The sequence below is a fragment of the Fringilla coelebs genome, assembly GCF_963513975.1.
Source record: "Fringilla coelebs genome assembly, chromosome: 12".
NCBI lineage: Eukaryota > Metazoa > Chordata > Aves > Passeriformes > Fringillidae > Fringilla > Fringilla coelebs.
In genome coordinates, this window is record NC_140038.1 from 14,453,390 (window position 1) to 14,593,192 (window position 139,803).

The following is a 139,803-nucleotide window of genomic DNA, read 5'->3' on the forward strand; positions in this document are numbered from 1 at the left end:
GTGAATCACAGATTCAGTTTCCTAATCCACTCTGGTGGATCCACCCCATTCCTCACAAACAGCCTTCATTCACCTGCCCTCACAAAGAGCAGCACTGATGGCAAAACAAACAAATAAATAAAAGTATGGGGTAAAAAATTATATCTACCCTCAAAAACAAAATTTTTTTTAAATTTTCTTCTTTACTGAATTCCCTTTTCCCCAAGTCCTAAAGAGGAGCAAAGATCAATTGATTAAAAGATGTTCTATTCTGCAGCCACAATATTTGAAGTCCTTAGACCTCAGCCAGAAACAGCCCATTTAGATTTTAATTACTTCTAACTCACATAGTAGGAAGTTTGTGGTTACAAATTAGGACCCAAAATGGCGCCAAGATCAGACTTGGCCTTGCAAAAGAAAAATAAAAACCTTCCTTTTCTGTAAGAAAAGCTTTAATTTCTACTTTCAGTAAGAATCCAAGAAAAAAAGCCCAGTATATCTCCCAAGCTGGAGAGTGCTCTGTTTTATTTTCAGCTTTACAAAATAATCCTACTGAGAACATTTCTCTGCATACATTCAGGAACTCTATTCCAACAAAAAAAAAAAAAAAAAAAAAAAAAAGGAAGCCCTACCCAATACTGTAGACAGCTTTAACAAATATTGGAAGGACTGCTCCACAAACACCAGAGCAGCACTGGAAGGGGGATGCATCACCCCAGACAGGAGGAACTCTCCTTCCACAGCACCCTTGCTGTGCTCCAGCAGTCCATCTGTGGGTATCAGCTTAGTCAATAGCAAAATAAAGAACATTTATTGCAAGGCATCCGCCGAAGGAACTGCTGAGGAGCACACACATTCCCACTGCTGCTCCTTTAGGGAGTGAGAGCATCCAGTGGAGTCTCATTTGTGAATTGCAGCCAGAGCTATGCCTCATCCATCTCACAGGGACTGGCTCCTTGGAAATTGGGAGCCAAGTCTGTCCTCACAGCCTTGGGGAGCACCAGGCCCTCTGCACAGCCCCCACTGCATTTTTGCATTCCAAGAGGAAAAACAAAAGGACTAAGATGACCTGCATTAAAGTAATTTCCAGATTCAAAAATCACCAGGCCTGGCTGAACCAATTTGTATTTCTTCCTCCTGATGCCAAGGTCTCCTTTCTGAGAGCACCAAAAGCTCTAAAAGCTGTACCACTCACAAGGGCAATAACAACTCCTTTAATATTTTAATTTTAAACCACCCACCACACTCAGCCATTCAAGTCTTTGATGCTCATCTGCTGCTTTACTGAGGCCCCTTGTTGAGGCACAATGGGACAGACCTGGAGCTCTCTAGGGTGAGCCAATTTTCACAGAATGTGGCTTTAACAAATTCTATGTAGCCAACTGGAAAATTAAAAACTGTCTTTCTTTCTCTGGAATTTATTAAGGTTGAAGTAGTCTTTAGAAGTGTCTTCTCAACATGTCAGTGCTATCTAATCAATTGAAGATAAATTAAGGGTTTGATCAGACTTCCTTTCACAGGAATTGACCTGATGGGTAGAGACAACACTGTGTGTTACTTCATCCAGTGCAGGAAGAAGAAAAATCAACTGTGCCTTGCTGCAAGTGGCCAATTTTGGGTACTTGAGGCCACCTGACCTTAAGCATCACCCAGTCCCCACTGCTGTCTAAGGATGACTGCTCAACAGGCTTGCTCTGCAGTTGACCCTGCAGGAGAATTGCCATAGTTATTATTTAAATAGCCTTGAACTGGGACAGCTGGAAGTGCAGCAGGGCAGCCTGGACCATGAAAACCCAAGCAGTGCCACCCAAACAGCCCCTGAGGTCACAGCAATGCCTCCTCTACAGCCTTCTCCAGAGGAGAGACACTTGATTTCCTTACTCCAAAAGACAACACCACAGCCTCTGGGGAGTCAGAGATCAGAGATAAAAGCACTTTAAAATCACAGAATCCACAGAGGTTGGAAAAGACCTTGCAGAGGTTTGACTCCAGCACCAGCGTGTTCACCACTAAATCTCATTCCTCAAGTGCCACATTCACTTGATTTTGAACTCTTCCAGGAACAGTGATTCCACCATTTCCCTGGGCTGCCTGTTCCACTGCCTGACCACCCCTTCAGTGCAGAAATTTTTCCTGTCATCTATTCTGTAAACCTCCCCAGCACAGCCTGAGGCCATTTCCTCTCATCCTGTCACCTTCACACATCCAAATTCCCCCTCCCACCATTTCCTAAAGCAGGCAGGGAAAAGGCTGGGAAGCCCACACCAGCCTTCTCTCCAGCCACATGCAGGGGCTGCAGAAATACCCACAAAGGGAGGGGAGAAAGCTCCTCCACAGAGGCATCCTTCCAGCATCCCAGAGCAGTGCTTCCATCCCTTCCCAGGCAGAGCCCTGCCCTTCACAGCTGCTCTGCTACCCAGGATTGCTGGGCAGACAAATCTGGCCCCAAATCCTTCACCCAGAGCTGCTTCTCAGGCACACAAAGCTGAGGGCTGCCAACCTCCCACATCCTCATAAAGTCCTGAAACAACCAGGTATTTATTTCAGGGAAAATGTTGAAACAAGAACAGGAAAAAATAACCCTGAGGAAAAAATAGTTTCTGTTTGAGTGTAATAGATGGCCTGGGAAGATGACAACCTTTGTGTATGTGTTGATAGAACAAGCTGATGATGTGACTGGGCCACAAGAGAGGCTAATGAGTTTCTGCAGTTATTACAGAAGGTCTGCTCAGGAGAAGCTGAAGATCAGTGTTATTGCTCAGGCCCAGCAATCCCAATTTAGGAAAGATCTCATTCAGACTGAAACAGGTACAAAGAGCCATACATGTTTAGTTAATCTCACAAAAGAAGATTAAAAATAACTCATTTCAGGTTGCAAATGAAAGTCTAGTGGCACAATTGCAGTTTTGAATAGATCAGGGAGATTACCAGCATCAGACCATGCCTATTTTTACACTGAGAGCTGGAGTGACCCTTGGCTCCACCAACAATGGGCAAGACCAAAAGCAGTAGGGGCACAAGAGGAATTTCTACACTTTATTTCCAGCACAAATACACTGGATAGTTAAATGTCCAAGTGCTGGATGAGGGCTTAGCTGGAAAAGCTTTCCCATAGGACAGGAAGAAATAATCACCCCTTACTGAAAGGATCCCACCTGCTTGCCAGTTCTCTGATCCCTTCCTCGAGCCCAGACACTGAGTTAAACTTTCAGCCACTTCCCTCCCTGCCTGACCCCACAAAGCAATTTGGGTGGATACCAACAGCCCCAGAAGCATCTCCAAAGCTGTTCATGTTTTTCAGTCTCCTCACCACTGAATATTTCCATGAAGCAGGTTTTTCAGAAGAGGGATGGGGGGAAGCAAGTTTAATATACTGAAAAATTAAAAATTTAGGGGCAGGATAAAACTAATTGAATCTTGTGTTAAATTCTACCACTGCAGGGATGCCAGTGCAATTTTATCATTCATATTTAGTCTAATAAAAACTCTCAGGCCTTTAATTTATCTCCCCTCCAGCACCACCCTGCATCATGGAAGGGTTTTGCCACAGAGCAGAGGTCAGGCTGAGGAGCACCACAAGCTGTAAATACAGCATCTGCCTTCAGCTGCTCCCCCCTGGGAGTGACACCAGGATGCTCTTTGCCAAGGATAAACCAGAGATGAGCACAGCACCTGAGAGCTCACGTGCTTTCATGTTCTGTACAACTGCTTCACTCTCAAAAGTGGGCAGAAAACTCTGCAAAACCAGGGTGGGGGAGTCTCAGCTGGGCTTGGCCTCCAGCACAGCATCCCCCACAAGGATAATCCAGACAACTGTGGTTGTGGCTGGTCAAGAGGACAGGAGAACAGCTTTCCTTTCTCCAAAGCCATGGCCCAGCCTCAGGATTTAGGCAGTTCCTCAGACCAGTCCCAGTTTATTTGTAAAAAGGCAGGGCTGTGTACCCAGCAGCTGCCACAGCTGACCCCAGCAGACAGAGCAGAGAGTGCTGCTGCTTGCACAGCCTGCAAAACACGCTGTACTTTCTGTCCTCAGGCCTGTAGGGATCTGGGACAGAGATTTTGTGCATCTTCTGGGCTAGAGATGTATTGCACATTTGCCTGAGCTGAATGTGCCAGCTGCTCCACATTAGCCCCTTGCCCCCACACTCATTTGAAGCTCTGAGTTGACTGTCCCAAGATGGGAGCTCAGCAAGTTCTGGAAGATCTGTGTGGCACCACCTGCCTGAGATCTGGGTGTATTTTGATCACACCCAAAGTTGCTCAGTGAAACCTTCCTACTCCTTATGTTTTATGGGACCTTGCACTTGAAGGAGCAGTGATCCCTGCCAGCCACCCACCCCACTCAACACTCAAGCTCAGTCTGTGCACCAGACCCCCCCAAAAAAAGGCAGGGTAAAATTTCCACAGTGCCTTTTAAGACAGCTTCAACTTTAAAAAGCCAACAAGAAAATGAACAGCTGACAAAACTGTTGCATGATTTTGAGGAATTATTAATTTCCCTTATTGGTACAAGCTGTGCATTCATAAGCAGCTCAGAGCCTCACCAGACTCCTGCCAGACTGAATCATTTTAGCTGGAAGATGAGAAACTGCAAAAGTTCAAGGTTGCCACAACAGCAATCAGGCTTTAGTTCAGGCACTGCTATAAACAAGTAAGCAAAAAAGCTCCTCAAGATGCTGGAGATCCAATTCCACCTGCCAGAGCTGAGGTGCACTGGAGCTGGGGATGGGATCTGGGGGAGCTCTGCAGTGACCTCATCCCAAAATGACACAGAGCTTTAGTGCCCCTGGGGATGAAGGCCCAAAGGGCACCCTGGAGACATCAGCAATTTCTGTGCTGCAGGGATGTCCTCCAGGCAGTTCTTACAGCTCCTGACCTACCCCAGCATGAAAAAGACCATTGGAGCATCTTCCCCAGGCTGAGAAAAAGCAACTCAACTCCTCTGTCCTCTGCAGGGATATCTCAGCCAGCAACCTGTAGAGCTGCACTGAGTGGTACATATGGTCAGGGACCACCTTCAAAACACAGCAGCTTTAATTATTCTTGCTCCTGTGCCAGACATATGGCATTTTACCTTCAGTTTAAATGCCATCAGCTTCTAGTCCCATATTTTTCCTTTCCAAAACTTGTCCTTTCTCCCCACTTTAATATTTTAAGCTGCAATGGAACTAGATTTTTTCAAAGGAAAAGTTTTTAGCCAAGCAAATACATCCATGTCATAAGATGAATGACTATGCAGCTAAAGCAGTGATGTCTTCAGGATTAATCTTGCCTAAATATTTCATTTCTTCATTTTGAATTATGAACATCTTTTTCATAAGTACTGATAGAGTTTATAGATCATTCCCAAAAGGAAAGTTTGATTAAAAAACTAGAAAACCACTTGAGGAAGAGGACTTCAGTCTTATCTGAAGGACAGTTTTTGCCACCTACTGAAGAGCCTATAAGATGATAGGTTGCTTTTTTTTGATAGAGTTTTTATTTTGGCAAAAAAAAAAAAAGAAAACACAGACTATCAGAAGTCTTGTGCTACTTAGCCATTGTTGGATTAATATAATGAAACCTTTGCTTGAGTCTAAAACCAGGAGGCATTGTCAGAGAGTATCTGGGACTCAGCACTCTGCAAGGCTTTGGCACCACGTGCACCTCCTTGTGCTGTGGCATTCATTGAGAGCTGTCAATACACATTTCCTTCAGGAAATCAGGAAGCCTAAGAAACCCCGTGGCAGATAAGATGCAAGACTGATGAGCTGCAATCAGTATAAATTGGCACCTGCAAGGGACAAACCCAATGCACAAGGAAAGAAAAATATCTATTATGACTATCAGAAAAATTCCAGGTGCAACATGAACTTGAGGAAGTCACAAGGTTGTTGTCTACAGCTAGACCTCTCCAGCAACTGGAGTTTTGCAAAGAAAATAAAACAAAACCAAAGCTGCTAAGATCTTGGACATCCTGGAGATGGGTGTACACCCACCAGGGCACCATCCCTCCCAGCTCATGTTAGTTAACGTGCCAGAACTCCTGGAAATGCTCAGCCCCAGCTGGGAGGTGGTGGAGGGCTGGCTGGACGGGGAGAAGTGTTGGATCTGCCAGAGGAACAGTTCTGCAGGAGGTCACTCACATGTTCTGTAGGTACAAGAGAGTCCATTTCCCCCAGGCATTGCTGTGTACCCAGGACAGAGACCTGGAACGGGCAGGAAAAGTTTTAATAGACCAAGCAGATGAGAGAAGGAAATTGGTGTCAAGGACAAGCACAGCCCAGTGTCACCAGGCACCCCAGCAGGTCACATAAACCATCCAAGTTATGAATTTAATTTAGAGCTCCTTGTTCTTACTGCACCTGCAAAATCCAGATACTGGTCTATCCAACAGGGTCTCTTAACGAGGAGATAAGCACCATTAATTACCTGCAGGCCCGAGGATCTCTCCTTTCACTGCCAGCCCACTCTCAAGTACTTTGATAAATACCGACTTTCCTCTTGCAGGGGAGGGATCCTATCTGCAAAGTGTTAATGGTCTAAAGCCACTTTCAAAGTAGCGTCTACGAGCCGATAAGTTTATCCTGTATCTCAGCACTTCACAAACAGCAGCTCCAAACACTTTTCCCTGACCAATTTATCAAGATTTATATCAGATTTGGGTTCTCTGCTCCAGCTTGACTTGCCCAATATTTCAGCATTCTGTAATCAAACCCCAAGAGCCCCATGACTCCTGGGCATGACATCTTCTGCTTTTCAAGATGCTCCTGTGCTACGAAATAAAGAGGTAACTGTGCCAGGCAATAAGCAGGAAGAGAATATTTCAAGAATACAAGAGAAATAATTAAAACTCAGCAATTTATTTGGGAACACATATGTGCTTTTGTTAGTAGGAGAACATCATCCATGGCTTTTTTAATCTGGGGATGCACTGATGTATTGTGACACTTTGTGCTTTTCAGTGCCCTGCATTTCCATCCATTTCCTTCCCTCAAGTGGGGCAGGCTTTCCAGTGGATTGTCACCATTTAGTAATTACAAATATAAATGTCACTGCTGTCAAATAATATAACACACCTCACGCATCAGGACACAAGCTGTTTAAAACTGAGCCATTATAGCCGAGCCACTGCTGGGTGAACACGCCTTGATTAAATTCATAGACATTCATCATTTTAAATAAAAACCGAGTTTTGTCAAGGCAGCAATGAACTTTCCAGAAGATATAGGAGTGAAGTGATGTTTCCAGAAGGCAGTGTTCCTCCAGGCATTTCTTTAACACTGGAGCACAGTTGGAGTACATAATGCATAGCTGCAAAAAGCAGTTTTTCAGCGCGACTTCCACGGAGCAGTTCAGGACCACAAAACCCCTGAAAGCTGCAGTCCTCAGCATATGGCAACTGCTCACCTGAGCACCAGCAGAGCCATCACAATCAGGAGTGCTGTCTGCACAGGCACAGCCCCAGTGAGCCCAGCCCAGGGCAATTGGCTTTGCCACGCTGTCAATCCCACCCCCAGGAAGAGGTTTCCCTGCCAGCCTGCTCAGTGCCAAGACAGTTTCTCTTTTCCAGACTGTCAGTCTCAAATCCTATCAGATTTCAAGCTGCAGAAGATAGATTATCTGGGCAGCATTATGACAGATGCACTGCTGAAGATGTCCACTTACTCAGAGAGAAAAGGGAAAATTTTTCCCCCTGCTCCTTCTCTGTCTGTGTCAGACCTGTCTGCCATCCACTGCTGGGTTCATCTTTGTCACTCCTGGGAACAACAACTCCACCAAAGGGTCTGCACAGGCATTAATTAGGATGAAGCATAGTTTGATGGAAAGATTTAGTTTCTTTATCTTCCCAGAGAAGGGATATCCTGGGAAAACAATCTGTGATTATTCCCCTATACATTAGAGGGGTTCTTCTGCATAGGGATCAAATTGCAGTTGCAGAGTGGAACAGCCACTTGGCACTATGACAGATTGCTGTATCAGTCATACCTGCAAACCTTATTTACAGAAGCACCACAAAAATATTTGAGCTGGCAGCTCTTCCATTGTGAGACCAAATATAGCTAAAAAGGTTTTCTATTTTGCAGAATTTCCAACCCTTAAAAAAAACCCAAAAATGCATGTGCAAAACACATCTCTCCTCACTGTCATCCAGCTCCTGCCCACCCCTTTTGATGAAAGGTCTCCTAAGTACAGAGCATTTGCTAAAATGCAGACAATAATGTTGCTGTCACTATTTAGTCTACTTATGAGTCCAGCTCTGAGATCAAGAGCAGATGAAAGAGGAGAGAGATCTCATTTGGAGTCAGATGATGCTCAGCCCCAGCTTGCTGCATGTCCAGCCAAGTTTTTCACTCCATCACACAGTCACCTTGCACTTACTGGTTTCCCAGGTGTGATTGAGCAGACACTGGTGCCAGCTACAGGGACAGCAGAAGACCCCCAGGGCCATGTCAGAACTGCAGCAGCAAAGCAGCATCATTACCCTTCCATTTCAAATGCAAGGAGAGCTCAGTGCCCCCACATGGATTGAGCACAGCCAACACACAGCCCTGCTGATCCCTCCCCTGCCCTCAGCCCTGTGCTGCTCCCTCCATCACCCAGCTACAGCTGTACATGCAGCTGGCACAGCAAAAGCAGACTGAGGAGCTGATCTGGGCTAAAAAAAGAGGCAACTCCTTGCAAATGAACTCTTAAATTTAGCTTCAGAATTTGCAGCACAGCTCTCCTTGATTGAGGCTGGTGTGCTGGGAGTGAGATGCCTCCTGGCATGGATGCCCCACCCTGGCACACTCAGCTCTTCCCTGGGATGTGCTGGGATTTCTCTGTGCTGCCCTGGGACACCCCAGCATCGTGCACAGCCTGTGGTGCCCAGCTCCTCCCTGGGCAGCCCCCACCTGGCACAGCCTCACAGACAGACAAGAAACACTGCAGGGCCACTCACCTAGCTTGAGGTACCAGGCAGCATTATCACAAATCTTTAGGCAACAGGAAAGCCCCTAGATTTTGAGGTTTGCTATTTTTTAAAAGCTGAAACATGCGTGCACATGTTCCATCTCTCTGTTGCCAAATAAAACCAGACAGGTAAAACAGAAAAAGGTAAAGTTTGTTATAAATGCAAAACCCAGAGCCCACAGCCCCTTCCCTCCTATCCCTCAGCCTGAGTCAAACACATCAACCAGCTCTGCCACTCAGCCTCCTTTTCCTGATATAAATGTATAACAGAAAGGAAATTGTGCCAGGATCCAGAATATATTTGCCACCTACCAGAGCCAGGACTGCACTTTACACCAGAAAAAAATTCTCCTGGGCACTCACTTCCAACTCAGGTCAACATTTGGCTCTGCCAGCATCAAGCAAAGCAGCTCTACTGAAAGCTGCTTGAACTATCCCCTCCACCTAAACTTGCTCCCTGAGGGACCAGAGAAGCTCACCATATTCAAGGAGGTTTGCTTTGCCTGAATACAAGCCCTCTGCTGCTCCTCAGCACCCTCAATAAGCAATTGAGCCTCAAACACAAGCAGCTTTTCCAAGCCCAAGAAAAACCCGAGCAGACACCACCACTGCAGACGTGATTCTCTGCAAAAACATGTTTTATCTTTGCACATGCAGAAGATGAGCTCGCTCAGAGCCTCGAAAGCCCGGCGTGTGGCAGCTCGGGGCAGCGGGCTGGGATGGGATGGGATGGGATGGGATGGGATGGGATGGGATGGGATGGGATGGGATGGGATGGGATGGGATGGGATGTGCGCTCAGAGTGGATGTGCACCTGGATTCTCCTTCCCATGGCAACCCAGGGAGCACAGCATCCTCCTCAGCTCCATGACTGCTTGTCCAAGAGCAGGAGGAGGGAGCAGTGTGGGGCTGGGAGGGCTCCAGAGGTACCACAGCAGTTTTGCTGAAGTCAGGGCTACAAACAGCACATTAGTGAAGGCACAGCCACAGACCTGAGCTCTGACCTCCACAAACACCAGCCCCTGATCAGAGTCTGAGACCCTCTGAAAAGCCCCTTCATACACCTCAATTATTTTAACCGCTTAACCATCACGTTCCAGTATTGATTTGAACACAGACGAATTATTTAAGTCAATTGCCTATTAAAATTCATTTTCGGTGAAAGGTCAGAGCTGCAAATTGAAACCAGATGCAGTACATTATGTCTATCAGTACTGTGATCTGCACACAAGTTCATTATAATGTTTCTGCAGAAGTAATTTCTCTTGTCAAATTTTGCTCTGTATGCCACTGTGGCTATTACAAGCTCTATTAATTAAGAGGCCTCTTTATTCTTATTAACAGAAAGTTTTAAATTCTGCAGTCTCAAACAAAGATACATAGAAAAGCGTTAGGGCTTACCCACCTTATAGCATGCTGCTCCTGAAATTCAGAGAGAAAGGAAAATGAATTAGTTTTGTAGCTGGAAGTGTATTTTATTCAGCTACAGGAGATCTGAGGAGCTTTTGGACTCCCTGCAGTGACTAACAGTGACAAGTAGCACCCTCCCACGAAGCCACCAGCAACATCCCTGCATCCAGGACTGTGTTGCTTGTAAAGTGCTGTGACTTCTGGGCAGCTTTTAATCCACTTGAAGTCCATCAAGAGAAAAAGGCCACAAGAATGGCCTCTCCGTGTCACCTTGAAGCCTCTATCGACTCCTGATGAAAGGCAGCAGAAGCACAGCAAGCCTCTAAGCAGCCGCTAAGTGTTTCCACTGCTCCCTTCCTCAGCAGCCTGAGCTGGGAAATCCCACCCTGACTTGATTTGGGTTGCATCTGGTTTTAAGTTCCTAAAAAATAAAGGCCAGTTACTCATGGCACTGGAACACAGAGGGGAACGTGGCATTTTCTCCCAGTTGCAGAAGTGTTTTGTTTTTGAGACTGACCCTGTAGCTATTGTCCCAAGAGAAAAATTAGTTTTCTTCCAAAGTAAAAATCATTTGAAGGAAAGGCTGCTGTTCCAGTGGGAAAATGATGGCGTTCCTCTTGGGAAAACTGCAAACAAGCCAAAATGGAAATTTTCATTTCATTTTGAAACACCAGCTTGAAATAGGACATTTGCACTTCTGCCCTGCAATAGCAGGCATGTTGTTCCTATTAAGATGTTTATAAAAAGATTGTGTTTTGGTAGAAGGAGGGGGTATTTGATACTTCTGATAGGGAAAGCTGATCTCTGACCATCTCTGAACATCCGAAAGTGTTTTGAGCTCTTTGCAGCCTACATTGACATTTCAGAGTGTTGGAAGTTGCACAGATCAAGTCAACAAATTTCAGCATCTTATGAGTAATTCAGTTCATAGAATCTCTCCCAGCCCAGGGAGTCACTTCAGTTGCACGTTGCACCAACACAGACCCAGGCTGTACTTTAGTTACAGCATCTTCCACAGTTCTTCCAAGAGTTCTTAAAGACAATTGCCAGGGAAAAGTGAAACAGAAGAGCCAAGAGAAGAGGAGCTGCTCTCAGTGCCAAGCATATTCAGCAGTTCAGCAGGCACACACAGACACGTTTTTTCTTTGCCAAAAGTTAAACCTTTTCTTCTTAAAGTTTTCTTGTAAAAATATTTCTTTTCATTGGAGCTCTGTAAAATCTGTCCAATTCCCTTACACTGGATTTGCTGAAACAAGGAACCTGCAAGTCCCCCGTGGGTCACCCCAGAAGTTGATGCCTTAGGATTTTAGCTTTTATATTTTTCAAATCCTGTACTGCTTTAGGGTATAGCTCTAAACCCCACATAGGGTGTTGGTTAACCATCTTCACACTTTGGTCAGGCAAAACAATCCCCCTAGGCCTGATCCTGATCAAAGTGAGTGGGAGCTTGTGGGTGTCCCAGGGAGGGGGCAGGGGTGAGTGCAGGGGCTGCACCCAGAGCAGATGTCTCTCTGCAACACAATTCGTGGGAAATGAGAAGGTGTCTCCTCCCCTGAAATGGGATCATTGTGTGAGCCACCACAGAAAAGGGGCCAAGGATGGGAAAAGCATCAAAAGCAAGAGTCCTGTTTGAAAAGATGCAGTGGTGATCCTGCTTCTGGTTGGGTTGGGCTTAACTCCTCTCTGTCTAAAGTCATTTGAAAATGACTCTGTGGACACAGCCTGTGGAAGGGCCAGTGGAAGGGACCAAGCTGCTGTCTCAGAGCCCTCATGTTCTCAGCTCAGCTGCAGAGGTGGCTGCTCTGCAGGCAGGGCAGGGCCTCTCTTGCAGAGGGATTTGTGACACGGGCACAATCCTGCTGGGAAGGGAGTGGCATGGCCAGGCCAGCAGCCCTGGCAGATGGTGAGCATCTTCCATCTCAGCAGAAGCTGCAGGGCTCTCTCAGGAGGAGGGGAGGCTGGACACCTGCTCTTCCAGTCACACATGGCTCTGTGCAAGCCAAGGGATGATCCATGGGCAGGACAGGCACTGCCCAGGGTGCTTCCTGCAGCTGTGGCTGCTGAGGCCATGGCAAGAGCTCTGCAGGGCTGTGGCTTCAGGAGGTCACCACTGGGACTTGAAACTGCTCCATTCAGTCAGAAGAAATCATGGCAAGGGCTAGTGCTGTGGGGCCATGTAATCCAGGGGTTAAACAACAAATTCCAGCATAATCTCTCCACCTCTCTGCCTCGCTTTATTGGAAATAAAGATGAGATAAGGACCCAGCTCTGGGCAGGGTTTCAAAGTCTGTGGCAGGCATGTATGGGCTCTCTGATTCACAGAGGGGAGGCATCTCAGAGCAGCTTCCAAGTGACCAGCATGGAGGGGTTCTCACCATTTGGCTGGGCTCATCCCTGTGCCAGCGTGAGCCAGTCCCAGGGTAGGGTGCACAGCTGATGCAGAACTGATGCTACACTTGATCTCAGCTGAAAGGCCATTACAGAGAAATCAGAAGAGACTGGCTAAAAGCAATTTATGGGGTTACAAAATGATGTATTACATGCACCATGGCTCCAGGTTTGCAGTAATTTAGGCTGGTATTGATTGAGGAGAGACTGGGGCATATTCCACCACCTTTTTAATTTCAGTCTGATTTGGCCACTACTTGCAGGTCAGCAGGCAATTCGATGAGACAAAAACAAACGAAGCATTAGAGCAGCCTAAATCACATGCTTTTAGAAGTACCTTGTAAATAACTTTTAAGGCTGAACAAGGAGAACAAAATGAAAGAATTGGCTATTAAGGAAATCGAGACTGAAGTTTCAGGCTCAGAAAAAATGGTTTCATGGCACAGCTAAGAAAGAATATCCCTCACACCTACCATCATTGCCTGCCTGCATTTTCCCAAACAAATATGCTCTTTTTCCTCATATTACAGTGCTAATTCTGATTCAATGCGTACTGATTAGATACCAAAATAAAGCCAAAGTTCATGCAATTTCTTACAAAGGCCTTTAATTATATTTTTTCAGCAATGGGATGGATGACTTGGTAGGATTCCAGATTATTCAAAACATGTAATGGTGGAGTATGGTCTCTGCACTCCAAGGAAAGGGACAGGCTGTAAACCTGAGTGTAAAACTCCTGTAAGGGTAAATGTGAGATGATTTTCATCCTGGAGGTAGTGATTACAGTATTAGTACATGGAAGGGCACCCATCAGTACTTGAGGTGGGAAATTGCCCAGTGGCTTCCATCAGGGAAGAAAGCTTGTCACATACCATGGGATATAGAGGAGAAAAAGCACAGGCAGAGGAAGTGGGAGGGAAAGGTTATTCAATTCTTCATTATTTCTTTCGATTCTAAGGTTGAAGAGGTCCCCTCCTCACAAAATTACATTAAAGTGCACAAAATCCCAGATCCTTTTCCCTTTTCCTCCTAGGAATGTGCCCTGTAAGTTATCAGGCACAGCCACAGTCCCACAGGGTGAGAGGGTGGAGGAGGCACAAGGTAAAGGGGGAATTGTTCCAAATCAAAGAATGCATCCAACTGCAAACTGCCCGAATTCAGCCCCGAGCTCACCTCTGCTGCATTTGCATATTGATGTTGTGCAGGACATGGGCAAAGGTCTCAGCAAAGCAGATCGATTCTGTCACTTACATCAGCCATCAGCTGTGGATATAAATGGATTTTCTAAGTTTGCTGCGACTATCAAATCTTGAACTCTGATGTGCACAGGTAAAGAGAGACACAGGAATCTCTGATTGGAGTAATTAGCACTTTCCTGCAGAAGGCTCCTCTGATCTCTAATTGCATGTTCATTTCAGTCTTTTAATAGCACACTTGTGAGGTGCTTTTCTGCTTGCTGCAGGTAAAGGGAGACATGACCTCATATTCCATCACACCTGCTGATGGAGCAGATGGGATGTCCAGACCTGCTGATGCTTGGGAGGGAGCTGGAAAAATCTCTGAATTTACTTCAAATCAAGCAACTTCTGAGGACCCAGTTCTTCATTTCTGGCTAGCAGGGAGTTTGTTCAAGTGGCATCCCAGGCAACATGAAGTCCCACTTGACGGTTTGTCTCATAATAAAATCAAGTTGAGTGGTGTGAGGGAGGATAACATCTCCTTCCATGGGCCTGTAGGAAATGGTGACCTGCTCCCAAATACACACACGTGTTGGGAAGGCCACTCGGGCTCTATGGACTCTCACAGGCATCACACAAAGTGCAGGGCTCAGCTGCCAGTGAACCTGATTCCACCCTTCTAATAATTCATTCACAACCAAATGAAACCACCTGAGCATCTTCCTTTGTCTCAACTCCAGAAGTGTCAAACACCTCAAAAGTTATTGGCAGTTTTAATTAAAACTAGCTTTGAGACACAGAGCAACCTATAATGGTTATGGCTCATTCTAGATAATACTGTAATAACCCTCTCTCATATTAAATATAGCAGCAATATTGTTCACCAGAGATGAGGACATTAGCACAAATAATCAGCCTCACTGTTGTGGGGAGGGCACCGAAGCCAAGAGGGGGTCTAAAATGATTGCATAAAACACATTTGCTCCTGAAAAAGAGACACCCTGCAGCTCCCTGCCCTCATCAGCATCCTTCCCAGAAGGCCCCTGAATTTCCAGCAGATTTAGTTCAACCCCCCCATACCATCTCAGCAACCTGCTGCTGGTGGGAGGCTCCTGCCCCTGCCTGGGCACTGCCTGCACTCTCTGCCAGTCTCATTCACAGCAGCCACTTGTCACCAGCCCAGAGCAGCAGCAGGGAGGGCTGTGGGCTCAATGACTGCAGAGGTGTCCACAATTTCAGCCCCATTCAGCTTCTCTGATCCAGGCCCTGGGCTCTGCCCAAGGGGCTGTAGCAAACGCAGGGCTCAGCACAGAGAACTCTGTGATGTCTGAGCTAGCTGACAAACAGAATCACTGCTGTGCTGCATTTCAGAGCTGGGGTGGCTGTGGCACTGCAGAAAGGGGATTTGGGAGGAAGGACAGGAGGCTCTCCATGGCTGGGGGTGCAGAGAGCATGGCAGCTCATCACAGCCCTGCTCAGAGAAGCCAAATGGCTCTGCAGACACAGCCCTGATGCAATGCCGGAGGGATGTGTGGAGGCACCTGCCTTCTGCTCACCTACAAACCCTCAGCATGGCTGCAATTAACTCAAGGTCCCTCCTGTTGATCTGCATAGAAAATAATTTTTTTTCCCATGGTGTAAAGGCACTGGAGTCAGCACATTCAAGGAAGCCACACAAGGAGTGAATCTGACCCAGGGCAGTTCGTGTCACAGGCTCAGGTGTCCATTGAAACTGCCCAATGGCCCCTGCAGCTTCAGCCCAGCGCTATTTTAAGGGCCAGTGGAAAATTTAATTGTTTCTTCACATGAATGACAGCCAAACCTTCAGTGCATTTTCTAGAAAGATATCTTACGTTCATCTGAAAATCTCAAGACATTCTGATTTGATTTGAAGGAGGCCTTTGTGGGACAGTGAAAACAGTCCATTTGAGGAAACTCTAGTTGAGTACGTGAGGTAAAGGAATCCAAAATCATTAATTTCTTTTGCAAACCTCATCTCTTCTTTCCTACAGTACTGAGGGTGTGCATGAAAACACTGAAACAAGTTTTGCTCAAAAGACCATTTCAGTGAAAAGCATTGTCATTTTTTAAACTAATGAAACAAAATGCAGCAGTGTTTCTCCTTTGAGAAAAATAATTTAAAAAAAACCTTCTTCCTTACAGATCTTATTCCTTTTTCACCCTGTGTGTATAATTAGATGATAAAGACAAGTAAAAAAACACAAAAACACAGGAGTTGGATTCGAAATTTGAAACCCACAGGGTTCTTCACAAACTTCTTGGGGAAATGTTTAGCTTTCTGATAGATGATACAAACCTTACTTATAGATCCATAAGCTCATGTTAACTTAAAATCCCTTACATATGAAATGCACTTCAGTGGCCATTCTGCTCAGGAACAGTTCATCCTTGGGAAAACATTATTGCTGGAATGCTACGTGAGTCCACAGCTTAGAGCTGGAAGATGCATTTAAATTCTCTAAAGAGGCTTTTGGAATTCATAACAGCGCTTGGATCTACCTTTGGGGGAGGGAATGTGGGGGTTTTTGTGCTGCAACAGCTGAAAGCATTAATTGGCTGATCTTTTCACCAACAATTCATTGTATTTCATTACGTGCCTTTTATGTTTCTGTTGGGTTGCCCCAGTGCCTTGCTAAATATTTCCTAGCTGCAGCATGGCATCTTTGAAAGAGGGAGAGGGGCTCCAGCCATCACTCTGTTCCCAGAGAATGAAAGCAAAGCCAAAATTAAATGGGAAAACAACTGTCACCACAATGATAATCAAACTGCAAGCTGCATTAGTATTTTTCCTCCAGAAGCTCTGGTATGAGCCAACAAGATGCATGTCTTTCCACAAAATAATTATGCTGTAATGAGACTGTCTTAATGTGTTCAGAAAGGGAAACTGCTGTTAAGGCTGACTAAATGGAAGTACAAAAGCAGAACAGGTAGCCTAAATGGCAGCTAGGCTTTATAGTTTCTTCCCCAGTCTGGAAGATTAGGATTAGCGTGATCATAACAAGTGTAAAATGATGTGATAGATGCAAGTGTGAAATCCAGATCTGGATTTCAGGTTTTGCCTCAAGAGGTGGAGGATATAGAGAGGAAGGCTTCTGATTCAGATTCATTTTGTAAAGGAAATGTGTAAGTCTCTATCTGTTCATTCTGGTTCCAACAAGTAAATAACTTCAGCCTCTCTGATCCCTGAGGAATGATGATTTACAACTGGTAATGTGCACAGAAGAAAAATACAACTTGTTTCTGAAAACCACTGATGAAAGTGATCATAGCAAAGCCAAATAACTCTCGGCTTCCTCCTTTTATCACTCATACCTGCCTTACCCCTTATTACTCCACTCAGCAGCACTGACTCTGATTTAATCTGCTGGAAGGGGGCTTGTCTGCAATGCTGATCAACACAATTCAGCCTTTGCAAACATTCGCCAGTGCCAAGGGACCTTCTGGCAATGCTTTTAGCAGAAATAATTTTAAGAAAATGAATTGCTAAAATATGAACTTCCACAGAGACAGGACCAGGAGAAAAAATGACAAAACCATAATAGGCACTGCCTGCTCACTGGGAAGCATGAAGGATACAAGTTATTGAACCAGGAGGGAAGCACAGCCTGGCAGATCTGTTTAGTCCTGTCTCATCTACCATCGCTGCCCCAGTCTCTGCCAGGACTCTGTCACGGGGGAGATCCATAAAGAGCAAGAGCTACTAGTGATGGAACTGAACATTCCATTCCCATTTGGACAATTGCAAATATTTTTTCCTGGTTTGTAGCCTGCTCCTGGTGCCTCTCTGCACTGTCCCAGGAATTGTGTGAAATGCTTTTCTCATTTCCTTCTGTATGTTATAACCTTCAAAGAGAGAAAGGACCCGAATGCAGAATGTGTGGGAAACACTTCAGGAACACAGAAATTTCTAGAAACTGAGAATCACTGGGAATCTGGGCAAGAAAGAATTCAAGAGTACCCTCTGTCCTACTGAATCTCCCTGGCCAGGAGAATCCTTCCACTGATGGATGCTGCATGACTCCCCAGAGATCTGCACATCTGCTGCCTCCACAGCCAGTGCAAATTTCCCCTCACCTCCAACCTGAGCCCACTGCTAAGGCCCTCCATGGACACTGGAGCTGTTGAGTCCCCCTCCATCTGCTTTACACACACACAGAGCTTCTGAGTCCCACACCTTTTCCTGGTGGGCTCTCCCATCTCCCAGAGACCCAGCAAGCTGGAGGCTGGAGTGTGACTATTCAGATCAGAAGCAGGGTGCAAATTTAAACAGCACAGGTAGTTTAACAGCTGTGACAACTGACCACAGGCTGTGCTGGCGTCAGCCATGGGCAGTTCAAAACTAGGATGCCGGATGTTTTTAAATGATGGCTGTGTTTCAAAAAGGAATTAATTCAGAAGCATCCTTCATTTAGTGTTTACCCTGTATTACTGTGTTATATTATCCCATAATTGGTTGTTAGGTCAGGATTGCAACCTAGCAGGTTCCTTTTCCTTGCCTAATTAGCGTATATTCCTCATTGCTCAGAGCAGGACTTGTTGTTTTCCCCCCACACATCTGCTTTTCCTCTGAACACCCTCTCAACAACACAAATTTATCCCCCCTCCCTCTGACAATCCAGCCCTTCACGTGCAGAAGAGTTTGCCCAAGAAGGACCTGAAGCTTCTAACAAAACGAGCTGTTTAGTCTGACCAGCTTGAGGCAGTGGAAGTGTTTCAAACTTGGCAGCACAGCCAATTCACTACTCAGACACTGTACATTTCCCTCCTGTCTGATCTGCAGCCCTGCAATGACATGAGTCATTCTCCTTCCCCTTCTCTTAAACCATGGACTTTCCTGGGGCTGAGCCAGCACGTGGCCCTGCACAGAGGTGTGACACGTGAACACCCGGCTCCTGCCAGGACAAGTCCCCCCCTACAGCACAACCAGTCTGCTCTGCACACCCCAGGCCCAGCACTTGGCTTGTGGAGGGTGTGAGTTCCTCAGAGCACAAGCACGGTCTGCCTTGAGCTGCATGGAGTGCCTGTAAATCCACAGGCCAAGAGCCAAAACACAGCATCACCCTCGTCACCGTGCAAATCTCTTATCTCTCCAGCACCCTCAGCTAAGCTCAGCCAACCTCATCCCGTATCCTCAAAAACCTGGCTCGTTTCTCATCCCAGCCAATTGTCCTGCTCTTGCAAAATCTGGTATCAAGGCCAGCAGAACCTGGCTCCCCATGTGAGGCCACACGTGAATATGCACAAGGTCCTAGACAGATCAGCACAAGAGGCACTGTACACCACCAGGCTGGAATAGAAACAGGGACAAACTGGAAGGGTTTGCAGGAGCCCAGAATTAAACCAGACTGAGATGCCTGGCACAATGCATTAGGGAAGATTGAAAGAGTGGATCTGCATGGCTTGGCTGAACAGCACAATCCAACAGCAATAGCCTGGGCTCAGAGCATGATGAAAAACTGCACCCTGCTACAGGGAACTGGCATTAGAGGTAATGAGGCAACACTAGTTTGGACAATGAGAGCTATTTCAGAAATTAGGAATGGGATGCAGTACATAGCCTACCTATATCTAGACACAAATTAATAGAGCAGGGGGGGCAGCTTGACCTTCTCTTGCTACTTCCACAGCAAACCAAGCAAGCACTTGCTGGGACTGTCCAGCCCCAGGCACCACTGCATGGCCCATAGTGTCTTGCAGGGACTTCATTCCCCCCAGGTAGGACACAGAGGTCTTTGCTTCCTCCTCAGAATGGCTTCAGGTTTATGTGCTGAGACACTACAGGGTATGCAGTTTGTTGCATTAAAATTGGCAACACAGGCAGCAAGGAGTGCAGATCCCAGAGCACACAGCACTTCAGCTCTTCCGAGGACCACGCTCCTTCCAGCAGACACAGACGTGGCTTACCCAAACAGCCCAAACTTTTGCTGGCCCCAGGAGCAGGGGAATCAGATCAGCCTCTGATTTCCCCTGCCTTCACAGCACAAGCAAATATGCAAAGAAGTGAGATGACATTTGGCTTCTTGCAGAGAGCAGCAGATAATTCAGCGAGATTAAACACAGCCCCGTCTCCCTTCTCTCGCAGAGAAACCATCTCCGCCCGGCTGGGCAGGAGCCTGTCTCTGCTGGAATGATGCTGCTCGAGCGCCTCTCTGTGGATCTGGGCTCCTCCTCCTCCCTTACAGCCTTCTCTAGTCATCAACTGATCTTATAACTGTCTTCTACTTTTTTAAAATGCAGAGCCAAATTGCTCCTATTATACCATGAGCACCTCTGAGTTCACTGAACTTGGCACTGAGCTAGGAGCTGGCCGAGCCAGAACTCACAATTCCATCTTTTGATGGTGAGATACACATAGATGATACTACTCAAGGCTTTCTATAAAGTTTCCAGCAGCAGAACAGCTGAAATTGGAGCAGACCAACAGCTGCCTAGGGCTCACAAATAACCAGGAGTGAAAGCATGGCTGCCAAGGGCATTGTGTTTGAAGGAGCAATCAGGTGCCTGTGCTTGCCTCCAGAACATGCTGTGGAGCTCAGCACAGAGCTCCATCACTAACACACATCAACACACTGAGCATGCCAATTTTTCTGTATCCCTCGAAGAAGCAGGAAACAAATGGTCCCCTGCTGAAATCATGAGTTAAAACAAAGGCTCTTCATCAGCCTCCTGCAGCTGCTTGTTGTTTCCTTTCTCTGTGGAGCCTGCCAGCTCCTAGTTATCTTGGCCAAGCACATGATTAGAATCTTAGAGCAAATTCTAACTGCAAACAAACGTCTTGAGAGGAATACAAACTGGTGGATGCACAGTACATCTAACTGTCCAGCAGATCCTGTCCTGCCTCTTCTGATGCCAGGCAAGCCCTGCTCCTCTTCTGGATGAAAAGCAGATGGGGTAGGATTAATGGAACAGATCTCCAGGCCCTTTCTATTTGCACAAATAGCAAGAACTGCACCCAGTGCTGCTCAAGGGGCCACGTATTTGTTGTGCTGGCTTTCTGCAGCATGGGAAGCAATGCAGCAAAAGGAATTCCTGCCCTGAGTAATCCCCAATGCCTGGCTATGGCAGAAGGTCTATTGTTTATCAAAGTACCACAGAAACAAAATAATTAAGCTCTGTGGCCACCACAGCAAGAAGAGAAGGAAGGATCAAGGAGGGCTCCTTGTTCACTTCAGTGCTGACCCAGGGGGCTGGGTTTAAACAGGCACTGAGGGTGGTGTGGGCTCACCCACCCAGCCTTGCACTGAGGCAGATGTCAAGGGCTCACACAGCCCAGTCCCAATACCCGTAACAATCAGATGAGCTGTGAAGCTGTAATCTGTGGCAGATGGAAAATGACAGCACAAAAGCTTTTACTACAGGCCTCAGAGCCTTCACAAAGGTAGCAAATAGGAAGGTTTAATTCAAATAGCTTGTCCTTCTCCAGAGCAAAGGCAGGCATCTGAGACTGTGAAACAAATGGAATGCCTCTCCCTTTTCCTGTCTCCCCAACAGATTGGCTGACTTCGTTTCCAGAGGATGAGCTGAAACCTCTCATCAAAACTCAGCCCAAAACAAGACAGCTTGCTATGAAAAACTGAAATGGGACCTTGGCATGGGAGTGTCTACACAGCACAGTCTGTGCTGAATCCCTGGCACCTTGCATTGGTGCTCTCCTGAACCTTTGTGGGAGGCACTGGAGGGAGACCTAGGGGGGGAAAAAATGTCCCCTGTGCACACAGACTGGAGCTGTTCCTGGGAGATTTGTCAGATTCTTTGTGGGTTGGGCAGTCATCCCAGAATCATGATCAGTTGTAAAAAGACTGAAGCTTTTTCATGGGCCTTCCAGGCTGCAATTCCTAAGCAGTCTTATCCCAAAACTGCCTGCTTTGAAGTCAAAAGAAACAACTGCAGGACATCCTATGTCAGCCCTGTCACACCCTGCAGTGTCACTGCTGCTTAGCACTGCTGAAGACACCTCCACAGCCAGTTTGCTGCCTCCTTTGAAAGGACAAGGTTTATGGCTAAGCACAAGGATGCTGATGGCTGCCCATCTGGGTAGAACAGAAAATGGGACCCACTGGTGAGCTCCAGCAACACAAGGACAGAAAATCAGTCTGACAAAATGCCAATCCTATGAAGAGCAAGAGACTTTCAGTGGAGGAAAGGCTTTATTAAGACGCACCCTATTATTGTAACATACCAGACTGCTCTGACGCTCCTCATCTCTGGGAGAGAGAGGATTGCAATAGAGTGTCCATCAAAATGTCAGTGCTGGATCATGAGCCTGGCCCTCAGGATGCAAAGCTGGCTACTGCTTCTTCTCTCCCTTCACTTTCTCTCTCTCATTGTCCATGGCAGCTGCCTGTGCCTGCAGACAATCCCAGTATTCCTGCTTCTCCATTTCCAGCAGTACCTCCTGCCTAGAATGGTGGGGAAAGGGTAGTTAAAACAAAAGCAGTCCCTGACATTCCCCCAGTGCTCAGACAACACCCCCAAGGGCCCCTGGGGCTCACTACCAATTAAGCAGTTCTACTTCCTGTGTCCAAAAATCTCAGTGCTTCCCTCATGCCAATCAATACTCAACTTCACTGTTCCTGACAGCAAAGACCTCTGAATTTCTGCTGTCTCCAGATCTCTGCAGACACAGGTCCCACTGCAGTTGTATTTGCACTGCTCTGGCTTCAGCTCTCAGTTCCCAGGGAGCAAGAGATCCCTGGAGGTGGTGACCCCCCAGTTTTGTGGTATAAGGCAGACAAGAGTCTCCTCTCCAGCATTTTGAGAAGAAGGGACAGAACTGCTGGCTGGTAGCACAGGATGTAACTTTTCTGCACTTAACTAGCCAGACAACTCCACAGGACTCACCCTGGAGACAAGGAATGAGGGAAGGCTACCAGGTAATAAACATGTGCTATAAGGTCACACCAGCACCCACCTGTTTCATTTCAAACCGGAAAATTAAAGCATAGTGAAAAGGAGCTACAAAATACTGTCACGAATCTAGCTCTACGTTCCCAACAGAATTCAAGGCAAAGGAGCCCAAAAAGAGATGTCACAGTGCCATCTAATGACGGCAGGGATGCTCCGGCCCCGAGGCTGCCGGGGACCTGCTCCAGCCGAGGAACCCCCAACACAAACCGCTTAAACATCACATGGAGCCGGGAATGCGGGGCTCGAGAGAGGCACAAAGGGATCCCAGCTCTGCCTGGCTGTGGGGGCTAAAGGAGGATGCAGACACGTGAGGATCATACTCCCTGGCAAGCTTGCACAAACCGTGTTGCACAAAATCACATCAGAACTTGCATCCTGACTTACAGCGGAAGCTGTTGTAGCAAGGACAGAAGGGAGAGGAGGAAGGGTTCTGGGTGGCTGTCAGGAACCCAGGTGCCTGAACACCAACTTTTCTCAGACACAAATCACTCACAGCACACAGAACAACCCAGAAGCTCCAGGGTGAGACCTTGCACAAACTCAGCAGCACCACAGCTGACAATAACGCAGGTAAGGTGCACTTACCTCTCCGGCAGAAAGCAAAACTTATCACGTAAAAAAATGTTACATCTGTCAATCCACTGCAGTTCCTGCATGGGTTTGAGATGCAAATCTGGTTTCTTTGGGAAAGCCTCCTTCAGTGGGTAGGAGTTGAAGTCAAAAAGGAAGATGGTGCTGTGAGTGGCTTCGCTCTGGAAAAATTCATCTACATGCTGGTGCTCATCTCCTAGACAGAGACAAGAACAGTGAGCTACTGCATCAGGAGTCATCCAACAAGAACAATCAAGGACCAGTGCACAGCTGAATGCACCCAGTGATGGTGTACCCATGAGCACCCCGAGGTGTCACCCACCTCGGAGCAGCAAGCAGCAGTTGACACTATCCACTGTGAACACTGGCTGCCAGGCAGGGGCTACAGCATGAGAAGGTGGGGTGCAGAAGCAGTAAACAGTCTGTGATGTGTCAGTGTTCATCAGGGACACTGTCCCATCCCAGCAGAAGATCAGGACCTGAAGCAGCAACATTGACGAGGAGGTGTAAAACAAGTGAAAACCATTTTCAGTAAAGGACTTGAGATGACATCCAGGACTTCACATCCCCAAAAATGACAGAGACAAAGAACAGCCCTTGCAGGGAACTTGGACTGAAACTTCTGGAGGTTTGGATTGGAAAAGGACAACAGGGCACATGAGAAATGAGGTAGATTTCTGAGCCAGCCTTCTGCATGGCTGCTATGGTGAGAGACTATTAGTCCTTTCCTCCCCATGCCTGCCAGCTTTCTGAGGCCATTTGTAAGGTCTGGCTGGATTTGTGTTTGTACCTTCCACCCCAGGATGCCCTTTCATATTTGACCCTGATGCCTGAGGCTTCATGGCTGAACCCTTCCACCTTCCAGACTGACCTGTGCATGTGCACCTCAGTGGCCAGTTAGAGGGCACAAGAGCAAGGGGATACTGAGTAAGATCATGGGAGAGAAATCCCTTGAGCTACACACAGCCCTGTAACTGGTGCAGGAAGTCTTCACACCAAAAATATGTGGAGGCTGGAAAGGGTGTGAGGATGTGAGAATCTGATTGCCCTGCTCATTGTCTTCTGAGCACCCACTCACTGTCCTTGCTGGAAACAAGATCCCAGCACAGCTGGACACGAGTTCCCACCCAGAGTTAAGAGAGCTGGCAGTAATACTCACTGCACTGGGGAAGGCCAGGACAGGCACCACTGCACTGACAGTAAGATTTGGATTTTCAGGCCTGTGAAAGAGACAGAGGTTTATGCTGCTGTTGCATGTACCTGGCATATACTGAGAGGATGTGATAATGACAGTGGCTTTTGGCACCCTGGCTGGCAAATAGTCCCAGCCAGGCCCCTTCCTTATAGAGACAAAGCCTGTCTCCTCCTGGGCAGGAACCCCTGAAGCCCATCCCTGTACAAACCTGCCCAGGAACTACATTGGAGATGCAAATCCCTGCCTGCCATGGAGGCATGAACCCAGACTCTTCAGAGCAGGGGGATAGTGAACACAAAAATGATAGAAAGATGGCAATAAATGTTTACTCTGATTCCTAGGGGGACGGCATTCTGTTAAGGGCTGAGGAAGGAAGAAAAAAATTCCCTGGGTATCCAGCAGAGACACAAATAGTTCAGTACCAGCCCCGGAGCTGTGCTAGAAGTATTTGTGTTCTGGTACACAGAAGAACTCAAAAACACCCCTAATTCTAGCAAACCATCGAATTCTAGCACTGGCAAAATCACACTTGCTGCTGACAGCAGCATGGCAGAGCCACCTGGGTAAAAACAGCAGGAAGTTTTCTACTCCACAGAAATTTGGGGCTCCCTGTTAGACTGAATCACTATAACCAGGGCTTCATTGGCTGGAGTCTACCTCACCTGTCTGCCAGGAGTGTGATGCTGGACTTCCCAGCCTTCGGTGCTCTCACCAAATAGAAAGAGCTGTCTGTACAGAGCACTAGAAGCTGTATGATGGGACAGTCAGGATCTGCACCACAATAGACAGGATCTGTACCACATGTCTCATCACTGGCAGCTGCAGAACCGTACAGAAAGTGGATGCTACGGATGAAACGCTCCTCTAGAATGGCAGTCACAGACAGTGGGTATCCTGAGGAGGGAAGGAAGAAAAAAGGAACTGATCATTTACCCAAGCAAAGCTTAGTTTGGAGCATAGCCCACTCAGAGGGAAATCAAGCAGATGGCAGAAGAGGATTCTTGTGCCAGGAGAGTTCCTGCATCATGGCAGGATGACACCAGCACTGATGGCAGCCTGAGCTGTGGTGCCACAACAGTCTCAAAAGTGACCTTAGAGTGCAGTGGCAAAGCAGTCACTGTCTCAAGCCTTAGGGCAGGACTGATCAGTCCTTGCTGCAGCAGTTCCAGCCCCTGCATTGCCCTGCATGGGGATGGTTCTGCAGGGGCCAGGGCAGTCATGCTGGCCAAGCATCCAGTAGATGAATCCAAACTATTTTCAGATTTCCTTGTAAACTCACCACCAGCCCTTTATTCACACTAAGTCTGAGCTTCAAACTCCTAGGCAAAGGTGCAATTTATCCACAGTGATCCCAATACACAGTCCAAAGGGCAAGCTCACCTAGCTGCTTATCCCAAATAGTTATTGTTGCATCTTCACCTGCCAGCGCCAGGTACCTGGAGCAGGAACTGACAGCTGAGCATGCAATTGGAGCTGCACATGGCCACACAACATCAGGTTTCAGATCAGAACCTAAACAGAATGGCATGAAGAGACACAACGGTAAGAAGGTGCAGGACATTCTCTCACTTAGTATTAGCATCCATTTTCCCCACCAAACATGCACCATTCTGCTGCCCTCTGCCAGAGTGGCTTCACTAAAAACACTGCCAGTCTGTGCAACACAGAGCCCCACAGTCCAAATGCCAGTCTAACCCACAAGATAGGATAGCTTTCCTGCCAATTCCTCATTTCCCTGAATCATGAAGACCTGGCAGAACGAGAGCCCCTGGCCACAGAACACTCCCACTCCCCACAGAGAGCTCTGCTAGAGAAAGCAAAACTTTCTTACCTGCTTTGTCCTTGTGTGAAGGATTGAGTAAGTACAAGCAGAAATTGTGGTTTCCATCCCAGTGCACACCGATGCCAACTGGAATATCTGGTATAGAGAAGGGGATGGCAAAAAGAGAAGAAGACTGGAGACAAAGAAAGGAATAATCTGGGACACCAAAACACCATTAGAAAGCTTTCATTAGAGCTTTCATATTACTCCTGACAGAAATTCTGCCCACACAGAAACTAAACCAGAACCTCTCCCTTTGTTGGTTTTTGGTTTGTTTGTTTTTTGGGTTTTTTTAATCTTGACTATATGCATCTTTTTTCATTTCTTGGGGAATTGTTTTGATTTCGGTTTTTTTTCAGGGGGAAGGTTGTGGAATTTGTTTAAAATATGAAGATAAGTTTTTTTTTACTCCATGCCAGTAGCTGACTTATAAGTCTTAGGGCTGACAGTTTTACCCAGATTTACACCCTTGGAGATGGAACTTAGAGTGGATGCAAGCCAGACCCACTGAGCTGTCCCTGGAGCTCAATGTCATGCAATGACTGTGCTCCACAGATTAACAGCTTTTTGTCCATTTGGATTACCTGGCTCTACTTCCATTTCTGGTCCCATCAGGATCCGGCTAGGAAAGAGGAAATGAAAGGTAGCATGTCTGAAAAAAGGAAGAAATATATGTAAAAGAAAGGCTTTGATAAGTAGACAGCACTATGACAAGACCTGGAATGGCTCCACCCCCCTGCCCTGAAGCCTTGGGATGAAGGAAGCAAAGCTAAAACAGAGGCTTCCATCTGCACAGCCCAGTGCCCTGTGTGGATGACTCGTGGACTGAATCCTGCCTGGTGCTGCCACTCACCTGGGGAGTTCCTCCTTGCTCACACCCTCAGCCTCCAGATACTCCTGGTAAGTGCTACAGAAGATTGCTTCCTGCAGCTCCCACTGGGAATCCTTGATTAGGTGGTTGTACCCCAAGCCAAGCATGCTGCCATCATCCACTTCCTTCAAGGCATCCAAAGGGCCTTTAAAACTAGTGCCTGGGTTGGGAACACAAAGGGAAAAGGCACAGCCCTGGAGAAGCAGAAACCATGAAGCAAACACCATGGAGGCATTTGGGGATGGCATGGTCTTGAGGCAGAAAACACTTTATCTTGTGTGGGACTTTCCATATCACAAATTCATTTTCCAGTATTTAAATGCAGGGATTAGGGCAAGACTTCTGAGGACCCCACTCACCGTGCCTCTCTGTGGCATTTTCCAACATAAAGCCTGCCCCCTCCTCATCCTTGGCATTTCTCTCTAATTCCAGGACCCAGAGTGATGAGCTAGGAGTGCTGCTAGATCTAGGAAGCAGCCTCCTCCCTCTCCAGTGACACCCGCTCTGAGACACTCCAAAGCACTTTGTGCTGGCAAGGGTGACATGTGAGACGGTCTGGGAGGAGGCAGCTCCCACTGCAGGATTACACGTAACTAGACAGGTCAGGAGAGGACCAGGGATCATGTTCCTGAGACTTTCTGACCTGTGTTTATAGGGGCCATGCTACCTGAACCAGGCTGCACATACAGACAGTCCTGACCTGTGATGGGTTTGGGGGGCCTCACTGTCAGCAGCAGCTCTGGGGGATCCAGCTGTACATCAACAGGCACAGGAAGCTCCTGCAACAGAAAAGTGCCCACCTGAGAACTGTGGTGTGTGCTACACTGATGAGTTTTCACCTGTTCATGGGAATCAAGTGCTTCCTAAAGAATTTAGGAAAAACTCTTTTGTGTATGCAAAGGATGGCTGGCATTGCCTGGGAGATACTGGGTTCATTCTTCAGGCCAAAACACAGAAGCTTGAGGGCATCACTACATTCTCAACTACATTACAAGGATGTCCTGCCCAGACTCCTGTCTTTGTGCCATCTCTCAATTATCCCTGTTGCAGCACAGGCCTGTGTGAGTCACAGCAATCCTCAGAAAATAAATGGGGAAAAAAAATTAAAAAAAATAAAATAAAAGCATGACTAAAGGTTGAAGGGTGTCTCCTGAAAGTGAGAACCAGATTTTACTTCACAGAGCCCAAGACTGGAGGAGGGCTGGGGCTCCTCCTCACATATATATACAGGCTGGGAACAGAAAATTGTAACAAGGGGCCAACATCAGTGTGTGCCCACCACTATCACCACACACACATTGACATTGGGCTAAACAGAAAAGGTCTGGCTTAATAATCAGCCAGTCTGAGCAGGAAGGGGCAGGAACTTGGATAGTTTGCACACAATCAGCAAAGAGAGAATGCTTGAGTGTCTGTTTTTGGCTTCACTAAGTTAAGCAGGGTGTTTGCCCTGAGGACAAGGCTCAGAGCAGTTTCCTCTGAAATGTCCAGGAAAGCCTGCTTCCTGAAGGAAGAGGAAAGAGTTGGGAGGCTGCTATGACAGAGGGTTAGCTCAAGGTGCTGGGAAGGAGGTGTCTGTGTGCTGAGAGGTGAAATCCTGCAGGGTGAAAGTGATAAAGGGGAGGGCTAAGCACTGACTCAGCAGGTAAAATTCCCCACGGCAGCTCAGGACAGTTCCTGAGGCCAGTGACCATCTCTGCAGAGCCGTCTCCACGCAGCTCCTCAGTTTTCTGCCAAGGAACAGAGCTGACTGTGGTTAGTGCACACAGGCTGAGACTCTGCCCTGCCCAGGCAGGTGAGGCTGTGACCCCACCAGGTTCTTCTTGGATGGAATCTAAAACACAAACCCTGCTTCGGGGCCAGACTCCCAAACATCCTGCCTGATTCCCTCTTCTCCTTCCCCCAGTAACACAAGGAGAAGCCCTGTGGGAATGCCCTTACACGGGGCCCTCTCAGATGGAGCAATACTGCTGAGAAATGAGCTGCCAGTTTCAGGGAGGGGCAGCAGGAACACGAACCCTGGGACCAGGGAATCTCTTTGGAAAGCCTGTCTTGGGAGAGTAAACATGTCCCAGTAGAACAAAGGCCTTATGAAATGTGGGATGGGCAGCTGCAGCAGCTGCAGACACACACACAACACCCCCTTGGGCCAGCACCAGGGTTCAGGCTGTCTTGCTGTCACTGTCTCCAGCAGCAAGGCCTGGGGGAAGACCTGTGGGCAAAAAGGTCTAAGAAAAAACAGCACAGAGGGAGATGGAACTGTTTTGTACCACAGATGAGGAGCTCGACCTCCTCTCACTGCAATCCAGCTCTTCTGCATCTCCAGCGTTCTCTTGGATCTCTGTCAGCCAGGAATCCTTAGGCAATTGGTAGATCTCCAGCCAAGCTTTTGTGCTGTCTGCATTGGGAAACCATGTTAAGCAATTGGAAATGAGGAGGAAAGGTCTTTCAGGCAAGCAGCCTCTGTTACCTTTTATCCTTTTTATAAAGATCGGTGCATTTTTTGAAATATAAAATCTCTGTGAACTGTATGCAGCCCACCTCTCAAGGCTTGACATGCTTGATTGAGGCTGACATCTCAGCCTCCAGCTCAATCCTCAAGGTCCCACACCCATCAAAGAAATTCCATTAAGCTGCTCAGTCAAGAACCTGACTTGTAGCCTCTGAGTAATAGAGTAGAAAGTAGAAAGTGAGGCATGGTGTCACATTAGTTCACTGCTACATGTCCATTCTCAGCATGTGTCCAGGCAGATCCCACCAAACACAGGTCCAGAAAACCTGCCTGCCATGGATTCAGCTGCCATGAAACAGAAGAACATGGTAACAAAGAGTTTCTTGTAGTGTTTTTAGAGGTTCTCTGTGCTCGCTGGCCTATATCTGTAGAGAAAATTCTTCAGGTCTACATCTTTCCAGTGTAAAAGTGAGCCATAGCAAAGCAGAGGAAGAACTGAGTTTGGTACTTCTGGAGAAAGGGAAACCTGCTTTCACTGAGCCATCTGGGAGCTGGGGACTGCGCTGACCAGCTCCAGACAGCTCACTTTTGGGATCAGCCCTGGTGCACACCGTGCCTTTTGGAAGGGACAGGGAGTGGCAAGGGCTGCTCTTTAAGCTGGAGGAGGAACTGAGAGGATTAAAACAGGATCCCTGGGTACCCAGACCACTTGCAGCATTCTAAAAACATTACTGCTGCCCCTCTGTTGGAACACCAGTCTCCAAACACAGCATGCTCCTGCACTTGCCTTGCAGCAGGATTCCTGCATAATCACCTCCTCGGGACAGCACCACCTCCACACACGGGCTGCGCTGGCTGATGTCCTCCTGCCAAGGAAAAACAGGCTGATCAAAGCCACATCACTGACTCAGAGAGCTCCATGCCCTCACACAGTTCTCAACAGGCTGAAGGCCAGCTAGACTGCTGGAAGAACAAAAGTAAATATTGAGGAGCAGTCTGGGGGCACTACTGCCTATGAATAAATTTCTGAGGGCACCTGGTACTCCTCATGATTGATTGCCTCCCAGCCTGTCCATGGAATTAGCTCAGCACTTACCACTTCATTCAGGGTTTTAATGAGCAGGAATCTTTCCTTGTGAAAGCAGAAGAGCCAGGCAAGCCCTGAAACAGAAATACAGAAGCAGCAGGAGGAGGGAGAGAAAAGTGAATGAACGTTAGCCATGCTCTCTGGAGATGGCTGTTACAAAATGTGCAGGAGAGTGAGCAGGATTACATTACAAGGAACAGCATCCCACTGTTTCCAGCACTAAACTTCTGCTGGCTTCCTTATGCAAGCCCCAGCAAACCTTTGGTTGTGCACAGAGATGGATGAGGCAGTCTGAAAAGTGTCTCCACCAGAAGTGACAACTTTCAGATTCACCAACAAACTCGTACAGGTTGCAGGGGCAGCTCACAGGCAGTGGGTCATACAGAGCAAGAGTTCTTCCTGCCCAGCCCAAGATGCTCCTAAGCTTTACTGTGCTTCAGCCTCAGCTCTGCACCTGCCTCTGCTGTGCCCCAAAGGCCACCCAACCCACAGCCTCTGCTCACACAAGGCCCTAGGGCCACTCTGCCACCCTGCAATCTGTTAGCTGTCCAACGCCCTCTCTGCAGGGCTTTCTAGGAAACTTCCCAGCCACCCTGATGCTGCTCCTGATCTGTGGCACTGCCAGCTCGGCTCCAGAGCACAGCTCATCCCCAGCTAGGGCAGGAAACCCGCGGCACACCGACCCATTTCATCCACAGCAAGCAGGACGTGGCACTTGTTCCCCAGATCCGAGGCATGGACGGCACAGATCTCTGTCTTGGCCGCATCCCAAGCACAGACATCCTTGAAGTCAAGCCTGTTGAAGGCAGCCAGACCCACGGACAGACCCACAAAGATGTATTTTCCAGACACTGCAAGGCAACTGGCTCTTTCAGTTACCTACCAAAAAAGGGAAAAGATGAGTGTACCCAACCGCATTCTCATCAGCCATGCTAATGATATATTCCGGCCTTTTCACCAGAAAATGCCGATTTATTCTACAAGGGAAACCTTTTGACACATTCTTTCCCCACAAGAGCAAGGGAGGGTCTCTCATCTCTGTCACAGAGATTGGTCTGTGTTAGGAATGAGAACCTTTTCTCCCATCTTTCCCCTTCCCACAAACAGAAGGGGCTTTAAAGGCCAAGAGCTCAGGAGTTCAGCCCTTCCACTGCAGTGCAGAGACGTGATGGGATGCTGAACTCCCCCAGGCAATCACACAACACCAGAGTGTCCTCCTGGCCACCCCCACATCCTCAGGGGAAGGCAGCACTGCCATTCTGCTCCCCTTGGAGGATCCAGCAGAGCTCACAGAGCTGAGCTTGCCCGCTCGTGTGCCACTGACTAATCACCTTCTCCCCAGCCAGCAAGGGTGGAGCCAGCCTGGGAAGCAGAAGGTGAATTTAGTGTTTAATACCCAGAGAGGTGTGATGATTGGGTGGGAAGCAGAACCTGTCAGACAAGCTGAGAAGCTGCAGGCTTTAAAACTGAGCTAGTGAGATGGTGGTGCATTCTGGGGAAGGTCATGAGCTGAAGAATAACAAAACCTGCTGTGGTGGTTAATGCTGGCTCCGTACCTGGAACTCAGCTGTAGGAAAGCATTTTATGGGCTGGACCTTTCGTTTCTGTGCTTCTCGGAGCATCTCCCTTTTTTCAATGATTTCCACAGCATTCTCAAAAACCTGCATCACCAGTTTGTGGATCATCCTGAAGGGCTGTGGCAGCACATCACGCTTCCGATCGGGATCCAGCAGGAAGAAATTTTCCTCCTCTTCCTTTGGCCAGTCCTTTTCAGATGGTGGGGGAATCTCCAGGCGATGCATCCGGCTATTCACTGCCATGGTTCTCCCTTTGCAGAGGCAAAACGCACCACGGATGCAGGAAACACCCTGGATGCAGAAGAACAAAGTGTCCTTCAATACTTTCTTTTATGAGGTAATGGGGGAAAATTTGATTAATGATGTCTAAGGGGGTTTCCTTTCAGTATTGATAGCCAGAGCAACCCTGCTCTGCACAGCTCAATTCTCCTTGTATCACCTCTGTTTCCTGAGGGTTTTCTCCTGCTCTGGGGTTCTCAGCCACACAGGGACTTGCAGGCTGCCCACAGGTAAAGAGAGCCCAAAAGATTTTTCTCAAGCCTATGTAAGAATTATGGCAAAGCATTCAAAAATATCCACAAATATTAACTTGTTCTTCGTTAATTACCCAGGACTTATTCGGCCTGGGTAAAATCCCAGCGATTAACTTTGAGAGCAGGTGCTCTCACTGGGAGTTTTATATACTTCATTTCCAAGACACCGGGTGCTTTCGAGCTTCACCTCCGCGGCGGGGCCATGCGCACACGGGCGCACCCCACCGCCGTCACCCCTCACAGCGGCCTGACCTCGGAGCGGGGCCGGGGACCGTGGGGCCGTTCTGGGGGCCGAGGGGCCGTGGGGCAGTGCCGAGCTCCTTCTGTTTCCCGGGAGGATCCGCCGCGGGTCAGCCGGCGGCTCCGGGGCGGGGGAAGCCTTTAGGGGTGACACCGCCGCTGCTCCGTTGTTGACGGTTGCCGTGGTAACGGCCCCGTGGTGCCGCAGCCCGGCCGGGAACGCGGCGCGCAGCGGAGCGTTCCGCGGCGGGGCGGGGCCCGGGCGCGGCGGGGCGGAGCGGCCGCGGCCCCCGCGCGGCTCCCGCCGTGCCGCCGAGCCATGGAGGGCTTCGTGAACTTCACCAACCGCTCCCAGGGCCGCGACCAGCTCTTCCGGTGAGTGTGGGGGCAGGCGTCCTCCCCGGCACCCCCGGCACGGAGCCAGGGCCCGTCAGCGGCCCCGCGGCCGTGCCCGTCCCGCCGTGCCCGTCCCGCAGCCCGCCCGGCCCCGCCGCGGGCCCCGGGCACCTCCCGCCCTGCCCCGAGGATGGTGCCGGGCCCTCCTCCGCCGTGCCCAGCGACAGGACGAGGAGCAGTGGCCGTAAAGTAAAGCACAAGTTTTTATTTTCCTCCTCCTCAGCGTGAGGAGGAACTCCTGTCGGTTGCGGGCGGCGGGGCGCTGAGCGGCTGCCCAGGGAGGTGCTGGAGTCTCCCTGTCTGGGAACTCCCGAACCCACCTGGACACGTTCCGTGTCACCCGCTCCAGGGAACCCTGCCTTGACACTGGGGTTGTACTGCGAGGTCTCCTTCCCTGACAGTTCTGAGTCTGTGGAATAAACCTGTCCTGCTGCTGCCATCCTGTGACTGTCCGTGTCTCACCTGTGTCCCCCTCTCCTCGTTTTTTTCCTTCCAGAGCCACTCAATTCACATGCATGTTGCTTAGCTATTTAATAGAGAATAAAGCCGATAAAAAGAAGCTGGTAATGAAACTCAAGCAGTTGGAATCTAGCATGAGCTCTGGCCGGAAAAGTAAGTACCTGGTGTCTAGAGGGATAAGAACTTCTTCGCTTGCTCCTTCCAGTACAACAGCCACTGCCATGTGTTTCTGTAGTTAACCTACCTTGAGCCACAAAACCTCTTTTAGTACATTTACAAAACTGTCAATAGACCTTATCCCTGCCGTGGCTTGCCAGGCTAGGTAGGGCTAAATAGACTTTTTTTATTTCCTCAGCCTCCTCTTCAGTTAGACAATTGGAATTACTGCTGGAAGGATGAGAGGAATAAGTTAACAGTCAGCTATTGCTGTAGAGGCCAAATTGTCACCTCTGTTCAAGGACAGAGCAGGGTTATGAGGCAAGGCTGGCTCACTGTGTCTTTCCAGCTGGTGGGTTGAAACAGCCCAGCGCTGAAAGATCATCATCCCACAAAATCACTTCTGAAGGACCATCCTTCAATATGGCTTTTGTATCCTACTTAACACATTAATCTCTTTAGCAGTTCTACCCTACTAAAGGACATACCCTTCCATGCTTACAGCCTGACCATTTGCATCACTCCCTTCTGTGTCACGGTGGCAAGCACGATGATTACACTGTTACTATGTGTGTATCACTTGTTTTCAGCTTGATCTTGCACCCACTTGTCAATTGCTCAATCCTGGAACAACTGCAACACATCAGACAAATATTCTAGTCTATCATATTGCCATGGATTTGTTTATTATTCCATTAGCTTCAGAGTTATGGTCATTTCCAGTGGGGAGGCCAGTTGGTTTATCAGCATAACCATAATTCTCATGCTTCTGCTAAATAAATCACTAAAAGACACCAGGCCTGAATTCAGGGCTCTTGACAGCACCCACCAGGCTTGGGTGCTGTCAGCATCTGTCACTGTGACAAGGCAGCAGGGTGTAAAAAGTATTTTCAGTAATATTGTATTAACATTCAGGGGCCAAAACCCAAACGGTGCAGCAGGTGGAATCACGTTTGCCATATGTTGGGGTTTGAAATGGAAAACAGTGTTCCACACAATTTGCAGGGAGCTACATGTGCCTGTGGCAGATTCAGGGCTGAGGAGGGACTTTGGTCCCTGTGCTCAGCACGTGAATCACCAGCTTTCACAGGCACAGAGGCAACCTGTATCTCATGGCTGCAATAGGATCAATGCAGTAACATCTTCTGTCCACAAAGTGAGGTGAAATGTACAGCTGAAAGTAGAGGCTCTGTTTGTGTTCTTTATTTGCTGGCACTGACTCCTGCAGAGCTGAGGGTGATATTGGTCCAGAGGGCCCCCAGGTGCAAGAACAGAGTGGCAAGAGAGGCTGTTGACCAAATGTATGTGTATGTCCTGGGGCTGGTGATGTTTACATGAAACTGAAATGTTGACACCCCTTTCCTCACTAAATTCTAGCAAATGCTCGAGCATACAAATGCCCAAAGCCCTCCAAAAGTACACGCAGACCGTGGCAGGCCGAGCTAACCTGTGTGGGCTTTCTTGCAGTGTTCAGGCTGGGCAATATGGTGCACGCCTTGGTGGCAGCCAGGAGAGCTGCAGAGCTGCCCGAGGTGGTTCCTCGCCTGTGCCTCACGGCCTCCCACCTGAGCCGGGCCCTGTACTTCGTGTGCGACGCCGTGCTGTGGCTCCGCAGCGTCGGGCTCCAGCCGCACGTCGACAAACCCAAGTGGCACACCTGGGCTACCAAGTGCTACTACTGCTCCCTGCTGATGAACCTGGCCAGGGACTGCTATGAGATCTCCTGGAGGCTGGAACAAGCTGCGCTGGAGGAAAAGACAAAGGAGAATTCCGTCTGGCAGAAACACGGCGAGGAGCTAAACGGTGAGAAGAGCGATGGTTTGCACAGTTTTCTCTGCCAGCTCTTTCAGATACTGAAAAGGAATCCTCCTTTGCTGCTGGACTTGGTGAAGAACCTCTGTGATCTCTCGGGCCCTTTGGATACGCTGGGAATCTACAAGACCAACCCAGGAGTGATTGGTTTCTGTGGCATCCTTTCCTCCCTGGTGGGGATCCTCACATTAGCAAGCCCACATCTGAAGCTGAAACAGTGACATAAAAGGAGCTTCATAGTGTAAGGCAGTAGCTTTGATCCTCTGACAGATTTTTATCTTCATATAGCACTTTCGAATGAACATGTCTTAAAATAATCTCAAGATTAATTTTGTCCTCTGAAGAAGTGAATTCTGCCACTTTTCCTTCCCTGTGCCTTTGCAGATGAGTTTAGTGCCATGACACACTCGCTGATGGGGTGGAGAGAAGAAAAGGCCGAGTAATATCTCACAAACTGAAAGAGGACTTGGAACTTGGCTGCTAGATCAGAAAATATTCCTTTATTTTAATACAGGGTTGTGTAATAACTGCATAGGCAACTGTAATAGGTACATGATTCATGACTACACTAATCATGTTTACACTGGAACGTTTCAATTCACTAATCCAAGGTCCCTGCAGTCAGATTGTCTAGAGTGGGCTGAGGCGGGTTAGGAGCTACAGCCTGCAGTCAGGGATATGTGTTCTGATGGGTTTGGGTTGATGGATGCTGTGTCCTGCAGGCACTGAGCACACTGTGGTGGTGCCTGGAAATGGTCTCTGTGGTGTGTGCACTGGTGCTGCTGGAGCTGCAGTCTAGTGTGTGCCAACTTTTCTCCCAAGAATCTGCACTTTCTTTGTTTCCCTTGATACTGTGAGCCAGGGACTGTTGGCCAGTGACTCTGACTGCTCCAGCAGGCCACAGCTGAGGGCTTTGGTGCAGGACAGCATGTTAACTCCCAAACCCCTGTAATTGCAAGCACAATTATTTTTTATTAATGATATTGTGATAAGGAGCTTGTTTTTCTCTTTAAATTTACATGAAAATTTCCAGTGTAATGAGGAGTTTGGAACATGCAGTTAAGGAGAGAAGCCTGGCTCAGAGCTCGTTGAGTCACAAAAACTGCAAGGACATGTTTCTAGTTGTGTAAGCTCCAGGAGGGAAGAGAATGGAGTTTGTCATGATAACATCAGAATCCCATGTGTAAGAAAGCTTTTTACAGGATTTAGGCATTCATGGTTTAGACTTTCCTCTGGTGCTCCCTCTCCTCCCTGCTCATGACCACATGATTGCTTGTGTGTTCCCTCGCTGGCTGAATGGGTTCAACCATTTGGAAATGCCTCATTTTGTTGCCCTGCAACTGTGTTATTGTTCATCACTGACCTTACTGGCAGTGATAGCTGGCAGTGTAACTGGGTTAAAAGAGAAATGCTGTGTCCAGCTCTCTAGCATGGCATGCAGTTTTTGCTGCTCCTGACTTTGCAGAGTACCAGTCTGACACCCTCTTAGACAAATTGCACATTATACAGGAGATAAATGTAACATTTTTCTTCATCAGAGTTAGGCCTGTGTGTTCTGCTGCTTCCTGGTGTAAGAAGTCCTTGTTTAATCTATCAAGGATATGTGAACAGACTAACCTGGACCAAAGTTCTCTCTTATTATTTCTGATGCTATCTAAAACCAGAAAATTAAAAGGTGTGGGTCTCCTTCATTAAAAGGCAAAGGATATGGAATTAAGTAAGCAGGTAAGGCAGTGCTCTAGTTTACCTGAAGTTGTGGTTGGGCTTGGAATTACTTCCAGTTTGAATATGAAGTGATAGTCTGCCAGTGAAGTGTTTGAAAAGAAGAAGGTTGCTGGACAGGATAATTGTGTTTGAAGACCAGATGTGGCCTTCAGGAGCTCTTCTTTTCAATATGAAAATGAGTAGCACTAGAAGTAGAAGCATACTGGCAGTTCAGGCCAAAATGGAGCAAGGTGTGTGGGATATATATTATAGGCTATATTCTAGGCTTCCTCTCCTTTATAACAATGGAATTTTTTTGTTTCTTTCTCCATTTGTCTTTCATCTCCTGGCAATGTGGAAGCCATCCCTACCTTAGTCAGAGTTGATCATTACCCCTGGAAGAAAGGAAGAGGAGTCTTGATCATCTGACAGTAGAGGTTTGACCGGGCTTTTGTCTACAGAATTCCATCTTATTGCTAAAAATGTGTTTTCAGTCCCACTCAGGGAGCTCTCAGATGCAAAATACTTCACAAAATACTTTCACTGGTTTGCCAGCTGCTTTCTCTTGCTCTCTTACACTTTTCAGGGAAAGCCATTGATCCAGCCCAATCTCCCTCCCTGTGCCTTGCAGGCAAACACTGTGCAAAGCCCTGAGCCAGGCTTTGATGTTTCTCCCATAGGGCCAGGTGTGGATTAGCTTGTACAGCCTTATTGAGGGAATTGGGGGTGGGTTTTCAGCCTGTCTCAGCCCTGCCTGTCCCATTCCCCATGATGTAGGCTGGAACACACAAGAGTGCCTCTGTTTACTGGATGTTTAGCACTAATATTTGCCTTCTGCTCCCCAGCTGGAGGCTGGTGATTTAAGGTACCTTAACATAATGTGACTGAAGCTATAGGATTGTGATCATATGGAGAAAATCCTTTTAGTGCCTTTTTTTGTATCTGTTTCTAATACAGCAGTTGGAGTAATAACAAGATGTTTGAACAGAAGCAATAAACTGTGATGAGTGTGACACTGTGTCTGTGTATCACTTGGAAGGTGGTGTAAAGAGATGCTGAAGGAGGGTGAATTCCTCCCATCTCTGAATTTTATGAAGGGTGACACTCTTAAAGAGACATTGCCTGTGAGTGGGTTCTAGAGCTTTCCTTTTGCACTACCCAATTGGCAGCTAGATTCATCCAGCTAATTCAGAATCAGAATTTCAGCTGCAAAAACATTGGGAAATGTGTGAGTATCAGGTGAAACTGCATCCTTAGAGTGCCCTGAAACAAGGAGGTGTTTTGGGAATTGCCTGGTGGCCAGTGTAGGCACAGCTGGGTGAAAGGGACAGGGGCACCTGCATTTCAGTATCTTATAAACAGCTTTTCATTTGGATGGGCATGGTTTAAATGCCAGTTCAGGGGCGGAACAAAAGGTGACATCTCAAGCAGAGGTGGCAAGGGATGGAGCCAGGATAAACATTAAACTGAGCTCACTGTTAGCTCCTACCCCCTGCAGTGAGAGTCTTGCAAACTTGGAAGCTCCCAAATGTCAGCTCCTGGGCAATGTATAAAGCATGGCATTCGGGAGTGCTTTAGCAAGAGTTTTCTTCTGGATTAGTGGCGTCATATACACTCTGTAAGGGAAACAGTAGGAGAGTGGTCATCTTCTCTTCTGCTTACAGACAAGGCCTTTCTAACACTAGCAGTGTGCTTGGCATGACAATTCAAGGAATATGTGAGCCATTGGGGATTCCCAGGTGAGCATCAAGAGCAGGCAAAGGTTAAAAACCATCATCTCCAGGGAGATACCAAATAAACCAGTTCTGTAGAGGAAGTGTCGCTAGGGGAGAATATGAGTAGTCTTCCAAATGTCTAAAAGGTTTTTTGCCAAGAGCAAGGCAATAAATCGGTCTCTAAATCCAGGAGATAATACTTTTATATTGCCACAAAGAATTAAACCACACCTTTTTTTGAACTGAAAATAAAGTAAAAATCTAAATAGCTTGCCTAGGAGGGCATCCTTAAAAAGAAACTGGGCAGACATCTGTCAGCAGTGGTTATGGGATTGCTGAACCTGCATGGAAATGAAGCAGATATTTCTCCAGCTCCTTCCCAGACCAAAATATAAAGGTGCCTTGCAGGGCTTTGGGCATCTGGCTCATCCCCTCACCGTGGTACATTACTGAGTACAGAACTGACTGCAAAGACAGGGGTGTGAATCTGCTTCCCTGCACCCTGTGGATCTGGAGCTCTAAACATTGCCTGCAGGAGCACAGGGAGTGTTCCTGGTGCTGGAGTGGTGGGCAGGGAGGCCGTGGTACCTTTGCCCTGCAGAGCTGGGGCTGGCACAGCCTTTGCCCCAGAGGAAGGGGATGAGCACAGGCATTAGTAGGGCAAAGGCTGCGTTGGCTCCTCACTCCAGCCAAGGCAGGGAGGAGGTTGCTGTGCCCTCTGCACTTTCAGCCGTGCCAGCAGGGCTGGAAAAATTCTCAGTGCCAAGAGAGCAAACTTTCAAGCAGGCTGGTGCCCTTTGTCCCTCTGTCTCAAGGGCAGTGGCTGACCCCAGCACAGTTGGAAGGAGCCCAGCACATTCATGTGCCTCTGTACCCAGCCAGCAGGGCAGGCACAGCCCCGGGCTGGGAGCAAACTCTGGGTTCTTTGGGAAGCAAAGGGGGCATTTTCTCTCTGTCTGTGGCTTTCCCATGGCCCAGGGAAGCCTCGCACCCCCACACAGGAGCAGGGCAGCCACACGCAGGGAGCCATGGAGCCGTGTCGGGTGCTCACCTCCATGTGCTGAGTGCCGTGCTGGGCAGCTGTGGGCATTGTGAGCCACATGCCAAGGGACACACAGCAGCCCTGGACCTCTCATCTGCACTCATCTCCCTGATTATTGCCTTGTCCTCGGGTATTTGTCTCTTTCCACCACGCTGTCCTCGTCTCATCGGTGTGGCTCATCTGCCATCAGTAACCAAAACTCGGCATAGTCCCATACAGGTGGTGGGGTCTTCTTTTCAGTCAGTGCCACAAATGGACTTGTTGGCCATGGTGTGAGTCCCCAGTGTGCCTCCTGTGCACTGAGGCCATGGAAGAGCAGCATTTTAGTGCTGGCTGGTCAAGGAGGGCAGTTGTTCCTCTACAAAGCATTTCTGAATCCATATTTGGGGAACCATGTCTTGTTTTAGCTCCAACATCACAGGAGACATCCTGAATAGTCTGTCAGAAGATGACTGAGGGGGCATTCAGGGGCATGGAACACAGGCTGCACCAGCACCAAATGGGGCACAAACTCTGCTCAGAGGTGCACAAAGCAAAGATAGGGGATTTCAGGTACAACAAAGAAAATTCCAGCTGGAAATTAGGAAAAAATAGTTTAACCAATGATATGGAACCATTAATAGCACAGAAACTGGGCCCCAGAGAGAGGGGAATCCTCTCACTGGAAGTTTTTAAGACTGGGCAAGACCAAGAGCAGCCTGATCTGGCTTTAGGGGTAGGCCTGCTTTGAGCAAGAGTTGAATGAAGTGATCTTCAGAGATCACTTCCAAACTGATCTTTTTCTCCACTTACCCCAAATGCCTAAAGCTTTCCTAATGTAGTGTCTGCCCTGACCCTCAGCTAAAGCCTCCTCACCAAAAGCCTCATGAATCATCTCAGAAATTGCAGACCTGCCCAAACCATATTGCTTCAAGCAGAATACGTCCCCTACATCTGCCTTCTGCTCCCTGTGCTCAGTAAACTCTCCTGAGGAGAAAACATGGTCTATGTTAGGTTTCCCAGCAGGATCGTGCCCTGGTCCATCGTGAGGCACAGCAGGGCTTACAGAAATACAGGAAGGTTTTAATCTCTTAGGAAACCCTGACTCTTCACCTTCTCCCTGCCTGCTCATGATCTGCTGCTTTCGAGGTGCTGAGGTCCCAGGGCAGCTGCTTCTCATCTCCTGTGGAAGGAGCGGTGTTAAACCCTGGAACGTTTCAGACGTGCTGCGGCTTCTGGACTCTGCAGGGAAGGCGACAAAGGGGATTTTCTGCCGTCATCTGTTCCCAATTACGGTGGTTTCAGGGAGCTCCTTGGCCCGTTTCCACCACAATCCCTCAGCTCCCGAGCCCACGCAAGCGGGAGGTGGGGCCTCGTGGTGGTGGTAGTGGCCAGAGCACGGTGCATCACCCTCACAGGACCCGGGTGAAGGGACAGTGCACACACCACTCTCTGCTCCTGCTCTGCTGGGGACAGGCTGGCCCTCGGTGAGTAGTCTGTGCCCACTGGGTGCTCCAGAACAGCTTCAGTGGGACCAGGGAGTGAGAGCAGGGATCACCCATTCTCTCTAGATTTTTAGAATTTCATCTGCTGCTAAGAAAAAGGGGTCTGTGCTGGGGTTGGAGCTGTGTTTTCACAAGGATGAGTGTTGGCATTATGAGCAGCAGATATGTGAGAGGGGGATGCTGACCTCAGCTGAACATCTCACCATATCCCTACCCACCGCTCTCCTATCTGATCTTGTCCTCCCTTCCTGTCCCTACTCTCATGCACATCTGTTAGCATCCTGGTTGCTCTGAGTTTGCTTTGCCAGCATACTTTATCCTGCCCTTACCATAACTTCTCTGAACTACATGCCTCTCAACTAATTTTTTTGGTTGTTAAGGCACACGAGCAGGGCAGGGCTGCATGGAGGCTTTGGTTTTACAGTTTAACTGGTAAAAAGTCAAGTGTTGGGCAATGCCACGTTCATTGCACTCATGGGAGCTGTGTGTCAGCCCAGCTGCTGTGCTTGGGGGGTGCAGGAGTGAGGGGGGAGCCCAAGCCCAGCCCTGCTTTCAGGCAGAGTCTGCGGTTCCCAACTTTGCTTTGCAGGTGGGTGCGCTACAATGACGGTGAAGAAGACTCAGGCTCCGCAGGATGGAAGTGCCAAGGTGGGTACAGGGAAAGGGACAGAGAAAAGGGCAGAGATGTGCCAAGGGCACCAGGTAGTGTGTGTTGACTGTGCTGGATGAATACCAGCCACACCTCATGCTGTCTCACATGTCCCATGTTCTTTTTATATGGATCTTTACCTGCAGTAAAGATCCATATAAAAAGGGATATATAAAAAGATCCATATACATCAAAGGGAAAGGACAAACCTTCTTTGCTTGCTTGAAATTAAGTAGTTCAGATTCAAAAAAGTTAACCTTGAGAGTAAGCACTAAGTGATAGCTGCCAACTGTGCCTGTGCTTCATCTGTGCCCCATTTAGTCCCCAGATCTCCAGCGTGGAGGTTTCCGCAGGGTGGAAAGCCAGAGGGAGCATCTAAAGGGTTTGGCTTGGGACATTGGAGGAGGGCAGACCGATCGCCTCAGACACTGCCTGCAGTGTCCCTGCTCCCTCAGTGGCAGCAGCCAGCCTGCTTGTCCTTACTCAGCACACCTGGCAGACCCTCAGTGGGGCTGGAGAAATAGCCTCCTCCTCTTGCCATGCACGCCGAGGTCCTCTGCTCACTGCAACCCACGGAGAGCCAGCGGTGTGTGGGCAACAGGGCAGGGCTGCTGGCTCACCCATGTCCACCCACCATGTGCAGGAGAACGTGCTGCAGAGGGTGCTGCAGCTGCCCGTGGTGAGCTCGACGTGCCAGACGCTGCAGCGCAAGTACAGCAGCACCAAGGAGTCGCACCCGCTGATGGCCTCGGTGTGCGAGGTGTACGAGCGGGGCGTGCAGGGCGCCGGCGCCCTGGCCATGTGGGGCATGGAGCCCGTGGTGCGCCGGCTGGAGCCGCAGTGTGAGTCTGACTGCCGGGGGGGACGTGGCAGGGGGCCCAGCAGAGCTGCCCCTGGTGGGACAGCGCTGGCACGAGCACGTGCCTGGCACGGCCCGGGGGATTTTCTTACCGTGCTTTTGCCCAAGGCAGTCGCTGTGGCTAACAACCTGGCTTGCCGGGGCTTGGACCACCTGGAGGAGAAGATCCCTGCTCTGCAGTACCCTGTTGACAAGGTAAGTCACAGGCAGGACTGTCACTCTGGCACTGAGAATGACAGAGGAAAGGGTGGGAGGCAGTACTGTAGAAAGAGCAAAGAAGGCTTTATTCAAGAGAACCATGTGGTTTTTAGAGTGATACATTCTATTTGATTGGCTAGTTAACAAAAACATACATACATCCTCATACACCATCCTTGAGAAGAACAGAAAGAAAAAGTAGAAAAACACCACCTGCAGATTGTTTATGCTCAACAAGTTATCACATCCTTGCAACTCCCTGAAACTTCTTCCAAGCCGCTGTGAGAAACACTTGCCGCTTCTCTCCCTCTGTCCCATGGCATCCACACAGGACAATCTGGGACCCCCCAGCCCCACTGAAAAGCCCAGAGTGCATCTCCTCTAGTGTTGTTTCTGGGTGGTGACAGGCTGCTGGCTGGGCAACAAGGCAGTATCTCCAAGTGAGGGCTCCTCCAAGGGCCTCTGCAGCCCAAATGATGGTTGGGGCTCCCAAATACAAGTCAGCAATGTCCTGTGTCCCATCCCAGCTGAGGTTGGAGAGAGCTCTTATGCTCCTTTTGGAGCTGTTTACTGGCATGGACATGGCTGGGGTCCCTGCAGTCCCTCTGGCTGTCCTGTGCCAACCCAAGCACACCAGAGGGTCTGTTCTCCATCTCTCTGCCCACAGCTCGCATCTGAACTGAAGGACACCATCTCCTGCCCCATCCAAAGTGCCAAAAGCACCATTGGCAGCTCCATGGATAAGATCATCGAGCTGGCGGCGGAGGGCTATGAGGCCACCAAGAGCACAGTGGAAACGACAGCCAAGTACACAAGGAAGAACTCAGTGACCCAGATGGCAGCTGCAGGGGTCGACACTGCCCTGGGAGGGCTGGAGAAGCTGATGGAATACTTGTTGCCAGAGGAGGATGAAGAAGCAGGTAGTCCTGATGCCCAAATCCCCTCTGAGGGAGTCTGGTGACAACTGGCTGGGTGGCTCCTCAGTTGTGGGGTGCATGGGGCAGGAGGCAACACCTGGATTTTGGCCTAAGGCTGCCAAGGAGGGTTGTCCCACCAGAATGTAACCTTCCCACCACTATTCTGCCTGTACTTTTCTACCTTTAGAGAAGAAGCCCAAAAAGAAACGTCTGTCAACACCAAAGGTGTCCCAGCAGCAACCCAGCAGCACCACCACGCCCAGCACTCCCTGTGCTCCCAGGGCTCCCAGCGCTCCCAGTGCTCCCAGGGCAGCCAGTGCTCCCAGGCCATACAGTGCATACAGCACACCCAGCACTCCCAGTGCTGCCAGCACTCCCAGCACTCCCAGCGCTCCCAGAGCTCCCAGTGCTCCCAGTGCTCCCAGTGCTCCCAGTGCTCCCAGCACCCTGGGCCGGATTGGCGCTTTGGTCAGCACCGTGTCCCACCGCGCTTACCAGCAAACCACCCAAAGCCTCCAGCGTGCCAAAACCAAAGGGCAGGAGCTGGCCTCCTGGATCCCCATCGTGGTGAGTGCCAGGACCCCCCTGCTGGGTTCCTGCTCCCCCATATCCTCTTTTGAGCTGATTCTGCTTTCAGACAGGACGTTTCAGGCTCCTTGGAGCAAATCTGAGCAGAGTTCGCTTCCCCTGCTCAGCAGGACAAGCTGGGGCTGGCGGTTCCTGCGTGATGTTCACACATAACCATGTACCACATTAGTGGGACAAGTTATTTTTAGCAGGTTCCCAGCATGTAATTGTTGATTTATGGCCTTGCCATAACATCCTTCCTAAAGCAAAAAGCCCCTGCAGAGACCCAGTGGGGATGGGGAGAAGGAGGTACTTTTCCTACCCTGTGCTGTAGTGGGAACAACTTCCCTGTCCTGTGCCAAAATCCCAGAGCTCCCATCTGCCCTCAGGATTTCTCCCCAGATGCACAAATGAAGTCCCTGTGTACCCCTGTGAAATCCTCAGGCTAAACAGGACAGAGTGGGACCAGCCAGCTCCCTCTGAGTGGTGCCTTTTTGCTCCCCTGGCAGGGAAGCCTGGTGAAGCCGAGTGCCCCTGCAGCCCCCCAGGCCTGCAGAGACAGGCAGGGCAGCGCGGGCTGGCTGACCCGGCGCCACAGCAAGGCACCCGAGCAGAAGCAGGAGAAGGCAGGGAAGAAAGACACCAACCACACCAAGGTATGGAGAAAAGCAGAGCAGTGAGCTAGGAAACATCCTCCAGCCCATGGACCATGAAAGCATAGAAGTTGTTCCCCCATACCTTTGGGGATCAGGACCCTACCCCTGCTCAATCCTGAAATGCAGCTTGGAGGATGCAAGAAGGGGGTGGCAGTGAGGCAGTCCCAGGACTCCCCTTCCTTTTCCCCAAAGTTGGGAGCTGTGGGCAGCCTCTGTGCCAGGCAAAATCACCCTATTCAAAACTCCTTTGGAGCTGTGGGATGCCAGCATCGAACTCCCTACTGAACCTCTGAACACCCCTGAACAATCCCCAGCCATGGTCCCAGCAGGGAGGGGTGGTCTGAGCCGGTGGGGCTGGGAACAGTCTCCTGCATCGGCTCCGCTGGGACCTGGGGACGGGAAGCAGCAGGTTGGGGTCAGTGCCCTTTGCCTCTGCCTGCAGCGGAAGCACAGCCTCGAGCAGAGGGTCCCCCGGGGCCCGGAGTGGGGGGAGCTGGCAGGGACAGGCAGAGACCCTGCTGCAAAGAGCTGCGGTGGCTTTTGCAGAGCAGCCAGCTGAAATCAAATCTCTCAGGCTTAGAGCTGCAAAGGGGATGGGGAAACGAGGGCCACCCCTGTCCTCCCTGGAGGTGGGGCGGCTCCAGGAGCTGAGCTGGTTTCTCTGGGCAGGCGGGACAGGACCCTGGGCTCGTGGGCAGCGTGGCTCACAACCTGCAAACCGCCTGCGCCTCGGGCATCTCCAGCGTGAAGAAGGTGCCAGCAGTGGCCTGGGATGCGGCAGAGGGCTTGATCCTCTTCACCCCCCGCAGGCTGTCCAGGGCCATGGAGACTGTGGATGCTCTCGGGGGCACCCTCGTCAGTGCCCCTAAGCATCTGCTGGGCACCCTGTACAGCTACGTGCCGGTGAGTTTGCTCCCTGTCCATCTCCTGCAAAGCCCATTTTGCTCAGTCTCCTGCCACGAGCACCCCACAGCTGCAGGCAATGTCAAGGGGACCAGACTGGGGAGATGCCATGAAGATGCCTCAGTCCCACCCTCCTCTTGAGCATCCCTGAAGCCACAAGAGTGAGTCCCCCAACAGAACAAATGGGTCAGACAGTGGTGATGTCTTCACACAGTTCATGGCCAAGCCAAGGTTCCCACATTCCCGGGAAGGTGAAAGTTCAGGCTGAGACCCTGAACTCAAACTCTCCTTTACCTCAGCCTGTTGTTCCCCTGTGAGCATCTCTCCACTACATCTGCTCTAGGACTACAAGTCACCCACTCCTCTCCACTCTGGGGGCAAACTGGCTTCTCCTGAGGTTCTCCCAGTTTAAGTGGGGGCTGTGTAGCACAGGTGGAGCAGGGCTGGCAGGTGGCTCCACCTGGCTGGGTGCTCACCCCATCTCTCAGCTCCGCAGGCAGTCGGTGAAGGAAGAAGAAGCAACCAGGGCCAGCAAAACCAACACGGAGAAGAAAGAGAAGAAGGAGGAGGAGGAGGAGGAGACCAAGCCTGCTGCCCCCTCCACCGAGGAGAAATCCCAGCTGAGGAATGACTGGCGGCTGTACCGCGGCCATCACCCCCTGTCCTTCCTGGGGCTCGAGGACCCCCTGTTCCTGCGGCACAGTTACTACCGCAGCCCTGCCTTGGAGCCCGAGTACCCGTTCCCGCGGAAATCCGCCTTCTCCCCCTACAACAGGCGCGTGAGCGAGGGCTCCTACCGCTTCAGCCCCGAGTCCGTGTACAGCCGGGCCTACTACGGCAACCTCTACAGTCCTGTCTACAAGAAGGACTGAGCCAGGGGCGGGACAAGCACATCCCAGCCCCTCTCAAATCCCCTCAGCACGCTTTGCCGGGGCCCCTGCCAGCTTCCCACACACACCCCTGTTCCAGGACAGGAGCTCGAAGTGGTAGACAGGCCATAGGATAGCTTATTCTGGAGTGCATCAAGGCCAGGGTGGGGGAATAAAGGCAACCAAAAGCTCTGCTGCCAGAAGGAGAAGGTAGGGGAAGGTGGGACTAGGAAGGTGAAGGAGATGTGAAAAGAGCAGTGAGACCAGAAGAAGGGATCACCCAGGGCTGGCACTGGGCTACCCTCCTCAGCAGACAGGGTGAACTTAGATGGGCTACACATTGAGAGAGAGAGGGGAGGATGGAAAAGCTGTCAAATATCACCATAGCAAGCCTACGTCTCCATCCTTCCTCCCTCCATCCCCCCTTGCAGGGCACATCCCTAGGCACAGATTGCTCCTCCATGGAGGGGCGGAAGATACCCACCAACCAGCAGGATTCATGAGTGGGAAAACCCTGGGCACTTCTCTCCCAGCTGGTGGTGGGATGGATGTTGGGGTCAGGAAAAAGAACAGGTGGAGCTCCTGGAGCCCCTCTCCCACAGGATCACCTGGCTTCCCACAACACCTTGTTGCATCTGCTGCAATAATAAACCTGCAATAATAAACCACCTGCCACTCACCCCATCTGCTCGGCTTCTTTCTGGCAGTGAGACACCAAACCAAGGGAACACAGTGGGGTGAGCCCCCCAACTCAGGGCCAAGGGAGTGGGTGCAGGAAACATCCTGTTACATTCCCTGTGGGTAGCTGCCCACAGAGTGGGTGCTCGTGCCCAGCACGGTACGTGTCTCTTCCCATGCCCCAAGTACAAATTCACAGCTCCAAGGAGCCGGGGCTTCCTGCCAAAGACAATTTATTGCATTTCCAGAAGAACACAGCAGAGAAATCAGTGTCCCTACAGCACGCACAAACCCTCTTCCAATACACTGCTTTCCCAGGGCACAAAGAGAAGGGTTTGGGAGAGGCAGGGAAAAGCCTCCCAGTAGCAGAGGGGTCAGCGAGGAGCCCAGCGACCCCTTTCCCCAGCTCCTTTCCTCCCCGGGGACAGGCAGCCCCACAGAAGGAGTGGCTTGGGAAGGCTCCTGGTGCAATTCCCATCCTGGGAACGAGCCCCGCTCCTGGCTTTTCCCAGGCACAGCCTGTACAGCGCCCGCCCGCACAAGGGAAACAAACGGCTGTGATGGCTGAAAGGCTGTGGGGGAGAGGGCCGTGAGCACGGCTGTTCAAAAGCACGGCGGGGGGATGGATGGGAGGCACCAGCCCTCACCACATCCCCCGGGATCGCCGGTGCCCTGGGCTCTGGGACACTCTCACACGGCGACACACACGTGGGAACTAGCAGCGCCTCACCAGTGGAGAAAGCCCCACCTCTCCAGCTCACGGGTGCTCCAGGGTTACTGAAGAGGATCCTGATGAGGGTTAAACAGGAATAAGGATCCCAGAGTAGGAGTGGAGAGACAGGGAGTCGTGTGCTGTACAGAGGAGTATATTCTCCCTAATTGCTGACAGCCTGGGCAGCTCCTGCTGCAGGAGCTAGGGATGCTGCTGCCTGGAGTTTGGCAAAATCCCCCCGTGGTTTCCAGTGTTGGAGGATGGAAGGAGAAAGCAGGAGGCACCTAAAGAGCTGGTACAGCAAAGAGATGAGGCTGTCCCGTAGCAGAGCCAAGAGTAACCCACTACAGTCCTCAGCAGCACTGGCTGTGCATGGCAGGACACCAGACCCTGGCCCTGGGAGGACAGCGAGGAACCCGTCATACTTATGGAAAGACACACACCATGTCCATGGGCACCCAGCGAGGAGGCTTGGCCCAGCTGGGCAGCACAGAGAGCAGCAGCACCCGTGCAGGGGCTCACAGGGAGTCAGTTCGCTTACGGGCAAACACAGCCGACATGGTCTTGACGATGCCCCGGATCCCTGTGCCCTTCTTCAGGGCCAGCTTGGTGTCCGGGATGAGCTTGGCCAGTCCGTGGAAGACCATGAGGGCCCCGTGATAAGCCTCAGCTGCAGAGACCTCATAGAAACCGCAGTCTAAAGAGAGGGCCAGGAGCCGCCCCTCCTCGCTGGACACCACCCGCTGGTGGTGCAGGTCCCGTTTGTTGCCCACAATGACAATGGGCACCTTCTCCTGGCTCTGCCCCTCCTTGGCAGCCTTGATGAACTGGATTTTGAGGGGCAGGATGTTGAAGCTGGCACGGTCACAGATGCTATAGACCAGGACAAAGCTGTCTGCCCACTGGATTCGCTTCTCCTCTGAGGAGCCATCCTCTGCCTGCTCCTGGGGAAAAAGAAAAGGAAGGGTTGTTTTATTAGGCTCCCTCTCTCCAGGCCTGCCTGAGAGAAGAGGGCAATCCTGAGCCTGTCAGGACAGAGAACAGCAAAAGGGCAGAGAGAAAGAGGGGTACTGAGGAGGGCAGAGCAGCACCTGGCAGAGCTAACCGATGGGGGGATGATTCAGCTTTCAGCATCATAGCCTAATCCTAACCCTCACCCAGCTGCCAAGCACTGCAGGCTGTAGGTGATAACAGTGTGGGGACTTCAGAGCAGCACCTCTACTTCTTTAACACAGTTCTGTATTAGCATCAGGGCTTCAGCTCCAGTGTTCTCAGCCAGAGGGCCATGGGCTATGGTAACTATTGCTACCCTGTCAGCAGCACTGCTGTCCTGTGCTTGGCAGGTGAGAAGGGTTCAGTCACTTATGAACCCTCTGATTTGAAAGCCTTGCTCAACTGGACTCCCAGCCTGTGGTTCCCCATAGGAAACTTCCTGTAAAATGATTTTTTGCCCCTGAGGTAGAAGGGGGTGATAGGAGTGGAACCCTCTCACCTGGGAACTGGGGACATCCCAGATGTGTAAGAGAATCTCTCGGCCATCCACAGTCAGGTTGTGGCTGTAGATGAATTCTGTGCCCCCAAAAAGAAAAAAAAAATCGTCATCTTCATGGTGCCACCAGCTGCCACCCCGGACCCTTTGCACCCCAGAGAAGCAGCTCTGGAGCAAAGAGATGGGTCACTGAACAAACACAACCCAGGAGCCCCTGGGAGCAGGCAAATGCTCTGGGGAAAGGCAGGAGAGGATGGGCTGCAATGAAATCCCACAGGCAGAAGCAGGGTTGTCTCTGGCCCCCAGTCCCCACTGGGAACTGGCCTGGCCTGGCCTGGCACTCACCCATGTCTCCGTACTCTCCAATAAAGCGCCGGGTCAGGAAACGCACGGTCAGAGCTGCAGGCGGAAGGACAGGAATCATCAGAATAACCCAAAACCTGGAGGATTCTCCTTTCTAAATCCAGAGCAGAGTCAGGCACCATGCCCTTGTAAACTCCTACAAGCAGCAACGACCTCTGAGTTTCTCCAGCCATCAGCAGGTCAGTGAGTGCAGCAGAGGCACAGCACGAACCAAAGCATCTGCACGATCCGGAGCATCGGCAAACTGCAGCTCAGTGGAAAATACCTTCCCCTGTCATTCCAGCTGGCTACAAGGGTGTGCTCAGCTTCCCCACCTTGAATCACAGCTGCACCCCAGGGCTCAGCCCCATCTCACCAATTCACTCCATGGGCTGCTCCCTGCCACTGGTCCTCCGAACACTGCTGCAGTTTTCAGCCTGGGAATCCCCTGCTACAGTTCACGGTCAGTTCTCACCTGATTTCCCTACGTTGTCCGCTCCCATCACAAGGACGTTTGCTTCCATCTTCAGGGCAGCGGGGCCAGGCACCTCCATGAGGGCAGGGTGGTCGGGGGTGAAGCTGGTGCTCCGGCGCAGCGGGAGCCGGAGCCCCATGCCGAGCGTGGCCGAGCCCCTCGGACGGTCCCAGCCGTGTGTACAACTCGGCTCGGCACAGCCGACAGCCCAGCGCTTCCCACGGCACCCAGGGGACCCACGAGGCCCATACCCCTCCCCGCAGCCGCAGGGGCGGTGCACAGGGAACTGCAGGCAGCCGGATGAAAAACTTTGTCATCGCTCAGATTGTCCTGAACATACGTCAGTGGCTGAGCCGGCCCTGCCAGCCCCCAGCACGGCGGGCGGCCGGGAAGCACCAGCTGTCGGCACCAGCTGCTCCGCAAACCGCATCCCAGGAGGGGCCCACGCCCCCACCCCAAAGCACTCTGTGCCTCGGCAGGGCCACGCAGCCCCTCGTCCCTTCCCCACGGCCATCGTGGGAATGTCACCCGGGAGTGTCACCGCTGCTGGGGTGTCTCGTCAGGGATGAAGCAGCTGATGAGAGACGGGAGTCCCTTGCGACTGGCGGAGCATCTCGTGGGTGGTGGAACTTTGTTTCACCAGCGACGGAACACCTCACGATTAACGGAGCGCTGCCTCGCATGTGACGAAGCATCTCACGAGGGACGGAATCCCGAGTGAGTGAGTGAGTGAGTGAGTGAGTGAGTGAGTGAGTGAGTGAGTGATGAAACATCCCAAGAGCGATGGGGCATCTCCCGAGTGATGGAGCTTCTCTGGAGCACCGCCGCGCAACTCCCGCAGCACGGGCGTCTCCCGCTCCCCCCGGCTGCTCTCCCGCGGGGGTGCGGCGAGGACCGGCCGCATCCTCCCTCCCGACCCGCATCCTCCCTGCCCTGCCCGGCCCGCCGGGAGGAGCCGCTGACGCCATCGCGGCGCGCCCGGCGCGGCCATGGCGGCGGAGGCGGCGGTGGTGCGGGTGGCGGTGCGGGTGCGGCCGCTGCTGCCCCGGGAGGCGCTGCGGGGACACCGGCCCTGCCTGCGGAGCGATGCCGCCACCGGCGAGGTGGCGCTGGGCCGCCGCCGGTTCCGCTTCGCCGCCGTGCTGCCCGAGGAGGCGGGGCAGGCGGCCGTGTACCGGGCCTGCGTCCAGCCGCTGCTGCGCGCCTTCTTCCGCGGCTTCAACGCCACCGTCTTCGCCTACGGACAGACCGGCTCCGGCAAGACCTACACCATCGGGGAGGCCAGCGTCGGTGAGTCTCGCCGGGACTGGCAGCTCCGTGCCCGCCAGCATCCCTGTTCTGCCAGCATCCCCGCTCCACCAGCATCCCTGTCCCGCCAGCATCCTTGCTCCACCAGCATCCCTGCTTCTCCAGCATCCCTGCTCCACCAGCATCCTTGCTTCTCCAGCATCTCTGTTCTGCCAGCATCCCTACTCTGCCAGTATCCTTGCTTTACCCAACTGCATCATCATCTCCATCACTTCCAGTTTCACTCCCAAATAACCCTTCCACCCTGCCAGCCCCTCCAGCTCAAGCCAACCTCTCCCCACCATCCCACCCCCAGCAGCCTTTCCTTCCCCACTTTGAGATCACAGTGTCTAGGTTTCTCCTCTTTCACTGCAGGACAAGTGTCAGCTCTGAAGGTGGTTGTGGTAGTCCTAGGTCCTGAAATAAACCTAAAGGAGAAGGAGGTTTGCAAGTGTTAACCCCATTTCTGTTTCTTTATGTGGAGGAAATGAGGAAAGAGACAACTTTTTCATTCTCGTTTAATGGCATTGTGATTCCTTACAGAGGATGTGCTGTAAACATTTGAGTCATCTTTAGTTAATTGCATCATTTGTAAACACTAAACTGTTTCATACTTTTAATGTACATCTGTTTTCAGTCTCCCAGGCTATCATTGCCAAATTTGAGAATTGCCATTTTACATAGCTGTTGGAGACAAAAGAAAAAAAAGCTTCTCACAGTTGGGAAAGGTTGTGGAGTCATGCTGGCTTCAAAGGACAGCACACTGCGGCTGCAGGCATGGTGTTTGATACTCACTAAAATGCTGAGGTGCTTTTTTCTTCTTGAGGAAGGACTGGAAACATGCAGCTTTGCTGGAGTCCAGCACAGCAGTGGGATAAGATTTGCCCAGGGGTCTTGTGGGATGTTTAACCCAAGATGCCAGGGCTGAGCTGTGGGGGAGTTGTGAGGCTGCTCCTTTCCAGCTGACATGTGTTGCAGGCAGGCTCCTGACCTCAGCTCTGTCCCCAGCCAGCGTGGGCTCCCTGGATGCTCACGAGTGTGTGCCTCTCTTTGCCAGCTTCCATCAATGAGGATGAGCAGGGCATCATCCCACGGGCCATGGCTGAGACCTTCAGGCTCATCGATGAGAATGACCTGATCGACTACACGGTCCGAGTGTCCTACCTGGAAGTGTACAAGGAGGAGTTTCGGGACTTGCTGCAGGTGGATACAGCCAGCAAAGACATCCAGATCCGGGAGGATGACAAGGGGAACATTGGTATGTGTGGCTGGGCACAGGCTCTTTTTCTCCTCATGTTGTAGGCCAGAGCTGGGTTATCTGTCCATGAAGGCAGAGACAGGTCTTCTTCCTCCATCTCTTTGTCTCCTGCAGGAGTTTGCTGTGCTTAATCTTGAAAGCTGGTCTGGGCAAGGCCCAGTACAGGCAGGGTGACAGCAGCAGGCTGTGCAGAGGAGCTGCATCCTCAGGCAGCCCTTCCCTCCCAGCTGTGGGATTCACATTCTCTGAAACTGAGAGATGCAGTGAGAGAAGCAGAGAAAAGAATGATCAAAACAATTCTTATCTCATTGGCTGCTCCGGTGTTGTGCCAAGGTAGAATGCAGTATGGAGATTGTTTACCCAGAGTCATGGTGTTTTGTTTCCTTGGGCCATCAGGGCCAAGCATGTGTCCAGACTGTCAGTCAGCAGACAGTCACAAGAACTCTTGTTCAGTTGAGTAGAGTGCTTGTGCAGTTTCAGTTTAGATGTAGTTTAATATAGAATAATATAGTATAATAAAGTAATTAATTAGCCTTCTGATATCAGTGGAGTCAGATGCATCATTCTTCCCTTCGACGGGGGTCGCCTGCTTTTACAACACCCAGCCACAGCTGCCTTTGCTTTGCAGTGCTCTGCGGGGTGAAGGAGTCAGAAGTGGAAGGGCTGGACGAGGTGCTGAGCCTGCTGGAGATGGGGAACACAGCCAAGCACACGGGAGCCACGCACATCAACAGGCAGTCGAGCCGCTCGCACACCATCTTCACGGTGACCATGGAGCAGCGGCGTGGGGCTGGCCGGCTGCCCCTGCACCGCCAGCCCCCCGCCGTGCCCGCCGCCGGACAGGTCCTGGTCTCCAAGTTCCATTTCGTGGACCTGGCAGGCTCAGAGCGAATTGTGAAGACGGGAAACACAGGGGAGAGGCTGAAGGAGAGTATCCAGATCAACTGTGGCCTCTTGGCCTTGGGCAACGTCATCAGTGCCTTGGGAGATCCTCGGAGAAAGACCACCCACATCCCGTACAGGGACTCCAAAATCACCAGGTACCACTGGGAGCAGGACCCCCCACGTCTCAGGGGCTCAGCTTACAGGTCTCCCCTCTCTGCAGGTTCACATGTAGGGACTCTCGAGGAGCAGTGAGGCCAGGATAGGAATGCAGGCTTGGCTCATTGCAGTGCTGGAGACAGTGAGGCTTGCATGAGTTATGCTGCTAAAACTGAGATGAGGCGTTGCTGAGAGTTATCCTGCCCTTCCTGCCTGTCAGGGAATAAAAAATACTCCCAGTAGGCTTGTTTAATGGTCCACAGTTAGTTCTTAGCGTGAGCAGGTGGCCTTTGCAATCTCCAGCAGGACCCCTGGCAGCACATACCTACCAGTGATCACAGAGTCAGGGAGCTCCCAACCTCAGGAGTTATTTGGATGGAGACTTGCATGGTGCAAACTGTTAATCCTCTGCTTAATCATTCCCTTCACCTCACTGATGCCAAACCAGCTACAGAGCAAGGATATAATTTTCCTTGGGCTTAACCTCTGAAAAGGGTTGAAAACCTTCTATTTTCTGTGTTATTTTGTATTTCTGCTATTTTAATCCCTGTGCTCTTCCTTAGGATCCTGAAAGACTCCCTGGGGGGGAACGCCCAGACGGTGATGATCGCCTGCGTCAGCCCCTCATCCTCTGACTTCGACGAGAGCCTCAACACGCTGAACTACGCCAGCCGTGCTCAGAACATCCAGAACAAGGCGGTGGTGAACTGCCGCAAGGAGACGGAGCACATCGAGGAGCTGCACCTGCAGATCCAGAACCTGCAGAAGGCGCTGGAGCAGCGGCAGCGCTCCGAGACGCGCACCATCCGCCGCTCGGGCAGCGCCAAGCGCGGCGCGCCCGACGCCACGGCCCGGCTGCTGGCCGAGTGCGCCCATTACCGCACCTGCACCGACGCCGCGCACCGGCTGCTCACCGAGCTGCAGGAGGACAGCAACCTGACCCTGGAGCAGATCCTGCGCGTCAAGGAGTGGCTGTGCGCCGTGGAGAGCCAGAGGAGCGAGCTGACCTCGGCCGGGCTGGACAGCGGCATTGAGAGCACCTCCATGGAAGAGCAGGGTCAGGAGGCACAAGGGGCAAAAGTGGCAAAAGGCCAGGTAATAGTGGGGTGTTACAGCTCTGAGGTGGGGTTCGTCTCGTGGCCACAGCAGCCCCAGCACAGCACGATGGAAGGGTCAGGAGAGGGAGGGAGGAGAAGTAACCTGTGCAGGAGGCCCTAGGGAGGCAGAAGGACGCGGTCCTCACAGCAGGCAGGAAAAACTAGGACTAGGACTCTCAGCTGCAGCTGAGAGATTTATTACATAGAAGAATCTGGGTCTGCAGAGCTGTTGTGTCCTTGCAGAGTTCGGAAGGGAAGGACAAATGCTGATGCTGCCTCTCTTTTATTTTGGGGAGCAGGTGAGCACTGAGAAGAATTGTGAGTCCATCAAAGATGAGCAGGTGGCCAAGCTACAGAGGCAAGTGGAACGCCTGGAGGAGGAGAACCGTGATTTCCTGGCTGCCCTGGAGGATGCTATGGAACAGTATAAGCTGCAGGTATTTCTGGACTCTGATCTCTTTGAAGGCACCTGCCCCACTCCTCTCCTTCCTGCCCAGGTGTGCTCAGCCCAGCTTCCAGGTTTTTCTGCAGTGGGTCTCAGATCAACATGTATGTAAACCACATTTTTCTCATTGTTTCCTAGAGTGACAAACTGCAGGAGCAGCAGGATAAGATCTCAGAGCTGCACGTGCGCTTGGAGATGGCAATGCCAAACCTGTGTGTGCCAGGACTGCTGGAAAATCTTCACCTGGTCACTGCCAGCCAGAGACCTCACACAGCCCCACTGGATGCTGCCCCATCCCATGGCTTTGGTGGGGTTCCCTCGGGGCTGCTTCCTGAGCAGAGTGGAAGAGCTCTTTGCAAGAAGGTGAGGGCACAAGGCTGTGCCACTGAAGAACTGCTGCCTCTCCACTTGGCTGCTCTCCACTGTAGGAGACTTTTTGCCCTGCTGTTCAATGTGATCCTTGTCAGAAGTGTAGTCCAGAGGACTGTGCTCAGTGTTCAAATCCAGAGTTTTACAACTCTGACAAAAACAGCCTAGCTTCAAAACTGAAGCTTTTGCTTTCATGTTGTGGGTGAGTCCCAGAATTGTTCAGTGTTTGAGCAGCAGAAGCACAGGCAGCTGGGTCTGGCAACAGACCGGTTCTCCTGAAAATACACTCAATCCATTTCGTTGCTTTTATGGGTAGCAGTGATGCTCAGCTGGGAGCCGCTTTTTCTAACACTAGCTCACACAGCTTGTTTCCTCTCTTTCCAATTCTGTGCCCAGAAGCCCAGCAGCAGCTCCTCCTTGCAGAAAGAGGAACTGGCAGGCTGGCACCCAAACCACACACAGCACCCAAGTGGCAATCCTGAGGCCAGAGAGGGGGTGCTGAGGAGGGAGCTCAGCCAGGACTCAGAGAAGCCATCAGAGCTGTCCTCGGGAGAGGAGATGGAGGAATGGGAACAGAAACAGTCCCTGTCCCAGTGCAGGTGAGTTTGGGCTGTCCCAGCCAGCTGTCCCTGTGCCATGTCCCTGGCCCTGGCTGTGACCTGGCTGTCCCACCTCTGCAGTTCAGCTCTCATGTCTGATGTAGGGCAAATGCTGCCTACAGTGGGGTCAGTGATGCTGCTGGTACACCTTACTGCTCCCTGGGGAGCTCATTACCATCATTGCTCACCACAGCTATTGTTTCCATTTCCTTCTCAAGACTGTGGCTCATGAGGGTCCTTACTGGGAACAGCTTTAGCAGTGCCCAGACCAAACTGATTAATTTGCTTCTCCTTCTAGAAATGGGATCCAAAATTTGAGCAAGAAGGAGATTTTTAAGTTGGGCGAGGAGCCAAGTGGATGCAATGCCCACTCAATTCAGGAGGAGCAGCTGGAGCTGTCAAAAGGCAAGTAGCAACCATAGGTTGTTGGACAATCTTCCACAGGCTGGTGGTGCTTCACTGGGAGATCTTGATTTCCTACCTGGATGTGCCCAGAGGACAAAAATGGAGCAAAAATGGAACCCAGCTGCTTTTGTTAGGGAGAAACTTGAATTCTTAGAGTCTGGAAAGGGTGTATGTTATGATAGAAGCTTCAGGTGACTCTTGGCAATGCTGTGCCAGACCCTGGCTACAGATCCAAGATCAGATTGTCCTTCTGTCACCCATCTGCTAAGATAGGGCTTTCCTGACGTGGGAATCTGTGTTCCAGAGGTCTGTGGGAAGCGGGAGTCACTGCTTATTTCCCGGGAGCGCCTGGCAGGGAAGGGCTCTGAGTGGAGGCTGGTGCAAGCACAGCAGAAGATTCGAGAGCTGGCGATCAACATCCGCATGAAGGAGGAGCTGATCACGGAGCTCATTAAGACAGGTGCAGAGCTACTGGCAGGAATATGCACCCATTTCCCATGAAACCTCCTCCTAGTTGTGGTGCTTAGTCTCTTCCATCCTCATCTTCTCTCCCTGTGTTGCTTGTGCTCAGTCTCTTCTCCTAAAATCAGCAGGGCCTTGTTTCTCCATCCCTCCAGTTGACAGAAGCCCTTCCCACTGGTTTGTTCCTTCCCTGGAGAGGCTGAGGGAAAGGGAACACTCAGTCTCTGTAGCCAAAAAACACTTGGGGAGAGAGAGGAAGGGTCAGGATCCTGGCTGTGAGAGAGGGGGCTGTGTTGCAGGCAAGGACGCCCAGGCTCTGAACAAGCAGTACAGCCAGAAGATCAGTGAGCTGGAGCAGGAAGCAGAGCAGGTGCGGGCAGAGCTGAGCGACAGCCAGAAGCAGCTCCAGGAGCTGGAGGGCAAAGAGCCGTGGGACCCCGGGGAGAAGCGCAAGCTGCAGGAGTACCGCACACGCCTGGCGGCCGTGCGGAGCAAGGCACAGGTGAGCGAAAGGCTTTGCCCACACCAGTGCCGAGCAGGGCAGAGCTGGGGGCACCTCTGCAAAGAGAGGAGATTCCAAGGGTGGTTTTCACCCCCTGGCAGGTTCTGTGCAAGAAGAAGCAGGCGACGGAGAGGCTGGTGTCGCTGTCGGCGCAGAGCGAGAAGCGCGTGCAGGAGCTGGAGAGGAACATCCAGCTGATGCGGCGGCAGCAGGGGCAGCTGCAGCGGCGGCTGCGCGAGGAGAGCGAGCAGAAACGGCGGCTGGAGACAGAGGTGAACAAGGGACAGCACCGAGTCAAGGTAGGAGAGGGCAGGAGCAGCTGTGCTGCTGTGGGGTTTGTGAGGATGACACTGGGTGGGCTCTGATGTGGTCTGTGGTTGTCTTGGAGGGCATGGAGATGGCTCTATTCAAAGCGCTAGAGGAGAGCATAACCTGTCCCTCAGCCCCTGGGCAAACACATCCCACTCCCTCCGTGCTCACAGCTGCTCTTTCACATGCAGGAACTGGAGCTGAAGCATGAACAGCACCAGAAAATCCTGCGCATCAAAACAGAGGAAATTGCGGCTTTCCAGAGGAAGCGGCGGAGTGGCAGCAATGGTTCTGTGATCAGCCTGGAGCAGCAGCAGGTACAGACAGCAAGCCTGCCTCTGCTTCCCTGTTCAGAGGGGATGCTTGGCAGACTGCAGGCTGATGGGAGAGATCTGAAAACAAGGACCTGAGCTCATCCCCCCCTTGAGAAGGACAGTCCATAATGTCATTGTATCTAGTAGCAGAGGACTTCAGATCTTTTCTTACCCCAGAAACAGGATTTCATCTAAATCCTAGCATTGGTAAAGAAGTTTTGAAGTTTTGTCTGTTAGCAGAAGGGTGGTGAGAGGTGTGCCCTCCCAAGAATTCGACAGCTGGGAATTTAGTTAAGCTCTGCCTTTTGGAGGAGCTGGAAGAATAAAACCAGTGAAGTCTGGACTGTGTGGGTTAGCAGAGATGGAATAAGGACCCTTGTTCAGATCTCAACCCTGCTCCTCTTTAGTCCAGCAGTCCTGGGCACTGCTGCTGCTGTCTGCACACACACATGCCTTTTGCTTCTCCCTCCATCAGAAAATTGAGGAACAGAAGAAGTGGCTGGACATGGAGATGGATAAAGTTCTCGAGCAGCGCCAGGCCCTGGATGAGCTGGAAGATGAGCTGAGGAAGCGGGAAGCTATTGTGGCCAAAAAGGAAGCCCTGCTGCAGGAGAAGAATGGCCTGGAGAGCAAAAGGCTGCGCTCGAGCCAGGTAAGACAAGAGTGTGACACCTCAACCCTTTGCTTGATTTCCAGCAGAGGTGGAGGCTGGAAGACCTGGGTACCATCCTGGGTCTTGCTGCAGGCCAGGATAGGGGGGTGTTGGGAAGTGGGTAGGAAATGTTGTCTCTATGAAAATAGAGTCTGGTTGGGCTGTGTCTCTAAGCTTGCTGGTTTGGTAGCCCTTAATTTATGTCTGCCTGGGGGAGTCACTTGACCTAGAGAGGGAGTAGAAAGGGGCTGAGGGCCTGACTTGCCTTGGGAGCAGATCCCCTTGAGCATGCTCTGCTGCAGGCCCTGACAGATGACATAGTGCGCGTGTCCAGCCGCCTGGAGCACCTGGAGAAGGAGCTGAGCGAGAAGAACGGGCAGCTGCGCCACGGCAGTGCCCAGGACCAGCAGCAGATCCGCCAGGAGATCAACAGCCTGCGCCAGGAGAAGGACCAGCTGCTCAAACAGAGGCTGGAGCTCGACAACAAGCTGCGTCAGGGCACGCTGCTGTCCCCAGAGGTACCTCTGCTGGGGCTGGGGAGCAGGAGGCTGTAGGAGGGAAGTAAAGACTGAGCATGAGGTCATTGGCAGATTCTCCCCCACATCCCAGCATGTCCCAGCTTCTCACCAGCACTGTTGACATGACAAGCAAGGCTAGGGCAGGGTGAGACAGAGCAAACCCTTTGCTCCCTGGTAACTACAGCTCTGTTCTGGCAGGAAGAACGGATCTTGTTCCAGCTGGATGAGGCAATTGAGGCTCTGGATGCAGCCATTGAGTACAAGAATGAGTCCATCACGTGCAGGCAGCGAGTCCTGCGTGCCTCGGCCAGCCTGCTGTCACAGTGTGAGATGAACCTCATGGCCAAGCTCAGCTACCTCTCCTCCTCTGAGACACGAGCTCTGCTCTGCAAGTACTTTGACAAGGTGGGAGATAACTGCCCTCTGTGCTGGTGGGAGCTGTATTTCACTTACTGGCTGTTAGTGATGGCATTATTAGCCAGCCAGAACACATAATAATCATAACACAGCTTGAATGCACTTGTTAAAAGAAATTATGACCCGACCACACTCCTGTTTTCCTCAGTTTCAAGCTTTCTCCTTGCATCATATTCCTCTAAAGTAAGGCCACAAAGCCAGAGCACCATGACCCCTATCTGGGAGAGGGGCTAAAGTCATAGGATGCATGGATCCCTGCAGTGGCTCTGCCACATCAGTGCAGCCACACCTTGCTCTTCCCTCCACAAGGCATCCTAGCACTACTAACCTTTGTAGGCTGTACCAAAAAACTAACCTGACTGGGGCTCGGTGGGGCAGGAAATCTTCCTAGGCATGAAGGAGCTGAAATGTCCCTGCTCTTGGGCCCTGGCCAGGTGGTGACACTGCGAGAGGACCAGCACAGGCAGCACATTGCCTTCTCAGAGCTGGAGATGCAGCTGGAGGAGCAGCAGCAGCTGGTGTACTGGCTGGAGGCGGCCGTGGAGCGCCAGCGCCTGGAGATGGACCGCCAGCTCACCCTGCAGCAGAAGGAGCACGAGCAGAACATGCAGTTACTGCTGCAGCAGAGCCGCGGTAACACCCAGCTCTCCAGATGGGCAGCAGTGCTACTGCTTTTGTCTTTCGTAGGGCTCCCAGGCTGAAATAGCCTTGTTTTTGCTTGTAGAGCACATGGATGAGGGGCTGGCCAGCAGCAAGCTGCAGTATGAGGCGAGGATTCAAGTGCTGGAAAAGGAGCTGAGCCGTTATATGTGGGCAAACCAGGAGCTGAACCAGAGACTGAGTAACATGAACCTGCATCCTGGACAGACCAAAGGTGAGAGGAAACCCAGGCTTTGCTGTTCCTGCCAAGTTAAAAGGGAGGTTCAGTTCCCACCCTGGCAGTGAGAGCTTGGAGCAGTCCAGAGCTGTGCATGTGTAGGTCCTTCAGCAACTGCTGTACAGGCACTAATTTTGATGAGAAAAGTAGAGATCCTGATACTCTACTCACTGTACTCTCAATTTTTCCCAGCAGGGATGGAGAGAAGCATTCATGGGGGTGGGGACAGAGCTGCCCCTGAGCTTGGCACCTGTGAGGAATTCAGCCTCAGGGATCAGCCCGTGCCTCCAGCTGCCGCTGAAGAAAGCCCTCGGGCCAGGGATGAGAGCAGGGACTTGGTGCACGCCCCTTTGCCCTCGACATGGAGGCGTTCCTCGCTGCCCAGCGACAGCCCCGGCGACCCCCGGCAGAGGGACACAGAGCACTCGCTGCTGAGAGCGGGGCAGCCCCACGAGCTGCTCCCCCCACGGAGCCTGGCTGCTGCTGCTGCTGCTCCCAAAGCCCGCCGGGAGCTGCGCAGAGCCAGCCTCAACATCAGCCCCGTGCCTTATCACCCAGCCATGATAGACGTGAGGAAAAACCCACTCTAGAGCCAGGCTTAACATCCGCCCAGTGCCTTATCACCCAGCCATGATAGACGTGAGGAAAAACCCACTCTAGAGCCAGGCTTAACATCCGCCCAGTGCCTTATCACCCAGCCATGATAGACGTGAGGAAAAACCCACTCTAGAGCCAGCCTCAATGTCAGCCCCGTGCCTTATTACCCAGCCATGATAGACGTGAGGAAAAACCCACTCTAGAGCCAGGCTTAACACCAGCCCAGTGCCTTATCACCCAGCCGTAATGGATGTGAGGAAAAACCCACTCTAGAGACAGGCTTAACATCAGCCCCGTGCCTTATCACCCAGCCATGACAGACATGAGGGAAAACCAGCTCTAGAATCAGGCTCAATGCTCACCTGGCACGGGCAGGGAGCAGCAGGTATTGCTGAGCTGAGCTTGAGAGCCCTCCTGCCCCACAAGCCAACCTGGCTGCAACCCTGTTACATTTCAGAGGCCTGGGGAAGAGAAAGATGTGACTTCTTGCCATGAGTATGTAAGGTATGGAGCACCAGCCTACATTCTCTGTGTTGCTGCCAGTCAAGGCAGCACTGACAGGAAGCTTTTCCTCTGCTCCCTCAGCAGCTTGAACACTGAAGCAGGAGACACTTTGCTTCCAGGCCTTTAACACTAAAAACTTGTTTACAATGTGGAATTCTCAGCTGAAGAGCTTGCTCAGCCCTGGCAGCCTCGAAGGGAAACGTTCTGCAGTCCTGCAGAATTTGTACATAGATTTTTGTAGTAACTTTGGGGTTTTTACATTTCTACTATAACTTTTCTAATAAAGCAGTGAGTTTTATGAAATGGTGACTTGTCAGAAGGACCATTTACTCTGGGTATGTAGGAAAGGAGTTGTATTTAAATCTCACTGCATGGGAAGTCAGCTGCTGTCACACTTTTGCCCTAATGTTTAAATACCTGTTTTAAGTAGTCCCAGCCACATCTAGTAGGCCTCCTACATTAAACTGCCGCAGGAAGAACATCTCCAGCCAGCAGCAGAATTGTCTGAAATGTCCATGATAAAAAGAATTCTGGTTCTGCTTTTCTCTTGCAGTCTCTAAGCTGCTTTAAGCAGGGTTTTCATATTCTTGAGAGAACTTCCAGTCAAGATTTAAGAGAGACTAAATACAATCCTGCAGCTTAACACTGACAGCTCAGGAAGGGGGACTAAGTTTAACTCTAGCAGAGCAAGAAATGAAAGCCAAGATATCTCCTTTAAGAAGGGCAAGAGGCAGGGGCAAAGGGCTGCTTGACCACTTGATCCTAAAAAACAAGCCACTGCTTCAGCCTGAAATGAGAACAGCTACCACATCCACTACTTAAGGAGTAACACACCAAGTTAAAAGCCAGCATTTGATATAAGAACCACCTTCTGACCTCCTACATCCTTGACCTTGCCTGTAGTAGTGTGACATTGAGGGGAGGATATTACTGAGGGCTCTGTATATGGCTGAGCTACACAAGATTAAGTTCAGACTCTTTCATTTCCTGCTGTTGAAAACAAAGACCTTCAATAGGAAAAATAACAATCCATGCTCCTTGAAAGTAAGTACTAGATTTGGAGCTCCAAGCTTGTGTCACTCCACATCCTTGAAGGAGGTGCAGCTTTCCTGCAACAAAAAGTGTGTCCAGGACACAAGCTCCACTCAATCCCATCTAGCCCCTCAAAGCCTTAAAGCCACCTAACAAACCTCTGGTTTCCCATGCCTTGTTTTAGGGTGACCTTACACCATCTTCATAGCTCTCCACCTCCTGTGCAGTCAGTAGACACAGTGGTGTGAGTTCCCCAAGATCACTATCCCAAGGGAAAAAATTCAGCCCTTCCAATATTATGCACAAATTCAGCCCCTTGTAGGCTACATCTCAGGCTGAACCACAGCTCCTGCTCTCTTCATGGGGTTAGAACACAATTGTGTCACAGGCAACTAAATCACTACATATGACTCAGTTTGGTGAAGAGTAGTCTTGAAACTGTCATTTCCAGTTATTCCATCCAAGTTTTACTTCTCAAGGACACTTCTCCAGCCAATTCTCTCTGGCTCACTGCAAGTTTGCAGAAAAGGACACTGAAGTCACTCCATCAGCATCTGCTTATCCAGCAGTAGCCAGGATCGGATACACCAAACCATTCATGATCTACAAAGATGTTCCCAGTTAAATTATCTTTCCCCTTTTCTGTACTCTTGGCACTTGGCTAATTAATTAATCTGCTTGTTATTTTCCCACTAAGCTGTGGCAAACTGGAAGCAATTAACAGAGGAATCCATTTAGTATCAGGACAAGACACAGCAGGAGCACGCAGCTTGTTCTGTACCCGTTCGCCTCCAGCATCCTCCTTCCTGCAGCCCACATCCCTCAAGCCAAATACAGATTTTGGATTAAAGGACACAATGAAAATTCATCAGTTTATTTTACAAGAGCTGTAGAAAAGTGACAATTCTCCCTCTTAACCTGGGAGAATTGGCCCTTCACTGCAGAACTCACTCTAAGGTTCCACTAGCAGAAAGACCAAGCTAGGCTTTGAGTGGAGGAAGAAACCATGAATTTTTAGAGTGGTCCTTATTTCTACTGCCATGCTACCAACACAAGGCAGCTCCAGTCTAGCACCAAAAACCAGTCTTTGTTAAAAGGTGTGTTGTACAGCTGGGACAATACAAAGTTTCCCACGCTGGCCTGGCTCCAAACTTCAACTGAGCAGCTTTTTCCGTGAGTAAGTCCTGCTAAGGCGACGCCTCCTGGAAATCATGATGTGGAAGGGAGACAGCTCCTGGTTGGCAGTAATTTGGACAGCATCAGATTCCTCTTCTACAAAAACAGAAAGAATACGTGAAAGCCACAGTTCACCAGAATTCACTGGTGATTCCAAGAAGCCAAATACCAAGTGGAAGTTACACTTCCCATGTAGCTACTCTCTCTTCATTCTTCAGCAACTTTTCTCTCCTTCCAAACTTCCCAGTTCATGCCAAGTTTCTTATAAGCACATGAGATCGAAACACTGAACACAGCAGTGGCAGATACAGGTTTTCTGCCCAAAGCCCCACCCCCAGCACAGCATGATTTTGTTCTTATTACCGGAGGCAAGCAGAGAGCACAGGCAGAATGCTCGAGGCCCAGCCTTTCCTCTCCTGTGCTTACCTTGAACACGCTTCCTCTGAGCCGGCGGTGGGGACAGCAGTGGAGACTGGGTCAGGGCTCGAAGGCTGCTGGCACAAAGTCCACTCTTCAAGGGTGGGGTGGAGCCTGGAGAAGCACAGTGAGATGCTGCAGCAAAACTACTCAACAACTCAAATGTTGTCTCACCACAGCCTTTATGCTACCTCAAAACTGACATCAGTATAAGTGATACTTTGAGTTTATCTGAAATAAACTCTAGGCTGTCACAGTGGTGTTTTAGCATTTGAGAAAGGTAAATGGCAGTCTGGAATCAGCTCTTAGCACATTTAATTTTCTTAGCTGGATTAGCAGAAAATCACTTCACTTGTATTAAACACAGATAATTCACATTTCCTGGAAGAAAACTGTTACAACCTCAATGATAGAGAAAGACAAACACAAGGTCTGTAGGTACAGAAAGTCTCTTACAGGACCATCTTAAGTCTATTATTTCATGTCCTGAATATGGATTAATGTTGCTTCAAGGTTTGGCTTTTTTTCTCTGATAATGTTAAGACACTGCCTCTGTATACATATCTTTCCTTGCAAGAGAAAACACACCAAAGCTTCATGCAATAACTACAGAACAACACCTGCCACAGCCCCCTGTAATTTCTACAACAATACTGGATTAAGTATTTGAAATTCACAAATCCTTGTTCACAGAGCTGAACAGCCTGTTTCACCAGGGTTAGCTGAATTGTCTGTACCCACAGCAAAAGCTGAGAGGCAGCTTAAACCTATACACCTCCTGATACATTATTGCTAGCAAGGGAATAACTTCTGGTAGCACCTTCAAGTGGCCCACTCCCACTGGCAGAGACAACTGGAGCAGCAATAAACACCAACATCCACAGGACTAAACCCACCAAGACCAAGTCTTTCTGCGCTTTCATATTTCTCTGATCTCTCTTCCATTGCAAATACTCCTCATATCCAGTGTGCCTCTCCACATAACTATCTTCCATGTCATCTACAAGTCACTCCCCTTGCACCTCACTCTCCCTCGGATAATTACATGGGAAACAACTGCGCTTTTGTTTTAGTCTAACCCCCAGTTTTAACCACATCTGAATTCCAGTGGAGTGTCTTTCATGCCTTTTAATTACCTGACAAAAGGAAGACATCATCATCCCCTAGAAAACTGTGCTGCTCCAGTGCTTTGAGGGCACATGCTCCTGGTTTCTCAGGAAGCACAGAGTCTGTCCTTGATTTACTTCTGATGCCCTCATCTGTGGAAAAGCCAGAGAGATCCAAGCTGCCCCTATCAGGACATGATCTCTTGGCACTGTGGCTCTCCTCCTTTTCTGGTGATAGGTAAGTAAAGACCCGCTTCCGAGATTTCAAGCCAAAGGTTCCCACAGCAGAGTCCTCATCAGCCCTCGGTTCCGAGTCAATAGGAGATGCCTGATCCTGGAGCCTGAAAATCCCTTCCAGTTCAAATTCCCCAAGAGTATTTGTCCCTTTGCTGCTGCAGTGTTCTGAGATCCTCATTGTTCTCTCTCTGCCTGCTGATGCCCATGTCCGATCATCAGCACTCCTCTCACTCTGACCACAGCTCACACTAGCAGTGCTGCCTGCTGCTCTCTTCCTCCGAGGCCAGTCATTGATGGCATCAGGAGTAGTCTTCCCCTTCTGCTTTGGAGAAGGTGTCTGGAGAACTGCGTCCAATGGGAACGGGGAGGTGACAGTAGAGGCACAGCTTGTTGGGGTGTATGACTGGCATATGTAGGTTTGTCCTGCACCTTTCCCAGGTGTACTATGGAAAGAACGGCAGCAGGATGGAGAAACACAGGCAGCTGCTAGTTTTCCTGGGTGCTTGCTGCACCAGGTCATAGCAAAATCACTGAAGGGGCTTTCTCCTCCCCTGGCTTTGCTGGCACTTGCTTCAGGCTGCACTTCCAAGGATGAGCAAGAGCCAATTTTCTTAATGCGAAGCTTGGGCAGGCCTGAGGCTTGCATTTCAATTTCCACCTCGTAGGTCGGCGAGCTGGCAGAAGGAAGTTTGCCACGACTTTCAGGAGTCGAGAACTTGGCTGCAAGCTGAGGCTCCCCCATGCGTGCCGCAGCCTCCCGCTGCCTCCTGTCTGCAGTACAGCGTAAGGAATAGGCAGGAGGAGACTTCTGCATAGGAGGGGAAGCATTCAGGGCAGATCTGGAGCGTCTCTTGAGACTTGGAGCCTTCACTCCCATACATTCTTCCCTCAGCACAGTTCTTGCTTCCAAGTCATCACTACCTGTTTGCAAATCGCTTAGGAAGGACTCACAGGTGTTTGCACTGCAGTTCTCCCCCTTAACTGATGGCTCACAGTCTCTCTCGGCATTCTGTGCATGTTCCTGCCCTCCAGCAAAAGGCTTTGGAGACAAATGGTTTTCCAAGTTTTCAAAGTCCTCCCTTGAAGGAGACTTTTGAGACACTCTATCCATCTGTTTATTTTTCTCCAATACAGAAGTATTTTCAGTAACTTGGGACTGATGAAGCTGAAGGCTTTCCACAGAACAGTTACCACCACTATTATGATGACTGTCCTCATTTTCTGTAAGCGTTGCACATGTGAGGCTCTCTCCTCTAGAACCTGGTTCATGTTTGGCCTGCTTGGGTGTGTGAAGCAGGGACCTCAGTGAGGTGCCAGTAAGACCTGGAGTCTTTTGAGAAGATGGTTTAGATGCACCAGGTTCCCACTCAGACTCCTCAGGCTGCGTGTGGGAAGCAGAGCAGCTTGTCACAGTGTTTGTGGAACCTTCATGGAGTGGAGATCTGCAGAGAGGCTCTGGCCTCACAGCAAGTTGAGGTATTTCTGTACTCAGTGGGCTAGTACATAACTTTGAACCTGGATCTTCAAGTTTCCTGGGTATCCTTTTAGGTGCTTGAGACAACTGATCTGACTGCACCTGAATTTCCTTTGTGAGGATTTGCCTCCGAGCACTAACTGGAGATGCTAATTTTGAGAGGTGTCTCAAGGAACGCCTTGGAGTCTGAAGTTCTGTAAAACACCTTTCTGGGGTGGCAGAGGGGGGAGAAGAAGCAGTTGGATTTGAATCTGTTGGAGGTAATACAGAGGCTGTGAATCCTTCACGTTTTGGTGTTTGCCAGCCAGGCTCTTTGCAAGGAGGGGAAAGTGTTAGAGCTGCCCAGCAGTCCTCAGCAGTTACTTGCAGTGAGTGAACCTTCTTGCTGTCAGTTAGCGCAGATGGAGACTTGACCCTTTGTGCAGGATGAGAAAAGTACTTTCCCAAACATTTAGCTACAGTCTGCTTAGCTGCTGGACTTCTGCCAGGTGTCTTCTCCAGCTTCTGAGGTGTCCTGTGGACAAAGCGAGGCGATCTCCTTGGGAGCTTACCGGCAGAATTCAGCGGCTTCTGGGCAAATTTAGGAGGTGTTTTTCTAGGAGTCTGCAGGGGAAAAACAATATATTAAAGAATCATGCTTGTTCTACTCCAGGAGTATTATCTATCTCATTAGCTATCCATCTTCATATTTACTTCCCAAGACTTGAAAGATAAAAAACCCATTGCATGAGACTTAATGAATACTAAAGTTAAGATACTGATGAATGGAGAAGAAAACAAGGATGGGAAGAAAGAGAAAGAGAGGTAGGTAACTGTTTCTACCTGACATGAGGTGAGCTCCTCTAAGTGTAAGGAATCTTTTCTTGTTCTCCTCCTTCCAGGTGAATGCTTCCCTGCTGGACTACCCATGTCAATGACTGCACCAAAGAAAAACCTCTTGGGACTCTGGATGGGGGGGCTCTCTGAATGCTGGTTAAGGCCTATAAAATGGAACAGTACAATTTAACTAACACAAAGTAACGTGTCACAATTGTCTGAGTCACGTCAGATGTGTGGAAAAGTAGTGTAAAAAGCTCATATCCCTGGCATGTTCTTTTCCAACCAAGAGTTAAAGCTTCACTAGAATTATTGTTATTTCCCATTATGAAATTAATACCCATCTTTAGAAAGAGTGCTCCAATGGTAAAAAAATGTATAAAATACCTCAGCCTCTTATTCTATTTATAGCTTGTAGCTTTAGATAGTTCTGGTTCATGACTAAGGATTCTAATAAGTGGAATATAAAGAACTAAGTGTCACCATTTTTAGCTGATAATCCTACTGAGAAAGCCTGCAAAGAAGATCCCATCAGTCATTGCTTTATGCCGCCACAGAGTAAGCTATAGGATTTCTGTCCCATATTTTACAAGGATTTCACTGCTTTTAAGGAATGCAGACTGACAATCAGGGGTATTCTGTTAGAAGGGCCTGACTGGTTTGTTAAGTTGGCAGTGAATTCATCATAGAAATAGCTGCCGTACCATCTTCAAAATTCAGATTACCAATTAAAAAATAATTACTGAGGATGAATTTCTGTCTATGGAAGATGCTACATGACAGCTCTTAGCTTCTTACAGTCTCTTGTAGAGCCAAATCAAATCAAACTCAGAGCTATCCATGTCAGCTTTTCAGATCAGCAGTATCAGTCTGCTCAAATCCCATTCAGTACCTTCTGCATCCTGCAGTTTACAGGTCTCCTTTTCTTGTCCCCGGTGGAGGTGCTGTGAATTTTTTGAGCTGGGCTGTGTAGTGGAATAGAAAGCACCAGAGCAGGTCCTATTCAAAGACAGCTGTTTGATGCGTGGGCTTCTTCTCAAACCTGCTTCTGAAAAGGCAAGGACATTGGAGACTGAGCTTTCTTTCCCCCTCAGCAATGGGCACATCATTAGGAACAGTTCACAACTGCAAGGAACATACTCTCAGAAGAAACTTCTCTACAGATAACCTGTCTCATCCAGGAAGGCAGCAGGTGAAGCAAATGGTCAGTTTTCTTGAGGATTTTGGAAAATTTATGCATACAAATCTCCTAAAGTATGATGCTCCTACTCTAATGATTGCTCTCATTCCCCTTTAGCAATTATATGGAAAGGAATGCTAGAAAAACCATGTTCAATGCAAGTTACATCCAAGTTAAAAGATGGGTTAATGCTCTTGTCTCTTTTTGCTAGAAATTTCATTTTCCTGCTTGCCCAGACATGCTGGTTTTTTTCTTCCCTTCTGGGGAAAAGGAACAGCAGTAGCCAACATAAGAGATACTCCCCAGAGCCAGGTGGCTGTCTGTTACAGCAGATATCAGAGCAGGGTCACAGCACAACATGGTGAAGTTACATTAAAAATAAGCATGTGCTGGTTTGACAGTAATTATAGCAGCTCAGAATCTTGTTCACCCTTCAAGTCCTTCACGTTTTTTCATTTAAAAGACTTACTATCTACCTGTCTTTCTTAACTTAAACTGTACAGAGCTGTTAAAGCAGTGAGCAGCAAGTGGTTCTGTGAGAACAAAACAGTACAACACTTTTGGACTGACTTCTAATGAATTAACCAAATCAAAGCACACTCATCTTACAAGCTACGACAAGCCAAACCACCTTTAATGAAAAATCAGTGCTTACCATATATGGCCTTCTCTGGAGACTCTTCTACAACACCAGTGTCACAACCTGGATCAGAAGACCTTGAGAAACAACAGACATTTTGGGCTTAGCATACTGAGCACATTTACAGGAACAGAACTTGCCACAGAGACTGAGAAGCATGCTCAATTCTACACCAATATATTGCTTTGTGGCCTATTCTAAGTGAGTGACCAGTAAGCACTTTGCCTCCTACTGACATGTAATTAAGTATTGGTAGCTCCCTAGATGTACAGGTAACAGTTCTACATGAAAGAAAATGCTACAATTCAGCCTGGAGCCCACAGCAGGAGCCTTTTCTTCATAAGCCCTTGAATCAGCAACTGAACCTAAACAGATATTAGCTGCAGGAATTAAAGCAGCCTGACTTACATGATGAAGCAAGCAGTATTTCCCCCCACTTAAGCAATGGCATTTAGCCTCCACTGGTTCTCTTGATGCCTTAAGTGAAGTTCATCTTTGACTGCAATGATACCTGGTAATTCTGTCCCTAGCCATTAATTAGGTAGCCAATAGTTACTGAAGAAATTCAGAAAGAACTCACCGGCCCTTGATCTGCTTGTGTAGGAGTCTCCTGGACACCTGCTTGTGCAGTGGTGTTTCTGCAACTCTCTTGGTCAATAACTTGCGATGATCTAAAAATCATGCAAGAGCTGTAACATCACACCATTATAAAGCACTTGGAACAAATAAATAAACACAGTTTTGTACAGGCTTCAGCTTAAGAATGGCAATAGTCATTCTTAAGTCAATACAGAACCACTGTGCTGTCTCCCAGAACTCACAAGCTATCATTATTTCAGTCCAGTGTCTACACCTCCCTCCCACTCCCTCAGTATTGTACCATGTCAGACATAGTTAACCTACTGAGATAACTTTCATTATTCATCTTTATTTCACAGATCCTTTTTTAACCAAGCATTTTTCATTTTCTTTACAAGATGTAAAGAGTTTAGTAAAAACAGGTTTCAGTTTTAACATCATCATTGTTCACCCTCCAAACACCACAACAATGACCTCCTTTTATCTTTTTATAAAAAACAGATCATAATTGTATCATTGAATTGAGAATGCAAAAATAGGAATTTTAGCAAAAGCTCTTCCACAACAATGTGGAAGTCATATCCTACCTTTGTTGCCCTCACTGGTGCATTTGTATTTTAGGCCTTCCACAGCAGACACTGACTGGCTTCTAAGCATCTTTTTCAGTGATCTTTTTGATGGTGAAAGTATCTCTTCATTGAAGAGATTCCTCCTTACCTTTGTAACCTCTGTGAAGCAAGAAAAGCAAGAAAAGATCAGAATACAAGGAAAAGAGAAGAAAAAAAAAGAAAGGAAAAAAAACCCCCAAAGGTAATTTTGTCAGGTGACATGGGATAAAACTATATACCAGCATAGAAAGACAACTTTTTAGAGGCTAAAAAGCTTTGAAAAGTTATTTTTCTTGCTACTGGAACATGTCCTCCTCTAAATCCATTCCAGCCTTCTCTTCTGAATTTGTTATTATTTGCATTATTCCAGCAATAAGCTACAAGCAGATGCCACAGCAGAAAAAGCAGACAGTCAGTGTCCCACGTGAAACATTAGGTGCACTACAAAATCTCAACCAAAGCACATCTTGGTTCCGAGAACACACGTGAGATTTATTTTTATGAGGTATTTGTGGGGATATATCCTATTTTCAGATATAGTTAATTCTTGTCCCCATTCTCTTTTCAGGACAGAGAAGTTGGAAATAATTTCAAGAGTCAAGGTTTTCTTTTGAGGACACCAAATTTAAGTTTTCTGTGTATGAGTACACAGAATACCACATATTTTTTTCCCCTCAAAGTTTCTGCACAACTCAGCAAAACTTCCTTCAGATTTCCAGCATGCCTCAGCATAATTTCATCATGGCTCAGTAAAATTTACAGGGACAACATGTGCTGAAGATGCACCTTTCCATGAACAAGCCAGAAGTCAATATACCTTGCACTGCCTCTTTCTGCAGCAAAGGCATCTGCTGGGACTTCTCAGTGGCAAGGTAAGAATGCGACTTCTCCTGAAACAAATGAGAAATCAGCCTCAGCAGCAGTGCAATGCTATGCTTAAGAATGAATATTAACTACAAGCTCAGAACCACACATTATTTCAATTTTTCCTACAAAACAATTTGATCTCTGTACAGCTGATACAGGGCACACTTACTAAGGGAATACAGAGCAAGAGTTTTTGCAGTCAAGCATCACAACTCACAGACAATCCTTCTGGAAGAGTTTTACCTTTCTGATGGGGTTCTTGGCTACCCTGGGAATCTCAATTTGACGCAAGTTCTGTGGTGCTTCTGTCATGCTCCTGTGTCTGGCTAACACATTATTCCTTCAGAAAACACACAAAAATTAAGTTAAAATAGGATCAACAGCACAGCTGTCAGCCCACTGACGATTAAAATTAGGTGTGACTCAAGAGATAGGAAGTGTTTACCTAAATTCAAATTGCAAACTACGTTGATACCTCACTTACTACAACACTGGGATACGATTTGCAATATAAAAAGCTACTCCTAAGGCTGGTATTGGAATTCATTCACAATTTGCTGATATGAACACAGAACCCCCAACACAAATCTCCAGTAAATCACTTTTAGCAATATAGGTTAGCTACTGCACAGCTTAGCATGCTTTTCCTCTCATGGAAGATGCTTCTGAAATCTACTTTTGCATAAGATACAAGTAGAGAATCAAGACTGTGGTTTTATAGTCAACAAAAAGCTGCCTCCTGTTTGGAGGTACTACCTTCTCTTTTTGGCAGATCTGGTGCGCAGCTCCTCCAGCTGATCGCTCTCAGTGCAAACAGCACTGGGAGTTAAGACAGATGATAAAGAGGGAGGAAGGCCTGGAGATTTGCTATCCAGAGTCATGGAGTCATCACTGAAGAAGTCTGAAGGCAGAACAGATGCCAGCTTCGGAGGTATTTGTGTACCCAGACCATAATAAATATCTCCAAGGGTCTTCGGTATAGAATTCATATACCTGGAGCACCGGAGAGAACACACATGAAATACACCCCTCCTCAAAACTCTGGTATTTCAAATCCAAGGTGTGAACTAAATCCTTGTCCTTACATGCCCATTTAAAAACAACAAAATGGGTTGTCAACTAGAATATCAACTGGGTTTTTTAATTAGTTTATTTGCTTATCAGTTACTTTTTCTTTTACCAAAATATAAGCATAATAAAGAGAACACATCTAAATTTCTGAGAATTACAAAGATGCAGTAAATTAAAGCTGTTGATTGCTCTCTACTCACAGACAACATCTGACCCAAACCATAGTCCCCAGCAATACATAAGTCATGCTAAATAACTTACACTTCTAATATTTCCTCTAGAAACTTTGTAAGATAGGCTGGGTCTTCAGTCAGACATAAGATGCGCAGCATATCTGTCACCTGGAAGAGAAAGTCAGGTGGCAAAATGGATTAAGCTGTGCCAGCTGCAGCACCAGATATTTTAGTAAGGAATATGAAGTATTAGTGTAAAATCAAAGGAAAAGCAGGTTCCAGGTTCACATTTTCTAGTGCCATGCAGAAACACAACCTGGTTTATACTTTACTTGCCTCTTCTAACAGCTGCTCCATTTCCTCAGCGTTACTTTGCAGTGAAGGGCACTGAAGGCACAACTCAAGGCGCAAAAATACCTGAAGTCGGCACCTAAGGAAACAAGTAATTATCCTCACCTCTTTTTCTACTGCAAACAGCAGATTTACTGCAAAAGGTGTGCTCAAAAAAGCAATGGGAAGGGAAGTGGTTCCTTTTGACAGCAATATTTAGTTAGCATTTCATTTGGGTGGCAAGGGAGATACCTCACTCCAGATATTGGCTGCAGTGCTTATCACACAGCACGGGGATATTTGCATTTAATGAAATGGTTTTACTGCAACCAGAGATTACCCTTGAAATATTTGTCCCATGTAAATACTTTTCCAGTTGTAGAAAAAAGCCACCATTAAAAACTGCTAACCAACTCCACAGTATCTCAGAAGCTGAAGTAAATACAGTGTCTCATACTCTCTGACTTTGGTCTCCTTCTGTGAGCCATGCTGTTGTCTGAGCGTTTTGCTGGTCTTCAGGAGATGGTTTCTGACTCTTCCCACACAGGCCACCTACAGATACATAATGACAGCAAGAACTTCAAAACTGTTCCCTATCTGCAGGGCAGGCTCCTCCCTTGTCCCCCAGTTACCAACCCAACCAATTCTTTTGGAAGTACAGTTTTTTCCTTTTCTTTCAAGGAAAGGAATTACTTTTTCCTTTCAGTAGCAGAGTTATGAAATAAAACAACTCAGAGCTTGAAATCACAGAGGTCTCTTGCTCACAGCTCCAGGCCTTCTTCACTCTGGATCCACTTTTTATTTGTGTCTCACAGTGTTTTTATTAAATTAATCACAGGTTTGCCATTTTTGGTTTCAGATTATTGTAAGCCTATAAATAGTGCTAAAGATTGTAAGAAATACCTTGAACAATTTCTCTTTCCTGACAAAGCCAGGCCTAGATTTGCCATGTAATGCAAAAACAGAAGATGCACCTTCTTTAAAATACAGTTTTCAAGTATGTATTTATTTATTTAAATACTGTCTTTGAAATCAGAATTTGTAAGATGTCTTGCAACATTTAGCAACGTTCTAAACTGACAGCTGAACTGGATTTTCCTACATTTTTTACAAGCATCCAGTTTTTTACTATTGAACCCTCACAGATAGAAGCTGTCAGTGACCATGGTACACCTCCACAGAAAACCTTACAGAAAATGAAGGAAAAGTAGTAAAAATTCTAACTTCCAGATCAGTAACAACCTGCCCACATGCTCTCACCTACCTCTTTCTCTTTAGCATCTTGTATTTTCAAGAACCTTTTAATGGCCATGATCATATTCTGGGCACACACAGATGAGGGAATTCCCTCAGCAACAGCCTTCTGGTAGCTTGCAGTTAAGTGGGACTGCAGCTCCTCCTCTGTTTGGAAGTCTGCAAGGAAATGGTCTCCATTAACTAAATGCATCTTCACCACACCTTCCTGATAAAATACGCACCCCAGATGAAGCAGGGAACAGAGGAGGTAATAAATATTTCCTCCAGCAATGATGCATCCAGACCACAGCACACTAACAGAGGCTGTCCCAGGTTCAGGCCCATGACATAAGATAAATCAGTCCTATAATCAACAAAGTTTGCTTAAGATCAGCAAACTTTCAGGCTACTGAAGCAGTCAAGAAATGCCCTTTATTTCTGCCTAATTAATAAACAGGACTACATTTCCAGTTATACTTTGATGAGTGCTTCCCTCTATTTCTTTTGGTTAAAAAAATTTTAAAAGTAAATCCCTACTGTTTTTTTCAGAGATGAATACAAGGCAAGAAAGAATCAGACCCCAGAAGCAGCTGTAACACCAGTTTGTAAAGAATCAGAAACTAAATGGCAGAAGGGTGGGAAAAAAAAGTCTACTCTTTGCCATGCTGAAGATACAGAAACTCAACACTGATCTGCTCCTTGGTACTGAATATTCCATTATTATCCTTTGCTCTCCCTTCCATAAAAATCCTCCATGACTCCTCTATCAGGATTTCAAGAGTTCATATGGAATGTATCAAGACAGAAAGATAACAGGACTCAACACGCACCAATTGATATTTTAAGTGCTTTTGTCTTTCCTTCCGCCTTTTCATCCAATCTTTTTGCTGAAAGCTTCTGTGGAACCTTCTCATTCACTGCTGGTGGCACAGCATCAGGTTGAAACTTCTGAGCTTTTACATTCAGTCTTGCTACATTGAGCATCTGCAGGGATCTGGGCATGGTCTTCATCTTCTGCCTGACAGGAGTTCGGGGAACTCCACCTGCAATGCCAGAAGAGAGAGTTCTACCATCAGGTACACTGGGGCAGGAACTCTATCCAAGGTAGAGAACAACAGTGAATTCTGGATTACCGTGACCTTAGTAATCCAGAATTTCCTCCTAGAGGAAAACATGGCCCAAAAGATTGGTAGTTCCTTGTGAAATCAACATATAGGCAGTGTAGTAGGCAGCTACTTCTCCAAATAAAAAGCCAGGTGCGTATTGCTCTGCATAAGAACTTACACAGGTTTAATCAGAAGTTATATATATATAGGCAGCAATCTTATGTCACAGAAATAGAAACAGCTGACAGCAGGACTTGCAGATACATGAGGCTAAGGTAAAGTCAACTGTAGTTAGTGCAGAGAAATGCAATGATTAAACTCTTCTAGTAAAAAAGTGTTTTATTTCTCTAATTAGAACAAAATTGAGAGGTTGCAATACTTACTAGTAGTTGAAGCAGTCCCTGTTTCAACAGCTAATTAAACTGCAAAGCTCTGCATGCTGCTTTTAACAGCTTTGTCACTCACTGCACAGCCCTGAATTACAATAATTTGTGTTCTACTACAGGACTAACCTAATACTAATAAGCAAATGAGACTGTCCCTAAATAAAAAAATATCTAAAGCACTGCGTAAGAGTACAGATCTCTGGAGTTCATGCATCATCTTTTATTGACAACACACACATATAACCCCAAACTATACATACGTCTTTTTTTGCTATTTCCTGGTCCAGCTGCAGCAGAGGTTTCACTGAATTTTCTCTGGTACAGCTCAGATAGACTTTCTGAGAGCTCCACATCAGACTGGTCTGCACCATCCTTCCTGTTAGCACAAGGAACCTGCAGGAGCCTGTATGAAAGAACAATACAGTTACCAAAAGAAGGTGGGAGTAGGAAGCACATCCCTTCCCTCCTGTAGACAGAAACAAGGTTCTTCTAGATTCCAGTCTGCAGCAATATAGTGCAAGTAGCAGACATTAGTAATTCTTCCAGCACCTGTTCCCCAACACACTTAGGAGATGCAGAAAACCCAAACCCTCTTAAAATGCTGGAAACAAGCATTACATTAATGTGCAATGGACATGGCACTGATCTGTACCACAAAATTAAATGAGCAGCTTTGTGCTTCCTGAACTACCCTGCATTAGGCTCTTTTGTTCCACTCAGCAAGCTCTTTCAAGAAAGCAAGTTTACTCATTCCAAATAAACACCAACTGTGAGAACACAACCATATATTCAGTATCTTGCACTGGATCTTACCATCCCATAAAAGCTGAAATTTGCCATTTCCCAAGTAGCTTAAGGTCATTTTAAGTGACCTTTATAACTCCTGAAACTACAAAGATTTTAATCCATGCAAACTGATACCCAAACATCTTGTTCCCAGTTTCTTTTGTCTATATACCCCACAAAGAGATAAGCCACCAGTAAACTGAGAACAGAAATAAAAGCAGTAGAATTCTAGAACTCTAAGCAATGCTACAGCCATACTCCCTTAATAGGAAGCAGAAATCCTCGATTATTGCTCAGAGACATTCAGAAAAATACCTGAATGACTCCATCAGATCTGAGCTTGCTCCACAAGCATTGGATGCAGGATACCACGCTTCCAGCACTGAAGGATGCCAGCCCCCTGTATGGGACAGCTCCCGTTGGACCCACTCTGGCACTGGAGCTTCTTCTCCTGTACAGACACACACATACTCAAAAATGAGAAAAGCTGAACTAAGTGGTGGAAGCTTCACAGGAGCTCAAAGACAGAGGTTCACAAACCTTTGATCCTTGAGACAATTTCATAGCCAAGACATCAGAATGTCTTGGCTATGAAAGATGCATTCTATGATATCAGAAGATTGACTCTAACACAAAACACTGATGTAAAAGCAGCATCCTTGCTGCAGTCCCACCCAAAGGCTTTACTGGCCAGGGATGGCCCATGAGACACATTTTAGGAAGCCTCCTTCTGAAAGCATGTCCTCAGGCACATGTAGCTGTGTTTTATCTGCAAGCTAATGGAAACTAACACTCTCAATAAAACAGAAAGCTACACCCATACAGATTTCTTTCTGCATCACATCACAAGGCCTTAGCCACAGATGACACAATGAACAAGTCCCAGAAATGAGACTCCTCAAGGAGAAAATCATTAACTTTAGATTTTTTTCTACTGCAGATATGGAGATGATCAAAAGATGGTGAGTTTTGCATTTCCTGACACCTACCCAGACTGGCCAGAGAATCTTCCACTGACATGTCAATTTTACTCAACACACTATTCACAATCTCTGGCAGGTGAGTAGCAGAGTCTTGTGAAGAGTCTTCCACTACAGCTCCTTCAAGGCCGCATCCCTGAATTCCAGCAGTCTTCTCAGGACCAAGCACAGTCAGAACAGCAGTATCCCCAGAAAGAGGTGACAGAACAGCAGCGCAGGGGCACCAAGTTTTAGACTGAGATACTTCAGCAATCTGCATTTAAAAAGAAAAAAAAGGGAAAAAGAGAAGAGTTTACATTATCTAGAAATATAGAGACCTAAGGAGCACAGATACCTTACAAGCAGGTTATAGAGTTACATGAGCTCAAAAAAAATGTTCAGAATTTAGCTTCAAATGAGCAATTTGCAGTACAGAGTCTATAACTGCCTTCACAACATGAAACTGCCACCCCTTCTGTCACAGTTCATTTCAGAGCAGATATCAGTTTAAGGCAAAGATGAAGATTTACCACATGCAGTCCTTCAGCCACCAGACTCCTCAACAGCTGATGAAACAGAGACCTGCTCCACTCTCCCTGCTCAGCCTGTGAGCTCTGCAGTATCCAGCTCTCTGTGAGGAAGTGGCCAGCCTGTGCCAAGCTCCAGCCTGTCAAGCTTCCTTTCACGACAATGCTGACCGGACACTGCAGTTGTCTTTGGCTCATGGCGAGAGGTTCCAGGATCACAGCACAGCTTTCCTGCTTCTTCCCTCCTGTGAAAGGACAGGATAATGAAAAAGTCTGAAAGCAACCCTTTTCCATCAAGGTGAAGGGACAATTTCAATGGCAAAAAAAGTGAGTTCCAAGATTAAACGGGGAATATACTCCACAGTAAGTGTGCTGCAGAACTGACCTCCTCCCCATGCTCCCAAGGAGCTGAGTGCATGGACGCACCACTAAAGAAAGACCCCATGCATCCTGCATGCTGCTTTACAGCTGATCTGTTGTCTTTGGAAAGGGCTTTTAATCTGTGTTCTTATTTTAGCTAAATCAAATACTTGTATGAGAAAAGGGAGTACACCTCTACAAGGTGGGACCAGCAAAGAGCTCTTCATCCAAACATCTAGGAGCATGGCAAACTGAAGAGGCTAAATCAGAAACATGGGCCCACAGTCCTCATATCAGAAGTAGAGCACAAGCCACGAACTTTAAAAGAAAAACACCTAGGCTTTGAAATATGTGAAGCTACTTCTACACACATTATTCACAAGGGAAGCTCATCAAGGACCCTGCATGAGAGATCAGTTACTACCAGGCACATCTATATATTTTTATTTTTTTTTTAGTTACCGGGCATGCTGAGAAACAAAGTTCCTTCTTGCTGAGGGAACACTGATCGATACAGAGATGGCCTGGAGAACAAACAGTTCAAAGTCCCATCCAGGGGCAGAAGCCTGGCCCAAGGCACAGCCTGTGGCTCTGGGAACCTGGAGTCTCCAAGGAAGCCAGAAGCAACATCTGCACTGGGGTGACTCAAACAGTGCACCAAGGTTTCAGCTGGCAAAATGGTGCCTCCCATCTGGTGAATCACTTCACACATTGTCCAGTAGCCACCATGATCCGGGCATTCGATCACCTGAAATGAAAGTAACAGAGAGGTCTCAGGTTAAGGTTGGCAGTGAGAGAGCTTTCATGTAAACAAATAAAGATTGCACTTTTTCAGAAAAGCTGTCATATGAAACATATCCACAGCATCTAAACACGGTGCCTTCTGAGGGTTTTTATGGGCTTTATCAGCCTTCATAGGAACCTAACAAAGTAAATACTTCTCCCAGTGAATTAAGTTAGCAATATTTTCAAGCCAATTTTTTTTTAAATCTGGTATCTACACACCTGAACTATCAGGCTGCTTATCTGCAATTCTGAACAGATGTAACACCCCTCTAAGTCAAAGCACAAGACATCCCATAAATAAACACTGTACAGCTACTCCACTGCAGATGTATCTCAGTCTCCATGTAGATGATTACACGCCAGATTTCAGTCCCTTGCTGAGGATTATGTGGCAGTGAGTGAACCTTGGCGTGATTCCCTACCACCCAAAGATTACTCATGCCAGAAAGCAGCGTGGCAGATATCCCGCTAGTGCTCACAGCTAAAAGCTGCGCCGTGTGACGCCGTTACCTGAGCCCAGTCGGCAGTGTCCACCCAGAACAGGCTGATTTTCTGTTCCACGAGCAACTCCTGCACACTCTTGGGCAGGAGTTTCTCCGCCAGCTCCTGCGCCGAGGGCGGCTCTCCAGGGGAGGAGGGGGCGTCGTTCCCCGACACGAACTGCCGGAGCTCCCTCCGCGAGTGCGGGCAGGGCGAGAACAGGAACACGGCGTTCACGAAGCCCTCGGGAGGTGCCTCCGGGGGCTCCCGAGCGGCCAGCCCCGTCCTGCGGCTCCTGCGGGGCGGCTTGGCGGGGGACGCGATCTCCGGCCGGTCCCATTGGAAGTCGAGCAGCGTCTCCTTGAGCCCGCTGTGCGTGAGGGCAGCGCGGGGCGCGGGGCCGGGCAGGGCGGCGGGAGCCCGTGCCCCGATCCGCTCCGCCAGCTCCTCCTCGAACCGCTCCCAGGCGCGGGGCCCCGGCGGGCGGAACCCACCGCCCCGCGAGGCGCCGCCGCGGCCGCCGAGCGAGTCGAAGAAGCGGAAGGCCCAGCGGAGGCGGGAGAGGCCGAAGCGGCAGCCCAGGAGGGTGAGCAGGCGGAGGGCGCCGCGCTGGAGCCGCTCGCGGCGCGCGGGGCCGGCGGTGTCCAGCAGGAACACGGCGCTGTGCGAGCACGACATGGCGCGGGCCCCTCACGCCGCCGCCGCCATCGCCCGCCGGTACGGCCGCTCGCGCCCTCGCCTAGCGCGGGCCCCCATTGGCTGCCGCGGAGCTCCCGCCGCGCCCACTCCCCGCGCCTCCCTCTCCCATTGGCGGAGAACGGGGAGCGGGAGGGCGGAGGGGTGGGACGGTGAGAGGGCTTCTCGCTGCTGATTGGCCAGCCGCGCGCAGAGCGCTGCCACATCATTGGCGAGAGGCAGTGACGATGGGGGGCGTGGCCAGCGCGCGGACTGAGCCGATTGGGCGCCGCCACCGGTTTAAAATTTAAAGCCGGCGGGGCGCGCGCGGCGGTGACGTCACCCAGGATAGGGTATGACGTCACCAGGGCGGGGCTGTGGTGGCCGCGCTCTCCGGGCACAGCGGGGTCCCCGAGCGGGACCCGGGGCTGAGCAGCGACCCCGGCCCTGCCCTGCCCTGCCCTGCCCTGCCTGCCCGCCCGGCACCCGGCAGGCTCCTCCTGCGCCGCTAGAGGACCGGGGGGGCTGCCCGCAGACCGGCACCTCCCCATCCCTCCACCGCCCGCGGGCAGCAGGGACGGGGACAGCGCTGACAGAGCCTGCCCGGAGGGTCCTGCCGACACGGCATCCTCCTTCCCGAGCCCTCCCTGGACAGCCCAGGGCCCGTATGGGTAAAATTCAGATTCTAATTCAGATTACGTATTAAAAATAAAAATTACTGTTCAGGTGGTCAGGCACTGAAATAGATTGGGCAGGGAAGTGGTGGAGTCACCATCCCTGGAGGTGTCCAGGAGGCATCTGGATATGGTGCTGGGTGACACGGTTTAGAGGTCCCAGTGATAATGCTCTGTTGATGGTTAGGCTTGATTAGAAAGGCCTCTTCCAAACTTGACGATTCTATGAAAAGGCATAGGGTCAGGACACCTGGACAGGATGCTTGACAGGATGACAAATACCCTGGGCTGTCATCAGCTGCCTTGCCCAGGAGCAGCCCCTCCCTGCAGGGCTTGAAGCATGTCTGTCCCCGTGGTGTCAGTGGTCACGGTGTGATCATGGTGGGTAACAGCAGAGGAATCCCCACAGAGCATCCCCACCTCGGTGTCTGCTCCACCCTCGCCACCAGAGCCGGAACAGCCCAGCCCAAACCAGTGTCAGCACAGCCAGTGGTATTTATAGAGCAACAAAGACAAGGGGCACTCAAGGGCCCATTTGGCTCTGCTGGTGACTGTGAACACAAGTGGGTTTAATGAGCTGGAACCAGGAGCTGATCCACTCGGCTGGGCAGGAGTAACCTGCCACCAAGAGCAAGAGAAGGACACCAGGTGTCCCTGAAAAGTGCAGAGGGCAGCCTGCAGCCTCAGGGATGCAGGCTCCCTTCTCCTGGCCAGGGCTGACATCTCTTGCTGCTTGACATCGCTGTGCTGTGTGAGCCCTGAAGAGGAGCCAGCCACACCATGTCACTGCCATTGTCCAGCCACTGGCATCTGTCCCAGCAGTCTGCTGAGGACACTTAGCAGAGTGTGACCAAAACCTGCCTTATCACAGTCCCCCTGGGACCCGAAACAAACCCAGGGCAAAGGGGAGTTTCCCAGCAAAGTCTGACAGCTTCCAACACAAGAACTGCTGCTGGCTACTCAAACCCCTTCTCCTTTCCTGCCCACCTCAGTGCATTTGCTCTGGAAGCCTCTCCAGCTCTTGGGAAAGCCAGCTGAGCCCAGGTGACATTGTTTCCCAGTGTGACAGCCAGAGTTGCTCACACCCCTGCTTCTTGTGCTGTCCCAGGTTTGTGCTGCTTTCACAGACATTTGCCCTCTCTGCCTGCTCCACAAGGACACTGACTTCCCTCTCAAACAGTCCTTGGGTTCTTTCTGGACAATCATTTACTTGCTGGTAAATGCTGTTTCTTGGGAGGAAGGAGAGAGCACAAGAAAAATAATTTGTGAATTTGGCTCATGTGTGGTTGTCACTTTGATCCAGATAAATTTTTTATTTTTTAGCTCAAAAAAGTCTTGCCTTATTTTGTCGTGTTTCCAACATTTATCTCCAAGGGACACTTCATGGTGGGGGCTGAAAAAAAGTGATGAGAAAGCCCAGACCTAACTGAACTGTTTGATCCCCCTTCATACCACCACTCTGTTCTGCCCCAGTGGAAAGTTTGTTTGCCTTTCTGCTGAGCCAGCCTGGAAAAAAAGTTTTGTTTTGTATTGACTCAGATGCTTTGCTTTCAGGTCACTCCTCAAGGACCTGCACAAGTAACAAGTCACCTTTAATACTGGGCGATGCCCACAGTCTCACCTGTGCTGCATCAAGACTTCCAAGACTCCCCAAATCCTCATTTTCCAGTGCCTTCTCCACCCCATGGTCCCAAAGGCTACTGGTAGTGATTTGAGCACTGATTCTGGGGAGCACCCATTCCCTCCTATCCAGGGTGAAGTTGCCCCAAGGCCTCCAGGCAAGAGGGAGGGATTTCTGTGCTTTAGATTTTGTCTCTACATCATTCAAGCATGTTTAGTTCTCATAAAAGTGAGAGACCCAGCTGGGACCAGTACTGTACAACCCTCACCCAAGGTAACTGAGATCTGGACACTGCCAGACCTGGTCCCACATCTCTTGACCAGAAAGACAAATGTTCCTTCTCCCCCAGCATCATCCCAGAAATTTTTGGGGGAAACCTCACAGCTCTTTTGGGTGCTGGACATGATGGGCAAAATTCTGCAGTGGAGCAAGCTCACACCAGCCTGAAGTTTCCAACAGGACATTTAAGCACCTTGATATTTGTGACTGAGGCATGGTGAAACCTGCCCTGGTGTCCTACCACCCTTGTAGGGTGGGTGCAATGTTGATCTAACCCATCGTAGGAAGTGCTCTGCCAGCCCTGCTGCAGACACATGTGCTGGCACAGCCCCATCAGCCTTCCCAGTGCTGTCCTGGCCCTGAAAAGGAGCCTGGTGAGAAGCTGGTCCTTTAATGGGCTCTCACAGCCAGTGGAGCATGCCAGCCCTGATGGGACTGCAGTGACAAAGTGCTGATCTGCAGGTTGATAAGGAGGGGCAGTGCAGCAAGGTGAGACTATCAGACCAGCAGGAAAGCCATTAGCCTTTGTTCCTGGCCTCCACACATGGGAAGAGGGGCTGGGGACAGCAGGTGGGACAGAACTGCTGCCTCTGGGGTCTGCACAAGGGCTTTGCAAACTGCTTTTCTGGAGACTCTGCCATTTCATTGATGGCATAGATTAGAAAAGCTCTGCAGTTGCTCTTTTGCTAAAGCGATCACAAAGTGTAGCTGCTGGGTGGCTACAGTACCTAAGCAAGTTCCCTTTTGTTTTAAAATGCTCCTCTGTGCTGCCTTTTTGAGGTGTCTAAAGGCTGCCCTAGGGCAGGGCACAATACCAGTCTTACCACGTAGCTGGCACGAGAACATGCAACTGTCAACAGTGTTCCAGCAATTAGAGATCAAGTATTGTCTGGGGATTTCAGCTTCCTTCTAGCTGGAGATCTTTTGTATCCTGGTGTGTACAGCCCTGCAGATGCCCTGTGTAATGGGAGACCCAAAACCACACCCTGAGCAGCATTGCTCGAGAGGGAGCTCGTCCTTCAGACAACAACAAAATCCACTTGCTTTGGGTGTCCCCAGAAAGTGACCCCAGTCACATGGAGCTCTGCTCGTGCAGGGTAAGGGCTGAGGCAGATGGGCTTCTCTCTTCTTCCCAACACTGTCTCTATCCTGCTGCCTGCATGGGTTCAAATGAGGTTGGAGGATGATTTTGTGTGGCCGTCAGTCTCTTCAAGACCATCCACAGCATTTTTCTGCCATCTGTCATTTTGAGAAGAAAGCACACAAGAAAAAATAATAAACTCAAATTATTGCCTAATCAACACCAAAATCAGTGCTGCTTGCTCAGCCTGCGGGCCACAATTAGATGCCATCAGCAAATTTGGGCAGCTTGCCTGGGCTGCAGTCTTTCATCTCTGGAAGACTGACAGGCAAACCAGGGATCTGCAGGCAGAGAAAGGAGCTGGGATCTGTTTGAAGGACATGCCTGGCTCTTTGGGGAAAGAGCACATAATTCAAACAGTAGGAAAAATGGACTTTTGTGTTTATGTTTGTTAATTAAAGGAAAACCATACTAGAGGAGGGGGTGTTTAGGCCTCCAGCACCATCTCACAGTACTGCCCTGGTTATGTGGCCCCAGCTCAGTTTGCCTTGCCAGGAGGATGCTCTGGGTAAATCACTTTGGGAAATTATGGAACACGTGTCACTTGAACATCCTTACAGCCTTGGCGGGGGCATCACGTGTCTGTGCACTCATGCAGGATCTCGGTACCTGGTTTGAAGCGCACACCTTCCTCTTCCTCCTGTTCTGCACCTCAGCTGCTTCTCCAAAAGCCAAGAGCTGGAGCAAAGGGCAGTGCCTTCACCCACAGTGCCAGCTGGGGAAGGGGATCTCAGAGCTGGGGAGGGGGTGAGGGGACAGAGCTGATAAGGAGGGGACAGCGGCCATCAAGGTGCTCCTTGCCAGGGGCAGGGAAGGGGTGTGGGACTGGGCAGAGCAGGGGGCTGGACACTCTGAGTCACACTGGCCTCCACATCTGCTGGTCCCCGTGGAGGCAGGGCTCAGAGGTGCTCGGAGCAGCTCAGAGGAAAGGTGCTGAAGCCTGTCCCTCCTCCCGGGGAGGAAGGTGGGTTAGAGGAACAACCCTGCTGAAGCTCCAGTGCTCTGAAATGTGATCCTGCCGGAGGCACCTCCCTGGGCCCCACCTCGCCCTCCCTGACCTATATATGTGCCCGGCCCTGGACGACGCGGGGGCCGCGGCTCGCTCAGCCCCCGGGAGCCCCTGCGCAGGGACAGCCCAGCACCCGGGCATGGCGAAGAACACCAACATGCGCTGGCGGCTCCCGCTCGTGTGCCTGCTCTGGGAGGGGGCCATGATCGTCCTCTTCGGGGTCTTCGTGCGCTTCGGCGCCGAGGCTGATGCGCACTGGGAGGAGGAGAAACGGGAGATGAACCTGACCAGTGACATAGAGAACGACTTCTACTTCCGATACCCCTGTGAGTATTCTGGAAGCCTAATCCTTGTGCTGGCTGGGCCCCATCCCATCCCATCTCATCCCATCCCATCCCATCCCATCCCATCCCATCCCATCCCATCCCATCCCAATCTATCCCATCCATCCTATCCTATGCTATGGTACAGCCTGTCAGAGGTGCTGCCTCCACCAATTGCTAGAAGGTCGTGCTCTTGCCTTGAGGCTGGCTTGGGGTTCACCAAAGAACCAGAGAAAGGCCTCATGGCCCGCCGGTGCCTTGGGGCTCTGTCAGCAGGGTACCGTGACGTCTTCTTTCCAGGAATAGGGCTGACGTGTTCCCAACACTCTGCAGCTTTCTGCCCCCTCCCTCAGCTTTGGATCAGAGCAAGCCTTTCTGTGCACACAGAGGAGCGGCTGTCGAGATCCTGTGACATCTTCCTCCTCTTCCTCCGTCCACCCCCTCACTTGTGAATTACCCTTTAGACTCTGGCATTTTGGTGCCAGAGTCCTCCTAAGCTGCCAGGTTCCCAGGGTTCTTGGGTTCTGCATCACAGTGACACAGAAATTATTCAGAAGGTTAAAGCTCTTCTGGCCAGCCAATGCCTCTGGGTGGCTTTCATCTCCAGGGCTGGTCATCTTTGTGCGCCTTTCAGAACAGGCTGCTTCTGTAGGCAATTGTTTCCAAGGAAGCAACAGGCCTGAGTCATGCATCTATTTAGAACATTTCCATTAAAAACACCTGCTAAATCAAAGGAGCTATAGCAACCTGTGGCTGCTGAGGATTAGCTAGTTGAGAGAAGGATTTGCTTACAGAAACCCACTGCTCAGTCAGCCTCCGGGTTCATGTATGGTCGTGGCTGCCCTGGGCTCTTCCTGGACATCTGCCCTTGGGACCAGCCCCACAGAGGTTGGTGTGAAGCAGCAGCAGTGCCTGAGGGCTGCTCTTATCACTGGTGTGCTGGAAGGACATCAGGAGTCCAAGAAAGAGTGTGTAGGAGCTAAGGAAGTGACATCTCTTCTGTCCTCATATCCCACTCCTGCTCTGCAGTGCCAAATATTCCCCCTCAAATGGCAAGATGGATTCAACACAGCTAAATCAATCTGAGGGCAACTGCTCAGTTTAGCTTTGAATTACGTTTCTGTTTCAGGCCTGAGGAAGAGTTCACATGCCCAAAAGCACAGCTGTTCTTTCTCCCTTATCTAATCAGAAATTTTCTCTCTCCGCAAAGATGGATGAACATGACAAGGTGGCCAATCCCTGGAATTTTAATCCTTGTGTCCATCCAATGCTGCTCAGAAGACTGTTGTGGTTGATCACCCGAAGATCATTTGTACCAACATATCTGTGACCACTGCTGTCCACAGCACCTGTCTGCAGTGGCAGAGTGATAAGAGTGACAAATGAACAGGTCCTTCAAGCCAGAGAAGATTGGGAAGTCAGGCAGAGGGAAGCTGTCCTGGTTTCAGGAAGCCAACATGCGGTTGTGTCAGTGGTGCCCATTGCCAGGCCCAGTCAGTGAGACAACTCCTTCTCATTTTGGATTGCACGTGGATATTTTGTAATCAGTGACTCATCTTCTAGGGGGAAAGAAATGAGATTTTTTTTTGTCCCTGAGAGCATTCCTAAAGCCCAAACACTTATTCTTGATAGTTATGGCAATTGTCCTGCCACAAAAGCAGGATTACAAAACCTGTAGGGCATGGCAATGCCTGTACAGCCTCTGAATGATAACAATGGTATTCTTACTAAGGGAAAACAAAGGCAGGGGTTAGAAAAAGGTTTTAGATTGGGTGTGGTTTAAAGAAAGATCTGCTCTTCCTCCTGAGTTCATACAGGGTCTAACACAACGGGATCCTCTGGGTTTTGAGAAGGTACAAAATCCACAGCATTAACTCTGACCTGTGTATTTCTGCTTTCAGGATGAGAGAATGAATATATGATGCAAATGGCAGCAGATTAATCTAGCTGTATATTGTGCTGCTCACACTGGAAAAGAGAGAGGGGAAACAAATACAGCTGCAGAGGGAAAGTCAATGGAATTGTGTGGTAAAACCACAGTAACAGATTGGTTCTTAGGACATGTGGAGAAGTGCTTTGGAAGTGACCTCTGCTGAACAGTGCCAGCTGCGGATCTCGTCTCCTTCCTTTTTAAAGAGTGATTTTATAGACATGGGGGACATCTTTTAAAAGCAATCAGATTAGCATGGCACTACACAGCTTAAGCCTGTCTAAATGCTCATCCTTAAACAAGTTGCAAGACCTTTTAAAGCACAAAATGACAAAACTCTCAACTTCTGCAGAGCTGCACTTCTCACAAGCCTTCACCTGCCCTCAGTGGAAGTAGCAGACACAAGCCCTGTGGAAATGGACCAGGGGCTGATGGATTTCAGCACAGTTTCGGGGTAGAGCAGGCTTGCAGCCACAGAATTTCCTTTGCCCTGAGCTTACACCCTCTCTGAGTGCACAGACTTTGCTGGATGTAGTGGCTATAATGATTTCTGCACTGCAAAATGCAGAACATTCTGGTTTAGCTCCCTCAGTGCTGTATTTATCTGCTCTGCAGCATGGTTTTGCTGGCAGGAGTCTCCCAAGGGGGATCCCAGCCTGGGTCTCCTGTTCTTTCCATTGGCTGAGTGGCCTGCAGTGTTAGGGTTTGCATGGTTCAATTTGTAAGTATGCAAGCGTTTCAGCTCACTTAATTGCAAAGGAATGCTTATCTGATAGAAAGGTGCAGCATTAAAAAGTACAGCAGGTTTACTGCACCAAGAAGGTCTTTCAAGAGGCTCACACAGATCTGGTTTCCCCCGGGGAAGGGCATCTGAGGGGCTCGAGTGAGCAGGTCTGACCATTAGTGGGAAGAACTGGGTCTCTCTGGTTTGAGCACTAAAAATCTCACACGGTGGGTTTCTGCTCTCAAGGGTATTTTGCTGCTGATTTCCGAAGCATTTAAAAATGTATTTGTAAACTTTCCTTGTTCTTGTGCTCTCCTTGCTCTGAGCCATCAGCAGGACCCTGCACTGAATGGACCTACCCAAAGTGGCCATTTACGTGTTTTAACAAAACTTTACTGTTCATTTCACGTGATGGCTTTGAGTTTTTCACAAAAGGAGAAAAAACAATCTGAATAGAAAAATGTTTTCCTTTGTACACTCCATTACTCTCAGGTCTTCTTTTGCACACAGCTTTTAGTAAACATTTACTTTAAAGGCTGAGCCTTTTAACCAAAAGCCAGTTTCTAAAAGCTGAGCCATTTTCAGACTTAGAAACATGGGGACATGAAGCAAACACACATTTTCTCTTGAATTCCCCCCCTACTGCTACTGATGTAATTAGTTTCTTTTCAACACCAAATGCACGTGGCACTTGCAGCCCTGCTGTCCTCGCAGAGCTGACAGTCTCTTCCCTCTGCACAGCTTTCCAGGATGTCCATGTGATGATCTTTGTGGGCTTTGGCTTCCTCATGACCTTCCTCAAGCGCTATGGATTCGGAGCTGTGGGTTTCAATTTCCTCCTTGCCGCCTTTGGGATCCAGTGGGCTCTCCTGATGCAAGGCTGGTTCCACTCTTTCAAGGATGGGAAGATCCTCATTGGAGTGGAGAAGTAAGGAGGAGTTGGGCTCTGGGATGGCACCTCTGGCCTGGGCAGTAGAAGAGCTGGAATGAGAGCCAAGCAGTTGGCAACACCTGCATGTCAGTGCTAGAAACACATATCATCCCCCTTACCTGAATAATGTTAATGTGGGGGTGTGAGGATGGGAGGAAGGTCAGTGGGAATAATCCAGGGATGTCTCCTAATCACTTCTTTGACTTCAGGTGGGGTCTCTAGACCTGGGGGTGGGTAAAAGGGATTTACAGAGAAGTTTTTCCTTATTAAACCACAATTTTCCTTCCCTTTTTCCAGCCTGATCAATGCTGATTTCTGCGTGGGCTCTGTGTGCATCGCCTTTGGGGCCATCCTGGGCAAAACCAGCCCCATACAGCTCCTTGTCATGACTTTGTTTCAAGTCACACTCTTTTCAGTGAATGAGTACATCCTCCTCAACCTTCTTCATGTAAGGCTTTAGGTAGTACCTGCTTTGTTCTGCTCCTTTCTCTCTGCACCTCTCCAAACTGTCTCCCTTTGCTATGGCTCCACCAAGCCACTGCCTTCATAAGCACTTAAAATGCAAGAATTCAGGCAGCAAAGGTAGGTAGATTGTGAGGGAGAGGGGCAGTGGGTCTTGCTTCCCTGAGAAGGGACATCTTCTGGGGTTTTACACATAATCCTGGCAATCCAGGAGTGCTGGGTCCCTCTCTCAAGTGCACAGACAAGCTGGGCATGATGAAAATCAAGACTCAGCTCCAGAACAAGTGGTGATTGCAGAAGAAAATCTCTGTTTCCCATGGCTGCAGGTAAAGGATGCAGGTGGCTCCATGACCATTCACACCTTCGGAGCCTACTTTGGCCTCACGGTGACACGGATCCTGTACAGACCCAACCTGGAGCAGAGCAAGGACAAGCAGGGCTCCGTGTACCACTCTGACCTCTTTGCTATGATCGGTGAGCCAGCTCTCATCCCGGGGTGCTGCTGCATGGGGAGCACTGGGCTGCACAGGGCTGGTTCCTCCTGCGTCTCTGGGAAAAACTGAAACTAGCATATGGAGTTGAGGGGCTCTGTATCCCAGAGATCTTTCACATTTCAGAGTTACTCAGCTCCCTTCATCAGTGGCTGGGCTGAGATGGTGCCTGGGAAGATAAGGATGCATTTTGGTTCCCTGGCCAGCCTTTCCTGATGCTGGTCTCATCATGTGGGGTGTGGATCTGGGGAATGACTATGGGATGTATTTTCCCCCTGTGCAGAAGAGGTTTGTTTTCAATCCCTGTATTCTCTCTTTTCCCTTTCTCTTCCTCATCCCATCTGCCCCATCCCACCAGGTACCCTGTACCTGTGGATGTACTGGCCCAGTTTTAACTCAGCCATTTCTGACCACGGGGATGCCCAGCACAGGTCTGCCATTAACACATACTGCTCACTGGCCGCCTGTGTCCTCACCACCATGGCCTTCTCCAGCATGCTGCAAAAGAAGGGCAAGCTTGACATGGTAAGATGGGAGAAGAGAGCCCTGCACTGCCCCAGGGACATATAATGAGGTTGATCAAGGGTCTAGGAAACAACTGGCACCTGTCTTTTGCTGAACAGACACAGGGTTTCCAGGGATGATGGTGAAATCAGCACCCAGGCAGAAACTCTGAGGCTATATTGAATAAGAAAATGGGAATGGGTCCTGCAGGGCTTGAGGTGTGGGGTGATGCCCTGCCTGTGGTGGGCCCAAGTCACAGCAGGGACTGGACTTGCTCTTGGACATGTTGCAGAGCCCTTTTTGGCAGTGCTCCCCATCAAACAAGGCCTGCGCAGCAGCTCGTGAGCAATCGGGGGGCTGACTTGTACGTGTTGGATGTGTGGGTGACATGTCTCTGTGACAGCAGAGCTTGCATGACACACGGGTGAGACAATTTCCATCTCATCACAACTCCCCACCCATATCTGTGGATGCAAAGAACGTGTGTGGTACAGGGAGTGGGAGTCTCTGTGCACCTGTGCTACAGACAGAAGCTGCCTGTTCTTTTCTTGTTTTTCACCACCAAGTAGGAAAATGGGCCCTGATATTTCCTCTGGAAACATTTTCAGAGCTGATTCTCCCGCTTTGCCATTTGCACCATCCCTGAGCAATTGCAATCTCCCTGAGATGCCAAGGCAGAGTGGTTGCTCCTGCAGGTGCACATCCAGAATGCCACGCTGGCCGGCGGCGTGGCCGTGGGCACCAGCGCCGAGATGATGCTGACTCCATATGGCTCCCTCATTGTCGGCTCCATCTCTGGCATCGTGTCCACGCTGGGCTATGTCTACTTCACGGTGAGTGCTGCTCGAGGGGCCTGCAGCCCTGGTCCTGCTGAGGAGACCAGAAATAGATTCACTTCCGTTTGACGGTTCCTGCTTTCCAGAAACTCTTGTGAGATGCACTTCTGTCTCCTTTTACTGCCCCAAAATGCTCAGGAAGCTTCAGACTCCCAATAGGAGCGTGTTTGGAGGATATGTTGTTAGTTTATCTTGAGCTTGGCTCACATCTTTGTCTACAAGCCTTTAGGTCTTTAATGGGACACAATATCTCTCCTGCTTATCCCAGTCCTCCACGGAAGAAACTAATCCTTTCCAGGGCCACACTCAATTCCCTGATCTCTCTCTACTTCCCTTCCCCTCAGCCTTTTTTGGAGTCCAGGTTGCACATTCAAGACACATGTGGCATCCACAACCTCCATGCCATGCCAGGCCTTATTGGGGGCATTGTGGGGGCCATCACAGCAGCTGCAGCCACGGAGGATGTGTATGGAAAGGAAGGGTAAGATGGCTTGAAAATCTTCCCTGAGAACAGATTTTACTTGAAGCTCTGTGGGCTGGGAGCAGGGAGCAAATAACAGCTTTTGTTAATAGTTCAGAGTTGCCCAGAGCTATCCCTCAAAAACATGAGTTGCACTGACTGCGTTTGGCTTACTGAATTGTAACCTCATCTTATGCAGCTGGCTCTTGGTGGCCTCATAAAGTAAGTGAACCACAGTCCTGCTGTTTGGCATTATTCTGGGCCACAATGGAGGGGGAAGTGCTTCTCCCTCTCCCCTGCATTGTTTTGTGGGGTCAGGTAAGGCTAAAAGTCTGAATTACAAAGAGAATGTTTATATTTTGGGCTCCTCCTTGGTAAAGCTTTGCCAGGGGTCAGAGAAAGAAGTGAGGGGTGTTTTGGTCATTGCAACGCTCTCTTGGTCCACTGCAGAAGAGGGATGGGGCTAGGGAAGAGCTCCCAAGAGAGCCGGGTAACATGGTTCCTCCGGAGCTGGGGAATGCCTCCTGCCAGGGGCAGTCATCGCCATTTCTGCCCTCGGCAGGTTCATCAAGGCTTTTGACTTCACGGGCGTGTACCAGACGCGGACGCCCAGTATCCAGGGAGGCTTCCAGGCAGCCGGCATTGTGGTGTCTCTGCTGATGGCATTTGCTGGGGGAGCCATCGTGGGTAAGCTGGAGGGCAGCACGGAGAAACAGCGGCATCCATGTGCCGGATCCATCCGGGGGGACAGCACCGAGCGCCGCCCTAGGGCTGCGTTTGCCCCTTGGGTGGACCACCCGCATCCCCCCGTGCCCACCGCTCTGCCCTCCTCGCAGGGGGCATCCTGAAGCTGCCCATCTGGGGAGACGCCGCGGCCGAGAACTGCTTCGAGGACGGCATTTACTGGGAGGTGAGCGGGGTGGGAGCGGGGCGGGGGGCACGAGATGGCGCTGTCGGCCCGCGGCCCGGCCCGGGGGGCTCAGGGGGCTCTGCCGCAGGTGCCGGAGGACGAGGAGAGCGACGTGTACCACATGCACAACCCCGACAAGCCCGCCTCGCCCTGAGCCGCGCCCCGCCGCCCGCCCGCCTTCCCCGCCGCAGCACCGAGCCCTGCTGTCGCGCCGGAGGATCGTCTGCTCCCCGTGACCACAGGGCTCTGCCCTGCTCTGCCGCTTTTGTAACGAGCTGCTGTGGATATAATAAAGTCGTGTTCTTCTTTCCAGGCCTGTGCTGCCGTGTGTCAGCGGCCGAGCGGGATGGGATGTGCGGCACAGGGATGGGATGTGCGGCACAGCAGCTGCCAGGAGAGCTCTTGGCTGCCCGGGGCAAAGCAGAGGCACTGGGACACTCCTGCTGCCCTGGGGACAAAGTGGAGGCATGAACGGTGGCAACACAGGCTGGGTGTATTAGACAATGTATTAGATAATGCAGTCTGGGCAGGTACTTGGTTTGGGAGCTGGCACCCTGAAATGACAACCTCCCCCACCGTGGGAAGCACAGGCTGGGCTGGTTCTTTTTGAGGAGGGGATGCTGGGGTGCAGCAGCTGAGCCTCTACTCATCCTGCCATCCACAGCAGGGGTGAGGGCCATTGTGAGTCCAGCTACACTTCTACACAACGGCCTCTGCCATCACCTTCCCTTGAGCTGCCCTACTGAGGCCTCCATCAGCTCCTCGGGAACCTTGCTTGCATGTACAGCACAGGCTGACAGGACCCTTTCCTCCTTTTTGGCTTCATCCATTTCTTCCAGTGTCATCAGATGGATCTTTCCCCTTTCCGGTGCTATTCTGATGGGAAGAAGACAGCCCCCATCTCTTAGCTGGACCATCAGGCTTCAGCCAGATTTGGAGGACACAGGGATGAAAACCAGGCCTAAAATCCTGCATGTTTTCCAGGGTGATATAATATGAGGAGCAGGAAAGGAAAAGGGAGGGAGGAAAAGGAGGTAGGAGGGCTGATAGGTCTCTTCACTGCATCTAGCTGTAATTCTTACACCTGAGGGGGGGAGTCAAAAGTAGCTATTCACATCCCCTTGGGATATGACACCCTCATTTTCCATGCTGGGTAAAGACAAAAACCCTTTACAACATGTTTCTGGAATTTGTCAGCGGCTGCCAGCAGCAGCATGTTAATTAAATGTCGGCAAAGATGGAAGCAAGAGGCTCTGCTCTAATTGGACACTTTGCTTGGTGGAGCTGAAAAACATTGTGACAGAGGAGGAGGTGCCAAAACACTGTGTTCCCCTGCCATGGCGGGGACGGGGACAGCCACGCACCGAGACGCTCTCTCCTGCGCACACATTGCCTCCATTTGGCCTGAAACAACCTCACCATTGAAAAAACAAGAGTAATAAAAGGCCTAAAATCCTCCACAGGATTGGTCTCAAGCACGGCAGCAGTGTAGCATGCAGGGAAAGGGCTGGTTGGCTAAGGAGGAATTCAGAAATATCGTAGCTGGGCCAGCTGGAGCTCCAGCCTGCTTGCCAGCAAGTGGTGTATTGTATATTTCTTTTATGATGGCAAAGGCAGGCCTGACAGGGGTTAGAAATGGTCTCTGGAGAATGATCCCTGCAGAGGCTGAAGCATACATTGAGCTGAATCTTTCTCTAAGACAGGGATGGGAAAATGTAGGGCAAGTGTTTTCCCTGTGCTGGGATCTGCTGAAGGAGGGAGATCTCATCCCAGCTTCTCTGCACTGGGAAAGGGACGTAACAGCCATTTTCTGCTCACAGCTTCATCCAGAAAGTGCATCAGAAACCACCACAGGGATGCTTACTGACAGGCACCATCAGCAATGTAATTTCTGAAAGGGAGTCCAAAACTTTCCCCCACAAGTCTGCAAAATCTAAAAGCAGAAGCAGACCTTTTGGGCGCTGCATTTCCTCCTGTGTGACTGGACTGGTGTCCCTTCATCCCACACCGTGTAAGTTCTGTCCATGTCCCAGATAATCTGTGTGTCCAACCTTCGTGGCCTCTGGTCTTTCCTCCCAGCAGCTTACGAGGGTCCATGGGGTTCAGTAATGGCAAAGACAGGGTGACCCTCATTCCTTCAGCAAGGTGGCCAACCCACGTCTCTGATGGGGCAGCTCTGTGAGCCCTGGGAGTGGTCCTGTCCCATGTGCACATGCTGGAAGAAGCCGCCCTGACCCAATTCCCCAGCCCTCTGGGCTGTGCCTCCTCCTCGTGGGAAGACACCTAAATTGCCGGGGCTGCTGGGCAGCGAAGCGTTTTATTGCCCGTGCTCTGGCGGGGCTCAGTCTGGTCTCAGTGCCTAAATCACTCGCTGGGGCTGGCCGTGCAGCTTTAATTCCCTGCCAAACAATGCCACCATCGGGCCGCCGCGTTTGAAGTGCGGTCGCGGCCCCAGCGGTGGACGGAGGGCTTCTCAACGGGGGAGCGTGGAGAGCAGAGGATTGGGCTGCTCCAGCAGGCGGGAGAACATGTGAGAAAGGGGCTGGAGATACTCGCGGGGATTAGGTGGTACAAATTGGCTGGGAAGCACCGGAGCCATTGACCAAAGTTGTCCTGGGGCAGGTTCCCATGGGGGGGGTGGCTGAAACAACCTGCCTTCAAGGAGGCTGGAAGGCCCAGCCCGGCTGCTAATCCCCTGGGATCTCTGTGGCATGGAGCAGAAAAGAGGTTAAAAAAAAGGGAAAATCTCATGTAAAGGTGGTGGTTTCCCCAAGGGGATGATGTTAGAGAGAGAAGGGAGGAGGTGGGGGAAGGAACGGCATAGTTTAATCCCTCTTTTAATAGGCAGGTGGTGGGCTTTGCTCGCACTCCTGCTCCTGCAAGCTGCTGCAGAGATTTTGGCAGAAGGCCTTTGCTCACCTCTGCTGTCCCGCACTCCTGGTGGAGACGAGCCCCATCTGTGGATCTGCCCGGGACAAGGGGGTTTGCCTGCTTCCTGTACCTGTGCCCATGTGTGTGCTGGTGTGCACGGGTGCACGTACATGGTGTCAATGCCAGATTTGGGCTGAAATGGGCTCTTTGCACACCCCAGCCACTGGCCATTGCATATCTGCTGCTGGCAGTGTGCCCACGTGTACAAAGCCCCATGTCCCCACAGCCATGCCCTCAGCCTCCCTGACCTTACATAGGCGGCACACTGAAAGCCAGCTGCAGGTGCTGCAGGTGATGCTCACACACGTTGTTAGCCATGGTGCCACCGTGCACATCCTCCCACCTGTGCCACACACACCCAGCTACCTTTGGGCCAGCGCGGGCGGCATGTCCAGGCCTGGCCTGCCCACGTGTACAAAGCCACACGTCCTCACAGCCATGGCCTCAGCCTTCCTGACCTTGCACAGGCGGCACACTGAAAGCCAGCTGCTGGTGATGCCCACACTGTTAGCCATGGTGCCACCGTGCACATCCTCTCACTCGTGCCACACACACCCAGCTACCTTTGGGCCAGCGCGGGCGGCATGTCCAGGCCCGGCCTGCCCACGTGTACAAAGCCACACGTCCTCACAGCCATGTCCTCAGCCTCCTTGACCTTGCACAAGCAGCGCACTGAAAGCCAGCTGCAGGTGCTGCTGGTGATGCTCACACACGTTGTTGGCCATGGTGCCACCGTGCACGTCCTCCCACCTGTGCCACGCACACCCAGCTACCTTTGGGCCGGCGTGTCCAGGCCCGGCCTGCGTCAGCCCCGCCCCAGCCCTTCTGAAGGAGCGCTGTAAATTGTAATCAGATTAGGGCAGCCGGTCGCTTAGGGCCCTTGAAAAGGGCATACGTCCCCTCATCAGTACCTAGCATTGAGTCGCACAAAGGGTCTAAGTAACTCGGCAGGGGTCGGGCCCTCTGGAGCGCAGGGGAGGGGGCTCGCCTTTCTTTTCTCTCTGTCCCTTGTAATTATGTCAATTTGCTAGCCAAATTGTTTGCTTGAGTGGACAGTGGGGGCTTGCCCCCCTTCACACCTCCCCCCCACCCCTAACCCCATTCATGTGCTAATGTGGGAAGGAGCATGGCCTCCTGACTTCGGGAGGTGGCCGTCAAGGAGCAAAGCACAGGGGGGCATGGGCCAGGAGCCCCCCATTTATGTGCCCATGGATGCCTTGGCCTTGCAGCCCCGATGAACAGGGCTCTCCTGGTTACTTTACCCCATGGCAGGGTGTGCAATGGCCGAGCAGCCCCAGGCAGTCCTGGCTTTCTCTGGTCACCCCTCACCTGTGCCACATGCCCTCTGAGCCACGGCATCCGCAGGGCCAGGAGCCTTGCCCTCTGCACTGTGGTTTTCCCGGCACACCTCCCCACCCACTCACCTCCCAGCGTTTGCATATATTCTGCCCGCAAATCCTTGTCAAGGGGACCCTCTTTATTGCCTGTATAGATCACAGGGTGTTAGTTAAGGGGCTTCTTTGTATTGCCTCAGACAGCTGGGGTCATCAAAAGTCCTGTGGTGGGAAGGAGAGACAGGAGGAGGGGGGAAGCTCTGACAATACAGACTGAAGGATTAAAGGAGCATATAAAGTTCCTATTGAGTGAGACAAGAGGCTGTTCACTCCCAAGATTGACAGCAACCAGGAGGCGATTCCCAACACAATGTCCAATTAATTCTCTACCCTCTTCGCTGCCGTCTCCTCCTCCCTCCTCTCCTGGGCTGGGGCATGAGCAGGGAAGGGCTGAAGCTAAGATCCTTGAGAAGGTAATTAATTATTCCTCACTAAGAGGAGCTTGCTGAGGTGAAGGCCAGTCCCCAGGCTCGCTGGGCATCCATCCCCCTCCTACAGGCTACCATCAGTTTGGGCCACTTCAGGGTAGTTTTCCCCTCTATCACAGAGCTGTCCCACCAAAGGTCCATCTTCGTGGCATGTGCTGGACAATAACCTGGGCTACTGCTGAGCCTGGAGAAGGATTTAGGGCTAAAGCGAAGCTGACAGTGGAATGCAGTGGACAAGGCAGCAGCAGGAAAGCCAGGGAGCAGGGCAAGTGCATGACCAAGATGTATGGGCATGCAGAGCATCTGGGGAGAGGCAGAGCATGTGCCAGGCCCGGGGATGAGATTTTACCTGTGTGTGCAGTGGCAGTGGTTAAAGCAGCTCTGCCTCCCCTGGTTTTGTAGGGAGCAGTGGGTTTCTGGCAGTGAGGGCACATTGCCACTGTTCCCTGGGCTAGCCACCCACACTGGCCCCAGTGCTGGGCATAGCAGGACATGTAGGAGATGTTGTAGGACACTGCATCTCTTTGATGTACCCCATGTACAGGAACAGAATCTGGGCCACCATGTGACATTTCTGCAAGCCACTGAGTACACAAATTGTCTGACTTGTCTGGTCTAGTTTTCCCCTTACAAACACCTCAGCCCAGAGGGAGGAAAGCACCTTTCTCTGAGCTGGCCATCTTTTCTTTGGTACTCTCTGTGGCAATGAAGTTCCCAGACATAAATGGCCAAAGTCCTTCAACAGTGACAAACATCTTCAAACCACCTCATTTGGGAGAAAAAGACATGCAACCAGGACAGCCTGTTCTCACCACAGGGACGTTTTGGCCAGCCCATCTTCCACTGCTCAGCACTGACCCCTTCTCCTCTGCCACCCCTGCCCCGGTCAGCACGGGGTGGGGAACCAGTGCTGCCTTCCCTGCACACCTCAGGAGCAGGGGATGCCCTCGGGATGCCGGCATGGGGCTGCCAGGGGCTCGGCACCTCCTGCCCGCTCCCTCCCGCCGCACACGCTCCCGGTGAAGTTGTTTGAAAGTCTTCCGGCAGTTTTCCCGGCCAGGAATAACAGATTAGCCATGATCTGATCAGCCCAGTATCTAAGCTGTATTCTCCCTGCTGACAAGTATTTGAAAGAGGGGAGGGGCCACTTTCAGCCCAACGATGAATCTTTCACCGACAAGAAAAGACCCTTTTTTCTGCCTGCCAGCCGCGGGCTGCTCCGTGCCCTGTTGCTAAGCGAGACCCGGGGCTGCTGCTTGCACGCGGCCGGCTCCAGCCGGGCCCTCGGGTTAGCAGGATCAGGATATTCACACCAGACATCTTGGTTTTTTAGGGAGGGTGCTTCTTTTCTCACCCACCTCTGCCTGGCAAATAACAGCTCGCCGGCGAGGCCCGGGGATGCTCCTGCTGAGGCAGCTTGCCCTGGGAGGAAAGGGAAAATGCAGAAGCTGTTGGAGGGGACATTGGGGCATTGGGGTCAGGCATTCAGCCCTAAATGTCTGGGGTTTGCTACCACACGTGGGGCTGTCCCTATCTGGGCTGTGGAAAGGCAGCCACCCTACAGCCCCCATGTCTTGGTGGTTTTGGGAACAGTGGGACCGTGGGGATGTGGACTTGGAGGATGCTTGGTGCTGGTGTCCGAGAAAAACCTGGCCTGGCTTGGCCTCATGTAGGGGTGGCTCTGGGCATGGTATTGCAGGGGAACATGTGGCAGAGGAAATAGGTGGATAATCTCTAGTTTTGGGGTGCTTTTTTAGTCCCCACAGCTTCCCTCTGCTCTCGAGCACTGTCTTATCCTGTCAGCACCAGCCGTGTGACCCTGGGAGAAAGAAGGGAAAGCACTAAAACAAAGGCTTCCAGGCTATTTCTGAAGCTGCCAGCATGAGGTGCCCTCGCCTAAGACATGGTGCTCGCATCTCCCTCCTCTCCTGCAAGGCAGCGGTGCAGGCAGGACTGCGGGCTGCCAGGGCCGCGGCTGGCACCTACGCAGAGCCCTGCCCGCCCTGCCTGCCCTCGCTCGCAGGCAGAGTGCGGGGAGAGGAAGGAGGCTCTCAGTCCTTCTGTACCCCTCCAGTGACTCTCTAGTGCTGCTGCCGAGCCTCCCTCAGCAGCCCCGAGCAAAGGCATCCCAGTGTTACTGATGCGCGGCAGCTCAGGCTCTTTGTGAGCAGCCCTGTGCAGGAAATCTCTCTCTCCACTGCTGGAGGAAGCCTGGAGAAACCCACTCATTCCTGCCTCAGCCCAGGAAGTCTTGCTTGACCTCAGACTCCTGCAAGCCCTTGATATCCTGATAGAGGTGACCAGGGTTCATTCCACTGACGCGCAGGAGTGTGGAAGAGACATACAGAGAGGCTGTTTCCTTTTCCAGTGGAAAGATTAACCTCTCTGGCACAGCATCCCAAGCTGCTCCCTCTCCTCAGGCCATGCCCTGTGCCCAGCTGGTGCAGAAAGCCCCAGGGAAAGATGCCAGAGGGGATGTAAAAGTTACTGCTGCTTTCAGCAGCACAAAAAGGAAAGAAACCCTGAGCCTCCTGGTTTGAAACACAAAATGCTGGATCCATGGCTGTGATACAGCCCCTTTCTGGATCTTTAGCAGCACAAAGCAGCTGACAGACTGGCCTCTCCGGCCCAGTGAGCTCTTGTCCAGTTTGTGGAAGGTCCCTCGATGACTGAAGGGGCAGCATAGTGCTGATGTTGCGGCCACCTCCAGTGCCATGGGCAATGGGACAGCTTCCCCAGGACCTAGAGGTTGTCCTAAATCACATCAGAGGCATGATGACTTCCTCCTGTATTCCCAGGACAGAGATACCTATGTTTGGCCTTCTGGAGGAATGTGGAGTTATGGGTGCAGGTGCTCTATCAGTTTGTGCTTTCCATGGGCAGCAATGGCTGTGTGGGCTCTTTTCCATGCTTGGCAGAGGGCACCCATCCCAAATAAATCCCTCCTAGCCAGCAGCTTCTGAAGGATATGCTCAAATCTCTCTAGGCTTGAGCCAGCAAAGCGCAGGCAAGGTCTGCTGACTTTTGAGGCTCTCACACAGTCCTACCTAATTCTGTTACCCTTTTTCCTGGCTGTTGGCCATTCTGGCATGGGCAAGATCTCAGCTTTGGGACCTTAGCAGTCCTCTGGTACTTCAGGCCAGATTTCTCACTCTTTGTGTGTGTCTCTGCCAGCCATGAGTCATGCTCTCCACTGCACAGACAGGCCTCCTGCCTTGCTCTGCAGCCAAGAATCACCTGTGTGAATGAGCAGTGAGAGAGCTGGGTGGGGGCTGGAGCACAACTCCCTTCATCCTTTCCTGGGGAGGCTGAATGACTTTTGACATACATCTTAGAGCTTCTTGGCCCATTGCTTGGTTAAACCTGCAAATGGCCTCTGTTCCTCTTGGATAAGCTCGCTGACTCGTTGACTTCACCATCTGCAATACAATGACCCAATGCTCACACCATGGACATGAAGACCAATTTTTGACTGCTCCCGAATTTCTCACTGTCATGGCACTGACCAGGATTTTAGGAGCTCCATATGCTGCACACAGCAAATCCACAGCATCAGAATTAATTGCTCCTGACTTTATTCCTTTTGTCTCAATTTTGTCTGCTGGCTTTGCTTCCAAGCCTTGGCTTTGCCGTGGATTGTGCTTGGCAGGTGCTGGAAGGTGCTTTGTGAATGAGAGCAGGAGCATCCCATATGGCTTCAGTTTTCTCTGGGGAATCCTGAACCACTAAAACCAATTTAGTCTGTAACTCTGGGTAGTCTCTATGCTGGAAATGCTCTATAAAAGCCTTGTTTGGGAAGGATGTGGTCTGCAGAGAGATTTGACTGTCCTCCTGATGGTCTGATCATCTGCAGGAGAGCACAAGGGCTTTTCCATGGCCAGGGCTGAGCAGCACCACGTCTTCCTGAGGAAGAAAGGAAAATTTGCCTTCAAGAACTAGCAGGTAAAACCTGATCTGAGAATTCATGTCCCAGCGATGAAATAAACCATTGTGCAGCAAAGAATAGTACACAATGTAAGCACTCAGGAAAGAAGAAAATAATTTTATCCTGATTTCTAGTGTCTTCCTGACTTGTGAGCACCCTTCCATACTCACACATGTCAGCAGAACACCACAGAGATATATTTATATGAAAATCCATTTGTCTCCACAGCTATCTCTAGCTTTTCTTTCCCTGCCCTTAGCTCTTGTGGCTGTGGGTTGGGTTTGCCTGCTTGGTTCCAGCGCCTGGAGCATCCCTGCGCAAAGGGACAGCATCAGCACCCTGTGTCCAAAGGAAACCAAAACAAAGAGCCACCATGGGATCAGAATGGGAGCTTGGATGGTTTGGAAGCACTCGGGGAGCCTTGAGCATTGCAGCATCCTTTTCTGGGGCGCTGCTGGCAGGGAAGGGGGTCCCCCCACAGGCCTCCCTGCAGACGAGGGCCCCCGCTCAGAGAGAAGTGGCGGCACATCAGTATGCAGGAGTGGTCGCTGCTCGCCAATAAATTAGCATAAACCACTCTAGGAGGTAAATAGACATACAAGGCGCCAGTGTGTGCAGCGTGGGCTGTGGCTTTGTCTCAGCCCCACTATTGTCACGGCCCCTGCTGCACACTGACCGAGTGGGGCCGGTGTGGTGGGCTCTTACACTTTTGACTGCTGGATAAAAGGGGGGAACATAAAGAGAGGGGAGAACTTTTTTTCGGGGTTTTTTATAAGTCCAGACGAAGTTACAGACGTCTGTTAAACGTCAATTACAGCTGAATAAAGACGTCTGCTTGAGGCTTAGTTATGGCTCCTTTCAGCCACCGAGATTTTTCCAGGGCTGGTCCGGGATGCCTTCGGCAACCTAATTTGGAGATTGTAACTCTATAAACAGGCTCTGGCATTAATCAAGGCTGGTGAAAATGCAAATGACGGCATGGAGGGGGCTTGGGGACGGGACGGGGTCCTGCGCCTTGCAACTCAGGGCAGGGAGTAAAAAGAGGGAAGCAAAGAGGAGGAAGAAAGGGGCCATGCAGAGGAGTAGGGATCCATAAATAGAGAGCTTGGTGGGGTTTGCTGACTTTCCTCATGGTGCCCTGGGAATCTGGTCTCATCAAGACTCATCTGTATCCGACTCTGCTTCCCACTGATTAACCCTTGTGGTGCTCCTGGCCATATAAGCCTGGCTGTCTACGTTTTTTCCAGACCAAAGCCAAAACAGCAAAAAAACCAGGCATTTAATGCTTTAAAATCCTGGAGGATCACTGGGTGTTTTGGAGCGTCCAGACTATGTGAGAGAGGGTGTCAGGACAGTTCAGAGGCTGCAAGGAATGATTCCTTTCGTAAGGGCAGGTCATGCTCTCCATGTCCCCCTGTTGCTTATTATGTGGCCTGTTGGTGTTGTTTTGATTTTGTCATGGGAAAAAGGCCTCTGAGCTCTAGCTGGACGTGGGGGGAATTAAGCCCCTGGTCAGTGTTGTCCATGCCATTAAAAGACATGCTGGTGACCACAGAGACCAAAACACACTTCAGATGGGACAAGGTACATAAGGACCTTCTTCCCTCTGGGATACATGTGTGTCAAGAGGCTGAGGGTGGAGGGATAGAACTCACCTTGGCCTCATTAGCAGATTGTCTTGTGCCCTGGGGTGGGTCAGTACCTGGTGGGGAGAGCCATGTCCTATTGGATAGCCATGTCCTAGCCAGATGTTGCAGCCCAGAATATGAGGAATAAGCCTGAAAATCAGACTGAAAACAGTGCTGATGCTGAGGGCTTGCTGTCTGATGTGCACTGTGGAGGACGCTCACTCCTCTCTCCCCCAGAGCATGGAGCATCCTTCCCATGCTCTGCCCTGGGGCTCAGCACTGTTCTGACCCAATGTGCCATGCAGTGACTGTGGGATGGATGGTCCAGAGAAGCTCCAGTCTCCATCCTTCCCCCAGATCTTCTGGGAACCTTCTATTTTGGAAACATTTGAGAGGAGAGTATTTTAGGGGTGACAGTAGCATAGGAAGCCCTTTCCATTCCACTCCCTTGGGAAAGCATGTTTTCCTCTTGTTTCCATTCTTTGGGGAACATTCTCTCCCCATCTTAGCCTCACTTCTTTTACTCTCTGCCACTCCCTCTCCCCTATCTCATATAAGCACACACTTTCCTGTGTCCTCTCTGTCTCCATATCAGAAAAATCAGACAGGCAAAGAGGCACAGAAAGTTCAGAGAGTCGCTTCTCTGATTTCTTGGAGAAACTCTTGTCCATTTTCAATGGATCCAGAGTACGAGGTTCTTCCTTGGCTCATGGGGATGCCATCCCATTTATCTCACAGACCTGCCATGGGGCTGGCTTGAGGGGTTGACAGAAAGGCGGATTTATTGCAGAGCACTGACACAGAAATGCACACCCCAGGTCCTTCCCCTTTGGGTGATGATTAGGAAGGAGCCTGCCCCTCCCAAACTATTATCCTGACACTGCTGGGGACTGAAACCTAATGCATTTTCCCCATTTTTTTTTCCATCCGCCCATGGCTTCAGAAATGGGTTGAAAAACCAGCAGCATGCTTCTAGAAAACACCTGATGGGTACCCTCCAACCCAAAGAGAATCTATAGGATGGATTTAGGCCAGAAGATGTTCTTTTGATTATGTTTTATACACAGCTGAGCAGTTTTCCTGGTGAAGCATCCTGAAAAATCTGTAGTTGGTCCTGGGGAAGTGTGAATGAGGTGCTGTGCCAAGGCTGTGGAAACCCCTTGCAGGGAAGTGGCACATGTTCATGGGTGTCTTTTGCAGGATTTGATTTTTTTGCAGCAGGATGTGGTTCAGAGGAAAGCCAAGGGAAGGACAGGAGGGTGCAACCTCATAGGGCTGCAAAGATTGGCTTAGGCAGAGATGCAGAGCAGCAGGACCTGAATAGGCATCTGGTTGTTATGGGCTGAACTGCAATTGCTGGTTCTCCAAGGCTTATGTTACCATGCACTCACATCCTTTCCCCTTTCACCTGGGAAGAGGGGTACAGGCAGATTTTTGGGGAGCTTACAGCACTTCCAAGGAAAGGAAGGTCAGACCTTGCAGTGACAAAATGTCACTGAGCCCAGAAACCACGAGACAGCAGAGAAAGAAGGGGTGGAGGTGGGAAGGAGGATGAAGATGAGAGGATGATAAAGGGGGATGTGAATCAGGGCACAGAGCCAGCCCGGCGGACAACACCCAGGGCTTCCCGAAAAAAATGGAGGATGGGGTGGACCAGCGACAGCTGGAAGATTTAATTGCTCCTCTCCACAGACCTGTTCGGCTCCCTCCCTCTCAGATCTGCATTTCAATATGAGAGCAGCAGTAAGTGGGATGCCGCTGGAAGGGGTTAGAATGATTAATCATTTAAAAAGCAAGATCTTAATTACAGGGTGCAATTTTTGCTATTTAAGGAGTCCATTAGTTTCCAGAAAGGAAAATATATATATATATATATATATATATATATATATACATTCATATATATATATACTGCAGGTTATTCTCCTTCTGAAGAAAATGGGAGGGGGAGAAACCGGGGGGCAACAGCACCCAGGCTAGCGTGGCCGCCCCTGCCTGGGCGAGGGCGTTGGTGTGCGAGGATGGCGAGGGGGAGGTGGTGTCATTTGTTCCCCGAGTGATATTTTTGAAGGGTGCTGGCTGCGAGCGTTCGCCGCGCTCAACCACGCGTTGGCACAATCTGTGCCGGAGCAGGCAGACGGCTTGTGCTCAGCCTCCCCCGGCACGGCTCCTCCTCCGCCGGGAGCGCTCGGCCGCTCTCAGCACCGCTGACCCCTCGGCCGGAATAGCTCCCAAAGGATGTTTTGGGGGGTAATTGCCGTGATAACATCTTGTCTGCTGGGAGCCAGGTTGAGACCTCGGAAGGCTCATCTTGCCCGCGGCTGGGGCAGCTCGAATCGTGCTGGGGAGCTGCAGAGCGCCCGGGGCGGCAGTGCTACCCCCGATGGGTGACACGGGCTATCGGGGCACAAGGGGACACCAGCTCAACTGGTGCCGGGACCGGCGGCTGCGGGCTCGGCCCCGTCTCACCCCGCGCCGCAGCCTGGAGGGAGGTGACGGGGGTTAATCGCCCACCGACTCCCCTCTGACCCCTCTGTGGGTTTTTCTCTTGTATGGTCATTTAGCCGTCCCCTGACACAAAAGGGAGCGATTAAACACAGCTCAGGCCCTTCATGCTTTAGTGGATTAATTTGCTGATCCCCCACGGATTAAAGGTCTCGACAGGATCAGCGGGAGCAGCGGGGCAGACCCCGGCGGGAGGAGGCCAGTGATAGTCCCGGGCAAGCTCCAACCCGCAGCAATCCCCCTCTCCGGGGACCTCCCGGTGTCACCGAGCCATGTCAGGGTTCAAGGCATCGGAAGCTCGCCTAAATAGCGCATCCCCAGCCCTCCTGCTCGCTCTGCCGAGAGCCGAGCGGTGCAGAGCCGCCGCCGGCCCGCTCGCTCCGGGCAGCGGAGCCGGTCCCGGGCACCCGGCCAAGGTGAACGGGGCAAGCGGGAGCGGCTGTTCCAAGGGAAAGGGGGAGCAGCGTGATTTTGGGGGACTGCACCCCAAGGAGGGGGGAGCGTGGTTACCTCCCCCAGGCCTGCGGGAAGCAGAGATTGCATCTGCCTTTAATTACTCCCTCTCTACATATCAGATGCTCGTGCACCTTCTGCACATGAATGCTGATTAATTGCAGGGTTAGGCTCCGAGGCAGGCCGGACCACATTATTTCTGATGTTTGCTCTTTTCACGAGGAGAATAAATGCCATGAATCCACAGTAATCAGTGGCTTTTAGCTTGTCACTCTTATGACACTCTTTACTTAGACCAGGAAATGGCAAATGTGGTGGAAATAAGAACTTTATTATCTTTTCTTTTTTTTTTTTTTTTCCTCCCAAAAGGGAGGTGTCTGGTGAGGAGGGGGAAGAAGGTGGTACGGGCATCTCGAGGGAGAGGGAGAAAGCGGCTCCATTTTCCCTGTGCCTGAGGAGCTGAGCTTCACCCTGTTCAGTGAGGGAGAGAGAAAAAGCAGCAGCATCTGGAGGAGGCTCGGGTGGCACATCACACTGGGGATGTCCTGGAGCAGTGGCGGCATCCTGGGGACAGCAGGGCTGGAGGGCAGCAGGATCTCTGCTACCCTCCGTAGCATCTGTGGCCTTGCCTGAAACGCTGAGCTTGGGCATGCACTGTAGAGCCGCATCCGGGCACTGGTACCCACGTGTGCTGCATCCAGCTCCGGAGACATCCCTTAGCCTAACCAGGAAGGAGCAAGGCTGGGGAGAAACACATCGTAGAAAGGTTTGGGTTGGAAGGGACCTTAAAGATCATCTAGTTCCAACCACCTCGTTCCAAGCATGCCGAGTCTTCTGGCGGGGATGAGCTCTGGGGGACAAGCGGCAGCACCCACAGCATCTCCCAACCCTCACCCTCTGCCTTCCCTCGCCGGCAGGCCCCGTTCTCCTCCCAGCAGAGCCCCATCGGCTCAGGTGGGAAACCCTTTCACCGCCTCCCTCAATGCCCTGCTACCGATCTCATTGCCACCGCTTAGCTCAGTGCGAGGGCAGCCCTCGCCTTTTCAGCAGCGAACATCTGGCGTGCGGCGGGCGCCTGGCCACGGCCGCCCCGGCCCCGGCCCCCTCCCCGCGCCGCCCCGCCGGGCTTGCCCGCAATTAGGCAGCCCCGAGCCCCTGGCCGCGGCCCCGCTCAGGTGAGCACCCGGTTCCGAGGATGGAGGTGTAATTAAGGTTAATCAGGGGGCCGGGGATCAGGGCGGTGGTGGGGAGACCCAGCGAGCCTAATGGCGGCCGTAATTAGGCAGCTGTGGAGAAGCGGTTAATGAAGACGGCAACCGTTAATAAAGCTCTTCCTGAGCAGCCTTCTGGCCCGGGTAATTGAGGGATTTGCAAGTGCCATCTCCCCCTTAACCCTGTAATGAGCAGGCCCGTGGCAGCCCGCGTTAACCCTTCCGGGGACGGAGGCGGTGGCAGCGGGGCCGCTCGCCGCTCTGCGGGGACGTGCCGGCAGGGCCGTGGTCGTGAGATGTGGGTTTGAGCATCTCCCCTTGCCGCCGGGTCCCCAGGGCTCCCTCTGCCCCGTGGCTTCCCCCGGAGCCCTTTGAGCCATGCTCAAAGCGGCTGGCAGAGACTTTTCTCGCAGATGCTGTGGTTTCCCACGCCTGCCTCGGCATTATGCAATCCCCCCCAGCCCTCACCGCCCCCCCGGCCCCACCACCCACCAGCGCCGGGATGTCATCATCAGCCCAGGCCCTGGGAACCCACATTGTTAGCTTAGTAAATAGAGAAATCCCCACTCAAGCATTGCAAATGAGGGCAGAGGGGGAGCCGGGGAACCGCGCCGGCGGGCCGCAGGGTCTCTCCCCTCTCTCTCTCTCTTTGAGTTGTCAGATGAATTCAGTGGTTAACAAAGAGCAAGGGAGGGAGCTGAGCTGCTGTCGCAGCTGGGCAGGGCGGTAAGAGGAGGCAGGACTGCAATGCCACCACTCCAGCGAGCAGCTTTGGCCCTGCAATACCTGCTGCAGGTGGGCAAGAGCCTGGCATACCCCCGGAGCTGCACCTGCCAAGTACCTGAGCATCAGTAACTGCACCCTGAGGCTTGTACTGCAGCAGGGGTGACAGCCAGGGAAAAAGCAGGGAGGCTGGGGACACATCCCATCCTTGCTTTGCTTCTCTGCTGCTGGTTGTACTGGCATTGATGCAATTCCCCAGGGAATCTTGGGACCTTGCTGTGGTATGGGGACCCACCACACCAAAATGCTTGTGAGCATCCTGAATGTGTCAGTAAGGAAGTGAGGGAGATCAAAAGGCGCTGAAATGCTTTTATTTTCATCTAAAATAAAAAAGAAGCACAACAGAGCTGCTTTTTCAGAGCAATGGTTCTCTTTTCTGAGTGGGACATGAAAATCGCCTGGTGATTGGAGCTCCCAGCTCTGGCAGCAGTGATGCTGCTTAATCTGTAGCCCAGCAAAGCCTCTGTTGGCCCTACCAGGAGTTTTCCTTCACCTCTCACCAGGGTCCCTCCTGTTTCCCTCTAGTTCTGGGTTTCTGTATGTGCAGGGAGGTGTTGGGGAGGGTACACAGCCCCCTTTGCAAGGTGCACAGTGGCTGAGAGCTGAGTACATCCCACTTGGCACACATGTCTGCAGCCAGACTCCATGCTGAAATTGCTGTCCATTGACTCTGCCCTGCAGCAGACAGCGCAACTGGGAGTCTTTAAAATCGTAATAAAGATGTGGAGGTGTGGGTGCCCTGCTCTCCCAGTTGCCTTAGTCTAGAGGCACAAAAGGCCATGGACTTTCTGGCACTGTGAGCAGTGATGCTGTTCCTGATCCGAGCAGTGCCTGAGGTCTCCCTTCCTTCCAGAGTGCCCACAGAGCTGCTGTCCACAGGAACTCCAAGGGTGGGCACAAACAGAGGGTCAGGAGGAGCCATGAACCTGTGGCTGGGAGTGGGCACCCAGAGGTGAGAAGGGAGCACAGATTCAGGGCTGTTCTCTCTCCTAATAAAAAGCTTTTGCTTTTTTTTCATCCACCACTGGATGGTCAGAGAAATCTGCCTGGGAGGCACATTTTCCCAGGCCATGGTGATTTGCAAGGAGTTGAAAGATCTCGGTCTTTGATTTCTAATGCTAACCTGGCTTCATTGAACTGTTTTGTTAAGCTCTTCAAATTGTGTGTTTTCATTATAATAACATGTTGGGTTTAAAATAAAAAATACCTTTTTAAGATTATAGCAAAAATCATTTCACTCTGTATCTTTGCCCCTGGTTTCAGCTGCTGCAGCTGGATTAGCAGTGGGTGCAGGAAGCTTGAGTAGCCCCTGAATTCCTGCCAAGGTGTTCATCAGAGCACTGGCAGCTCAGCCACCCTGGTAACTTGTGCTGTTAGCTGTTGTCAGGATCAAATCCTTACCCCAGCAGAAGAGGGGCAATTGCTATTGCAATCAGGCAGCCAGAGGCAGAGCTGCTCAGATCCAGAACTGGGAGTGAACCTCACATTCTACTCCATTTTGGAGACACAGCTGGCATCTGGCACCTCTGTGCCATAGGTGCCAGCCCTGTGCCTGTCCCCAGGTAGGGACAGTCTAGCGTGGAACACCAGCCCTTGTCTCCAGGCTTTCCAGTGTGTCTCATGGTGCTGCAGCCCCAGACTTGCTCACATTCTGACCTCTCCCCAGTTTCTTGGATCCTTCTCAGGTCATTTTCATAACCAGATTTACTGCTGGTTATACTGGGGGACTGGAAGGAGCCAAAACCCGGCCCCATGAGACAAACCCAAAGTGTGGACAGATGTTGGTCCTGCCCTGTAAGACAGTGTGTGTGGAGGGGTGGGGAAAAAGATGCTGTGATGAGAGAGCAGCTTGGAGCAGTGGTTGTACTCAGGAAGAATGATGAAGAAACCTCTCCTTGAAGCCCTGCAGTTTCAGGGCCCAGATGCTCCAGATGCTTCCTACCCATGCCAGAAAGCAACCGTGCTGCAGGGTCAGGAGAGCCCTCAGGATGTCCCAGGCACACACCAGGCACCCTGGGCAGACAGTGGTGGCTCAGCCTGCATCCCTCCCTCCCTCCCTGGGCCCACGGGCTGACCCTGCAGGCACACTCCCAGCCAAGCACTGCAAACCATCAGCTCCTACAGTGCAGGGTCACCAAGCTGGGAGTCACAGGTGAAAACTCTCTTCCAGGTATTTAGGATGGCTTTTTCTTTTCTTTTGAGAAGAGCAAATTCCTATTAAAGCATAGATAAATAAAGGGAAGAAAAAGACTCAGCCGAGACCAAGTGGTCTCCAATAGCTGGTGGCTGCTGGTGTTGAGCATCTCCAAAACAACCTGATAACAAATATATCCTCTCAGCAGCAAACCTGCTTTGGCAGATCCCACATCAAATAAAATATGTAGATTTTTCATGAGAAGGTTTATTTTTTTTTTTTTTGGCTCGTTGCTCTATAAAACACATTTACTCAGTCACATACAAAATACATTTATCCAGTTTCTTTAAAACAAACAAAATAACCTCTCCTCTCCATCTGGCCCCTCTCTCTGCTCCTTTCTAGCCTGGTCTGCTTCCCTATTCCTCGCAATATGGAACATGACAGGGTATTTTCAATGCTATTTTTGTCCGTTGTGTCATAGCTTATATTTAAAATAGCATTTAAATCTGCCAAGTAGTGCGGTGTTTTAAACTGCTGTCAGACTGAATTTCTCCTCCTACATACCACAGATTTCAGCTACGACTTAAAGACAGCTGAGGGAAGCTTTTGAGGAAGGGGGGAGGTGGAGGTGGTTGGGGACCAGATTGTCTGCAGGTGTGAGGACAGTCAAAGGATATTAATAGGGTAAAGGGATGCTGGAGAGGGGACACAGACCCAAAGAAAACCAGGGAAGGTGCATGAGAATGAAATTGCCTTCCCAAAGGAAGCTCTTGCTTGGGACAAAAGGCTGTGATGGTGGGACCATGAGGCTGCACCCAACAGCTGTGGAAATGGAGAGGTCTCTGTTCTAAGGGTGAAAAGACAGACCCCATAAAGGGATGTTTGCTCTGCATTTGGAGTTCACCTTTCAGTCCCAAAAATAGTATCAATTGAGGTTTTAGTAAGGGCAGCCCTAAGACAGGGGAGGAGGTTTTGCTGCCTTGCTTGCATTGGGGTTTATTCCCCCTTCTGCATCATTTCATTTTTTGGGACTTGGCTGACATCTGAAAAGCCCTGAGGTGAAGTAGTACGAGCATTGTCCATGATCATGGGAAAGGGCTCATTCCCCCTCTTTATGCTTTTGGGGATCTAAAATCAGCTGGTCCCTTCCTTCTCCACCATGAATAAACATTGCAGCCATCCCCAGCAGAGCTGGCTTGGTTGCAATCACACTAGAAAACACCAGCCTAACATTTCCCAGCCAAATCCTGAGCCACTTCAAACACTCACAACCCCTCTGAAATCATCTCCCGCTGAAAGAGATGCTCCAGGCATGGATCTTCTCTCCCATTTGAGCCCAAACCACCTTTGTTTCACCCGTTCAGTCTTCACCCCATTACTTTAGGTGCTGCTGTGTTCCCTTGATTCCCTGTTGTCCCTTTCACATTTCCCCTTCTATCCGTGGGCACGTCCCAGCAGCATGTTGGGTCCTGAGTGGCACCTCTCACCCTCACTGCTGTGCTCTGCTCCAGGAGCCTTCTGCCCCGGGTCCCCACTCGCAGGCACAGGCACACGAACAGCACAGGGGACGGCCAGGCTCTGGTTCTGCCACCTCGGCTACCCCGCCTTCCTCCCTTCCCCTCCTGGTTGCTCACGTCTCTGCTGGGCTCGGCTCGACAGCCTGCACGGGAACTGAGGGTCCCACAGGGAGGCCAGTGGGGCTGGGGGATCCCCACCCCGAGCCTGGCAGGCAGCTGCAGCCCCACACCAACCTGCAGCCCCACCCCGCTGCAGAGGGGTGCCGTGTCTCTTCTTCCTCGTATGATTTTTGGCTGCAGTGTAGGTGTGGCACAGCCCCACCAGAGCAGCTGATGTTCAGGAGGGACCTCCTTCTGCACCCCTCTCTCCTCTAAGAGCTCCAGACAAGGGGTGCAGAGTCTTTCCCAGCCCCTCGCTCAGCCCTGCACCTTCCCCAGTGCCCATGGTACCCATGCCAGCTCTTGATGGCTGCTTGATGCTTCTGGGTGTCTGGAGGGATGGGTATTTCATAAGGTGTCCCCAGCCTGCAGGTGACCCTAGTTTCCAAAGAAGGTTTGGGTTTCTCTCCTGCAGCTGTCCAAGGCTCATTTCTTGCTCCATCTCTGTTGGTGTCTCACCCTCTCCTGGGACACGTGTGCCCGTCATTGAAATCTCCTACCCATCTTCTTCTGTCAACACCACCTAAGAAAGGGACAGATTGAAAATTTAGCAATGTGTCCTCTGTGTCAATAACTCCCCCTCATCATCTCCTGGGTGGCACAGAGATCTGCTCAGCCATCTTCTCCCTGCTCCACACGCAGACTTACTCTCCACCCTCTCCCCCTTCACCTTCCCCTTCTGCCTGGAGTTTTCCACTGCTCACCCTTGTTCCCAGAGGGAGATTTCCCCTTCCCAAAACTCCTTGTCGTGTCATGCAATGCCACAACCCCTGGCACATCCCTGTGCCGGCCCCAAAACCACCTCTGTCACCCGTGTGCCAGGATGGCAGAGGCATCTCTGTCACACCCCTCAGCTTTCTGGGCTGGCGCAGGACAGACATCAGCATCTCTTCCTTTGGGATCACCTCCTGCCTCCAGTTTGGTGCCATTCTCTAGCTCAGTTCGGAATAGGATGGCACCATGAGTGGGGGTGCCTGCTTGGGTTTGGTTATTTATTCCCCCAAAAGGCAAGGCTAGGGAAGGGGTACGGCTGGCTCCTCGATTACACCGTGGCGCGTTAATCAGCCGCATTAAAATTCCGAGACAGCTCCTGCCAAAGTGGCTGCGCGCCGTGCAAGGTGGCTGGGAAACGCCGGGAGCCGTGACAGGCAGGCGAAGGCAGACAAAGAGCTCGCTCCGTCACTCCGGGTCTGCTCCGGGAGGAGAAAACCAACACACGCACACACGCCGCTCCCCATCACCGCACAGCCCGCGCCGCCCGGCCTCTCGGATGCCGCCAGAAAGCCCCAAGCGAGCGGCGTGCAATGGCCAGCGAGCCTGCCCGTGCTCCAGCCCCATCCCTGGGGATGTCTGGGCTGGATGAGCATCCCGGCTGACCCCGTGGAGATGGGTGGGATCCGCCACGGGGGGCTGCGGTGTCACGGTGGAGGGCACCCCCGGCTGTTCAGCCCCCGGCATCCCATCCCTGCATGTGTGTCCGCAGATGGTGTGAGCCCCCAGGGCGAGGTCCCCAGGCCGTGTCCCCCTCCGGAGTCGCTGCCAGCTGTAGTAATGCGTTTTGCCACAGGGTGCCACTATGGCAAAGCTGTAAGGCTGCCGAGCCCTCAGCCCCGTTGTGTAAGGATGCCGGCGTTCCTCACGCTACTCGTGGTTTCCTTCTTCCCCTCCGTTCCCATCTCCCCTCATCCACCCCGCAAGGAAACTACGCCAAGAGCTCCCCAAATATTCATCCGAAGGGGACAGTGCTGCCGGGTGACCCTGGCTCTGCAGGGCAGAGGAGGGGATGCTGCAACTGCTCTGAGGTGTCCTGAGAGTGACACAGTGGACACTGACGTGTCATGATGGCATTGCTCTGTCTCCACCAGACCTGACAGGGAGGAGAGATTTTGGAGGCTTTGTGGGACCTTGTGCCATGGCAGTGAGTGAGTGGGATGCTGTGTAACACAGATGTCCAGGAACAATACTCCAATCGTTCTCCTCACCTGCATTTGGGATGTTGGGCTCTGGGAATAGAGCTCCCCAACACAGGGGGTCTGGCTCCATTGCTAGGGAGAAAGCAAAGGGCCTGGCAAGGCTACTGCCACTCATCTCCTCCAGCTTTCCTCCAAGGATGAATCTGGCCAGCCCTGTCCTCCTGCAGCTGGGCCTGTGAATTGCCTGAGAGAAAGGGGATTCTGCAGCTGGGGCATCCCACCCATCCCATCCCATCCCATCCCATCCCATCCCATCCCATCCCATCCCATCCCATCCCATCCCATCCCATCCCATCCCAACACGCTGTAGGAGTGAGCAGGCTGGGTCCCATGCCCTGAGTTTCTCTTCCCCTGGCACACTCCAGTCCCTTCCCTGCCTCTCCCCAAAGAAGAGGATATGCCAGGGGGCAGCTCAGACCTGCACCCGGAGCAGCACCCTGAGAGCCCCACTCTGCAGCCACGCGAGGGAAGTGGCACGGCTAACCTAGGGAACACAGCTGGTGAGAGCTAGGCAGGATCAGGCCACAAACCTGAGATTTTTTAGGGTGAAAAGTGTTCTGCAAATGGCAGGCAGTGGGATCCTGCATGCTGCATCCGCCGCGGGCGGAGAGAGAAAGAAGATTCTGTTCTTCCCTCGCTAATAAAGTCTGGCTGAAATGACACAGTATAATCAGTGTTTACCTGGGAGTTTACATATGGTTTGTTGTAATTATAGTTTCAATTCCTGCTTTTGCTTTTTTTTTTTTATTTTTTTTTCCTAACATCTATTTTTCAATCAGTAAAAGTAAATACTATTTTCAGCCCAATGTAATTCTTCCACTCCCATGGCCACAAACACAGCGAGGAGAGCGATTCCATTTGCGCGCTGTGCAATTGAGCAGAGAGAGGAGCCCGGCGGCTGCGGAGCATCAGCGAAGCCACGGCCGAGCGGGGACCTGGGGACATGGGGACGAGCCTCCCCTCCCCACCACGAGTCCCCCAGGGCCGCCACCCCACCTGGCAGGGCTACCTTTGCTGGTAAAAATCAGCACCAGGCCCAGACGTTGCTTCTCATCACGTCGGCGTCATTAAAACCCCAAAGCTGCCTGGTCGGAGGCAGTGGGGAAGGGATAAGAGCCATTAGGTGAAGCATCATTTATTTCAGGGCTGGCAAAGCTTTGTTCCAGCTTGGGGATTGAGTTGGCACTAAAAGCACTGCGATCCCCAAGATTTAATTTCCCCCCCCCTCAATTTTTATGTGTGTGATTTATAACAAATCAAGGATGCCAGTGTCAGGTCCCCTTCTTCACCCAACTATTGTCACACACACACACATGCTGATTAAAACCACCCGGCCCCCGCCGGTTCCTCCTTGTCCATCCATCAGCCGCTCTGGGGACAAACTTAGACATCCCACTCCTAGCCCACCCCTCCATTCCTGTGTATTCTAACACCCTGCCTTTACACCAATATTGGATATTAATTTGGTGTGCACATGCCCACCTTTAAATATATATAATTATGCGTATTTATTTATACCGTGCACCTAAATCCCTGTAAAAACAAGCGGGAGCTTTGTCTCAAGGAGGGATTGGGCATTATTGGGATGCAGAACAAGCACGTTGCCCTAGAGACACACGGAGTGTTCCTGCCTCGGCCACTCCAGTTGAATGTTTGCCCGCTCAGGCACGGTTTGAACTCGGTGCCAAGGCAGAGCCGCTGCCGGAGGCCGGCGGGCAGCTGGGCAATGCTGTCAGGAAGGGACCCTTCTCCTGCCCAGAGGGTCTCAGCCCCACAGGGGAGTCCAGCAGAGGCCAGAAGCCCTGCCTGCACCCCATCGTCATCATCCTCCTTTTGGGGTTAAAAAACAGGCGACGAGGATGTGTCTCCCAGAGCTCTGTCTTTGGCCTCCACTCTCCCACATGCCCTGCTCCCCACCAGGGGAATTACTGCGGTTTTTACCACCTTGAGAAAGGGCTTTTTTCACCCTGCATGCACATACTACCCCTGTGAATATCCCTGGGCGCAAAGGGGAATGTTTCAGAGAGGGTTTTGGAAAGGGGCCCTTGCCCCCAGGGCCCAGCAGGGCAGGCAGGGTGTTGGGGCTGGGGCTGTGTGGGAGCAGAGAACCCCACGGCAGCCGGGGCTCCCTGGGCCTTTGGAGTGAGGCTGCACCAAAAAATCCACTGCCCGTCCCAAATCATGGGCGGCTGTGCCCGATTTTAATTCAAGAGATGCTGGTTTGGGTTTTCCAAGATAGGAGGAAGAAGGGGGAATATTCACTGGGTCAAGAAAAGCATCTCTCTCTCACCACTGCCTGACACTGAAAACAAAATTAAAACACACGCAGTTTTTTTAAAAATACAATAAAATAAAATTATCTTATTTCTCACAAAAAAAAAAAAAGCTCTTCTCACCAATCCCAAACATGAAAATATTTCTTAGTATATTTCTTAAAAGTCTACCACAGTCAACCTTTTACCCCCCAAATTAAGAATGAGCTGGTTTAAACTCTCACCCAAAATATTTATTGCAAGGAACAAAGATATTGGAATTGTCTCCAGTGTTGGATTTCAATTCTTCCTTTCAGGCTTTTATCTTTTCAATCCAAATTTCAGTGACAATAATCCGATTTTGATTGACATTAAAATTATTTATTGTCACATTGTAGCTGTTTAATAAATTGTGCCTGCTTTATTTTTTGGCTTATAAATACTGTATCTTTACTACCTTGGTACTTAATTCAAGGGAAGAAACCACTTCTGAAAGCAGGCAGCAATAGTCTTAGCTCAGACAAGATATAAAAATGCCTTTTTACACACATGAACCTGAGGAAAGAGCTGATTCCACCTTTTTACTAATTTATATATTTTAAGTCTCTCTGGTTTATACTATTTTACTTTATTTTCCAATGGTAAAATATGCTTCTGTGAGCTACGTGTAAAACAAAGATTATTTTAATCTCCTTTCAGATACAGAATAATTATTTGCCAGGAACATTTAAAAAAATCAGGAAAACAATTCATTACACTTTCATGATCTAGATTTGAGAGATTTTTCACCATTCTGGGAGTGAGTTCATAAAAAAAAAAAAGGCAAAAAAAACAAAGCCAGGCGACATCCATTTCAGAGTGCCATTTAAATCTGGGTCGCGTTGCAAATGATTTTCTTTTTTTTTTTTTTTTTAATTTTCACAAATTACTGAAAGTTAAAAGAACCATCAGCCCATTTTACTATTAAAAAAAAAAAAAAGAGAGAGAGAAAGAGAGAGAGAAAAATTAAAAAATAACACGGAAAAATGAATCCCTTGTAGAATAAACCTAAAGCGGCTCCTTTGCAGAAATATTTCCCTGAATGAAAATTTCAACCCTGTGTCCCACATATTATTTTTAGCAGGGGGGTCCTGCTTTTTTGAGCTGGATGCCAGGGGAGTGCTGAGGGGTGCTGGAGGACGCCAGTGCCCCAGGGATGTTCTAGGCACACAGCATCTCATTCTCCTGCCTGCAGTGGGCAGAGAGGCTGTTTGCCCACTGTCTGAATGCCCTGGAAGCCTGTCTGGGGGGGCCTGCCGGCAGATAAAGGAGGGATCTGAGGGATCTGCCAGGGGACAGCGGGTTTGTTCCCTGTACCTGTGACTCTGCGAGTCGGGGTGGAGGGGCCAGGACCCCAGCTGGGCTTGTGGGAGCAAGGGAGGGATGCAGGGCAAGGCAGGGGGCAAGGATGCTCTGCAGGATTCAATGTTGGGGCTCTCCTGTGCCCACTTCCCAATGCACAGACACAGTTCCACCCACCAAAACTATCCCAAAGCCCAAATCTACACCTTAAATTTACATGGGATTGGTTCCATTCCATTACTGATGCTGCTATTTCAGGGCAGTGTTAGGGTCCTGTGGAGAGCCCCCAGGGAAAGGCGAGGCCTTTCGCACAGGGACACGGGGTGGCCGTGGGGACACAGACACTAGCCCAGTGCCAGAAGGACGGTGGGGCTGCCCTGGGTCTCCCTGCTGATCTTCTGTGCTGCCTCTCCCAGTGCCAGGCGGCCGCAATGGCTCTGGCAGCCACATTTGTTTACGGGCTGAATGTGTATTAAAATGGTTCATTATTTTCCTGACTGGCAGGTTTCCAGGGTCTGTGCTAGTTAATAATTGCTGCCAATTAAACCTTCGCAAAATATGCATTGCAGGGACGGGGACGGGGGGAAAACAACACGCGAGGATTTCTGCCGAGCCCACGGATGGCTCGTGCTGCTGCGGAGGAGCCCCACGGTGCCTTGGGGATGCGGTGTTGTATCACTGCTCGCTGTGGGAACCTTCCAGGGATGGGGCAGCTGAGCCCCCCGAGATGGGGTTCCTTGCAGGGCTGTCACTGAAAAGGGATTTGTCTCTTTATGGGGCAAAATTTGCAGCTGGTGGAGGGAACAGAGTAGGATCCACCCCAGCGGCCCCCTTGACCTCGCAGGAATCAGCCTGCCCATCCCAAGCGCTGACCTGCCCACTCACTCTGGGGATGGCTGCTGCCAGGGTGGGCAGCCAGGGCTTGGGACATTGCCCCAACACTGGGCATCCCGCTGCAGCTTCCAGAAGGTTTCTTTTCAAAGGACAGCTCCCTCTTTTCCTGTCTTTCCACTTGTTCCCTTCCGCTGCTGGAACACCCTCTGTCTCTGCAGGCCAGCAGAGCAGCGCCTCTGAATTCCACCCTGAACCCAGCTCCAGGCACAGCCTGGAAACAAAGCTTTTCTCAGGGGTGAAACACAAGCAAATCCCCATGTTCCAAAACCCACCTGGGGCTGGGTCTGCCCAGCTCGTTCCACCTGTGACCTCGAGTGTCTTTTACAAGCCATAAAGACGTGAGCACGTTTCCCGACCACCGATTGAAAAGCAGCCAAAGAACAGGAATAAAGAATCATTATTTAGTGAACGCTCGCCCCACTCTTTGAAGCTGGGAAGCTCGGCAGAAAGGCTGGGTGTTCAGGCAGGCTGTGGCTCTGGGAAGGCTGGGGGGAATGTTTCTCAGATGCTAAAATCGCTCGGAGAGATGCGGGAGCGGGACTGCGTTCATGGGAAGGACGGCTGACGGGGAACCGCTGCCTTTCAGAAAGGCAAATAATCGCAGCCTAGGTTAGCTCTTCTGTCGAGAGAATAATTGTGCTTCTAAAGGCTCTGATATGATGAGCAGCACTGCTTTGAAATAGAAATAAATACATAAATAAATCAGAGATCTTGGACTGATTAAGGCAATTGCTTCCCTTGCTTTTGCAACCCCTTTGGGTCCTGGTTCCCAGAGCCAATTACATATTTAAAAAGTTTCTCTCTGGAAAAAAAAAAAAAAGAGGACTTGCAACTCTAAAATAAAGTTTCTTTGTGGTTGCCTAATGAACAGCAACGGCCAGGACAGTTTACAGTTATTAATTGGTTTTAAATTGTTCCAGCTCTGTCTTGAACCATCTTTTTGAGCTGGCTACAATATATCTGTGCCCTCCTGACTGCCCCACACGGGGTCAGGGTATGCTGGGCACCGCTGGTCCGAGCCCCTTCGCGTGGGTGAGCAGCCAGCTCACCTCCCCCGTGGCGTCTCCTCCTCCTCCACCCCGTAGTCAGTCCTACAAAAGCTCCCCAGGATGTGCCGAGCTCCCACTGCCTCACACAGGGTGCAGCCGATGGGGAGACAAGCCAGGGAGATGCTGAGGGTGCTCAGCCATTACTTTTCCAAATGAATTCACAATTTCTCCAGCTCTCAGCTCTCTCCTGTGTGACTACAAGGGAGATTTGCTTTGCCACCCACTCCCCACTTTATCCCCCACCTTGGCACACTGCAAACCCCTCCTTGCCACCCAAACCTCAGCTTATTTCTAGGCTCCACATGGCCACGACATGTGGGAGCTCGGCAGCCGGCACGAGCCCAGGGACTGCCTAAGCTTCTCTTGGCACACCACACCTCACACCACCGAGCACCTCCAGGCACCGAGCAGGCAGAGAAAAGGCTCTATTCTTCACCCGAAAAACTCCCAGGGGGGTTAATTCCACAAACAGCTTCCTTGCCATAAGGATAGGTGAAATAAATCTTTCTCCCAGCCCAGGGAAGTGCAGAAACGTCACCCCTAAAGGGAGGATGGGCTGGAGCCATGGGCCTCCTTGAGTGTCTTCTCCCTGTAAACATGCATTATTGATAGCAGAAATTATGCTGGATTGGTTTTGGGATGTAAGGAAACGCTGGAGAATATTGATATTTTCCCGAGTTGCTTCCAAACCTATTCTTGGGCTTGAACGTGTTGCGTGTGTCATCTCCAATGAACGGTTTTGAGCTTTAATTCAAAAAATAGCATGATGTTTATAATACTATATAAGGTTTTCTCCTGGCTGTACGCACGGGATTATATATGTGTCGGTGTGTGGGTGCGGATGTGTGTGCAGGGATGTAATGAGACAAACAACTCAATCTGGAGCCGGTGGGGAGGAGGAGCTGCACACGCAGCCCTGAGCAGCGGCTGGTTCCCTTTGGTACCAACTCGGTTTCTTTCCCACCAGCCGTCAGAGTTGTCTGAACAAACACGTTATCACCGGGACCGATCCGTAGATAAACAGGCAGTGATGTTGTAGGTGCAGGAATACACCTGGGGGTGCGTGGGGAGGTTTGTTCTCCAGCTGTTGAATGCTGGAGATGGGCTGGTGCATGACAAGATGCCAGACGCTTTTCAGCGACATCAAATCCGCATCTCAGCACTTTGCACGGCGCGGAGAGGAAACAGTAATTAAGCGACAGGACTTACACCACTTCCTCGCTGCATCCCTTTCAGCCCTGTGCACGTGTGTGCTGGCGGGCCCCACTATTCCAGGTGCAGCCTCACCCCTTCTTAAACACGGTCCTGATGGGGTTTTTTATAACAGATGAATTATTCAGCAGAAAAAGTGTTTCCCCCGTTCCGGGATTTTCCTGCTAACACCTTATTGGTCATTTCTGTTGTTACCTGCCCAGCTCTACTGGTTTTATAAAATGCTCTGGAATAATACTGGGAATAGCAGCGTGTGGGAAGGAGAAAGGTTTTTATCTGCATGGGGTCTTCCATCTCCAGCTCTGTTTCTATGGATATCTGAGTGGAGTTTATATTTATCTCTCCCGTTTGAGCCATGTGTGCAACTTTGGAGGAGAAGGAGGAGGCCAAGAGCAGAACCACCCTGCTGCTTGCTCTGCTGAACCCTGATTCCTTTTGGTCAGCGGTGAGAGCATCACCCAGGCGGTCAAAATCAGCCAAAACGCCACTAAGGCGAGGGGAAGCTGCAGAAATATTTGAGCTAGAGCTTTACACAGCAGCAGGCACTGCGTCCAGCAGGGAAGTGGCCCCTCTGCCACCCCCAGACACCGGTCAGGGATGGCAGGGCAGGAGCATCACTCCTGGTCCCCAGTCGCTCATCCCCAATCCCTCATGCAGCTGCCCTGTAAATGGCCAAATTTCCTGGGAGCAAGGGATTTTCCATCTGTCACAGTGTCCTTTGCTGTCAGGAGAGAAGTCGGCACAGCCCTGGTGCCGGGGGGAGCGTGCCGGGTGCCGGAGCAGGTAGGAGTGGGAAGGCGAGCACATGACTCGGCCTGGCCCCGGCGCACCAGCTCCCAGAGCATTACCATGATGGCTCCATCATTAATTGATCAATCACTGGATGACAGTTAATTAAGTAGAAAATAAAGCTGCTCTGCCCAGCCTGGCATTAGTAGGCAGCGGCATTAAGATTTCTGGAGTACAAGGGGGAAATTAAAAAACAAAGGCACAGCTGGAGGAATAACCCCATCGCCGGTGGATGGGGGTGGCAGCCTGGCATGATGTTCCCTGGGTCAGGATATGCAGGCAGCGCCTGCACAGCAGCAATGGCCAGTTTGTGGCTTCTCCCCTTCCCAAGAAACTGGATTCCACCCTCCAGGAATAACCCCCATTATCCAGTGCCCCTTTCTCCACAGCCCTGGTGCTGCTGCCCAGGCACTGGCCACTGGCCACCAGACCCTTGCCAGCACACAGATCTGCAAAGGGGCTTTTCCTCTCAATCCTCTCAATCCTGTTTTCTCATCTCTCAGTCCTGCCTTGTGAGCTAACCCACAGACAGGGTGGGGAAAGGGAAAGCCAGACAGAAAGCATCCTCCTGCCCCCCGTTTTATGTGCCTGGAATTGTCTTGATATGAAAAATTATGGTTTTTGTTAAAAACTATTACTAATGAGGCGTCTTTCCTGCCCTTAATTGTTACCAAGGCAATGACCCCAGCCAGCCATCTTTAATTAACTTAGACTAGATCTCCTGAAATGAGTTCCTCGGGTAAATTGCTCGCCACAGCTTTCAGGCACGGAGCTGTGTTTGCCAAGGCCACCCGCTCCGGCACGCTGCCACAGCCACCGGCAGAGGTGATGGCACAGGCTGGTGTCCGCACCTCTGCCTCCCCTCGCCACCGTTTGGCAATCCCAAGGCAAATCGGTAAAAATTCTGAATAATACGGGGACGAGGATGGAGTGACTGATGCCTGACCACAGGGAATGGGATGAATGTGGACTTCTCCATAAAATGGGAATTCACCCTGGCTGCTGGCTTCTCCCATCGCAGGGGCTCTGGGACCGGCCGCACGGTGGCTGGCACCTCTCCAAGTGAAAATCACATTTCCTGCCTGACAGATAACGTCGGTCAAGAGAATGCCAAGGACGATTCCTGAAAATGCCATAATTGTTTTAATCTGATGGCGGATAAAAGATAATGATGCTAACAATATTTAAACGTAATTATAGTTTCCTGCGGCTGTTGGGCTCTCTGAATCCTCTCCACTCAAGTGGCTTTGTTTACGAGCGGCTCCAATAAGGCAGGGCCCGCTTTCCTCCTCTTCACACCTGCACCACCATCAAGGCAGAGGGTGGACACATGCCAGGGGGCTGGATCTCCTCAGGGACCGGCTCTGGCCAACCCTGCAGCCCCTCCAGGTTCTTCTGTTTTGAGCCCACCATGATCCATCCTCTATCTCCTGGGATGTGACGCCTGTCTTGGAAAAGGGACTGGGATATTTAGACCGTGGCAACCGCCAGAAGAGAGGGATCTGTGTGGGGAGTTTTAGGGACAGGTGGTAGAAGTAAATCCCCCCCATCAGGGTGGGGTAGGCATATGGTGGCTTGTTTTACCAGTCACCCATGTAAGGGCTGTGGCCCCCTATAGCCCCCAGATCACATCCTCAATTCCTCTCCAAGGTGAACTCCCCAGCATCGACATAAAACAAAAGAGCAGGACAAAGGGAATTTCTAGGAATGGTTTGCTGATGATAAACAAATAAAAAGCACCAAAGGTGGATGTCTGGGGGCTTGCAGTCTACAGGAGAAGAGAATGGAAGGAGAAGAAAATGATATGAACCCCTACACTGAAGACCCTCCTGCACTGGATACTGTTACCATCATCTCACAGAAAATCTCCCAGTCTTATGGGGGCCTGGATGCCCTGGTTGCAAAACAGCTTGATCGAGTGCACAGAAACAGGCAGTGAGAAAAGATGGGATTTAGGGGAGGCTTTTAGAAGAAGTTAAATATGAAATGGCTATTTCAGTAGCTGTAGTTTAGCCTCCTGTGTGAATCGGTCTTTGTAAATAGGAATGGAGGATAGCCAACTTCCCCAAAAGGGCTCTACGGGGGGTCCGGAAAACCACAACGTCCTGAGTTTAATGGGGAAAACAGATAGAAATGGTAACAAAGAATGAGGAGAAACAGCAATAAACCTGATTGTTTGGTAAATAAGGCTGAGCCTGTTGCTGAGAAGGGAAGTTTGAAAAGCAGCTGGGGAATGAATAACCGGTTAAAAGTTAGGAGACAAAGTGGCATAACAAACCCGAGGGGTTCCCAGCTCAGAGCAGCCAGTGCCGGAGCCCCTGCAGCAGACAGGAGTGCGAGCCTTCAGAAGCACCAGGGAGGAGGGAGGAAGTAGCAACGGGACAATATCCACTGCTGCTCCAACGTAAGACCTGGCACTGTATAGAGGGCTATGGAAAGGAACTCGTCATGCTAATGAACTTGGCCTTCAAGTGGAGGGGGAATTCAGTGTTGAGCACAGAGAAAATAAATCCATTACCTACATGGCAAGGAAACAGCTACGTCCATGGAGGAAGAGCACTCCAAGACCTGGGTATTGAAATTATTAGCCTGGGCACTGACAAGAGCCAAGAGGCACATGGCATGTCAGGGATGACTCAGGATAGACCTGATAAGAGGGCAGGATAGGTGAGGAACAGGCTCACCCTGTGCCATGTGGGTCACTGCCTCATTGAGGGCATCCCACAGGGGCTGGGGGGGGCAGCAGGGCAGGGTGAGGAGGCATCTTGGAGTTGTACAATAGCTGCACTCTGAAGAGGAATTAAATAGAGTCCAGCCGGCAAAAAGAGGGGCTTGGATGCTCCAGCTGCATGCTTGGCACAAGAAGCTGCTTTGGCAGCCACCTGGGGTGCTGCAACCACCAAAAGTTTGGAGGGGTTGGAAAAGTAATTGGGGAGAGCAGAGAGGTGCCTGGATGCTGGAGAGGCAATGAACGAGCTGGGGCTGAGGGCTCCGCAGAAAGTAGGGCAAGAACAGGCAAGAAAGTGACCCCTCCCTGTCACTGTCCTGTGCCCTGGCCTGGCCTGGAACACCTCCGGGGAGGGAGACATTGGTTTGGGAGTGGCGCGGGGTCCTCCACTTGTCCCTGCAGCATCTCTATCCTCCAGAGCCAGGCATGAACCTCGGTAGGGGACCAGGTAGGATCTCCTCCCTCCCAAAACACACCTCCAGGTTTCCCAGCGTCTCACCCCCACCCCGCTGGGGCGGATTGTCACCAGTTTCCCCGTTCTCCGTGGAGATCCACGCGAGACACACAGGGACAGCTCTTTACACGACACACATCACAACGATGAGTGCCCACCCTTTTTGCCCTTGCAAGGACCCAGACGCCAAGGGCGGGGCTGGGTCCCAGGCGAGTCCGGCGCCTGTTCTCTCCCGGTCCCGCAGCCCACGGCCGCAGCCATGAACCCGTGGCCGTGGCCACGCGTGGCCGGCGCGGCGCGTCTCCACGGGCTCGGCGCAGCCCCGATGGGGCGCGTTGACATCTGTAACCAAACTCCGGCTCCGGCAAAGGCAGGGCTGCCCGGCCAGGCGGAAAATTAACACTGACATTGAGTTTAATTAAACAAAACAACCAGGCTGCGAGCTGGAGCGGGGACGTGGCAGCAGCTGGAGGAGCCGGGCTGGGCGCGGTTCGGGACCTACACCCGCCGCCGCCCCGCCGGGACGAGCCGACGTCGGCCTCTCGGAGCCCGGCGTGGCTCGGGAAACCGAAGCTGGATGGGCGGCCCGGCTTCCCCACCGAGACTGCCGGCCAGGGCCGGGAAACACAGTTTTCCTCCCCCATTTTGCCCGTCTCTTTACAAAAAGACGCGCGGGGCGCAGCACGACGGCGAAGGCCCACGCGTGTCCCTGCCCCGGCGTGGAGCAGGACGGGTGCCTGGCGGTTTGAGGTGCGGAGGGGAGGCGAGGGACGCTCCAAGAGGCGGATTTCGTTGAGTGGGATTTGGGGAGATGCTGACCGGCTGACAGCCACCCCATCACCGGCTGCTGCCCCGCGCCTGTCCCCGGCCATAAACACAAGAGGTGGGAAACGGTCTGATCCGGGCAGGGAGACCCCGGCAGAGCCTTTCCCGGCCAGCTGCTCCCCGGCGGGCACCAGTCGCACCAGTATCACCAGTAGCACTGGTGCTTGCCATGCCTGGGCAGCGGAGCTCCGGGCAGCGCCGGCAGAGGCGAAGCCGTGCCCGGAGGGGCCGTGGTTTTACGCCGCTCGGCTCCGAGATCGGTCGTACGAGGCAGAGCCGTCCTGCCCGTTGCCCTCTGCCCGCTGCCCGCCGCCGACCGCCGCTCGCACCGCAAAGTCCTCCGCGGAAGAGCTGAAAAGAGCGCGCAGCCCAGCGCAAGGCGAGCATGGGGCGGCCTCCTCCGGCCCCCCGACAGCCGCAGCGCTGGCGTCCGGCGTTTGGGGCTGTTTCTGTCTGAACCCCCCACAGCTCTCTGCCCCACTCCGGGAGCTCCCTCCAGCATCAAAGACCTTCGTGTTCTATCCAGCCCTCTGCGTTCGGGTCCTGGAAGCTGAGGACTGATCCCTTTGCCGTTGGCCTCCTCCTCCCAGCTCCCAGTCCATAGCTTTGGGGCTTTTAGTCTGGTTACTTTATTTTATTTTATTTTATTTTATTTTATTTTATTTTATTTTATTTTATTTTATTTTATTTTATTTTAATTTTTTATTTTATTTTATTTCACTTTTTTTTTTCTGGGGGAGGGAGGGCGTGTGAAATGTCGGCTTTGAAGGATATTTGTAATAACATAACCAGCAAAATGAATGTCATATTTTTGCTCCAATGAATTGGATTTCCTGAAATATTGTCTCCGTAATGATGCCTTTAGGCTCCTCTGGATTAGATAACTCTCCAACCACATCAAGAAGGCTAATTATCCCAAAGCCACTTTCCCGGCGTTTCCACATCTATTTCACACACCTATGTATATCTATATTCAGGGACACGGTGCTCTCAGGGCCCAGCCGGGGCTGCCGCTCCGCAGGGCCGCTCACGGGAGCGGACGGGCCCCCCGCGCCCACCGCCCGTCGTGTCCCCGCGCCCGCGGGAGCCCCGTCGAGCAGCCGTGACGACACCAAGCCCGACTGCCCCGCCAGCCAATCCGCGAGCCCCGAGCGCCCCCGTCAGCCCGCGCTGACCAATGAGGGGCGGGCGGCGCGCCCCGGCGGGATCCCCTCGACGGCTCGAGGCTCCCGGGGGGCGCTCCGGGCCGCCCCCCCCCGCCCGCTCTGGGGCCGCATGTCCCGGTGCGGGGAGCGGGCACACCCGCGGGGCGCGGGGCCGTGGGGGCCGGGGCAGCGCCAGGTGCCGGGGTTGTCCCGTGGGGTTGGGCCACGCCGCCACAAGGGCGGGTGTGGGAGGGGGCGAGACCCTCCCAGAGGGGTGGAGGCGCGAGGAGCAGAGCCCCAAACAAAGGACGAGCGGTGGTCCCGGTCCCAGCGAAACCGCAGCGCTCCGGGGGTGCGGGCGAGGCCACCCCTGCACACTTGCGGGCGGAGCCGAGGCATCCCACGCGTGGGTGCCCCCGCCGCCTCCCACCGCCCTGCCCCGCCCGGCGCGGCTCTGTGTCCCGGCTCTTTGCTTGGGCCGGGGAGTCTGTACTTCGGGATTATTCAGCTCCTGCAAGTTTTTTGTTAGGCGGCCCTGAAAGGCCTCAAAGGCTGGGAACACCATTCTAATTACGGGGAAGCACAGCTTATTTAGAAGATAAAAAGAGACTTGTAGTCTCATAACAGCTTCTTATATCCGTCAAATAAGGATCTCTAATGACGGGGTGAGAGCCAGTGAATGCCTAAAACAAACTAAAAAAAAGGAGTGAAAATAAAGCAGCCAGGGGCTTAAGATATATTAAATTACCCTGATTAGGAATTTAGGCCGTGGCTCGAGTCTGCTGGAGAGGCTGGCGAGGGGGGGGGACGGAAAGTGCTGCTATTCATTTCTGGGGAGAGGGGTCAGTAGGTCGGAGGAGTTCACAGGGCCTGGCTCTATTCTTATGCTAACAGAGAATACAAGCGCTGGCCTGGAAAATAGAAATGAATTTGCAATAATCCGAGCCCCTCTGTTTGCAAGGCGAGCGGCTCTATAGCTAATTGCAGCCCGGCCTCCCCCGCCTCGCTGCGGACAGTTGTAACGATGCATGGGAGATTAGAGCCCGAGGGGCTTGGGGGGGTGGATTTAAGCCGTCTTCCCCCCTCCCTTCCCTCTGCCCGACGGTGAAATATTCCGGGGCAGGCGCTGGTGTTTGGGCTGGCTCTGTTCGGAGGGAGCGGGGCCAGGCAACTTCTTGAACTTCCCCGAAGCCGCGCAGGGGAGCGGCCGACGGGCAGAGCGGTGCGCCGGGGGGTGGGGAGGGGGGGGTCGGCTCTGCGCGGCCCCGGGGCCGGCGGGGGCGGGAGAGGGGGAAGGCAGCGTAGGTCCCGGAGACGGGGGGACCCCCATTGAGCTGCCGGTGACAAGCAGTAAATCGGGGAAGAATAGCGCATGGAAACGCGCCGTCGGGGCCGCTGGCCGGCCCTACAGCTGCCGGCCCGTCTCGCCGCCGTGAGAGCCACCGTCTCCTCGGTGGCATTCCCGGCTCCCGCCCCATGCACCGACGCCTCCCGCCCCGCACCCGAGGAGTCCCTCCCCGCAACAGAGGGGTCCCACCCGCGCCCCGCGAGGTTCCGCCGCCCCCCGCCCCGAGCCCGTCCCGTCGGCTGCTCGGCGGACTCGGCGGCCCCGGACTGTTTCAGGACCCTGGACAGGGGCGGGGCCGCCGTCGGGGCGCGGCGCCGCCGGGTCCCCTCGCATGCTCCGGCCACGTCCCGACGGGCCGAGGGAGGAGTGGTCCTCCCTGGTCCGGCCCGATCTGGAGCTCTCGCCTCCTTTTCCCTGCGTTACCGGGCTGGGATCACCCGCCGCAGCGGCCGGCAAGCCTCGGGGCCGTACTGTGGGGACGGGCCGTGGTTTGGCACCGGTCGAAGCCCACTCCAACACAAACACACCCGCCAGAGCGCGGAAATCGTGGGTAGGGGACGCCAGTACAGCCGAGGGGCTGTTTTAATGACTATCGAGCGGCTCGGTCAGCCGCCGCTGCCCTCGTCGGCGTGCGGGCTGCTCCCGGTGCTGGGGACGGTGTGGACTCCCCGCCGTGCCCCGACGGTGAAACGGGGTGGCACAGACCCGGGGTCGCCCTGCCCGGTCCTAGCGACAAAAAGCCGGCCCTGCTGCCAGAAATAGAGTCCTCTTTCGTTATCCGCGCTCCCCTCCTCCTCCCCGCCTGTGGCTGCCCCAAAGCCGGAGCCAGAGATGCCCCGGGTGAGGGCTGTGCCATGGGTGGACGGCATGAGATGGGGACAGCCCTGGACCGAGACCGAGACCGGCTCCGCAGAGCCGGGACGGACCCTGAGTCCCACACAGCCCTGGCATCAATGCTGCCGACCTCTGCCAACTTTGCCCGGCAGCTCAGGGCTGTCCCTGCCGTCGTGATCCTGGAGGAATTGGGCACAGGGGGATGGAGAGCGGGTTCGGGGGCTGCTACGGGCCGGGGCCGGGGTTGCCGGGGCCGCCCCAGCGGCCGCAGGTCTCAAGGTCTCCATAAATCACTTTTCCAGACTTTTGGAATTCTCATACTCGGGACTGAAATTAAGAGGATGATTTCCGTAAGTGGCACACGCCGGACAGAGTCATCCCCTCTCGGCATTGTCCGTGCTACGGGACTTCTCCCAGAACCTTCGCCTAACACTTTTGTCGTTTTAAAAGGCAGAAGCTCCGAATTTTATCCCGAGTCCTCTTCTGAAAGGCTGCTTAAGCTTTAGAAAATTATATTTCAGGTTTATTTAAAAAAAAAAAAAAAACAACTCCCAAACTTAAAAAACCCCACTACACACAAAACAAACCATATACATAATAATAATAAAAATAATAATTATAATAAAAATTCTACTAATAATACCAAAACATCGACGTTTCTAATTTCCAATTGTATACTTAGTCGATGAAAAAAGAGGTGGCATAATTTGTGATTATAATCTATTAACTGAGTTTGAGAGGAATTTTCAGCAGAAAAAAAATTCATTACTGGGATGCTCTGTGAATTTTCGCTCTCCCGAGGACATACGGGCACAGGATATATTCGGGGTTTTAAAAATTGTGTTAGAAAACAAATTCGCCGGCGCTTTTATCTCCTCTGTGGTGGGACACGGAGATGAGCCAGGGCGATTTTATTTCTCAACGCCTGCGGAGTTTGGGTTCTTCCCTCCCCAAAACACTGCCCGGTCCGGCCCCACGTCCTCTCCCCGCCTTGTCTTTCCCGGCCAGAAATAAACCACCGGGGCGGAGAAAAGCTGGCTTATTTGCTAGAATAAAAATCGGGCTTATTTACAAGATTTTTTTTTTTTTTAATAGCGTGTTTATTTGGAGGAATGAAAAGTGTGTTTCTTAGCAAGAATAAAAATCGGGTGTCCTTGCGGGACCGAAAAGCCGGTTTCTTTGCGGAGGGAGGAGCCGCTGCTCTGGAAGGTGTGGGACGGGGGGCTGTGCCGTGTCTCGGAGGCAGGCAGAAGAAAGGGGGTGCCTTCCCTGCCGAGTGCCCCCTAAATGGGGCTGGGGTTCATTTCCCAGCGGGTTCCCCCGCGGGCTACGAGCGGCCGCTGCCCGGGGCGCCGGGGGCCCGCGCCCAGCCCCGCAGCCGCGGCGCCAGGGCACTTCCTCGCTCTCTCCCCGCAGATGTGCGGGGAATTTGGGGGGGAGAGAGTGAGACACAAAGGTGCCCGGGAAGTGCCCTCCTTTTCCCGCTGAGGTTGAATTGACACTCGGATGCGTTTTCCTCGCTCCGCGGCCCGTCGCACGCTGTTCGCCTGCCCTCTCGCAAGGACGGGAGAGCTGTTCCCCCTTCAACGAAAACCCGGAGCGGTGACGGCGGGGCCCTCTGCGGTGCCACCCTCGCCGCAGGACGGCGGGCACGGAGGGGAAGCGCGGCCGGGAGGGATCCCTCATCTCATCCCTTTCCCCGCACCCCCCTGGCCGTGGGTGCGGTGCTCGCCCGTGGGAGAAATGCTCCGGAAGGGTGCCCGGGGCGTGTGAGAGCACCCTGCGCTCTGGTGCACACACGCGTGTGCGGGACACGCACACACACCCCCGGATGGTGACCCGCCGGTGTGACACACCCACCCGAGTGGGGACACGCGTAAGGCGCGGGGATGCCACACGCGTGTGCGGACACGTACGGGGCGGCACTCGCGGGGGTCGCGGTCACTGCCGTGTCCACAGACGGACACGGACCCCAGGTTCTCATCCGTCGTTTGCAAACGCAGTCCCGCAGGGCGCACCCTGGCCGCTGCCCAGCTCCGGCAGCCGTGGGGATCCCCGACCCCGGGTACCCATTCCCCTGCACCTTCCCTCCCCAAATTCGTCGGCTTTGTCACTCCCTTTCCCCACTCCACCCAACCCACTCAATTAAGGGCGGTGGCGGGAGCGGGACTGCAAGAGGCGGCGGCTGAGGGCTCCCCGCCCGCTTCCTTCCCTGCACAAGGTGAAAGAACACGAAAAAGGTGAAAACACAGAAAGAGCCCCAAAAAGAGCCGCTTCCCGAGGTTTGGCTTTATTTATCCCTGCGTATCCTTGTGCCCTACAGCCCTGGGCAGGCTGGACGAGCCGGATGCCCGGCGGGACAGCCCCGGTGTTGGCTCGGAGGGCCGGGGGGTGCCAGGGGGTGATGCGGTCCCACTGCCCGCGGCGGGGGGCGCGGGGAGCCGCAGGTGCTGCTGGCGGGAGAGACCCGCAATGGCTGTTTGGGTGTTGCATTAAAGCACGCTGCAGTGCGCACACTGCGGCCCCTCCCCCCACAATCTGCCTGTATGCTAATGACATGCAAAGAGACTCATTTGCATGTTTATCTCTGTCAATGGGCAAGCGTGGCGGGCGCGGTAATACGTTTCCCACCGTGGCGTGGAGGCCTCCCCCCCCCCGCGCCCCTCACCGCCCCGCCGGGCCGGGGAGGGTCGGGCAGGGCTCTGCTCCGGCCCCACCGCCCAGCCCTGGCACCAAGGCAGGTACTGCCACAAAATGGCTGCCGGGGGGGCCTGCAGCCTCCCGAGCACCCACCTCTGCCCCCCAGCATTCCCCGGCCCCTCCGCGCCCCCACCCCGCAAACCCACCTCCGGATTTTGTGCTTAAGCAGCCAATCGGGGGCGCGGTACCCTTCCCCCCTCGGTCCCTCCTTTCTCCCTTCATCCCTCCTTTCTCCCTCCATCCCTCCTTTTCCATCCTCCATTCCTCCTTCTTCCCTTCCATACCTTATTTTCCACCCTACATTCCTCCTTCTCCCATTCTATATTCTTCCTTCTCTCATCTCCTTCCATTTCTTTATCCCACCTCTATCCCTCCTTTTACACCCATCATCCCTCCTTTTCTACCCCTCATCCCTCCTTTTTCACCCCCTATTTCTTTTCTACCTTTTATCCCTCCTTCTCCCCCTCCATCCTTCCATCTTTCCTTCTCCCTTTCCATCCCTCCATCCTCTCTTTCAACTCTCCATTCCTTTTTCGCCTCCATCCCTCCTTTTCCCCCCCACTTTGTCCCGCTTTCCCCAAACCCAGAGCCCAGTCTTCACTGTTTCCACGCACGGGGATGTTTTTGATTTCCCACCGACCGAGGGAAAATCTTTTCCATCCTTCCGAGAGGTTTCGACTCTCACCCGGGTGCTGAGCCCCCGGCAATTTGTGACCTCTGTGGGTCGGCCGGCACCGTGTGAAGTCTCCGGTGGGTGCAGAGCCGCGGGTGGGTGCCCCGAGGGGCTCGCCCCTGGTTCCTCTGCTGAGGGGGGCGAGAGGTGTCCCCAGGCGCCAGTGGGGAGAAGCAGCCGGGCGTACATTCACGCGTGCGGGCCCACGGAAGGGACGGACATTGCAGGCACTGGTGCGAGTGTGGGTTTTTGAAATAGCCACCAAAAAAAAAGAAAAAAGCGCGGCCTCTCCCACGGCGCCGGGGTGCGCCCACGCCGCTATTTTCGAACACGCACGTGAGAGAGAAGGGCTCTGTTTTGCGGAGCGCTCTGTCCCCGCTCTCCGAGCGAGGATGCGGCCACCCCAGCGCACCCTCGGCGGGGACGCGGCACAGCGCGACCTCCCCAGACCCCACGGGGCGCTGGGACCGGGGACGGCTCCCGACTGCAATGCAATACAGCCTTATATGCGCTCCGTTCCACACATATATAAAGAACACGTATGTCCTTATGTTCCGCTATCATTTATGGCGCTGCATTATACTACACGATGCTGCGTGACGCGATGCGACGTGACAGCCCCTCGGCCCTCGGCACGGCACGGCCCCGCCGGTGTCCCCGGGCCGCGGGGCCGCCCCACCCCGAGGCGCCGGTGAAGGGCGCCCGCGTCGCTGCGCTGGGCTCGACGACGGGTTTCGGGGGATCCCCTCCTGTCTCCCCACCCGTTATCCCTCCTCCTCCCTGTCCCTTCTCAGCCTCTTATCTCCTCCTTTCTTTTCTCGCTCTCCCGAACCTTGCTCACTTCCCCGGTGAAGGTGTGTTCGCTCCTTCCATCCGTTATCTCTATTTTAGCCCCGAGAGGTGGAGGGGCATGTATGTTTATCCTCCTCTCCTTCACCCTAAATTGTCTTAGAAAAAAATTAAATCAGCCGAAAACCTAAGTCTGCCCGAGGCCCCCAGACTCGCCCCGTCCCGACCAGTTTATCCCAGCACTACCCAGCCGCAGGCAGGGGAAGGGGTTTATTTGTGGGGTCAGTCAGCACCTCCCTCGGTCACGCTGTGGCCTCCCCTGCCCCATGTCATCACACCTGCGCAGAGGGAGGTGTGACCCAGCTGGGATGGTGCCGCTGACCCTCGGCGAGGACTTTGCCCCGAAGCCCCGTCCCGGAGGGCAGCGGGTCCGGGGCTGTCGGTGCTGGGGAGCCCGGGGGGTGCCGGCCCTCAAAGGCCCCCCAGCCCCGCGGTCCGCTCCCCGGGTGGGTGTTCCCCTCTCGAGGGGGGCGGAGAGAGGCAGGCCGGGGCAGAGACAGGTTTGGGAAGGCCACCTCCCCTGGCTTTCCGACTGCCCCCGCCAGGCAGTGTCCCCGCCGCACCCCGGCCGGGGGTGGGTCCGCACGCCCGGGGGAGGTCGGCTCGGCGCTCCTCATCAGCGTGCCCCAGGCAGGGCTGGTTTTACCAGGAGTATGTGGGAACCCCTACAGAGAGACACCCTCCCATCACTCCCCAAAACCTGCTGTGTCATCACGCCCCGAAGCAGAGGCAGCCCCCCAAAAGCGAATGGGGGGGTGTGTTCCCTTACCTGAGCGCTAGCCCGGGGGAGCCACGCAGAGCGGGGGTTCTGTATTCGGCTCGTGTTCTCCTGCCGTGTCCCGCAGCAGAAACTTCCTCCGGCCGGGGCCGGGGTCGGTGCGGGGTAGCCGGGCTGTGCCGGGGGGACCCCGCGGCCGGGGAGAGCCGCACACCCCGGGCCGTGTTTATATGTAGAAAGAAGGGTAATTTGAGTGCTTATACCAAGAACTGGGGTTGTTAAGTTTGCAGGCAGACAGCTAAACGGTGCCAAGTGCGGGCAGGGAGGGGGGTGCGGGGGGGAGGCTGGGGGTGTGTAAGAAATAAAGAGCAATTGTCAGAAGCGAACAAAAGGCGGAGGATGGAAAGGAGCTGGGAATCCCAGGGCAGAGCCCCTCGGCGTGGACTTGAACTTGGGCTTTGACACCGTCTGCCAGGCGGAGAGCGGCTTCGGGCCGGGCGAGGCGGGCTGCGGGGGGAGTGACAACAGCCCCGGCAACGCAGAGAGGGGGCATTACCCCCTCCAAACACCCACCTTGGGCGCGGCGGGGGGGCACTCTGCTTCAGAATGCGACTGATCCGGGGAATAACCCAGACGGGCTGAGACCCGACGGGCTCAGCGCACCTCCCGGTGCAGAGCGGGGTGGCGGCGGGGGGACCCCGTCGGGGCTGGCCGGGGCCAGACGGTCGGGGGGGCCGCCCGGTTCTCACAGTCTGCGCCCGAGCCTGGATTCTCTGCACGTCCCGGCCGGTCCCCCCTTTGCTACTATTCAGCACTTAATTGAACATTAATGGCAGCTGGGGATGAGGTCATTGGAGCCGGCTTTTCTCACACATTTTTCATGCAAATCCGCTAAACTCTAAACAAATTTGAATAAAACCCCCTTTGTGCAGGCCCTCCATGGTGTTTTTCCACGGGCCGCTCCGCCTGTCTCCGCACACTTCATCCGGGGAGGGGGGAGCTGTGGGGAGATGAGGGGGTATGGGGAGGGGAGGGGGGGGTCTCTGTTCGGGCCTGGAGCGGCGGGCAGACCCAAAGAGGCTGCGTCCTCTGCGAGGATCTCAAGCCCAGATCGCCCCCAGGATGCCCGCTGCACCAGCAGGGCCCTGCACTGTGCCATCACCTCCACTTGCAGCCCCCCTACAACACCCGTTCCCCCAGTAATATCCATTAGCAACACCAGCTCCTGAAACACCTCCACAGCACCAGTCTGCCCCCAGTAGCATCAGTTCTCCTCCAACTCACGCTAATCCCCCACAGCAATACCCCCCCAGCACCATCAGCCCCCCAACGACCCAAATTCCTCCCAGTACCACCGGTGTCCCCACCCAGCACCCCTTGCTACACTTGGCAATCATTGCCTCGCTGTAAGGTGTTTTTTGGGTGCTCAGGGCTGCACAGGGTAAGAGCACGCAGACCCCCCCCGGCCCCCCTGCTCCGCAGCCCCCGCGCAGCCCCCATTAGCATCCCCGCGCCCGGCCCCCTGCCCAGCCTTGAACTTGGCCATGCCGGGCTGCGCTCCTTCTGCCTGCCTGGGCTCGCACAATGCCGGCCTTGACCCATTGTTTGCTTTTTTCGGATTTCAGCTGGGAAAGCGGCCACCTCGCGCAGCCTGCCCCGAGCACGCCGGGAGCGGGGCACAATGGGGAACCCTGCTCTGCAGGCAGAAGGGCTCCAAATCATTTGAGAGACATATTCATTATATTCTTTCACGGGGGTCTGTTTGCATTGGGTTTAGCGGTTACTTCCCAGACGGGGTTCAGACCAAATAAAGATCATTGAGCGGCGAGGGATTCGCTCGGGCTTTCAGGGAAATGTGCCTGATGCGGGGCACGGCGCAGCCCGGCTGCCTGGCTCTCGGCTGCTCCCCCTTCCCTGTTGATTTGCCTGGGTTTATTTTGTGCCCATTGCCTCCTCCATCTCGAGACTGCACCAAATCACACGCTCGCTTTTGCAAAAGAGAAAGTTTATTTTCAACATTGCATGGGGTTGGGAGGATTTGAATGGGAGAGAATTACAGGCAGAACATTTCTCTTACAGGAACAGAGAGGGTGCAGTACAACAGCAGCAGGGCTGCCTGGCCTGGAAAAGCTCATGGTCCTCTGGGCCCCAAGCACAGTGCCTTCAGGAATTCTGCACTCCCACAGCTCCACAGACCCAGGGACCAAGAGCAGCAAGGGCCGAGCTCTGCTCCATGAGCAAAGTCAGGGGCTAAAAGCTCCCTCCAGACTTCACACACCTGGTATTTCACCAGGTGAGACAGTGACTGGCTCAGGTCTCTCTGCCTAACCACTTTGGTCCTGCTCTGGGGTATTGAGGGCACTAAAGGCAACATACAGGAGCGATGTGGGATGATCCCTCAGCTCCCTGTGTTGCCCTGGCTCCCTCCCCATAGCTGCACTGCTGTGTTTCAAAGTGATGCAGAAATCCGGTGTGTTCACGGGACAAAGCTGTCTCCTCTCCGGGGCCAATGGAGAAGCAGTTTGGGACCCTCCTGGAGAAAGCTGGAGAAGTCAGATGGCAAGTCCGGGCAGGTGGCAGCCAACTGGAAGAAGGAACTCACAGGCTTCAAAGGTCCCTTGTCCACTCACTGGGATCTAGGAAGGAAAGAAAGAAAATGGAGTGGTTATGATCTCTGTCAGAGAAATGGTCCAGTAGCGCTTGGCTGAGAAGAAACCAACTTGTCCCTGATGGAAGAGAACTCCAATCCTCTTTCCCTCCCCACCACCCATTTCTCATGGCTCTGGACCACCTTACCCTCTTCCTTACTGGGAAAACTGTAGTCCCCAAGATGCCAGGTTTCCCCTGCACCCTCCTCAATCCCCTACCTCTGCCTGCCCCGCACACCGCCAGCCAGGGGAGGGCTCACGGCTTGTCCTTCCTCCCTAGGCTTTGGGGCATGGGATTACTCTGCATGTCAGAGCCACTAAAGGCACAGCCCTCTGATGTTTTAATCTTCGTGTTAACTTTCCCTGCCCTCGGCGCCCTTGCCTGACTGGAGAAAGTGATACCAAGCCACCGAGCTGGAGCCAAAGCTGTGACGCTCAGCCAAAGTCCCCTTCTCGGCTTTCCCCACGCCTCCCGTGCTTTGCCCCACACATCTCGCACCTTGCAGCACGTTCTCCTCCCTTTTCCCTGATTTTTTTCATCTATTTCCTTTACACTTTATCCATGTTGAGTGTGTATTCCCTAGCCCCCAAACCAGTCCCATCCTTTTCCTTTGCTTTGCCCATAAACTGTTACATTGGAAGGAGCAAAGACTAATATAACAAATCCTTGAGTACACTTGCAAAAGGAACCATCAGCTGGCTAATTTATTCTTTTTATTGCACCAAATTGTAATTTTATAAAATATTGCAAATTTTATAAAATATTTGCAAGCCCATTTTAAGAGATAAATCTTCTGTGTGGCTCTCTAATGAGCCGCCCTGGGAGTAGCCGGCATGTGATCTGCTGTAGGTCGCACCGCGACGTTCCCAGGCTGTGACTGGATGAACCACCGTAACTCTTTGAACTGTGCAAATACTCTACACTCTGGGGTCCAGGCTGCAATTTTCATGGGTATTTTTTCTCTCTCTTAAAAATAGATCTTCTGTAACCCCTTTATTGCAATATTCATAAAGCACTTGATGGAAATCCAAGGAAAATCCCTTCCCTTCTGCAACTTTGAAGCAAGTCTAAAACTTAAGAGAGGCAGAGACCAAACCCACCCCATGTGCTTGGATTTAGAGAAGGACCATGGCCTGTGTCTGTCTCTGGGTGCTGAGAGGACAGACTCCATGCTGCATGTGTTTAGGGAGACCCAGGCTGCAAAAAGCCAAGGCTCAGCACTTCTTCATCCTATGTGAGATTAGGAGAACATCCTGAATGCTCCCCCAAGCCTGGAAAGGATGTTGAGGTCAGGACAGATGAGATCTGAATGATGGTGGGTGCTTTCACAAGCCCAGGAGAGGAGGAGGCAGCTGAACCCTTGTTCTCACCAGGGGAAAGCCTTTACCAGGCAGGTAAAGTCCCCTGTCCTGGGCAGGGACAGTCCCTACCCTCTGCAGGGACAGGCTGAGCTTGCGTTGGCCTACAGAGAAACTCCTCTGTAGTGTGGATAGAGGGGATGCTCTTTGGTACCAGACATCAATCCAGCCTGGAAATCACCCACTGCCTGCCTGGTGGGCTTGAAACTTCTGGCACTCAGTAATTGAGGGGCTGGAGGGGCTGGAACAACCCAACTGACTCCACATAAGCTTCAGGAAAACTCAAATCCCCTGCATGTACTTTCTCTCTGGGCAAAGTTCAGCCTTGCACTGAGGGTGCCTGCAAAAATAGGGCTCCACCAGGACCCAGTTCCAGCCTCAACACTGCCTTCCCTCCCCAGTGCCCTGCACAGGGAAAACATCACTCTGTGTGTGGATTTACTGCCCTTTTTTTTTTTTTTAAAGCTGAATAAACAATTGAAATTATAGCTCAGCCTCTGCCCCAACACTTGCTCCTGTGCCTCCTTGTGCCCTTACAAAGCCAGCACTGAGGTTTATATGCTGATAAACTGCCCTGCCACAGCAATTCTGGGCGGTGGGAAGAGAAAAAAAAAAAACCCTCAAATAATGGTAAATGGATGCAGAATGCTCTGCCTAATCAGATTCCTGTCCCCTATTGAGGCCAGGAAGGAGGGACCCCGCTCCTCCCCTGCCCTCAG

General features: G+C 51.5%; 7 protein-coding genes across 9 annotated transcripts; 4 read left to right on the forward strand and 3 right to left on the reverse strand.

The window, feature by feature from the left end:
• Positions 1 to 22,197: 22,197 nt before the first annotated feature.
• On the reverse strand, positions 22,198 to 32,655 carry WDR93 (WD repeat domain 93; the record flags this gene model as incomplete). Its single annotated transcript, XM_084213637.1, has 15 exons — positions 22,198 to 22,309; positions 23,403 to 23,604; positions 23,731 to 23,887; positions 24,568 to 24,628; positions 25,266 to 25,497; positions 25,984 to 26,115; positions 26,435 to 26,521; positions 27,010 to 27,077; positions 27,279 to 27,456; positions 27,997 to 28,075; positions 29,567 to 29,690; positions 30,532 to 30,614; positions 30,845 to 30,909; positions 31,519 to 31,714; positions 32,392 to 32,655. The coding sequence occupies 15 exons, from the start codon at positions 32,653 to 32,655 to the stop codon at positions 22,198 to 22,200; spliced, it is 2,040 nt and encodes a 679-aa protein (XP_084069763.1).
• Positions 32,656 to 33,484: 829 nt separating this feature from the next.
• PEX11A (peroxisomal biogenesis factor 11 alpha) lies at positions 33,485 to 38,672 on the forward strand. Its single transcript, XM_084213903.1, has 3 exons — positions 33,485 to 33,560; positions 34,078 to 34,193; positions 35,664 to 38,672. The coding sequence occupies exons 1-3, from the start codon at positions 33,505 to 33,507 to the stop codon at positions 36,227 to 36,229; spliced, it is 738 nt and encodes a 245-aa protein (XP_084070029.1). The 5' UTR covers positions 33,485 to 33,504; the 3' UTR covers positions 36,230 to 38,672.
• A 3,208-nt stretch (positions 38,673 to 41,880) lies between these two features.
• Positions 41,881 to 48,183, forward strand: PLIN1 (perilipin 1). 2 transcript variants are annotated; one of them, XM_084213471.1, is made up of 9 exons: positions 41,881 to 41,935; positions 42,543 to 42,601; positions 43,246 to 43,444; positions 43,574 to 43,656; positions 44,327 to 44,579; positions 44,764 to 45,143; positions 45,653 to 45,799; positions 46,469 to 46,702; positions 47,191 to 48,183. In XM_084213471.1, the coding sequence occupies exons 2-9, from the start codon at positions 42,557 to 42,559 to the stop codon at positions 47,572 to 47,574; spliced, it is 1,725 nt and encodes a 574-aa protein (XP_084069597.1). In that variant the 5' UTR covers positions 41,881 to 41,935; positions 42,543 to 42,556; the 3' UTR covers positions 47,575 to 48,183. The 2 variants fall into 2 exon arrangements, with proteins under 2 accessions (XP_084069597.1, XP_084069596.1); XM_084213470.1 differs by lacking the exon at positions 41,881 to 41,935 and having other exon boundaries at positions 42,482 to 42,601.
• Positions 48,184 to 49,479: 1,296 nt separating this feature from the next.
• Positions 49,480 to 51,406, reverse strand: LOC311158382 (ras-related and estrogen-regulated growth inhibitor-like protein; the record flags this gene model as incomplete). The annotated part of the gene is made up of 4 exons (XM_084213751.1): positions 49,480 to 49,905; positions 50,454 to 50,530; positions 50,796 to 50,849; positions 51,268 to 51,406. The coding sequence occupies 4 exons, from the start codon at positions 51,404 to 51,406 to the stop codon at positions 49,480 to 49,482; spliced, it is 696 nt and encodes a 231-aa protein (XP_084069877.1).
• An 850-nt stretch (positions 51,407 to 52,256) lies between these two features.
• On the forward strand, positions 52,257 to 63,165 carry KIF7 (kinesin family member 7; the record flags this gene model as incomplete). 2 transcript variants are annotated; one of them, XM_084213458.1, is made up of 18 exons in its annotated part: positions 52,257 to 52,557; positions 53,612 to 53,812; positions 54,441 to 54,852; positions 55,417 to 55,948; positions 56,250 to 56,387; positions 56,534 to 56,758; positions 57,161 to 57,363; positions 57,662 to 57,768; positions 58,073 to 58,228; positions 58,530 to 58,732; positions 58,834 to 59,031; positions 59,233 to 59,358; positions 59,831 to 60,007; positions 60,310 to 60,525; positions 60,724 to 60,930; positions 61,377 to 61,575; positions 61,667 to 61,816; positions 62,012 to 63,165. In XM_084213458.1, the coding sequence occupies 18 exons, from the start codon at positions 52,257 to 52,259 to the stop codon at positions 62,407 to 62,409; spliced, it is 4,149 nt and encodes a 1,382-aa protein (XP_084069584.1). In that variant the 3' UTR covers positions 62,410 to 63,165. The 2 variants fall into 2 exon arrangements, with proteins under 2 accessions (XP_084069584.1, XP_084069585.1); XM_084213459.1 differs by having other exon boundaries at positions 62,015 to 63,165.
• A 1,890-nt stretch (positions 63,166 to 65,055) lies between these two features.
• On the reverse strand, positions 65,056 to 81,930 carry TICRR (TOPBP1 interacting checkpoint and replication regulator; the record flags this gene model as incomplete). The annotated part of the gene is made up of 22 exons (XM_084213664.1): positions 65,056 to 65,224; positions 65,555 to 65,659; positions 66,682 to 68,965; positions 69,185 to 69,342; positions 70,071 to 70,226; positions 71,014 to 71,075; positions 71,579 to 71,669; positions 72,165 to 72,305; positions 73,003 to 73,075; positions 73,296 to 73,392; positions 73,809 to 74,045; positions 74,385 to 74,464; positions 74,633 to 74,726; positions 75,084 to 75,178; positions 75,891 to 76,039; positions 76,693 to 76,905; positions 77,615 to 77,757; positions 78,456 to 78,591; positions 79,130 to 79,373; positions 79,630 to 79,871; positions 80,449 to 80,734; positions 81,283 to 81,930. The coding sequence occupies 22 exons, from the start codon at positions 81,928 to 81,930 to the stop codon at positions 65,106 to 65,108; spliced, it is 5,853 nt and encodes a 1,950-aa protein (XP_084069790.1). The 3' UTR covers positions 65,056 to 65,105.
• A 4,860-nt stretch (positions 81,931 to 86,790) lies between these two features.
• RHCG (Rh family C glycoprotein) lies at positions 86,791 to 94,376 on the forward strand (the record flags this gene model as incomplete). Its single annotated transcript, XM_084213673.1, has 10 exons — positions 86,791 to 86,977; positions 90,370 to 90,556; positions 90,857 to 91,007; positions 91,348 to 91,495; positions 91,871 to 92,037; positions 92,712 to 92,849; positions 93,197 to 93,333; positions 93,875 to 93,999; positions 94,149 to 94,222; positions 94,311 to 94,376. 10 exons carry the CDS (start codon positions 86,791 to 86,793, stop codon positions 94,374 to 94,376), a joined length of 1,380 nt encoding a protein of 459 aa, XP_084069799.1.
• Between the last annotated feature and the right edge of the window lie 45,427 nt (positions 94,377 to 139,803).

Excerpts from the sequence above, each read along its gene's own strand:
- PEX11A (XM_084213903.1), top strand. The coding sequence starts at position 33,505 with ATGGAGGGCTTCGTGAACTTCACCAACCGCTCCCAGGGCCGCGACCAG. Across the intron at positions 33,561-34,077 it reads GGCCGCGACCAGCTCTTCCG|AGCCACTCAATTCACATGCA; the intron begins GTGAGTGTGGGG and ends TTTTCCTTCCAG. Across the intron at positions 34,194-35,663 it reads CATGAGCTCTGGCCGGAAAA|TGTTCAGGCTGGGCAATATG; the intron begins GTAAGTACCTGG and ends GCTTTCTTGCAG.
- PLIN1 (XM_084213471.1), top strand. The coding sequence starts at position 42,557 with ATGACGGTGAAGAAGACTCAGGCTCCGCAGGATGGAAGTGCCAAG. Across the intron at positions 43,445-43,573 it reads GCGCCGGCTGGAGCCGCAGT|TCGCTGTGGCTAACAACCTG; the intron begins GTGAGTCTGACT and ends TGCCCAAGGCAG. Across the intron at positions 45,144-45,652 it reads CCTCCTGGATCCCCATCGTG|GGAAGCCTGGTGAAGCCGAG; the intron begins GTGAGTGCCAGG and ends CTCCCCTGGCAG.